Raw genomic sequence first — 144179 nt, 5'->3', positions numbered from 1 at the left:
GAGAGCTGCAGATTGTGCCGGAGCCGAGGAGAGTCAGAGAGCTGCAGATTGTGCCGGAGCCGGGGAGACGTCAGAGAGCTGCAGATTGTGCCGGAGCCGGGGAGACGTCAGAGAGCTGCAGATTGTGCCGGAGCCGGGGAGACGTCAGAGAGCTGCAGATTGTGCCGGAGCCGGGGAGACGTCAGAGAGCTGCAGATTGTGCCGGAGCCGGGGAGACGTCAGAGAGCTGCAGATTGTGCCGGAGCCGGGGAGACGTCAGAGAGCTGCAGATTGTGCCGGAGCCGGGGAGACGTCAGAGAGCTGCAGATTGAGCCGGACCCGGGGAGACGTCAGAGAGCTGCAGATTGTGCCGGAGCCGGGGAGACGTCAGAGAGCTGCAGATTGTGCCGGAGCCGGGGAGACGTCAGAGAGCTGTGGATTGTGCCGGAGCCGGGGAGACGTCAGAGAGCTGCAGATTGTGCCGGAGCCGAGGAGACGTCAGAGAGCTGCAGATTGTGCCGGAGCCGGGGAGACGTCAGAGAGCTGCAGATTGTGCCGGAGCCGGGGAGACGTCAGAGAGCTGCAGATTGTGCCGGAGCCGGGGAGACGTCAGAGAGCTGCAGATTGTGCCGGAGCTGAAGAGGCGTCAGAGAGCTGCAGATTGTGCCGGAGCTGAAGAGGCGTCAGAGAGCTGCAGATTGTGCGGGAGCCGGGGAGACGTCAGAGAGCTGCAGATTGTGCCGGAGCCGGGGAGACGTCAGAGAGCTGCAGATTGTGCCGGAGCTGAAGAGGCGTCAGAGAGCTGCAGATTGTGCGGGAGCCGGGGAGACGTCAGAGAGCTGCAGATTGTGCCGGAGCCGGGGAGACGTCAGAGAGTGTCAAATCCGACCACCATATAGTATCCACTCTACAGTACCTAATACCACCATAGTGTATCCAAATGTCACCAACACCCCCATACAGAATCCTCTAAATAATGACACTATATAGAATCGTACGGTTCACAAATAATACCGCCATACAGAGCCCAAATACCAGTGCCAAGTAGTATCCACTCTACATGATCCAGGTAATCTACCATAAAACTACCATAGAGGAGCCTCAATAGTGGAGGCTGGGATGCCCTCCTATTATCCTCGGCTCGCTGGGCGCACCAGTAGATGTAGCATTATGTTCCTTCACTGATACAAGACAATAGGGAAACAAATCCAATAGCCGCTGCGATGGGACCTCTGGAGATACCGATGCGTCTGTGTTGCTTTTAGTCTTTAGACTTGGCTATATGCGGGCAGATATCTCACCGGCATGGACATCGTGAGATGTGATTGGAAGGAGGACGGTCATGTGATAGAAGGGCGACGAGGGCCTGGCGGGAACGTGGCAGCAGTAGAGTAGGCTGACGACTGCCATTGACAATGAGGATGTTGTGTTGCGAGCGGCTCTCCGGTGACTCATGGCGTTGTGTTGTTGGGCGTTGGCTGGAAGCCGTTTCAATGTATCTAACCACAGATATTTCCATTTGTTACAGGCGGAGGATGACGATGCGTCACGCTGGAGGAGGAGACGAGCAACGAGGGATCTTACAAAGGCCTCACAAGACAACATCCTCCCTGCCGGATAGATGCCGACCATTGGGACTGTAGGTCGCCGAGTGCTGAGGTCCGGCTAGGAATGTGGAGTGTGGTGTAAAGCTTGTTACACCCTTCTCCAGCCCATTGGCCGTGGTTTAGGACCCTATGGTGAGGACCGCTCAGGCCAAATTGGGACAAGCGGTCAACATTTTTCTGCAGGGGCAGTTCACATAATATACTGTAATGCACCCACGCAGGTAAGTGTCCCCTAAGAAGTCACTTCTGGAGAAGATTTCTACCTCCGCTTCCCCAGCGTCTGCCATTTTGGGGCCAATTAAGTATCATAAATGGCAAATTCCAGAGTCAGCAAGTAAACCTTAATCAGTCTATAGTGAAGTGAGGGGCGATTCTTCATGGTTTTCAAGATCTCTGGCTGTTATGTGACAGATTTTTTTCCAAAGGAAATAATAAAAGTTCTTATTCAATGACAGCAAGCAGAGATATTGATAACATGAAGAATACATACAGGAAGTGGATTGTAAAATGGCACAACCTTAGATTTACAGATGTTTGCTGAAACCAGATATATTCCATTAAATTATGAAAGGCTCCGCCCAACATATTGGTGACCGGGTAGATCTGGTGCCGTGGGGTCCGTGGGCCGCAGTCAGGGCAGGGTGCTGCTTTCTCACTGAGGTCTATGATGGACTATGGGCAACATGAGGAGTGATGCTGTCACAATGCTTCCAAACTTACACACATAATAGCACTATACAGGGAGTATATAGTAGAGCCACTATGTGCCCAAGTAATTCCACCATAAAGTGCCCACATAATAGTGCCAGTCAGCATATAGTAAAGCCACCCGGTATTCTTGTATCTTGACAAGCTCAGGGTTTGACAGCAGGAACGCCCCTCTCACACCCCCAGCTCCCGATTGGCTCAAGCCTTTAAGGTCCTAGCAGCGTGGGGATGTAGTTAATGCTGGGATGGAGGGTTACGGCTGGCTTCAGTATTAACTCAAAAACTGAAAGCCTTCACCCTAACCCTCCATGCCAGCCACACCGTCACCCACACTTTGCCGGCACCACCGCTCCCTCACTGTCTGCCGCCACTGGGCAGTGCAGGAACGCCGCCGGGGAAACCTGCTCTTCCGCCACCGCTCACTCACTCTCCACAACACAATGCAGGAAGGCCACTGGGGAAGGCGCTCTGCCGCCGCCGGTCCCTCACTGTCCAGGTCCGCCGCAGGAAAGCCACTGCAGCAACGGGTAAGGCAATGTTAGTGAGTGTCAGGACCTGAGAGTGGGGAGTGGCCGGCCTGTCAAGCAGCCTGTATCTTGTCACGACCCACACTTCCGGTGGTGACAAGATACAAGAATACCACAACAAAATTGTGCGAGTCCTGTGCGACGCATCAAATCTGCGCATTATATTAACGTGTTGTTTTCAATGGGGTAATTTACACGGGTTTTTCCCTCTCGCATTTTCATTATGCCCGAGAATTTCATGCCATCGGTCACGTAAAAGCCTTAATAAGCTTTCATTTGGTCCTCCCTCCCCCACAGACCATTGCACTGGGTTTCGTGGGGCTGCAGTGTTGTTTAACCTAAACTTCCTAAGTTGCTATAAGTGCAGTAAATATGGCCAGTTACACAGGCTGAGCCTCCTGGTTCATGAATAAAATGCTAAACCACAGTGAGGACTGACACTAACACAATCCAACGCCTAGCTGTGAGGAAGGTGCAGAGAAATGCCAATTTAATAGTCTTTCTGGTTCTGTAGAGAGCTGGCTGCGAGCTCCAATGGCCAATATAACGACGGCCTTTAGTGGCTGTCAGCAGATAGTCCTTCTTGGACCCTTTAAGACCCGTCATGGGATGCATCATGGAAGCACAAGCGGCTGATCATGTTTACTAGTTTGGATATTTCTGGCAACAATGTGTTTGGGGGGGGAGGGGTGGGATCCTCATGTGACCCAAGTAGCGCCTGACTGATGATGATGACTGAATGCCCCCAATGAGCTAATGCTGTTGTGCATCCATGAAGCAGGCGGCTCTGCCTGTGTCCATCCTCTCTGCAGCTCTGCATCAAGCAGGCGGCTCTGGCTGTGTCCATCCTCTCTGCAGCTCTGCATGAAGCAGGCAGCTCTGCCTGTGTCCATCCTCTCTGCAGCTCTGCATGAAGCAGGAGGCTCTGCCTGTGTCCATTCTCTCTGCAGCTCTGCATGAAGCAGGCGGCTCTGCCTGTGTCCATCCTCTCTGCAGCTCTGCATGAAGCAGGCGGCTCTGCCTGTGTCCATCCTCTCTGCATGAAGCAGGCAGCTCTGCCTGTGTCCATCCTCTCTGCATGAAGCAGGCAGCTCTGCCTGTGTCCATCCTCGCTGCAGCTCTGCATCAAGCAGGAGGCTCTGCCTGTGTCCATCCTCTCTGCAGCTCTGCATGCAGCAGGCGGCTCTGCCTGAGCATCCACATCTGGAGCCTCCTGATTGCTAACATGCTCTTCCTCCTGCAGGACTACCATCACCCCCACCGTCCGCTGCTGACGTTGACACTCTGGATCACGCTGCGGCTTACGGGATTCCTGGCAGAGTGATTTGGAAATGTGTCTGTAAAATCACATTGCCAGGGATTTCCAATCAGTCGCAGATCCGTCGCCTCCTGCCGGCCATGTGTGCATGTGAAGTCCCTCCAGACAGCTGGGCCGAGGAACGGATGCCGGACGCCGACGACTCCATGGCGCTCAGGGTCCAAAGGGGCAGGACTTAGCTGGCTCTGTGAACAGGTCTGTTGGGTTTATGTTCACAGTGGCTAAGTTCCACCTCGCTGGAGCCACAGGGCAGATACGGACGATTATCGCTATACAACGCTACAAGTGGGTCGCGTCCGCCGCGTCCGCGCCTTCTTTGCCGCTCCAGCATGGTTTCCGCTGTTAGGCTCCATTATAGAAGCTGAACAACAAATACACTGGAAGATCCGGAACACGCCAGACCCGAACAGCGCCGGACTGACCCCGCTGATTATAATGGCGTCGATTCTGCTTCACGCCGTCCACAGCTTTCCTGGATGAAATAGTGGCGCGCGGCGTTACTTCATGTGGGGTCACGTAACTGTGCGCCATTCTTGTGGATTGACTGGTATTTACACGCGAGGGCAGGAGCGTCTCCCCGACCTGCTGGCATTATTTCCTTTGCACACATATGAAGCAGCAGTGAATACGCCGGCAGGAAGCAACAAATGCGCTTTAATTCACGGACAGTTGTTCCATCCGATATTCAGAGCCGAAGCGGTGGAAATAAAACTAATTATTGGAAATGTTTTTATTCACGTGAGATTTTTTTAATTGGTTGAACAATCGGAGCGAAAAAACAAACGGCCGTGTGAATGAGCCCCTCTGTGCGGCCAAGGCAAAGCGCTCTCCTCTTCTGATAGTTTGTTACAATGTATCAGTGCAGGAAACCTGCAGCAGTCTGGAGTCCTGGATTGGCCAGACTGGGTACAACTGTAAGGCTGGGGTCACATGGGACCGAAATCCCGCAGAAATCTCGCAGAATGACCGCACGGAAAAACTGCGAGATTTCCATGGGATAAGCGCAGGATTTTGGATTGGCTTCGCCGCCTGCATTCAGCTGTGCCCATCTCTCCCCATAGAGAGGCCGCTGCAGAAATGGAGAAAGAATTGACATACCGCGTCTTTGATTTCCGCGCCGCATGTCAGTTTCAGGCGGACATTCTGCGATAATTCTGCCCCGTGTGAACGCAGCCTAACAAACCCTCAGCTGTGTAAGTATAAGCAGTAATGATCCCCACATGTACCAGTCATGCCTCCTACTCTACTCACATCTAGAGCTGCAGTCACAATCCTGCAGCACATTTAACAACAGAAAATCCACAAAGCTCACTAACGCTGCCCATCTGCAGACATGCGACAGAGGTTCTGCAGCAGTTTTTCCGCAGCTCAGAAGTGCATGAAGGTCCATGAATGTGTCGGACGTGGGAGGCCACGCCCCCTGCTAACTGCCAAACATTGCTAGAGGTGAAGAAGCACAAAAAAGCTGCAGTTTTTGTCATAAAAAGCTGTTTGCACCAAAACTGGATACCAGAATTCCGGTAATAAATGTCCCCATTGTGTCTTCTACTCCAGTCGCATCCAGAGCTGCATGCAGAATCCTTCAGTAGTTTGTTGAGAGCTGCAAGCCTAGCAGTAGAACATAATGCACTGCATTCTGGGAGAAGTAGTTTTTTTTTCCCTACATCTCCCAGAATCCAACGCAGCAAAACCTGCTCAGCATGTCATTATTGTAGCTGCCACATATTGTACGACATCACGCCGCGGCGGCGCAGCGAAGGTCGTCAGATTAGACCTGGAATCCACATCAATTCCACATTCATTCATTTGAACCGGAATCCGTGCCACAGCCCAGGAAGAAGAGAAGGGCGACTTAACTTCTGGATGGGGAATCTGCAGCAGATGACCCCCACGACTAGAGCGGCTGTGCGTGCGGAATCTGCAGCAGATGACCCCCACGACTAGAGCGGCTGTGCATGCGGAATCTGCAGCAGATGACCCCCACGACTAGAGCGGCTGTGTGCATGGAATCTGCAGCAGATGACCCCCACGACTAGAGCGGCTGTGCGTGCGGAATCTGTAGCAGATGACCCCCACGACTAAAGCGGCTGTGCGCACGGAATCTGCAGCAGATGACCCCCACGACTAGAGCGGCTGTGCACACGGAATCTGTCGCAGATGACCCCCACGACTAGAGCGGCTGTGCGCACGGAATCTGTAGCAGATGACCCCCACGACTAGAGCGGCTGTGCGCGCGGAATCTGTAGCAGATGACCCCCACGACTAGAGCGGCTGTGCGCGCGGAATCTGCAGCAGATGACCCCCACGACTAGAGCGGCTGTGCGCACGGAATCTGTAGCAGATGACCCCCACGACTAGAGCGGTTGTGCGCACTGAATCTGTAGCAAATGACCCCCACGACTAGAGCGGCTGTGCGCGCGGAACCTGCAGCAGATGACCCCCACGACTAGAGCGGCTGTGCGTGCGGAACCTGCAGCAGATGAGCCCCACGACTAGAGCGGCTGTGCGTGCGGAATCTGCAGCAGATGACCCCCACGACTAGCGCGGCTGTGCGCACTGAATCTGTAGCAGATGACCCCCACGACTAGAGCGGCTGTGCGCACTGAATCTATAGCAGATGACCCCCACGACTAGAGCGGCTGTGCGCATGGAATCTGCAGCAGATGACCCCCACGACTAGAGCGGCTGTGCGCACGGAATCTGTAGCAGATGACCCCCACGACTAGAGCGGTTGTGCGCACTGAATCTGTAGCAAATGACCCCCACGACTAGAGCGGCTGTGCGCATGGAATCTGCAGCAGATGACCCCCACGACTAGAGCGGCTGTGCGCACGGAATCTGTAGCAGATGACCCCCACGACTAGAGCGGTTGTGCGCACTGAATCTGTAGCAAATGACCCCCACGACTAGAGCGGCTGTGCGCACTGAATCTGTAGCAGATGACCCCCACGACTAGAGCGGCTGTGCGCACGGAATCTGCAGCAGATGACCCCCACGACTAGAGCGGCTGTGCACATGGAATCTGCAGCAGATGACCCCCACGACTAGAGCGGCTGTGCGCACTGAATCTGTAGCAGATGACCCCCACGACTAGAGCGGTTGTGCGCACTGAATCTGTAGCAAATGACCCCCACGACTAGAGCGGCTGTGCGCATGGAATCTGCAGCAGATGACCCCCACGACTAGAGCGGCTGTGCGCACGGAATCTGTAGCAGATGACCCCCACGACTAGAGCGGTTGTGCGCACTGAATCTGTAGCAAATGACCCCCACGACTAGAGCGGCTGTGCGCACTGAATCTGTAGCAGATGACCCCCACGACTAGAGCGGCTGTGCGCACGGAATCTGCAGCAGATGACCCCCACGACTAGAGCGGCTGTGCACATGGAATCTGCAGCAGATGACCCCCACGACTAGAGCGGCTGTGCGCACTGAATCTGTAGCAGATGACCCCCACGACTAGAGCGGCTGTGCACGCGGAATCTGCAGCAGATGACCCCCAAGACTAGAGCGGCTGTGCATGCGGAATCTGCAGCAGATGACCCCCACGACTAGAGCGGCTGTGCGCATGGAATCTGCAGCAGATGACCCCCACGACCAGAGCGGCTGTGCGCATGGAATCTGCAGCAGATGACCCCCACGACTAGAGCGGCTGTGCACATGGAATCTGCAGCAGATGACCCCCACGACTAGAGCAGCTGTGCGCATGGAATCTGCAGCAGATGACCCCCACGACTAGAGCGGCTGTGCATGCGGAATCTGCAGCAGATGACCCCCACGACTAGAGCGGCTGTACACGCGGAATCTGCAGCAGATGACCCCCAAGACTAGAGCGGCTGTGCATGCGGAATCTGCAGCAGATGACCCCCACGACCAGAGCGGCTGTGCGCACGGAATCTGCAGCAGATGACCCCCACGACTAGAGCGGCTGTGCGCGCGGAATCTGCAGCAGATGACCCCCACAACTAGAGCGGCTGTGCGAACTGAATCTGCAGCATATGACCCCCACGACTAGAGCGGCTGTGCGCATGGAATCTGCAGCAGATGACCCCCACGACTAGATCTGCTGTGCGCTGGAATCTGCAGCAGATGACCCCCACGACTAGAGCGGCTGTGCGCATGGAATCTGCAGCAGATGACCCCCACGACTAGAGCGGCTGTGCGCATGGAATCTGCAGCAGATGACCCCCACGACTAGATCTGCTGTGCGCTGGAATCTGCAGCAGATGACCCCCACGACTAGAGCGGCTGTGCGCATGGAATCTGCAGCAGATGACCCCCACGACTAGATCTGCTGTGCGCTGGAATCTGCAGCAGATGACCCCACGACTAGAGCGGCTGTGCGCACTGAATCTGTAGCAGATGACCCCCACGACTAGAGCGGCTGTGCGCACGGAATCTGTAGCAGATGACCCCCACGACTAGAGTGGCTGTGCGCACGGAATCTGCAGCAGATGACCCCCACGACTAGAGCGGCTGTGCGCACTGAATCCGCAGCAGATGAGCCCCACGACTAGAGCGGCTGTGCGCGCGGAATCTGCAGCAGATGACCCCCACGACTAGAGCGGCTGTGCGCACGGAATCTGCAGCAGATGACCCCCACGACTAGAGCGGCTGTGCGCGCGGAATCTGCAGCAGATGACCCCCACGACTAGAGCGGCTGTGCGCGCGGAATCTGCAGCAGATGACCCCCATGACTAGAGCGGCTGTGCATGCGGAATCTCCAGCAGATGACCCCCATGACTAGATCTGCTGTGCGCTGGAATCTGCAGCAGATGAGCCCCACGACTAGAGCGGCTGTGCGCACGGAATCTGTAGCAGATGACCCCCACGACTAGAGCGGCTGTGCGCATGGAATCTGCAGCAGATGACCCCCACGACTAGAGCGGCTGTGCGCGCGGAATCTGCAGCAGATGACCCCCACGACTAGAGCGGCTGTGCGCATGGAATCTGCAGCAGATGACCCCCACGACTAGAGCGGCTGTGCGCGCGGAATCTGCAGCAGATGACCCCCATGACTAGAGCGGCTGTGCATGCGGAATCTCCAGCAGATGACCCCCATGACTAGATCTGCTGTGCGCTGGAATCTGCAGCAGATGAGCCCCACGACTAGAGCGGCTGTGCGCACGGAATCTGCAGCAGATGACCCCCACGACTAGAGCGGCTGTGCGCATGGAATCTGCAGCAGATGACCCCCACGACTAGAGCGGCTGTGCGCGCGGAATCTGCAGCAGATGACCCCCATGACTAGAGCGGCTGTGCATGCGGAATCTCCAGCAGATGACCCCCATGACTAGATCTGCTGTGCGCTGGAATCTGCAGCAGATGAGCCCCACGACTAGAGCGGCTGTGCGCACGGAATCTGTAGCAGATGACCCCCACGACTAGAGCGGCTGTGCGCATGGAATCTGCAGCAGATGACCCCCACGACTAGAGCGGCTGTGCGCGCGGAATCTGCAGCAGATGACCCCCACGACTAGAGCGGCTGTGCGCATGGAATCTGCAGCAGATGACCCCCACGACTAGAGCGGCTGTGCGCATGGAATCTGCAGCAGATGACCCCCACGACTAGAGCGGCTGTGCGCATGGAATCAGCAGCAGATGACCCCCACGACTAGAGCGGCTGTGCGCATGGAATCAGCAGCAGATGACCCCCACGACTAGAGCGGCTGTGCGCATGGAATCTGCAGCAGATGACCCCCACGACTAGAGCGGCTGTGCGCGCGGAATCTGCAGCAGATGACCCCCAAGACTAGAGCGGCTGTGCATGCGGAATCTGCAGCAGATGACCCCCACGACTAGAGCGGCTGTGCGCATGGAATCAGCAGCAGATGACCCCCACGACTAGAGCGGCTGTGCGCATGGAATCAGCAGCAGATGACCCCCACGACTAGAGCGGCTGTGCGCGGAATCTGCAGCAGATGACCCCCACGACTAGAGCGGCTGTACGCATGGAATCTGTAGCAGATGAGCCCCACGACTAGAGTGGCTGTGCGCACGGAATCTGTAGCAGATGACCCCCACGACTAGAGCGGCTGTGCGCATGGAATCTGCAGCAGATGAGCCCCACGACTAGAGCGGCTGTGCGCGCGGAATCTGCAGCAGATGACCCCCAAGACTAGAGCGGCTGTGCATGCGGAATCTGCAGCAGATGACCCCCACGACTAGAGCGGCTGTGCGCATGGAATCAGCAGCAGATGACCCCCACGACTAGAGCGGCTGTGCGCATGGAATCAGCAGCAGATGACCCCCACGACTAGAGCGGCTGTGCGCGGAATCTGCAGCAGATGACCCCCACGACTAGAGCGGCTGTACGCATGGAATCTGTAGCAGATGAGCCCCACGACTAGAGTGGCTGTGCGCACGGAATCTGTAGCAGATGACCCCCACGACTAGAGCGGCTGTGCGCATGGAATCTGCAGCAAATGACCCCCACGACTAGAGCGGCTGTGCGCGCGGAACCTGCAGCAGATGACCCCCACGACTAGAGCGGCTGTGCGTGCGGAACCTGCAGCAGATGACCCCCACGACTAGAGCGGCTGTGCGTGCGGAATCTGCAGCAGATGACCCCCACGACTAGCGCGGCTGTGCGCACTGAATCTGTAGCAGATGACCCCCACGACTAGAGCGGCTGTGCGCACTGAATCTATAGCAGATGACCCCCACGACTAGAGCGGCTGTGCGCATGGAATCTGCAGCAGATGACCCCCACGACTAGAGCGGCTGTGCGCACGGAATCTGTAGCAGATGACCCCCACGACTAGAGCGGTTGTGCGCACTGAATCTGTAGCAAATGACCCCCACGACTAGAGCGGCTGTGCGCATGGAATCTGCAGCAGATGACCCCCACGACTAGAGCGGCTGTGCGCACGGAATCTGTAGCAGATGACCCCCACGACTAGAGCGGTTGTGCGCACTGAATCTGTAGCAAATGACCCCCACGACTAGAGCGGCTGTGCGCACTGAATCTGTAGCAGATGACCCCCACGACTAGAGCGGCTGTGCGCACGGAATCTGCAGCAGATGACCCCCACGACTAGAGCGGCTGTGCACATGGAATCTGCAGCAGATGACCCCCACGACTAGAGCGGCTGTGCGCACTGAATCTGTAGCAGATGACCCCCACGACTAGAGCGGTTGTGCGCACTGAATCTGTAGCAAATGACCCCCACGACTAGAGCGGCTGTGCGCATGGAATCTGCAGCAGATGACCCCCACGACTAGAGCGGCTGTGCGCACGGAATCTGTAGCAGATGACCCCCACGACTAGAGCGGTTGTGCGCACTGAATCTGTAGCAAATGACCCCCACGACTAGAGCGGCTGTGCGCACTGAATCTGTAGCAGATGACCCCCACGACTAGAGCGGCTGTGCGCACGGAATCTGCAGCAGATGACCCCCACGACTAGAGCGGCTGTGCACATGGAATCTGCAGCAGATGACCCCCACGACTAGAGCGGCTGTGCGCACTGAATCTGTAGCAGATGACCCCCACGACTAGAGCGGCTGTGCACGCGGAATCTGCAGCAGATGACCCCCAAGACTAGAGCGGCTGTGCATGCGGAATCTGCAGCAGATGACCCCCACGACTAGAGCGGCTGTGCGCATGGAATCTGCAGCAGATGACCCCCACGACCAGAGCGGCTGTGCGCATGGAATCTGCAGCAGATGACCCCCACGACTAGAGCGGCTGTGCACATGGAATCTGCAGCAGATGACCCCCACGACTAGAGCAGCTGTGCGCATGGAATCTGCAGCAGATGACCCCCACGACTAGAGCGGCTGTGCATGCGGAATCTGCAGCAGATGACCCCCACGACTAGAGCGGCTGTACACGCGGAATCTGCAGCAGATGACCCCCAAGACTAGAGCGGCTGTGCATGCGGAATCTGCAGCAGATGACCCCCACGACCAGAGCGGCTGTGCGCACGGAATCTGCAGCAGATGACCCCCACGACTAGAGCGGCTGTGCGCGCGGAATCTGCAGCAGATGACCCCCACAACTAGAGCGGCTGTGCGAACTGAATCTGCAGCATATGACCCCCACGACTAGAGCGGCTGTGCGCATGGAATCTGCAGCAGATGACCCCCACGACTAGATCTGCTGTGCGCTGGAATCTGCAGCAGATGACCCCCACGACTAGAGCGGCTGTGCGCATGGAATCTGCAGCAGATGACCCCCACGACTAGAGCGGCTGTGCGCATGGAATCTGCAGCAGATGACCCCCACGACTAGATCTGCTGTGCGCTGGAATCTGCAGCAGATGACCCCCACGACTAGAGCGGCTGTGCGCATGGAATCTGCAGCAGATGACCCCCACGACTAGATCTGCTGTGCGCTGGAATCTGCAGCAGATGACCCCACGACTAGAGCGGCTGTGCGCACTGAATCTGTAGCAGATGACCCCCACGACTAGAGCGGCTGTGCGCACGGAATCTGTAGCAGATGACCCCCACGACTAGAGTGGCTGTGCGCACGGAATCTGCAGCAGATGACCCCCACGACTAGAGCGGCTGTGCGCACTGAATCCGCAGCAGATGAGCCCCACGACTAGAGCGGCTGTGCGCGCGGAATCTGCAGCAGATGACCCCCACGACTAGAGCGGCTGTGCGCACGGAATCTGCAGCAGATGACCCCCACGACTAGAGCGGCTGTGCGCGCGGAATCTGCAGCAGATGACCCCCACGACTAGAGCGGCTGTGCGCGCGGAATCTGCAGCAGATGACCCCCATGACTAGAGCGGCTGTGCATGCGGAATCTCCAGCAGATGACCCCCATGACTAGATCTGCTGTGCGCTGGAATCTGCAGCAGATGAGCCCCACGACTAGAGCGGCTGTGCGCACGGAATCTGTAGCAGATGACCCCCACGACTAGAGCGGCTGTGCGCATGGAATCTGCAGCAGATGACCCCCACGACTAGAGCGGCTGTGCGCGCGGAATCTGCAGCAGATGACCCCCACGACTAGAGCGGCTGTGCGCATGGAATCTGCAGCAGATGACCCCCACGACTAGAGCGGCTGTGCGCGCGGAATCTGCAGCAGATGACCCCCATGACTAGAGCGGCTGTGCATGCGGAATCTCCAGCAGATGACCCCCATGACTAGATCTGCTGTGCGCTGGAATCTGCAGCAGATGAGCCCCACGACTAGAGCGGCTGTGCGCACGGAATCTGCAGCAGATGACCCCCACGACTAGAGCGGCTGTGCGCATGGAATCTGCAGCAGATGACCCCCACGACTAGAGCGGCTGTGCGCGCGGAATCTGCAGCAGATGACCCCCATGACTAGAGCGGCTGTGCATGCGGAATCTCCAGCAGATGACCCCCATGACTAGATCTGCTGTGCGCTGGAATCTGCAGCAGATGAGCCCCACGACTAGAGCGGCTGTGCGCACGGAATCTGTAGCAGATGACCCCCACGACTAGAGCGGCTGTGCGCATGGAATCTGCAGCAGATGACCCCCACGACTAGAGCGGCTGTGCGCGCGGAATCTGCAGCAGATGACCCCCACGACTAGAGCGGCTGTGCGCATGGAATCTGCAGCAGATGACCCCCACGACTAGAGCGGCTGTGCGCATGGAATCTGCAGCAGATGACCCCCACGACTAGAGCGGCTGTGCGCATGGAATCAGCAGCAGATGACCCCCACGACTAGAGCGGCTGTGCGCATGGAATCAGCAGCAGATGACCCCCACGACTAGAGCGGCTGTGCGCATGGAATCTGCAGCAGATGACCCCCACGACTAGAGCGGCTGTGCGCGCGGAATCTGCAGCAGATGACCCCCAAGACTAGAGCGGCTGTGCATGCGGAATCTGCAGCAGATGACCCCCACGACTAGAGCGGCTGTGCGCATGGAATCAGCAGCAGATGACCCCCACGACTAGAGCGGCTGTGCGCATGGAATCAGCAGCAGATGACCCCCACGACTAGAGCGGCTGTGCGCGGAATCTGCAGCAGATGACCCCCACGACTAGAGCGGCTGTACGCATGGAATCTGTAGCAGATGAGCCCCACGACTAGAGTGGCTGTGCGCACGGAATCTGTAGCAGATGACCCCCACGACTAGAGCGGCTGTGCGCATGGAATCTGCAGCAGATGAGCCCCACGACTAGAGCGGCTGTGCGCGCGGAATCTGCAGCAGATGACCCCCAAGACTAGAGCGGCTGTGCATGCGGAATCTGCAGCAGATGACCCCCACGACTAGAGCGGCTGTGCGCATGGAATCAGCAGCAGATGACCCCCACGACTAGAGCGGCTGTGCGCATGGAATCAGCAGCAGATGACCCCCACGACTAGAGCGGCTGTGCGCGGAATCTGCAGCAGATGACCCCCACGACTAGAGCGGCTGTACGCATGGAATCTGTAGCAGATGACCCCCACGACTAGAGCGGCTGTGCGCATGGAATCTGCAGCAGATGAGCCCCACGACTAGAGCGGCTGTGCGCGCGGAATCTGCAGCAGATGACCCCCACGACTAGAGCGGCTGTGCGCACGGAATCTGCAGCAGGAGTCGGATTAGATTTCTGCTGCGGCTGACGAGGCTTCTGGCCGTGTGAACAGACGGTAACCGCTGACAGACGAGGTCACTGCTCCCCCGAACCAGACAGAAATGTGAAGCCTCGTTTCAGGGCTGTTTGGGGAAAGCATCTTCGTGACTGCAGCCATTATTAATGTGCGCCCAACGCTGCACACAATGACATTAAGCGCTCCTTCACATGAGCGAATGCGTCTTCACGCTGGCTGCTTCGCGGGCGATAATTGGGTGAATGAAAAAAAAATGTGATCAAGTCGCGAGCTTAATTAGCGTTTTCTCATCCATTCGCACAGGCGGGTGCGACAAAGTACGCTTCTGTCCCGAAAATCCCTCAGTCGGCATAAATCCTCGGAATGACTCCTAATGCCTAAACAGAGGCACCTGGAAGCTCTTCCCTGCGTTGGACGCGGCTAAACTCGCTGCCCCGCCCTTTTTTGCAGCTCCCATAGGAGCCGCTAGCGTATGTTGGCCGACAGTTACGGCAAGACTTATCTTTTCCGGCAGCTTATAAATTTGGCCGCTGATTGCGGTTGCGCAGGTCCGGTTTTTTGCTGGTGCACGTTTTTATGCGGCTATAAATCGGTGATCTGCGCAAATACGCTGGAAGCCATGAAGACGCCGGTGTGAATAAGGCCTCCGGGCTCCTTCACACTGGTGATACAATTGCGTGGTTTTTTTGCGCGATGCGAGAGTGAGTGAAACTGCAGAATTATCAAACCAATGATTTTCAATGGTTTCCTTCACATTTGCCATTTTTCGCTCCAGCGCCGCCCCCGATTTGTGTTGTGCTCTTTTATTTCCCATCATTCCCTGTGGAGCCTCCTTTTATCGTGCGATGCGTTTCTAACATTGGAAACCCCTATTGTCTATCATGAGAAAAGCAATGCTGGCGCGCAGAGATCGCGGCAAAGTGGCGATCGCCAGTGTGAAGGAGCGCTTATAGCGGTAGTGAGGCCGGCGCGCGGCAGGCAGGAGTCGGGCACGCAGCTTCTCATGACTGCATAGAATGAAGACGAGCGACCAGAAGGAGCAGGTTGTTACATTTGTATCCGGCGTCCAGGCTCAACAATTCCCGGTCACTTCTAGGAAAAGTCCAGTAATCTGACATCCAGAGATGCTGATAATCCGGCACAGGACGGCGACTGCTTCCGCATCAGCTTACTGGCAGTCGCAGCGCTTAGTACTGGTTGCCGGGTGAGGGCTCTTCCATGCGCTGCAGCGAGGGGCTGCGGAGGGGGAGGTCAAACTCGGCCCCAATGATTGTGATGCCGAAATGCGGCAGATTGTGCAGACCGTTCCAGGGTGTAGACTGCGCAACGTTCCGTCTCCGTGTGACCGCACCCCGAGCGCTCATCACACTGGATCCCACTGGAAATGTTAAAAACGCATCACGCGTTTGTGCTTTGCGACTTTTATGCGATGCGTTAACATTAGAAAGCCCCATTGACACTGACGCCAGTGTGTGGGACCCCCGGGGGAAGTGTGTGGGACCCCCGGGGTACGTGTGTGTGGGACCCCCGGGGTACGTGTGTGTGGGACCCCCGGGGTACGTGTGTGGGGGACCCCGGGGTCCGTGTGTGGGACCCCCGGGGTCCGTGTGTGTGGGATCCCGGGGTCCGTGTGCGTGGGACCCCCGGGGTACGTGCGTGGGACCCCCGGGGTCCGTGTGTGGGACCCCCGGGGTACGTGTGTGGGGGACCCCGGGGTCCGTGTGTGTGGGATCCCGGGGGTCTGTGCGTGGGACCCCCGGGGTACGTGCGTGGGACCCCCGGGGTACGTGTGTGTGGGACCCTCGGGTTACGTGTGTGTGGGACCCCCGGGGTACGTGTGTGGGACCCCCGGGGTACGTGTGTGTGGGACCCCGGAGGTCTGTGTGTGGGACCCCCGGGGTACGTGTGTGGGACCCCCGGGGTACGTGTGTGTGGGACCCCGGGGGTCCGTGTGTGGGACCCCCGGGGTACGTGTGTGGGACCCCGGGGGTCCGTGTGTGGGACCCTCAGGCTGGATTCACACGTGCAATTTTCTTTTGTGCATTGAAATAGAACACATTATTTACAAAGGGTCGTTTTTCCGCTGGCAGCGATACCGCAGCACCTCGCATGTTGCCAACAACTCCCCCCTCCTTTGCTCCGGGACAGTTATACCGCATTACCTGCGAGTTTCATGCAAGTTTGATGCAATTTTTAAAAATCTTCTATAAAAAAAACAGGCGCAAATGGCATTTTTACCAGTGCAATATTGAAGCGATCGCTCGCTCCCCCGTGTGAAAATCAGCGACAAACTCAGCTCGATATCGCGGTCATAAACCTGATTTTGCCGGTGAGTGCGATGCGATTTTTTAAAACTTGCTCAGAGGAAATAATGAGTGAATCTTCCATAGCCCCCCTGACAGCAGCGATACAAACGTGACGCCGTGGTCGGCCTCCGCACAGGGTCTCTAACACATTTGGACTCCGGCATCATTCTATCTCGCATTAAATGTGCGCAGATCCTTTTAAGAGAACGGCTTTTCTTTTCGGATGGGTTTTGTGCGTCTCAGGCTGTGCCCCCCATTTATCTCAATGGGGCTGATGGACTAGCCAAGTACCAGCACTCGGTTACCTCCGGTAGCCCTACTGAAGGTGGAGTAAGATGGCCGTGCCCTGCTCACTGCAGGGGGTGCAGCGAGCCCGCAGGGGGCAGAGGGGGACCCGGGATAGGCAGGGGTCTCCACCTATGGATTATAAGAGTTGCTAGCGGTACTACCCTTTTAATTCTGCAGCTATAAATGCGGCACAGAGGCAGATTTGTCATTCAGGAGTTCAGGAAAGTTGGGTGTCGCCCTCTGCGGAGCTCTTATGGCGGCTGCACTGACTGATAGAATGCAGTTCTTAACACCTTAGAAGAAGAGTACGGCGCAGTGGGAGCGGTTAAGACCGTTTTCAGCACCATACAGTGAAGGGTTAATGAGAAGCAGCGCTGGGCGGGATAGAATTCCCAGACAGACGGGGGTTCCCAGAGCTACAACTGGAGGGAGGGGGCGCCCCACCAGCAGTGTCTCCCCTGGCATCATAGGCCGCTGCTGGCTTTTTGAAGTGGGTTTGCCCCTGGCAAGTGAGTCTGCAGTTCCCTCGCATGGCGCCAGAGAATGCCCTTTCATCTCCTGGAGCCCCCAGAGTTTATCCAAAACACGACGGAGGGGATGGATGCGATCCAGCTGGAGCCGTGGGAGGTCTACGCCCAAACACCCCACCGGGCAACTGCAGAACACCTGAACTACCCAGCGCCGCTGACACCAAAGCCCAGAACCTATATCAGTACTGGAGCGTTATAAGAGGAGTGGCCGGTATCACATATATATGATGTCTGGAGGTTATATCAGTACTGGAGCGTTATAAGAGGAGCGGCTGATATCACATATATGATGTCTCTGGAGGTTATATCAGTACTGGAGGGTTATAAGAGGAGCTGCTGATATCAGTCACATACATGATGTCTCCAGAGAGTATATCAGTGCTGGAGCGTTATAAGAGGAGTGTCTGATATAACATATATGATGTCTGGAGGTTATATCCGTACTGGAGGGTTATAAGAGGAGCTGCTGATATCAGTCACATATATGATATCTGGAGATTATATCAGTACTGGAGCGTTATAAGAGGAGTGGCCGGTATCACATATATGATGTCTCTGGAGGTTATATCAGTACTGAAGCGATATAGGAGGCGCAGCTGATATCAGTCACATACATGATGTCTCCAGAGAGTATATCAGTGCTGGAGCGTTATAAGAGGAGTGTCTGATATAACATATATGATGTCTGGAGGTTATATCCGTACTGGAGGGTTATAAGAGGAGCTGCTGATATCAGTCACATATATGATATCTGGAGATTATATCAGTACTGGAGCGTTATAAGAGGAGTGGCCGGTATCACATATATGATGTCTCTGGAGGTTATATCAGTACTGAAGCGATATAGGAGGCGCAGCTGATATCAGTCACATACATGATGTCTCCAGAGAGTATATCAGTGCTGGAGCGTTATAAGAGAACCTGCTGATATCACACATATGATGTCTCTGGAGGTTATATGAGTACTGGAGCGTTATAAGAGGAGTGTCTGATATCACATATATGATGTATTTGGAGAGTATCTCAGTACTAAAGAGTTATAAGAGAAGCTGCTGATATCACATATATGATGTCTCCAGAGAGTATATCAGCGCTGGAGCGTTATAAGAGGAGAGGCTTGATATCACATATACAATGTCTGGAGATTATATCAGAACTGGAGCATTATAAGTGGAGCGGCCTATATCACACATACGTCATCTCTGGAGGTTATATCAGTACTGGAGTGTTATAAGAGGAGTGGCTGATATGTCACATATATGATGTCTCCACAGAGCTGTAATTATTGGGGGTGAGAGGCTTTTCCACTTCTTGTCACTCATCTTATTGCTTCTCCCAAACCTGATATGGCTGACAACAGGGAGTAATAGCTTGTTAGGTTGCAATCACCTTTCTTATACTCAGTCTCTCCTCCCCGAGATCAAGCTTGAAGTGAATAGTTGTATGAGGGATCTTTCTCCATCAGAATCCATTTTTCTCCCCCCACCAATAGGGGGTGCTATGCGTCATTGAGGATGCGCGGCCCCCCATCTTTGCTCCCAGTGCGTTTCCAGCCTGGTAGAGGCTCCTTGCTCCAGTGTGGATATTCCAGTTGTGTCTAGTGAGTATTTCCATCCACGGATACTCCAGAGCTCCCATGACGTATCAGCGGTTGCCATATTTCTTCGCTGCTCACTAAGTCTTACACAGTTATTAGCAAACAGGTGAGGACTTCGTACAGCGGAGCCGCTGCAAACCTGTAATACACAGACGGGGATGTCGCATGTGCGCTGCAAAGCTTCAGACCGCGGCAGATGGCGACGCAGTCTCAGTTATCCCGGATCAAGATGAACACCAGCGCTCCGTGCCAGCGGCAGGAATAGCGGAGACCGCTGCGGGGGCGGGGAGCTTTGGAGTTACATCTGTTCTCTATTTACTTAAATAAACCGCACGGCCTAATTAACACAAGAACGGCCAAGAAGCCGCTCGAATGTTTTTACAACGGCCAGTAAAGGGGCGCTGCAGCTGCGCGCTTCAGGAGGATCGCCGAGGTTTATATTTTTACTGGTATCCCAGGCGACTAGTGAAACATTATGACACGCAGATACTGATCGACGCGGATTTGTCGGTCCCCCTCAGAGGCGCAGACCCTTATCTTGGTCACCGACACGAGTAAGAGACGCCGGGTGACAACCACTAATGGCCGCCTTCACAGCGCCCCTATGTGAAGGGCTGCCATTCGAAACTTCTGGGCCCCGTCCCCGCTTTCACAACTGTCAGTCCACGCTCTACTTTAGGTGCCATATTCTCCCTCTACCTCTGCACGGTGGGCCGCAGTAGGGACAGAAGAGGGAATAATCTGACATTTATGTGCGTGTTTGCAGAGACTCATGGGGGATTAGTCTCACTGGATAGGTAAGTGCGGGCCACCCACTTAGACTGCTCTGATGGCAGCCCTGCACTGGTGCAACACACAGCGTCCCAGCGGCATAGAGCAGTACACGTCCCCCGCTGTAGTTAAACTAAGGTGACCAGACATCCCGATTTAGACGAGACAGTCCCGCTTTGGGACCCTGTGTTCCGCTTTTGGAACGCCTGGTCACCATGAAGGTGATTACCAGCTGGGGTGCCGCGGGTCCCCAGCTGGTAATCACTTAGTGGCGCCACGATGGGATGTAGATACTGACTGCAGTATGTGCATCCGGGATCTTCCTCCCCTGACATCTTCTCCTAGGATCCGCAGGAGGAGAAGTCCGGGTGCACACAATTCCACCTGCAGCATCACTGAGGAAAGTAGCAGCGGTGCTTTGAAGACCAGGAAGAGGCAATTAAATTGGTCTCAAGTGAACTACTGTGGGGGTCACTATTACTACTGGAGCCAGTTGAGGGGGACACTAATATTGAGGTCACTGTGGGGGTGTCTATTACTACTGGGGCTGATATAGAGGGACACTATTACTACAGAGGCCGATATAGGGGATATATTACTACCGAGGCCACTGTGGGGGACACTATTACTACTGGGGCTGATAGAGGGGACACATTACTGGGGCAGATATAGGCGTCACTATTACTACAGGGGCCAATATGGGGGGGGGGGCAGTATTAATAGGCCATTGTGGGGGAGTCACTATTACTACTGGGGCCAATGTGGGGGGGTCATTATTACTACTGGGGCCAATGTGGGGGGTCACTATTACTACTGGGGCCAATGTGGGGGGGGGGGGGTCACTATTACTACTGGGGCCAATGTGGGGGGGGGGGTCACTATTACTACTGGGGCCAATATAGGGGGACACTATCACTACTGGAACTGATATAGGGGGGATACTATTATTACTGAGGCCACTGTGGGGATCACTATTACTACTGTTAGAACCAACGACAGACGAAGAAGTCTCCGGGCTGATCGCCCGAACACTTGTGCTAGCGGCCCTCTCACCTCCTCCAGTCCCTCTCCCCAGCTGTCATTCCTTACCTCACCAACATCTGCAACCTGTCTCTGACCTCCGGCATCTTCCCCTCCTCAAACACCCCATCATATCCCCATTGCTAAAGAAACTGACCCTTGACCCGACCGATGCTGCCAACTACCGACCCGCCTCCAACCTCCCCTTCATCTCCAAATTACTAGAACCCCTAGAAAGAAAAGTGCGCAAAATTTTTTAGCCTGATGAAGGATCGATAGAAGACCCGAAAGCTGCTGTAACATCATGTATGTTTGTAGCCGTTAAAGGTCTCATATCTACAGGATTACTTGGTTTCTCTCACTGGGCACAATCACACTTCGCTCTACTGGTGACACAACACTAAACCTTTTCTTTTTTTAATGAAATTGGAAACATTGTATAAACCTGGGCGGAGGGGCGACTCGCCAACCCAATGACACACCGCTTGGCCTCACAAATGCAACATTTTAAAGGCTGGGAATCGGAAGAGACATAAGATGCTCGTTTCCATTGACTAAGAGGATACTTTGAGGCCCTAGAGATGCCACGTTTAGATGTAACGCCCGGCGCCCCCACACTTTCACTTATGCATAACATTGGTGGAGAGTTAAAGAGCCGGTGGGGATGAAAGGATGCAGATTAGATCCAACGATATGGGGCGGCCCATGGCCATCGGAATGAAATAAACCAAGAGGGTTTGAGTAGCGGAGGAACAGCAGTATTAGAGGGGTCTCCCCAATACCGGCAGGCGAAGTCCTACAAGCACTTGATCAACTGCAGATTAGCTATACTCTACAAGTACTCGCAGCCGCGGCCCGCCTGTCAGACGGAGCTCGTCTCCAGGGAAATGAAAATGACTAATTTGGCATTGGCTGAGGTAATAGGTGCGTCTCTGTCGGCAGCAGGGAAAACATCGTTCTTATGTGCCACTCAAAGTCACGAAACCCAGAAGCGGTGAAGAGTAAATGGGAGGAGGATATTGGACCCGTACAAGATTCGCAACGGGCTGAGATATTACAGATGACCCCTGAATTGTCCCTTGGTGTGTCACATAGACTACCACAATCATGTTTACTACATAGAGTATATCGCACTCCCGCGTATTTGCATAAAATAGGGGTAAGCGATGACCCGCTATCTACGTGTTGTAAAACCCAAACTGTGGGACCGCTACACATGATGTTATATAGATATTGGACAAGGTCAGTGCGGCCGTTACCACTAGTATGTGTCTTTGGATGTGGCCATGCCCCAGTGGAAGAACGAGAGCGGATACCAATAGCAAAGTTCGTATATATTTCGAGGAAAAGTGCGGTATTGGTTGGATGATCAACTAGTCATGACCGATCCTCAGGATATATTGTCAGCATCTCCCTGCACAACCTTTGACTTTAATGTTGCACATGCACTAGACCCCTCTGGCAGCGAGCCCCTTGCCAGCAGCGCCATTTTAGTTTGTAATGACCCCTTTAAAGAGGTTGTGCCAACACGGGATCCCCTGCTCATATGCTCTATTAGGGTGGGGTGTGGGCCTTCCCTTCTATGCCTTAGAACACAGAGCGGTCAGTGAGAGCAGCGCCTGTCCTGGCGGACCTGCTGTGATCCTGAAGTACTACATATCCTCTGCGGCTGCCCTCCACCAACTCAGCGTGTGCCAGCGATACCAAGAGCAAGGCTCCAAGTCCTGCATTCTCAAAAAGGGGTTCTGCACCTCAGCAAAACCCCTCTTAATATGTTATTAGGGTCTAACCCCACTGCTGTATTTCCCTCGGTTTTACATACAGAATAAGGAAGTGCATCCCAGTCCCGCCGGCCCCACTTCAGGATCGCATACGTGAAATGCAGGCCAAATACAGCAGCCCCTTAGTGAGCCGCTCGCACACACAGCGGTCTGAAAAGTCAAACGTTGCGACCATGCACCCCACGGGAACCGGATGAGTATAATAGCTGCATCCTCGGCTCCCAGTCCCCACCATAACTTAGTCTATGGCAGTGAGAAGATAAGTGGGGCATGGAGAAGGACTAATTCCAATAGGGCATTATTTTATGGGCACAGTACCAGTAGGGTTTTGGGGGGCACCAAGTGGCGCATCAGGGATAGTCGCAGGTGTTCTGGGTCAGATAGAGCGTGCCCTCTCTGAAGTGCTGGGCTGAAGAGCTGACTTGCACTGGAGGAGGAAGGGAATCCTGCATGGAGCAGAGCGGCACAAACCAAGGAAGACGGACAAAATGGCGAGCAGCTGCATCCAGAGAGACGACGTATCAGCATCAGTCCCACCAGGAGAGCACAGGGGGCACTCTTAGCAGTCCTCCGCTTATGTCTGTAGTCCCTGCAGTTCTGGCATTGTCTTCATGCACAAGGAGGCTCAGGATGAACAGACCTGCAGCCCCCTTCCTCCATTGTGGGAAATTGTAAGAGAGCAGAGAGGACAGAGTGATGATAAATGATACAATGTGGCATCCAGCGGACCCGGTGATTATCATCAGGCGCACCGCCGCTGCGCCCGCCACCCGGATCGGGGGCATTTCTCAGAAGAGATTGAAGAGCATCTCCACCTAAAGCATTTGGATGTAATCAGGTAAATTCATGGTCTCAAAATTGTCACCTTGTAAGACAGACGAGCGCCGGCTGACTGGCAGCTCAAGTAATGACCATCCGGGAAGATTGCTGAGAATCATTTACCTTCATTTGGAGCAGAATTAAAGGTAAATGGCTGCAGAATGCGGGGTTATTACAGGTTTGTAGTTTATAATGGACCACCCAATGGGATGATCTGCAGAGGAGCAGCGGGCCGCGGTCTGAAGACGCTGCAGACTGTGGGGATTAGAAGCATAAAGCCGACATTCTAATCTGTAGCGGGGACGGGAGAAGCTGTAATGTCAGCCTTTCATGTAAATGGTCTCTTATTATGTCAGGGACATGGCTTCCTGTAACACTTTATATATAGCATTTATCTCACTGGTACAACAGCGCTCCCTGGTGGCCAGCTGCATCATTGCAGGAGTCATCATATCGCTAGGAGATGGACAAGGTGCTGAAGACACTGGGGACATACCGTAGTAGAGCCATATACAGCCATACCACCACCAGGGGTGCCAACATGACAAAGTGCACATAGAGCCGCGTACAGTGCCAAGTAGGATACACAATGCCCACCGAAGTGCCAGGTGGTGCCAATGCAAAAGTAGAACATAAAGGAGCAGATTTACTAATCCTGTCTTGGAGGTAGACAGTGCAAATTAAGGCTAGAAACCCTTTAACCTCTTAGTGACGCGGCTTATTTTGGTCCTACGGACATGATGATTTGGGGGGGGGGGGGGGGGGGTCATCTCTACTTTTCAAAAGCCGTAACTTTTCTTCATTTTTCTGTGGACCCCACTGGGCGAGGGCTTGTTTTTTGTGTGTGGCAAGCGGTTTATATTTACGCCAAAAATGAACCAATAAAATGTATTTTTGGAAGGCAGGGAGATGAGTCGGCCATGGTTTTCTTTTATTCCCCCCGTACAGCGTTAATCCTGCAGCATAAATTACATGAGAGGTTTTTGCTGTGGGCTGGTAAAATTACGACGCAACCAAAGTTTGTTTTTTTTTTTTAGGTTTTTCCACTTTTGACATTTTTGTAAACAGTGCTACATTCAAAGTACCAGCACCTTTTTCATTTTTCCAGGGACAGAGGTCTGTGGGTGATTACCTCTAGCTTTTATTGGAACCATTTTGGGGTATAATTGGCTTTTTTGATAACTTTGATTGCATTGTTTTGGGAGGGGAGAGGAATTAAAAAAAAAAAAAAAAGCATTTCAGCTCAGGTTTTTTTTTTTTAAATCGCGTTCGTCATGCAGAACAAAAAGTGTGTTCAGCTTATTATGGATGCGGCGATAAAAATTTTTTAAAAAACAGCACGTTTTGTAACAATTACATTTTCCATGTCCCTTTAGAGGACTTGAACCCCGGCTCCTCTGAGCACTCAAAATACATTACTGTTAATAATAGCGATCATAGGCCATGGCAACCCATTAGCCAACTAGGATCACATAGCGCAGGGCCGATGACGTCACAGGGGAGTGCCTGCATTATAAAAGGGGTTAACAGCGGGGATCAGTGTTCTCACCACAGCCATTATATAGCAAGTAGCATGCTGAATACACCTGCTTGGATGAATTTATTCCACCCCTTGATATGTGGTGCAATGCTGCCACCTAGTGGTTATAACCACTTGTTGCTAGGAAGTGTTTCCCTTTTATCCCCAATGAGTATTAAGTTACATTTTATGGGCGATGGAGCTTTGGGGGCTGTTTTTTTGCCTGTGAAGACGCCTGATCCTTCTCTCTCCGACCGTCTTTGTTCAGCTCCATAGATGCCTGTACGGATCCTTAATGACCTTTTGTCTCCCTCACTCCGACATTATTCATAAACTTGGTTTTTTACTAATTTAATAAAATTAAAAAAACTAACATTATGTAAAATTTAATTAAAAACCTTTGACGGTAAGGATCCTATTACACAGGAACGATCATCGCAGAGCGGACCGGACCACCCACCCCCATTCCGTGAGCCGGCAGTCATTCATAGATGTCTGGCCGGGCTGATTGTCGTCTGTTTTTTCTGCATGCATAAACTGAACGACTCCTGAAAAGCGAACATCGTCTCCTGCCAAGGAGAGCCCCCCGAAGACACTTGAGAGGGGAGACTTATGAAGCCATGCACGCGCCTCTGGGTAATGTATGCGAACTAGGACAATGGACCAATACCTCTGCAGCGCCACCTATTGGATGCACCTGCAGTGGTATTGTTCCATCTTCCTTATTTGCAGAAGGAGTCATGCCTCTGTGACGTCACATGACCCTCCTTCTCGGCCATTTCAGGAACTCTGTTTTTTGCAGTCTGGAAAAAAAAAGAGGTTTCCAGACCTGAAAGACAGAGCAGAAGCTCTAATGAGATTATATTGGCAAGTTATCTATTTTCCACCTCCTACAAAAAAAAACGTCAAGCGGCTTTAAGTGGTTATTGACTGTTCATCAATAACGGCGATTCGCTTTGCCTAAAACCGCGCAGCTGTTAACAGGGAATAGTCAGCAACCATTTGAAGAACTAGTGAGGTGCGAGGAGCGGGAGCGTGTTACTGCATGTCAGGTACGTGCTAACAGTGGTACAGACCAGGTTTGCCCCTTAGGGTTCATTCACACACAGCGGTTTTGAAGCAGTAAATGCATTAAAAGACACATTCTTTTGCGACATTCTTGTTTTGTTTGGCCATAATGCATGTGCTTTTTCCAATGCGGTTTAAACTGCATCCAAACTGCCCCGTGTGAATGCACCGTATGCTGCACACTCATTTTCTGGCTGCGATGCCTCGTTACATAATCAGCCCCTGATGAGCAGTTCTTGAGCACCGAGGCGGGGGGCGCTCTAGTACCTGCTTCCTTTAACAGACCTTGCAGTTGTTGTGCAGCCAGTAATTTAGCTCTAATATGATGAATGTTCATTACTAACATGTCAGTGTGAACCACCAAAAGACACAAACCACAACAATACCCAGCGCTTATATAACCCGCTACTTACCCTTTACCAAATCAGCCAGAAGTCTGCAGCTCCAAGCGGTGACCCTGTGTAGCTGCACTGCCCATTGTTCCCACATCTCGGGGTACGGCCACGTACAGATGGGGGTGACAGCTTCACCATGCAATTCACTCACTGCATTGCAATGAATGGAAATCCACGGTGAAAATCCACGGCACTTCAGGAACAAACAGAGCGAGCGGCGGATGTGACCCGACGAGGAAACAGGATCTATACAACCTCATGCACTGACACTGCAGAATATGGAAACACCCAGCCAATCTGCAATATGTGAACGGACCCGTGTCAAAGTCCACCTCCTGCCTCACCAGATACTTGTAGCATTAGGGGGCTTTTACACATAGCTGAATATTCTGCGGTGGACAGGGAATCTGCAACACGATTTACAAAGGCCAAGTTACATCCCCAAAACACGGCAAACTCTGCGGCTAAGACATTAAGATGTGGCATATGTGAAATCACCCCTAATCTGTCCGTTTCACAAGCATCCTACCACACACACTATCTATAAACCTATAACTACTATAATACTGCCCCCCTATGTACAAGAATATAACTACTATAATACTGCCTCCTATGTACAAGAATATAACTACTATAATACTGCCCCCCTATGTACAAGAATATAACTACTATAATACTGCTCCCTATGTACAAGAATATAAGTACTATAATACTGCCCCTATGTACAAGAATATAACTACTATAATACTGCCCCCTATGTACAAGAATATAACTACTATAATACTGCCCCCTATGTACAAGAATATAACTACTATAATACTGCTCCCCATGTACAAGAATATAACTACTATAATACTGCTCCCTATGTACAAGAATATAACTACTATAATACTGTCCCCTATGTACAAGAATATAACTACTATAATACTGCTCCCCATGTACAAGAATATAACTACTATAATACTGCTCCCCATGTACAAGAATATAACTACTATAATACTGCCCCCCCCCCTGTACAAGAAAATAACTACTATAATACTGCCTCCTATGTACAATAATATAACCACTATAATACTGCCCCCTATGTACAATAATATAACCACTATAATACTGCCCCCTATGTACAAGAATATAACCACTATAATACTGCCCCCTATGTACAAGAATATAACTACTATAATACTGCCCCCTATGTACAAGAATATAACTACTATAATTCTGCCCCCCATGTACAAGAATATAACTACTATAATACTGCCCCCTATGTACAAGAATATAACTACTATAATACTGCCCCCTATGTACAAGAATATAACTACTATAATACTGCCCCCTATGTACAAGAATATAACTACTATAATACTGCCCCCTATGTACAAGAATATAACTACTATAATACTGCTCCCTATGTACAAGAATATAACTACTATAATACTGCCCCTATGTACAAGAAAATAACCACTATAATACTGCCTCCTATGTACAATAATATAACCACTATAATACTGCCCCCTATGTACAAGAATATAACTACTATAATACTGCCCCCTATGTACAAGAATATAACTACTATAATACTGCCCCCCATGTACAAGAATATAACTACTATAATTCTGCCCCCCATGTACAAGAATATAACTACTATAATACTGCCCCCTATGTACAAGAATATAACTACTATAATACTGCCTCCTATGTACAAGAATATAACTATAATACTGCTCCCTATGTACAAGAATATAACTACTATAATACTGCCCCCTATGTACAAGAATATAACTACTATAATACTGCCCCTATGTACAAGAAAATAACTACTATAATACTGCCTCCTATGTACAATAATATAACCACTATAATACTGCCCCCTATGTACAATAATATAACCACTATAATACTGCCCCCTATGTACAAGAATATAACTACTATAATACTGCCCACTATGTACAAGAATATAACTACTATAATACTGCCCCCTATGTACAAGAATATAACTACTATAATACTGCCCCCCTATGGACAAGAATATAACTACTATAATACTGCCCCCTATGTACAAGAATATAACTATAATACTGCTCCCTATGTACAAGAATATAACTACTATAATACTGCCCCCTATGTACAAGAAAATAACTACTATAATACTGCCTCCTATGTACAATAATATAACCACTATAATACTGCCCCCTATGTACAAGAATATAACTACTATAATACTGCCCCCTATGTACAAGAATATAAGTACCATAATACTGCCCACTGTGTACAAGAATATAACTACCATAATACTGCCCTCTATGTACAAGAATATAACTACCATAATACTGCCCCCTGTGTACAAGACTATAACTACTATAATACTGCCCCCCTATGTACAAGAATATAACTACTATAATACTGCCCCCTATGTACAAGAATATAACTACTATAATACTGCTCCTATGTACAAGAATATAACTACTATAATACTGCCTCCTATGTACAAGAATATAACTACTATATTACTGCCCCCTATGTACAAGAATATAACTACTATAATACTACCCCCTATGTACAAGAATATAACTACTATAATACTGCCCCCTATGTACAAGAATATAACTACTATAATACTGCCCCCCTAACTACTATAATACTGCCCCCTATGTACAAGAATATAACTACTATAATACTGCCTCCTATGTACAAGAATATAACTACTATAATACTGCCTCCTATGTACAAGAATATAACTACTATAATACTGCCCCCTATGTACAAGAATATAACTACTATAATACTGCCTCCTATGTACAAGAATATAACTACTATAATACTGCCTCCTATGTACAAGAATATAACTACTATAATACTGCCCCCTATGTACAAGAATATAACTACTATAATACTGCCCCCTATGTACAAGAATATAACTACTATAATACTGCCCCCCTAACTACTATAATACTGCCCCCTATGTACAATAATATAACTACTCTAATACTGCCTCCTATGTACAATAATATAACTACTATAATACTGCCTCCTATGTACAATAATATAACTACTATAATACTGCCCCCTATGTACAAGAATATAACTACTATAATACTGCCTCCTATGTACAAAAATATAACTACTATAATACTGCCTCCTATGTACAAGAATATAACTACTATAATACTGCCCCCTATGTACAAGAATATAACTACTATAATACTGCCCCCTATGTACAAGAATATAACTACTATAATACTGCCCCCCTAACTACTATAATACTGCCCCCTATGTACAATAATATAACTACTCTAATACTGCCTCCTATGTACAAGAATATAACTACTATAATACTGCCTCCTATGTACAAGAATATAACTACTATAATACTGCTCCCTATGTACAAGAATATAACTACTATAATACTGCCTCCTATGTACAAGAATATAACTACTATAATACTGCCCCCTATGTACAAGAACTACTATAGTACTGCCCCCTATGTACAAGAACTACTATAGTACTGCCCCCTATGTACAAGAACTACTATAATACTGCCTCCTATCTAGAAGAATATAACTACTATAATACTGCCTCCTATGTGCAAGAATATAACTACTATAATACTGCCTCCTATGTACAAGAAAATAACTACTATAATACTGCCTCCTATGTACAAGAATATAACTACTATAATACTGCCTCCTATGTACAAGAATATAACTACTATAATACTGCCTCCTATGTACAAGAATATAACTACTATAATACTGCCTCCTATGTACAATAATATAACTACTATAATACTGCCTCCTATGTACAATAATATAACTACTATAATACTGCCCCCTATGTACAAGAATATAACTACCATAATACTGCCCCCTATGTACAAGAATATAACTACTATAATACTGCCCCCTATGTACAAGAATATAACTACTATAATACTGCCTCCTATGTGCAAGAATATAACTACTATAATACTGCCTCCTATGTACAAGAATATAACTACTATAATACTGCCTCCTATGTACAAGAATATAACTACTATAATACTGCCTCCTATGTACAAGAATATAACTACTATAATACTGCTCCTATGTACAAGAATATAACTACTATAATACTGCCTCCTATGTACAAGAATATAACTACTATAATACTGCCTCCTATGTACAATAATATAACTACTATATTACTGCCCCCTATGTACAAGAATATAACTACTATAATACTGCCCCCTATGTACAAGAATATAACTACTATAATACTGCCTCCTATGTACAATAATATAACTACTATAATACTGCCTCCTATGTACAAGAATATAACTACTATAATACTGCCCCCTATGTACAAGAATATAACTACTATAATACTGCCCCCTATGTACAAGAATATAACTACTATAATACTGCCCCCTATGTACAAGAATATAACTACTATAATACTGCCCCCCTAACTACTATAATACTGCCCCCTATGTACAATAATATAACTACTATAATACTGCCTCCTATGTACAAGAATATAACTACTATAATACTGCCCCCTATGTACAAGAATATAACTACTATAATACTGCCTCCTATGTACAAGAATATAACTACTATAGTCCTGCCCCCTATGTACAAGAACTACTATAGTACTGCCCCCTATGTACAAGAACTACTATAGTACTGCCCCCTATGTACAAGAACTACTATAGTACTGCCCCCTATGTACAAGAACTACTATAATACTGCCTCCTATCTAGAAGAATATAACTACTATAATACTGCCCCCTATGTACAAGAATATAACTACTATAGTACTGCCCCCCTATGTACAAGAACTACTATAATACTGCCTCCTATCTAGAAGTATATAACTACTATAATACTGCCCCCTATGTACAAGAATATAACTACTATAATACTGCCCCCTATGTACAAGAATATAACTACTATAATACTGCCCACTGTGTACAAGAATATAACTACTATAATACTGCCCCCTATGTACAAGTATATAACTACTATAATACTGCCCCCTATGTACAAGTATATAACTACTATAATACTGCCCCCTATGTAGAAGAATATAACTACTATAATACTGCCCCCTATGTACAAGAACATAACTACTATAATACTATGCCCTATGTACAAGAATATAACTACTATAATACTGCCCCCCTATGTACAAGAATATAACTACTATAATACTGCCCCCTATGTACAAGAATATAACTACTATAGTACTGCCCCCTATGTACAAGAATATAACTACTATAGTACTGCCCCCTATGTACAAGAATATAACTACTATAGTACTGCCCCCTATGTAAAAGAATATAACTACTATAGTACTGCCCCCTATGTACAAGAACTACTATAGTACTGCCCCCTATGAACAAGAACTACTATAGTACTGTCCCCTATGTACAAGAACTACTATAATACTGCCTCCTATCTAGAAGAATATAATTACTATAATACTGCCCCCTATGTACAATAATATAGCTACTATAATACTGCCCCCCTAACTACTATAATACTGCCCCCTATGTACAATAATATAACTACTATAATACTGCCCCCTATGTACAAGAATATAACTACTATAGTACTGCCCCCTATGTACAAGAACTACTATAATACTGCCTCCTATCTAGAAGTATATAACTACTATAATACTGCCCCCTATGTACAAGAATATAACTACTATAATACTGCCCCCTATGTACAAGAATATAACTACTATGATACTATGCCCTATGTACAAGAATATAACTACTATAATACTGCCCCCTATGTACAAGAATATAACTACTATAATACTGCCTCCTATGTACAAGAATATAACTACTATAATACTGCCTCCTATGTACAAGAATATAACTACTATAATACTGCCTCCTATGTACAAGAATATAACTACTATAATACTATGCCCTATGTACAAGAATATAACTACTATAATACTGCCCCCCTATGTACAAGAATATAACTACTATAATACTGCCCTCTATGTACAAGAATATAACTAGTATAATACTGCCACCTATGTACAAGAATATAACTAGTATAATACTGCCACCTATGTACAAGAATATAACTACTATAATACTATGCCCTATGTACAAGAATATAACTACTATAATACTGCCCCCCTATGTACAAGAATATAACTACTATAATACTGCCCTCTATGTACAAGAATATAACTAGTATAATACTGCCACCTATGTACAAGAATATAACTAGTATAATACTGCCACCTATGTACAAGAATATAACTACTATAATACTGCCCCCTATGTACAAGAATATAACTACTATAATACTGCCCCCTATGTACAAGAATATAACTACTATAATACTGCCCCCTATGTAAAAGAAAATAACTACTATAATACTGCCCCCTATGTACAGGAATATAACTACTATAATACTGCCTCCTATGTACAAGAATATAACTACTATAATACTGCCTCCTATGTACAAGAATATAACTACTATAATACTGCCCCCTATGTACAAGAATATAACTACTATAATACTGCCTCCTATGTAGAAGAATATAACTACTATAATACTGCCCCCCCATGTACAAGAATATAACTACTATAATACTGCTCCCTATGTACAAGAATATAACTAGTTTAATACTGCCACCTATGTACAAGAATATAACTACTATAATACTGCCCCCTATGTACAAGAATATAACTACTCTAATACTGCCCCCTATGTACAAGAATATAACTACTATAATACTGCCCCCTATGGACAAGAATATAACTACTATAATACTGCCTCCTATGTACAAGAATATAACTACTATAATACTGCCTCCTATGTACAAGAATATAACTACTATAATACTGCCTCCTATGTACAAGAATATAACTACTATAATACTGCCCCCTATGTACAAGAATATAACTAGTTTAATACTGCCACCTATGTACAAGAATATAACTACTATATTACTGCCCCCTATGTACAAGAATATAACTACTCTAATACTGCCCCCTATGTACAAGAATATAACTACTATAATACTGCCCCCTATGTACAAGAATATAACTACTATAATACTGTGTCCTATGTACAAGAATATAACTACTATAATACTGCCCCCTATGTACAAGAAAATAACTACTATAATACTGCCCCCTATGTACAGGAATATAACTACTATAATACTGCCTCCTATGTACAAGAATATAACTACTATAATACTGCCTCCTATGTACAAGAATATAACTACTATAATACTGCCCCCTATGTACAAGAATATAACTACTATAATACTGCCTCCTATGTACAAGAATATAACTACTATAATACTGCCCCCCCATGTACAAGAATATAACTACTATAATACTGCTCCCTATGTACAAGAATATAACTACTATAATACTGCCCCCTATGTACAAGAATATAACTACTCTAATACTGCCCCTATGTACAGGAATATAACTACTATAATACTGCCCCCTATGTACAAGAATATAACTACTATAATACTGCCTCCTATGTACAAGAATATAACTACTATAATACTGCCCCCTATGTACAAGAATATAACTACTATAATACTGCCCACTGTGTACAAGAATATAACTACTATAATACTGCCCCCTATGTATAGGAATATAACTACTATAATACTGCCCTCTATGTACAAGAATATAACTACTATAATACTGCCCCCTATGTACAAGAATATAACTACTATAATACTGCTCCCTATGTACAAGAATATAACTACTATAATACTGCCCCCTATGTACAAGAATATAACTACTATAATACTGACCCCTATGTACAAGAATATAACTACTATAATACTGCTCCCTATGTACAAGAATATAACTACTATAATACTGACCCCTATGTACAAGAATATAACTACTATAATACTGCCCACTGTGTACAAGAATATAACTACTATAATACTGCCCCCTATGTACAAGAATATAACTACTATAATACTGACCCCTATGTACAAGAATATAACTACTATAATACTGCCCACTATGTACAAGAATATAACTACTATAATACTGCCCCCCTATGGACAAGAATATAACTACTATAATACTGCCCCCTATGTACAAGTATATAACTACTATAATACTGCCCCCTATGTATAGGAATATAACTACTATAATACTGCCCCCTATGTACAAGAATATAACTACTATAATACTGCCCCCTATGTACAAGAATATAACTACTATAATACTGACCCCTATGTACAAGAATATAACTACTATAATACTGACCCCTATGTACAAGAATATAACTACTATAATACTGACCCCTATGTACAAGAATATAACTACTATAATACTGCCCACTGTGTACAAGAATATAACTACTATAATACTGCCCCCTATGTACAAGAATATAACTACTATAATACTGACCCCTATGTACAAGAATATAACTACTATAATACTGCCCACTATGTACAAGAATATAACTACTATAATACTGCCCCCCTATGGACAAGAATATAACTACTATAATACTGCCCCCTATGTACAAGTATATAACTACTATAATACTGCCCCCTATGTATAGGAATATAACTACTATAATACTGCCCCCTATGTACAAGAATATAACTACTATAATACTGCCCCCTATGTACAAGACTATAACTACTATAATACTGACCCCTATGTACAAGAATATAACTACTATAATACTGCTCCCTATGTACAAGAATATAACTACTATAATACTGCCCCCTATGTACAAGAATATAACTACTATAATACTGCTCCTATGTACAAGAATATAACTACTATAATACTGCCCCCTATGTACAAGAATATAACTACTATAATACTGCCCCTTATGTACAAGAATATAACTACTATAATACTGCTCCCTATGTACAAGAATATAACTACTATAATACTGCCCCCTATGTACAAGAATATAACTACTATAATACTGACCCCTATGTACAAGAATATAACTACTATAATACTGCTCCCTATGTACAAGAATGTAACTACTATAATACTGCTCCCTATGTACAAGAATATAACTACTATAATACTGCCCCCTATGTACAAGAATATAACTACTATAATACTGCCGCTTATGTACAAGAATATAACTACTATAATACTGCCCCCTATGTACAAGAATATAACTACTATAATACTGCCTCCTATGTGCAAGAATATAACTACTATAATACTGCTCCTATGTACAAGAATATAACTACTATAATACTGCTCCTATGTACAAGAATATAACTACTATAATACTGCTCCTATGTACAAGAATATAACTACTATAATACTGCCCCCTATGTACAAGAATATAACTACTATAATACTGCCTCCTATGTACAAGAATATAACTACTATAATACTGCCCCCTATGTACAAGAATATAACTACTATAATACTGCCCCCTATGTACAAGAATATAACTACTATAATACTGCCTCCTATGTACAAGAATATAACTACTATAATACTGCCCCCTATGTACAAGAATATAACTACTATAATACTGCCCCCTATGTACAAGAATATAACTACTATAATACTGCCTCCTATGTACAAGAATATAACTACTATAATACTGCCCCTTATGTACAAGAATATAACTACTATAATACTGCTCCCTATGTACAAGAATATAACTACTATAATACTGCTCCCTATGTACAAGAATGTAACTACTATAATACTGCTCCCTATGTACAAGAATATAACTACTATAATACTGCTCCTATGTACAAGAATATAACTACTATAATACTGCCCCCTATGTACAAGAATATAACTACTATAATACTGCTCCTATGTACAATAATATAACTACTATAATACTGCCCCCTATGTACAAGAATATAACTACTATAATACTGCCCCTTATGTACAAGAATATAACTACTATAATACTGCCCCCTATGTACAAGAATATAACTACTATAATACTGCCTCCTATGTGCAAGAATATAACTACTATAATACTGCTCCTATGTACAAGAATATTACTACTATAATACTGCTCCTATGTACAAGAATATAACTACTATAATACTGCTCCTATGTACAAGAATATAACTACTATAATACTGCCTCCTATGTGCAAGAATATAACTACTATAATACTGCCCCCTATGTACAAGAATATAACTACTATAATACTGCCCCCTATGTACAAGAATATAACTACTATAATACTGCCCCCTATGTACAAGAATATAACTACTATAATACTGCCCCCTATGTACAAGAATATAACTACTATAATACTGCCCCCTATGTACAAGAATATAACTACTATAATACTGCCTCCTATGTACAAGAATATAACTACTATAATACTGCTCCTATGTACAAGAATATAACTACTATAATACTGCCCCCTATGTACAAGAATATAACTACTATAATACTGCCCCCTATGTACAAGAATATAACTACTATAATACTGCCCCCTATGTACAAGAATATAACTACTATAATACTGTCCCCTATGTACAAGAATATAACTACTATAATACTGTCCCCTATGTACAAGAATATAACTACTATAATACTGCCTCCTATGTACAAGAATAAAAATACTATAATACTGCCCCCTATGTACAAGAATATAACTAATATAATACTGCCTCCTATGTACAAGAATATAACTACTATAATACTGCCTCCTATGTACAAGAATATAACTACTATAATACTGCCCCCTATGTACAAGAATATAACTACTATAATACTGCCCCCTATGTACAAGAATATAACTACTATAATACTGCCTCCTATGTACAAGAATATAACTAGTATAATACTGCCTCCTATGTACAAGAATATAACTACTATAATACTGCCCCCTATGTACAAGAGTATAACTACTATAATACTGCCTCCTATGTACAAGAATATAACTACTATAATACTGCCCTCTATGTACAAGAATATAACTACTATAATACTGCCTCCTATGTACAAGAATATAACTACTATAATACTGCCTCCTATGTACAAGAATATAACTACTATAATACTGCCCCCCTAACTACTATAATACTGCCCCCTATGTACAAGAATATAACTACTATAATACTGCCCCCTATGTACAAGAATATAACTACTATAATACTGCCTCCTATGTACAAGAATATAACTACTATAATACTGCCCCTTATGTACAAGAATATAACTACTATAATACTGCTCCCTATGTACAAGAATATAACTACTATAATACTGCTCCCTATGTACAAGAATATAACTACTATAATACTGCCCCCTATGTACAAGAATATAACTACTATAATACTGCCCCCTATGTACAAGAATATAACTACTATAATACTGCTCCTATGTACAAGAATATAACTACTATAATACTGCCCCTTATGTACAAGAATATAACTACTATAATACTGCCCCCTATGTACAAGAATATAACTACTATAATACTGCCTCCTATGTGCAAGAATATAACTACTATAATACTGCTCCTATGTACAAGAATATAACTACTATAATACTGCTCCTATGTACAAGAAAATAACTACTATAATACTGCTCCTATGTACAAGAATATAACTACTATAATACTGCCTCCTATGTGCAAGAATATAACTACTATAATACTGCCCCCTATGTACAAGAATATAACTACTATAATACTGCCTCCTATGTACAAGAATATAACTACTATAATACTGCCCCCTATGTACAAGAATATAACTACTATAATACTGCCCCCTATGTACAAGAATATAACTACTATAATACTGCCCCCTATGTACAAGAATATAACTACTATAATACTGCCCCCTATGTACAAGAATATAACTACTATAATACTGCCTCCTATGTACAAGAATATAACTACTATAATACTGCTCCTATGTACAAGAATATAACTACTATAATACTGCCCCCTATGTACAAGAATATAACTACTATAATACTGCCCCCTATGTACAAGAATATAACTACTATAATACTGCCCCCTATGTACAAGAATATAACTACTATAATACTGTCCCCTATGTACAAGAATATAACTACTATAATACTGCCTCCTATGTACAAGAATAAAAATACTATAATACTGCCCCCTATGTACAAGAATATAACTAATATAATACTGCCTCCTATGTACAAGAATATAACTACTATAATACTGCCTCCTATGTACAAGAATATAACTACTATAATACTGCCCCCCTAACTACTATAATACTGCCCCCTATGTACAAGAATATAACTAGTATAATACTGCCTCCTATGTACAAGAATATAACTACTATAATACTGCCCTCTATGTACAAGAGTATAACTACTATAATACTGCCTCCTATGTACAAGAATATAACTACTATAATACTGCCCTCTATGTACAAGAATATAACTACTATAATACTGCCTCCTATGTACAAGAATATAACTACTATAATACTGCCTCCTATGTACAAGAATATAACTACTATAATACTGCCCCCCTAACTACTATAATACTGCCCCGTATGTACAAGAATATAACTACTATAATACTGCCCCCTATGTACAAGAATATAACTACTATAATACTGCCTCCTATGTACAAGAATATAACTACTATAATACTGCCCCTTATGTACAAGAATATAACTACTATAATACTGCTCCCTATGTACAAGAATATAACTACTATAATACTGCTCCCTATGTACAAGAATGTAACTACTATAATACTGCTCCCTATGTACAAGAATATAACTACTATAATACTGCCCCCTATGTACAAGAATATAACTACTATAATACTGCCCCCTATGTACAAGAATATAACTACTATAATACTGCCCCTTATGTACAAGCATATAACTACTATAATACTGCCCCCTATGTACAAGAATATAACTACTATAATACTGCCTCCTATGTGCAAGAATATAACTACTATAATACTGCTCCTATGTACAAGAATATAACTACTATAATACTGCTCCTATGTACAAGAATATAACTACTATAATACTGCTCCTATGTACAAGAATATAACTACTATAATACTGCCTCCTATATGCAAGAATATAACTACTATAATACTGCCCCCTATGTACAAGAATATAACTACTATAATACTGCCTCCTATGTACAAGAATATAACTACTATAATACTGCCCCCTATGTACAAGAATATAACTACTATAATACTGCCCCCTATGTACAAGAATATAACTACTATAATACTGCCCCCTATGTACAAGAATATAACTACTATAATACTGCCTCCTATGTACAAGAATATAACTACTATAATACTGCTCCTATGTACAAGAATATAACTACTATAATACTGCCCCCTATGTACAAGAATATAACTACTATAATACTGCCCCCTATGTACAAGAATATAACTACTATAATACTGCCCCCTATGTACAAGAATATAACTACTATAATACTGCCTCCTATGTACAAGAATATAACTACTATAATACTGCCCCCTATGTACAAGAATATAACTACTATAATACTGTCCCCTATGTACAAGAATATAACTACTATAATACTGCCTCCTATGTACAAGAATAAAAATACTATAATACTGCCCCCTATGTACAAGAATATAACTAATATAATACTGCCTCCTATGTACAAGAATATAACTAATATAATACTGCCTCCTATGTACAAGAATATAACTACTATAATACTGCCCTCTATGTACAAGAATATAACTACTATAATACTGCCCCTATATACAAGAATATAACTACTATTATACTGCCCCCTATGTACAAGAATATAACTACTATAATACTGCCTCCTATGTACAAGAATATAACTAATATAATACTGCCTCCTATGTACAAGAATATAACTACTATAATACTGCCCCCTATGTACAAGAGTATAACTACTATAATACTGCCTCCTATGTACAAGAATATAACTACTATAATACTTCCCTCTATGTACAAGAATATAACTACTATAATACTGCCCCTATATACAAGAATATAACTACTATAATACTGCCTCCTATGTACAAGAATATAACTACTATAATACTGCCCCCTATGTACAAGAATATTACTACTATAATACTGCCCCCTATGTACAAGAATATAACTACTATAATACTGCCTCCTATGTACAAGAATATAACTACTATAATACTGCCTCCTATGTACAAGAATATAACCACTATAATACTGCCCCCTATGTACAAGAATATAACTACTATAATACTGCCTCCTATGTACAAGAATATAACTACTATAATACTGCCCCCTATGTACAAGAATATAACTACTATAATACTGTCCCCTATGTACAAGAATATAACTACTATAATACTGCCTCCTATGTACAATAATATAACTACTATAATACTTCCCTCTATGTACAAGAATATAACTACTATAATACTGCCCCTATATACAAGAATATAACTACTATAATACTGCCTCCTATGTACAAGAATATAACTACTATAATACTGCCCCCTATGTACAAGAATATTACTACTATAATACTGCCCCCTATGTACAAGAATATAACTACTATAATACTGCCTCCTATGTACAAGAATATAACTACTATAATACTGCCCCCTATGTACAAGAATATAACTACTATAATACTGCCTCCTATGTACAATAATATAACTACTATAATACTGCTCCTATGTACAAGAATATAACTACTATAATACTGCCCCCTATGTACAATAATATAACTACTATAATACTGCTCCTATGTACAAGAATATAACTACTATAATACTGCCTCCTATGTACAAGAATATAACTACTATAATACTGCCCCCTATGTACAAGAATATAACTACTATAATACTGTCCCCTATGTACAAGAATATAACTACTATAATACTGCCTCCTATGTGCAAGAATAAAAATACTATAATACTGCCCCCTATGTACAAGAATATAACTAATATAATACTGCCTCCTATGTACAAGAATATAACTACTATAATACTGCCTCCTATGTACAAGAATATAACTACTATAATACTGCCCCCTATGTACAAGAATATAACTACTATAATACTGCCCCCTATGTACAAGAATATAACTACTATAATACTGCCTCCTATGTACAAGAATATAACTACTATAATACTGCCTCCTATGTACAAGAATATAACTACTATAATACTGCCTCCTATGTACAAGAATATAACTACTATAATACTGCCCTCTATGTACAAGAATATAACTACTATAATACTGCCCCTATATACAAGAATATAACTACTATTATACTGCCCCCTATGTACAAGAATATAACTACTATAATACTGCCTCCTATGTACAAGAATATAACTACTATAATACTGCCCCTATATACAAGAATATAACTACTATTATACTGCCCCCTATGTACAAGAATATAACTACTATAATACTGCCTCCTATGTACAAGAATATAACTAATATAATACTGCCTCCTATGTACAAGAATATAACTACTATAATACTGCCCCCTATGTACAAGAGTATAACTACTATAATACTGCCTCCTATGTACAAGAATATAACTACTATAATACTGCCCTCTATGTAGAAGAATATAACTACTATAATACTGCCCCTATATACAAGAATATAACTACTATAATACTGCCTCCTATGTACAAGAATATAACTACTATAATACTGCCCCCTATGTACAAGAATATTACTACTATAATACTGCCCCCTATGTACAAGAATATAACTACTATAATACTGCCTCCTATGTACAAGAATATAACTACTATAATACTGCCTCCTATGTACAAGAATATAACCACTATAATACTGCCCCCTATGTACAAGAATATAACTACTATAATACTGCCTCCTATGTACAAGAATATAACTACTATAATACTGCCCCCTATGTACAAGAATATAACTACTATAATACTGTCCCCTATGTACAAGAATATAACTACTATAATACTGCCCCCTATGTACAAGAATATAACTACTATAATACTGCCTCCTATGTACAATAATATAACTACTATAATACTGCTCCTATGTACAAGAATATAACTACTATAATACTGCCCCCTATGTACAATAATATAACTACTATAATACTGCCTCCTATGTACAAGAATATAACTACTATAATACTGCCCCCTATGTACAAGAATATAACTACTATAATACTTCTATGTACAAGAATATATCTACTATAATACTGCTCCTATGTACAAGAATATAACTACTATAATACTGCCCCCTATGTACAAGAATATAACTACTATAATACTGCCTCCTATGTACAAGAATATAACTACTATAATACTGCCCCCTATGTACAAGAATATAACTACTATAATACTGCTCCTATGTACAAGAATATAACTACTATAATACTGCCCCCTATGTACAAGAATATAACTACTATAATACTGCCTCCTATGTACAAGAATATAACTACTATAATACTGCCCCCTCTGTACAAGAATATAACTACTATAATACTGCCTCCTACGTACAAGAATATAACTACTATAATACTGCCCCCTATGTACAAGAATATAACTACTATAATACTGCTCCCTATGTACAAGACTATAACTACTATAATACTGCCCCCTATGTACAAGAATATAACCACTATAATACTGCCCCCTATGTACAAGAATATAACTACTATAATACTTCCTCCTATGTACAAGAATATAACTACTATAATACTGCCTCCTATGTACAAGAATATAACTACTATAATACTGCCCCCTATGTACAAGAATATAACTACTATAATACTGCCCCCTATGTACAAGAATATAACTACTATAATACTGCCCCCTATGTACAAGAATATAACTACTATAATACTGCTCCATATGTACAAGAATATAACTACTATAATACTATCCCCTATGTACAAGAATATAACTACTATAATACTGCTCTATGTACAAGAATATAACTACTATAATACTGCTCCTATGTACAAGAATATAACTACTATAATACTGCTCCTATGTACAAGAATATAACTACTATAATACTGCTCCCTATGTACAAGACTATAACTACTATAATACTGCCCCCTATGTACAAGAATATGACTTCTTTATTAGCGATCACTTATTAAGTTTTCCTTTATTAAACTTTCTGAAATTGTTGTAACACAAACTTTAAAAAAAAAAAAACCCCACTTCCGGAAGGATTAATATTTTAGTTTCGCAGATAATGGATCACATTTACATTTCACAGACCTTCGTTCCTCCTTTTGAGTCTGTAACATCCATATAACGTACATTTCTCTTTGTATAAAGGTTGTCTGGAGTTATTAACAGAGGCCTGCATTTCTCCTGTGACAAACAGCGCCTCATCTGTCCTCAGGCTGCACCTGGTAATCACATGAACACAGATGAACCGCAGCACCAGACAGTCCGTGGACAGGAGGGCATGTGTTTCTCAGAAAACAAACACATAACCAAGACTCTCTTTTCTAATCCTGGAGATCTGTAAAGGGGTTGTGCGACCTCTAGCTGTTTTGCTGCAGGAAGCAGATGGCTCCGTACATTGAGCAGTGGCCAGAGTTGATACTGCAGGCTGAGTTCTATTGAAGTGAATGGAATTCAGCCTGGATTACAAGCCCGGGCCACTGCTCAATGTACGGAGCCATCTGCTTCCTGGAGGAGAACAACTAGAAGTGGGACAAGTCCTTTAAGGATGGGTGGCGTTCTTACGCCGCGACGTTTCACTTCACAGAATGATAGTTCCTTAACGTCCTACCCCGCTAAAGGTAAAGCTTAATTCAATGTATCAAACACGTGGACTGCAGGAAGTAGCCAGGAAACCTGCAGGACAGCGGATCTTCACAACTCAAGTTGCAGCAGGTGGTTTCTCAGGAGGTTTTAGCGGTACCTAAATCGTCTTTTGGGTTTGAGTAGCAATTTCCTACTTTTTTTTTTTTGAAATTTTTGCAAAGCGGCTCCAAAACGGAACTTTCGTAGTAAGAATAAAAACACGGAGCAGGCATCTAGACCAGCGCCGGGCGCAGCGGGAGGACAAGAGGCTGGTTTAATAGTGGTTAGGCTGGCATGCTTTTGCAGTTGGTGTAATGAAACATTGTTTAATGGTAATCCCTGGGTTCAGACACAGAGAGGACATGTAAAACCATTGCCCCCATGTCCATATTTTAGAGGTGAGCAGTGAGACGTGGTGACAGGTCATTGTATGTAGTAAAACCTGCAGACATGCTCGTTAACAGTAATTGCAGTCAGAGTGGAAGCAGCAGACGTCTCCGAGCTGCAGCTTGGGTCGTCCCTGTATAGATCCTACAAGCAGCCACCAGATCCTTATTAACAGCGGCCTTCGGTCTGCATCAGTTTCAGATCTCCAAGTCTTACAAGGACGAGACTGAACCTGGAAGTTCCAATAGTGATGAGCACCCAGCAAGCAAGTCCCAAGCGCTGGACCATCCAACCACCCCCCACCCTTCGTGGACACCAGTGGGTAGAATGGTGACAGAGGGTCCCTATGGTCCACACTCCCGTAGAGGAAAGTCAATCAGCTCTGGATGAGGACTGGTAGAGTAGAACAACAAGTCCCAGAATGGAGGGAGGTTGGGTGGACACTCCGGCCAGCCATGACTAATCAGTAGTCAGCAGTGTACTCTGTCCCATGTAATCCACGGCAAAGCAATGTGAACTCCTTCACCATGTCCCGTATTCGGCGCTTGTTCACTCGCTCCCTGCAGGACACGGTACAGGTTAGCGATGCATCATACATACAATAGCCGAAATGTATTAGAGCGTGTCTCCGACTGATGATCGTACCGGAGGAAGGGCATCCGACCCCAGCAAATAGCAGGGACAGCAGCCCCATCACTACAGTACTGACACTGCGCCAATCTTCCACATGTACCACTCACTTGGCGATCTGCGGTATTAACCCCTTAGTGATAACGATTTCTGAGGGATTTTAGGTCCACTTTACAAAAGCCATAACGGCTTTACTTTCCGCAGACATGGCCGTATGAGGGCTTGTTTTTTGTGTGGGAAGCTGTATTTATTTTGGTACATATAATATACATTTTGCTGGAGGGCAGTGAGAGAAAACATCCATTCTGCCAACACGGAGAGCAGCGCAGCGTCAGTACTGCTGTGAAGGGGCCGCAGCCATCGCACGGTCGGCGTTTTGCTTTTCTGCATATCCACCGATCATTTTGCTCCTGCCTGGTGGTGCAATCACCTAATAAGCCAACCTACCTCAGGATGTGCTGCGTGAAGTTATCCTTCTGCTCCTGCGTTACACGGGGGGAGGGGAAGGCATCTTGCTGCATCAATTCCTTTAACCAGACCACCAGGTAGGAGAAGCAGTTCTTATTGAGTGAGAAAAGGATATCCGCAAAGGAGTCCATCAGATTGCGGGAGGCCTGGCCACCGATTCCCTGCAGACGGATACAAGGCATGTCCACAAAACTCTCTACCATGCATTAAAGGGGGTTTCAAATCTGTTTTGCCATTTAGGACCACGAGGGTTTATTGTTTGCAGTAGGAGTTGTACATTTAACTCCTTCCTACCCAGCTCCATTACATTGCAGTGGGAAAGCTATTCCAACGAAGCAGCGTGATAATACGCAGCGGTCGGGACCGTGCATCACTTGTGATTGGCAGCTATGTGAAAGGGAACCTTTCATGAGGTTTTACCAATGTAAGCCACAAGCAGCGCTACAATTCTGATAAGTCCTCTGTTTTCCCCACTTATGTTAGTTTGTCAGCTGCGCCATATGTAAATGAGGTGGGCGGTCTGGTGGGCGTGCCGGACCATCTCTGCTAGCAGCCTATTTGGCCTAATGTCCACCCCTCTCACCTCCTCTGATGTGGACGCTGCAGTAATCACCATCTATGTAGCACTGCTAAATCTCATGCAAGCGCCGTGGTCGTTGACGGACCTCGCATGCGCAGATTGGCAACGCAATTTTGTCCACCAACAGGGCAGACCATCTGCACATGCGCCAGTTGATGACCAGCGAGACAAATGTGTGAGACTTGGCAGCGTCATCCACATCAGAGGAGGCGAGAGAGGTGGACTTGGGGCTGAACAGGCTGCTAGCAGAGACGGTCCGGCATGCCCATCGACCACTCTGCCTCATTTACATACGGCACGAAGGATGCCTTTATTAATTAGCTAACTAAAATAAGCGTGGAAAACAGAGGACTGACAGTATTGTAGCGCGGGTTTTCGCTCGCATTAGTAAAATCTGATGACAGATTCACTTCATACAGCTGGCACCGCACCAACGGCCGAGATGGTTACTTAACCTCTTAGATGTAATGGTCAGTGCTAATATCCAAGTGGTTATAGAGGGAGGGAGCTCAGCTCATCTGTGGCTTTAGACCATCTCTCATAGGCCAGATACACATCATATACAAGCTTTGTAATATGCTTTATGGTACCAAGAATAGGTCATCTCAGGAACGAGAAGAATCTCACCTCTAATGTGGCTTGAAGCAGCAGCTTTCCGTCCTCGTGCACCACTTGCCCGACCGGAGCTAGCTCTCCGCACCTCGGTAGGAACTCCATCTATTGTCAAACAAGAACCAACAATGCCAACTACGTGAGTGGGCTCAAAATCCAAGCAGTACAGAGTCCGGGCGCCGCTTCAGTGACCATCATCTATGTATATAAAGCTGAAAGCCCTCACTGACTGACTCACTGACTCACTCACTGACTGACTGACTCACTGACTCGCCAAAAGTTCTCCAACTTCCCGATGTCGTAGAAACATGAAATTTGGCGCGAGCATAGATTATCTCCAAAATAGGAAAAGAAATGGGTCCCAACTCGATTATTCAATTCTAGCGCAAAAGAATTGGCGTCGAAATTTAACGTACATAATCTAAATCCCTCACTTCCCAATGTCATAGAAACGGGAAATTTGGCACGGGCATTGATTATGTCATAAATAGGAAAGGCTAATGGGTCCCAATTCCATTATTCAATTCTAGCGCAAAAGAATTGGCGTCGAAATTTTACGTGCGGAATGTAATTTTCTCACTTTCCGGTGTCATAGAAACATGAAATTTGGCAGGAGCATTGATTATGTCATAAATAGGAAAAGCTAATGGGTCCCAACTCGATTATTCAATTCTAGCGCAAAAGAATTAGCGTCCAAATTCTACGTACGGAATGCATTTTACTCACTTTCCGGTGTCATAGAAACAGGAAATTTGGCACGAGCATTGATTATGTCATAAATAGGAAAAGCTAATGGGTCCCAACTCCATTATTCAATTTTATGCGCAAAAGAATTAGCGTCCAAATTTTACGTGCGGAATGTAATTTTTTCACTTTCCAGTGTCAGAGAAACGTGAAATTTGGCACCAGCATTGATTATGTCATAAATAGGAAAAGTTCATAGGTCCCAACTCGATTATTCAATTCTAGCACAAAAGAATTGGCGGCAAAATTTTACGTATGTAATCTAATTCTCTCACTTCCTGATGTCATTTTATATAAAGGAAACGTCGCATGGTTACCTCCACATGGTGTTTCCTGGGTAACGCAGAGAACTATGCAAAATGGTGAACATATTTTTTTTCCTCAGTATCTCTAAAGTAACCACGACTTCAGAAGATTTTCCGTGTGAACACCAGATAAACACCAGCACCAAATTAACTCGGGCGAAGCCGGGTATATCAGCTAGTAACTGATAAAAATGATCCTTGAAAGAAATCCTGCTCTTAATACTGCACTAGATTATGAAGACATGGTGTAGTCTCTCAGAATATCGCCAATTCTTGACGTCTTATGAGGCGTCTTTTATTTAAGGTTTAATTTCTAATTGCCGTAATATGTCTTTATAGAGGATGGAGCTCCTCTTTTCTGATACAGAGCTACAAATCCCCTTCCTTCCACACAGCCATCGAGTTACAGGACACCATTATGGCTGCAGAACTCACTGCAGTTCCCATTTGAGTAAATATTAGACCAGTATTCAGTAAACTCTTAAAGCTCCCCCTAGTGGTGGTTGCAGGTAGCTAGAATTTTGTCATTTCAAAATACTCTGGTTTCAGAACAAAATTATGTCCTGGGCTTAGAGGGGGTATACTACTTGCCAATCCACTGGTTCCAGTCCTGGTTTTCAGCTGGTTTTTATCTAGCTAATGTATACTGTTCTCTGACTTACATTGTTGATCACTCGAGCAGCTCTGGCCAATTAGAGAGAAGGCATAGGATATTTGTAGTTTAACACGATCAATACCCCATGAGGATTAGATAGTCTGAAGATTGCGTCGGCCATGTTGGATGAATGAAAACAGGACCTGGAACCGGTGGACCAGACAGACCGCAGAGGAGAACAAATGAAGGTCATGTACCACCGACACCCTCTGGTCTTAGGACAGAATTCCTAAAAACCAGAAGGCTGATTTAAAGAAGTTGTCAGAGTCTACTATACTGATGGTTTATCCTTAGAAGAGCCACTTAATATCAAATCAGCAGAAAACATGCAATGATGATTTTTCTGGCATTGTACTTCTCTGTATCTACTCACAAAGAACAGGCAGCTGGACTTGACAGTCGTTGGCTCGGGGAACTTCAGAGAGAGGACTCCTGGAAGACATGAACACTCAGGTAATTAGTGCTGCACTGTAATGAAACCATGTGCTTCACCTGCAGAAGCCAATTGGCAGAAAAAACGTACAAAATTGGGATGTTCTGCAGTAAAACACAAGCGGTTTTCTTGCATTTGTTCTGTTCAATAAACATGCAAACCCCCTGGATATGAGGGTGGGAACACAACCCAAACTGGCCGGTGTCACAGTGCCATTACATGAGAGTTAGGCCTCTGCCTGACAACGGTTGGGCTGATCCAGCAATTAGCGCTATTACATGAGAATTACCAGTGTTCATGTAATAGCACCCTGTGGGTACATACACACGGGCGGGATTCACGGGCGCGTTCCATCTGATTACGATATGGTCGGACCTCACGCATGAAGAGAACCAATTGGTTTCTATCTGGTTATTGACATGGTGGCCGATGGCCCGAGGTAGAAGAATCCCTGCATATCCGATTTTTGGGCGATTCTTGTTTAAGAATCATACATTAATTCCTATGCAAACAAAAACAAAAATGCCCTCGCATGCAGATTCAATAAGAAGGTCATACCATTTGTACCGCTTCAACTATTGGAAGACATCGGATGCGGTTTTTATGCAAAAATAAATTGTAGTTTCAGAAAAAAAACAAAGAAAAAAATTGCAGATGAATACAGTGCGATGTAGGTCTGCTTTTCTTGGATCTATACCGCACTCGCTTATGTGGTTACGTTCACACGGACCAAGAAAAGGTTGCACCCTAAATTCTTGGGTGCAACTTACATCTGACAGCACACAGACGGATCTTCAAACCCCACGAGGAGTCCGGGCGGCTGCAATCAACATTCCTCTGCCTGCATGTAGAGGCACAGTCGACAATAGCGCTTATTTACTGGAGCAAAGTGCTCTGTGTACAAGAACCCTTATGTCCCTCTTACACCGACAGTCGGGTAAACGACGGCACGAGCGCTGACGGCACCGCTAAGGTTGTTAGTACTCACATAGAGCGTTTACACTGACAGACGTCATCGCTGGATCACGGCCTTCTCGCTCAGCGCGTCGCCTTCTATGTGAAGAGCGCAGCGGGGAGCGTTTACACTGAAGCCCACGATCCAGCGATATAAACCTGTGAGCGATTTTTGGGCATTTACACTGCACAATTATTACTCAAATTCCTCCGTTTGAAGACATTTTGAGCGATAATCATGTAAACGGCCCAGAAGTGACTCAAACTACTGAAGAGCAAACATTTGAAAACTCTGCGTAACTGATTAGTGGCTTCAACAGGAATCCCATAATATAGCGTTACAATCGGGCTCACACGGGCGTGCTGCCAGAATACAGCAGGGGCTGCGAATGAAATGTGTGGAACTTCAGATGGAGGAACGCAATTCTTAAACTGGATCCAACACAATCGGATGCAGACGTGTCATCTTACCACATTGAAAAACCGCCTTAACATCCAGCTCAGCAGACATGAAGAGACACGGCTTGCGCTTCAGGGCCTGTGAAATGTAAGATGGAGAGATGAGGACTTGGTTTAGGCAGTCAGGGGTACACCTTCAGCCACTTACCTGCCATGAGACACGGAAACCCAAGCCGGACAAGTGGAGACTTTCTTCTGAATCGGTGATGCAGGCGCATGTAGAAAACGTGAAAAGTGTGAACGGATTTCTAGATATGCCATAAACTTTCAGATGCCACCTACACACAGACGCCTCGGAGAGGTCTATACCGCCACAGTCCACCACATTGTGGACTGAAACATCAAACACCCTTTAACTCTATAATAAACTTTGTGTTTTGATTTCTCAGCATTTTCAAGATCTCTGCTTGCTGTTCGTTAACAGAATTATTTTAGCTTATTACGCCATTTCCCCCAAAATAAGACCTACCCTGGAAATAAGCACTACCCTGATTTTTCCGGGAGGCTTGAAATATAAGTCCTACCCCAAAAATAAGCCATAGCTCAATTACATTAAAAAAAGAAATACATTACTAGCAGGCTCAGTCCAGGTGCCTCCCGCTGCTCTCCAGAGCTCCGACACGCTTCTTGTAGACCTTCCTGGTTGTGGGATTCATAAATCCCGCCTCCAGGAAGAAATGGCTCTCGAGTGCTACTCAGATAATCAATACAGCACTCGATAAACCAATGCGATAGCTGTGATTGGTTCATCGAGCACTGCACTGGTTGGCTGAGCAGCGGTTGAAGAACCAATCACAGCCATCGCTTCCTGGGAGCAGGATTTATGAATCCCGTAACCAGGAAGTGATCTGTGAGCAGCCTAGGACTGTAAGAAGCACGTCGGAGTTCCGGGGAGCAGCGGGAGAACCTGGATTGAGCCTGCTAGGTGAGTATATTATATAAGACAATCCCAAAAATAAGACCTAGTGCCTATTTTGGGGCTAAAGTTACTATAAGACAGGGTCTTATTTTGGGGGGAACATGGTATCAGATGCAGAAAACTGTCCTGGCCAAGTTCTTCACATACAGCTAAGGGTTTGTTATAATTGTATCCAGTATAGAGAATCCTCTCAGCTACACACTGGACTTCAGGATGATACAATGTATCAGTGTGGGTAAAATGTAATGAACTATCAGGAAAGGAAAGATCTGTGCTGCTGATGGGTTTATGGTACAAAGGATTGTTCAGAATGGATACAATTAGGTTTGTGAGAAGTAACAGATCTACATGACTTTTAAAGTCTACTCACACTTTCAGATGACTTTTCAGAATTAGGTTGCCTGACCACGGGCGATGCGAAATCCCGCGGCGGGAGTAGGAGCCGGCAGAGGGATCTCCGCAGTGAGCCTATCTATCGCTACAATTCTCCGCTCGTGGACAGGGGGGCTGTGCTTTCTATAGCAACTCTATGTGAAGCGTTCACTGCGTTTCCCGTGGCCGGATTATTGCTGCAGGGAACATTCGCTTGTGGACAGGAGCCCTAATGTGTGTACTTGAAGAACAACATTTCTGGCCATTGGATGACTTGTATCCTGCATTTATCCTGTTTTCCCCTCTGCAGGCTCTATCTCCCATTCTCAGTCTTTCCTGATCTAGTGGGATGCAGACTGCTATGACGGCTCCATACACTGTACACATAGGGAGCAGGATCACCCTCATAAGTAACAGCAGCATGTAGGACATTCTACAGCAGCCAGTCAGCAGCTTCCTCCTCTGCCCTCTCCAAAGACTTCTAGTGGCCAGAGGAATTTTTTTCAGCACAAAACCAACACTATAGGTAAATCAAGTAACTGGTGCTTTTGCTAGTTATTACATTGGCGGTCACGTAAAACCAGATCGTGAAACATTTTACATTTTCTAAACGGCCTTTACGTTCTGTTTGTATATTTTTTTTATTCTGTTGGCTGTACATAACTAGGGGGGGGGGGGTCCTGGGCTGCATGTAGCAGCATTAAGAGAATATAGTGATATGGCAGCCTTGGGGGCTATTCACATAAAGGTTAGGAGGGGACCCACTGACCTGTACGGGAGACTGTTTCAGACATACTCTGTGAACTGCAGCGGTCATTTTGCAGGCAGGGGGCGAAGAGTCACAGCTAATCACCTACTGTGAATGGTGGATCCTGTGCCATCTACATATAGGTGTCACCTCAGTGTAATCCTGCCTGTGATCTCAGTGAGACAACCACTGCAAAGCTTTCTCTACAGATAAGGAAGTGACAGACAAGCGTTAAGCCCCATTTACATGGGATGCGCTGTCAGGAAACCGATGCCCGACAAGCGTATTCCAGCGTGTTCGTGCTCGCTGTACTGTTGCGAGTATTGCTGGCGTTGTTTAGAGCGTGACCGGCATGGAGGCCAGGCGGCCGGGGAACGCTCTCCACCCACCCGCCTCTATTCACTGTAAGAAGTCATTCAGAACTGAACGACTGCGGTTTACGCTGAACTGCTATTTGTTCAGGTTTCTGCATGCATTTACACAGGACAAGTATCATTCCAATTCCCGCGGGAGCGCAGGGATGTGAACAATCATCCCGTGTAAACAGGTAATTGGGGTTTGTGGTCAGTCTGAAAAACAAAGGACTTTAAATTTTTTTTAAATGCAAATAGAAAGTTAAAAAGAAATCACCAAAAAGTTATAAAACATGTGTTTTTATATAATAAAGGGTCACAGTGACATCAGGAAGTGACCGATTCCCTTTATAGAAACATTTTTCGTTTTGTATGAAGATCCTTAAAGCGAGAAGAGATCTTGTAAAGGCGAGTAACAAACACAAAAGCGCACAGTTTACACCCGTTTTTGGCTTTCATAATGAAAATACAATTCACACATTCTGGTCAGGCCATACTTAGGACTTGTCACCAGTTGTGAGAAAGGTGGCCATGGATATCCGAGGTGGGCCTGGTCACCACACTGAAGACCGATTTAAAAAGGAAGGCCTGAAAACGGCACAAATGTCGGCTGCCCATAACGGATTTAATCTTTTACTTATAAGCAGTCTTAAATGCGCCGAATCTATTTAGAAGTTATAATACAGGATGTAACTCCGAAGCGCTCCAAGATCATGTGTTACTGTGAGGGCCGGGTGCCTGCGCTGCAGCAGCTGAGCCAGGTCTACATGCCAGGTGGAACGGCTGCATCATTCTACCAGCAATAATGCCCTTTTACCCACACAATTCTGTGGCCAGCCGCCGCTGCATGTGGGATGAATCCGACTGCTGCAGCATGGGAAACCAACCTCACGTAGGCCAATTCTGCAGAAATCTTTGATGTGGTTTTCAGCGCACGGCCCTTTAAGTAATACGGAACAACATTCATTTTAATACATTTCTACCTACAAAGTGACAATTGGTGACTTAGATGTAAAAGGGCGTCTGTACAGACAGCAGATCTCCACCGATTGCCGGGTGGTATCCGCATCACACAATGACAGGTACAGGAGTCACCCAGCAAGCAGCGTGTCTGCCCGCGGCGATGATCCGCTGTGTGTATAGGTACGCTTAAATGAGCTTATTAAAGCATCGTTAGGCATCATTCATTGCAGAAGACATTACTCTAATCAGTAATCAATGCATAAGGATTGACGTCTGAGGGGTGTGGCCAGGTGACATCACCGCGGTCATGCTCTGACATCATCATGGGGGTGGGGATTCAACAGAGACCCTTAAAATCCAAACATAGAGAATGCAAACACACACTGGATGCATCTCTCTACATTTATAATCCATACTGAGGGACTAGCAAAATAACGAAAGTTTCAATGAAACAACCCATATATGAGAACAATCCGGTCCCCCCCATGTGATTGTCCTTCTGCTTCCATGAACAGGCCATGGCAATATGTATCCATCATCTCTGCTGAGGCAGAAGAAACACATCTAGGACTTGTGGACTCTCCGCTGTAATCAAGACTCATTATCTTAGAGACGTTCATTAGTAAAGACCAAAAAGCCTAAACTTTCCCTCCCTTAAGCGGTTATGAAATCTGCCAGGCTGCCTGCGCCCGGCCAAGCGGGGAGACACCAAGGCAGCTGGCAGACAGATTTTCTAGAGATCGGAATTGCTATTTTGTGTAAAGGTGTAGTCAGGCGGTGCAGTTAAAACCACAATAAAAAAACACGTATTCAGGAGCCGCTTGTGTTTTTACTGCAGTTTTTCAGGTTGCATTTTTTATGACAATAGCATTAAAAACTACAGCAAACAGCCGAGTTTAACACTTTAACTGCACAGTCTGAACAGAACCCAAGTATGCAGTCAGAACGAGGAAATAACTAATTCAGAACTCTTAAAAAGCCGAGTCACACACAGCTTTACAAGAGGACTAATACATCTCCAGCGCCTCCTATTGGAAGGTAGCAACCATATAAAGTCAATGTCTGACCTCCTAATAGGCCCTGCAATATGACTGGGGGTGTAAGCCAAAGCAGAGTCTTGTCAAAGGAAGAGATACCAATGTACTGTTCAAAGATCGCGTATTGACTCAGAGCAACTACTGTACCCTCCAATAGGAGGCGCTGTAGAGGCATTTCTTCAACTCTCCTTTACATACTTTTTCCCCAGGAATCATTGCATATAACATAAGACTCCCTAATGCCTTTGTGTTGCTTACCACAAGGAGAAACATTACCACCCCGTACTAAAGAGGACTGATAGCATTGTTCCCCATCTGCACACACTGTCTTTAGCTCTGCAGCTTGCAGGTCGCACATTTCCCAATCCGTTCGGTCTAGTGTCTAGCAGCTGCAATGACATACAGAGTGACTTTTCCAGGTAGAGTAGCATGAAGGGTGGGACGGCAGTCTTGTAATATCCTGAATCTCAATGGTCCAGGAGCCATGACCTACTTATGGGCACTAACAGTCCCAGCGCTTTACACACGTGGGATTTGGTCTCGTTTGCTTTCAGTGAGGGCGTCTCAAAGAAAGAACTGGAGCAAAACTTGATGGAGAAAGGCTACAGAACATAAAAGAAATCATAGAGGGGAGGACGGGAGAGAACAGAAAGCCAAATTGAATCAAATAAGGAGGAAGAGAGAGAGAAAGAAAGAAAAGTGAATGAAATAAACCCAAAACACACCTGTGCCAGGAGTTGCATAAATGAATCAACAATATCAGGATGGTCCCTGGGTCCTAAAAATATAATAAAGATGTAACTTAAGAGAAAATTATACAAACAGCAACTTAATCTCATATAAGTCATGTGATACAGAAAGAAGTTTACAGGGGGATGTGAGGGGGGGAGGGGTGAATGGGGTGGATGGGAGGGGGAGGGGTAAAAAGACATGAACAACTCGTCAAAGAAACAAAATTATGAGACTTGGAAAACCCAAAAAATAGAACGAACAAATCAAAAAGAAAGATGCTTCAGACCCTGACCATCCCGCACACTCAAGACATCAGTGATGGAAGGCGGAAGGAGGACGCGGACGAGCCAGGGGTCATGGAGCGCTGCCGCGGTATGGGCGGAGGTAGGGGGCCGGTAAGTAGCCACCGGACAGACGGCTGCCGTCCTTTACCAGACCTATCAACCAGCTTAAACTCAGCGTTCCGTACCTCGTGGCCAACAACTCGTCTAAAGGGTCAGTCTGTAAATAAAAGGTCCCAATACAAGCCCCCGTCATTGCATCTCATCTTCTATTCCTCCCATCTTCATGTAACATTCAGAGGCCGACTCTCCCTCCTGTCACCTGGCATTGCTACAATGTATTCAATAGAGGGAAACAGCGGGGTACAAGCTGGGCAGGTCTGCTATAAAAGTATCAATGTAGACTGAATGAACCCTTTATTAGAGCCCCCGATCCTCTCACGATTGGCGCCCCCTGTATGTAATTCCCCCCGTGACCCCGGAGTGCGGTATAAGATCACGTGACAAGTTTTCCGTGGATCAGTTTCAGTGTGAATCCACATTAGATGGAAGATCCAGCGATCGGAGCGACTTCCAGCGAGGCCGGGTCATCGGTGCTGGACTAGCCTGTATATTGGCAGCCGTGTTACTGTTTAATGACAGCAAACAGTCAATATTGAAAGTTACCTGGCTTTCCACAGGATAGAGGAGAACATTATGATCGGTGGGGGTCCGACTGATGGGACCCCCCTAGGCTTACCGCTGCTCCAGTCACTTCAATGGGACCGAGTTCAAGCACTCGGCCGTCTCTAGCAGTGGCACTGAAATGAATGGAGTGGTGGTTCCCCATTCATGCAGGGACCTTTGGGACCCCTAATTTCAGTATTTGTAGGATCCCGGCAGTTGGACCCCCACTAATCCCAAGCTGTGGAGGGGGGTAAGATTAGATGTTGGCACAACCCTTTTGAGCCTGTACTGACAGATGGGAGTGTGTGACGGCTGCTTAGATATATATATTGACTCTTCTACATGCCAAGTGCGCAGCGGCACTGTTTTCTAGTACGGTTCTCTACTTGGGGTACAAAATATATTTTGAGTATAATCTACTATTGATTTACTGTAAACGATCACGTAATAGTGAGGTAATGGACACAACCCGTCCTGCGTATACAGAACTGAATAGACTGCAGCCCCACATTCAGGCCTGCAAGGACTTCGCCCCTAGTAAGCTGCAGCGGGCGGATGCTGCTGTAATCCCCAGGTATAGCAAGTAACGGTGGACACATATTACAGAATCATCCAGGATAGGTCAGCGGCATTCTACATTATCTCCACACTCCTACGAACCATCAGGAAGAACCAAATGTCAGACCGGCCCACTTCACTATACTTAATACATCGGCTATGTGATACAGTGACTGCGTGGAAATAAAGCCCTCCCACCTCCTTTATCTCCTGTAGCAGCACTACTGCCACCTCTTGGCCATTACTATTATCTCCTGTAGCAGTAGTAGTGCCACCTCCTGGCCATTACTATTATCTCCTGTAGCAGTAGTAGTGCCACCTCCTGGCCATTACTATTATCTCCTGTAGCAGTAGTAGTGCCACCTCCTGGCCATTACTATTATCTCCTGTAGCAGTACTAGTGCCACCTCCTGGTCATTACCATTATCTCCTATAGCAGCAGTAGTGCCACCTCCTAGCCATTACTATTATCTCCTGTAGCAGTAGTAGTGCCACCTCCTAGCCATTACTATTATCTCCTGTAGCAGTAGTAGTGCCCCCTCCTGACCATTGCGCTGCGGAATATGTTGGCGCTATACAAATAAAGTTTATTATTATTACCATTCTCTCCTGTAGCAGCACTACTGCCACCTCCTGACCATTACCATTATCTCCTGTAGTAGTAGTGCCCCCTCCTGGCCATTACCATTATCTCCTGTAGCAGCAGTAGTGCCACCTCCTGGTAATTACCATTATCTCCTGTAGCAGCAGTAGTGCCACCTCCTGGTCATTACCATTATCTCCTGTAGCAGTAGTGCCCCTTCCTGGCCATTATCATTATCTCCTGTAGCAGTAGTAGTGCCACCTCCTGGACATTACCATTATCTCCTGTAGCAGTAGTGCCCCCTCCTGGCCATTACCATTATCTCCTGTAGCAGCAGTAGTGCCCCCTCCTGGCCATTACCATTATCTCCTGTAGCAGTAGTGCCATCTGCTGGCCATTAGTGGTCCTGCTGCACTAATCCTCCCAGCACAAGATACAGAAAATACAATAATAATGTACATCCTTATAAAATGAATTTATAGATCTAACCTTTAATACAAAGTAATAAAATGCCTCATCAGTCTGGGGGTCATCTGATACTACCGGCCATTACTGCACTATAACATCATCAGTCTGGGGGTCATCTGATACTACCGGCCATTACTGCACTATAACATCATCAGTCTGGGGGTCACCTGATACTACCGGCCATTACTGCACTATAACATCATCAGTCTGGGGGTCATCTGATACTACCGGCCATTACTGCACTATAACATCATCAGTCTGGGGGTCATCTGATACTACCGGCCATTACTGCACTATAACATCATCAGTCTGGGGGTCATCTGATACTACCGGCCATTACTGCACTATAACATCATCAGTCTGGGGGTCATCTGATACTACGGGCCATTACTGCACTATAACATCATCAGTCTGGGGGTCATCTGATACTACGGGCCATTACTGCACTATAACATCATCAGTCTGGGAATCATCTGATACTACCGGCCATTACTGCACTATAACATCATCAGTCTGGGGGTCATCTGATACTACCGGCCATTACTGCACTATAACATCATCAGTCTGGGGGTCATCTGATACTACCGGCCATTACTGCACTATATCATCATCAGTCTGGGGGTCATCTGATACTACCGGCCATTACTGCACTATAACATCATCAGTCTGGGGGGTCATCTGATACTACCGGCCATTACTGCACTATAACATCATCAGTCTGGGGGTCATCTGATACTACCGGCCATTACTGCACTATAACATCATCAGTCTGGGGGTCATCTGATACTACCGGCCATTACTGCACTATAACATCCTCAGTCTGGGGGTCATCTGATACTACCGGCCATTACTGCACTATAACATCATCAGTCTGGGGGTCATCTGATACTACCGGCCATTACTGCACTATAACATCATCAGTCTGGGGGTCATCTGATACTACCGGCCATTACTGCACTATAACATCATCAGTCTGGGGGTCACCTGATACTACCGGCCATTACTGCACTATAACATCATCAGTCTGGGGGTCATCTGATACTACCGGCCATTACTGCACTATAACATCATCAGTCTGGGGGTCATCTGATACTACCGGCCATTACTGCACTATAACATCATCAGTCTGGGGGTCATCTGATACTACCGGCCATTACTGCACTATATCATCATCAGTCTGGGGGTCATCTGATACTACCGGCCATTACTGCACTATAACATCATCAGTCTGGGGGGTCATCTGATACTACCGGCCATTACTGCACTATAACATCATCAGTCTGGGGGTCATCTGATACTACCGGCCATTACTGCACTATAACATCATCAGTCTGGGGGTCATCTGATACTACCGGCCATTACTGCACTATAACATCCTCAGTCTGGGGGTCATCTGATACTACCGGCCATTACTGCACTATAACATCATCAGTCTGGGGGTCATCTGATACTACCGGCCATTACTGCACTATAACATCCTCAGTCTGGGGGTCATCTGATACTACCGGCCATTACTGCACCATAACATCATCAGTCTGGGGGTCATCTGATACTACGGGCCATTACTGCACTATAACATCATCAGTCTGGGGGTCATCTGATACTACCGGCCATTACTGCACTATAACATCCTCAGTCTGGGGGTCATCTGATACTACCGCCCATTACTACACTATAACATCATCAGTCTGGGGGTCATCTGATACTACCGGCCATTACTGCACTATAACATCATCAGTCTGGGGGTCATCTGATACTACCGGCCATTACTACACTATAACATCATCAGTCTGGGGGTCATCTGATACTACCGGCCATTACTGCACTATAACATCATCAGTCTGGGGGTCATCTGATACTACCGGCCATTACTGCACCATAACATCATCAGTCTGGGGGTCATCTGATACTACGGGCCATTACTGCACTATAACATCCTCAGTCTGGGGGTCATCTGATACTACCGGCCATTACTGCACTATAACATCATCAGTCTGGGGGTCATCTGATACTACCGGCCATTACTGCACTATAACATCATCAGTCTGGGGGTCATCTGATACTACCGGCCATTACTGCACTATAACATCATCAGTCTGGGGGTCATCTGATACTACCGGCCATTACTGCACTATAACATCATCAGTCTGGGGGTCATCTGATACTACCGGCCATTACTGCACTATAACATCATCAGTCTGGGGGTCATCTGATACTACCGGCCATTACTGCACTATAACATCCTCAGTCTGGGGGTCATCTGATACTACCGGCCATTACTGCACTATAACATCCTCAGTCTGGGGGTCATCTGATACTACCGGCCATTACTGCACTATAACATCCTCAGTCTGGGGGTCATCTGATACTACCGGCCATTACTGCACTATAACATCATCAGTCTGGGGGTCATCTGATACTACCGGCCATTACTGCACTATAACATCCTCAGTCTGGGGGTCATCTGATACTACCGGCCATTACTGCACTATAACATCCTCAGTCTGGGGGTCATCTGATACTACGGGCCATTACTGCACTATAACATCCTCAGTCTGGGGGTCATCTGATACTACCGGCCATTACTGCACTATAACATCATCAGTCTGGGGATCATCTGATACTACCGGCCATTACTGCACTATAACATCAGTCTGGGGGTCATCTGATACTACCGGCCATTACTGCACTATAACATCATCAGTCTGGGGGTCATCTGATACTACCGGCCATTACTGCACTATAACATCCTCAGTCTGGGGGTCATCTGATACTACCGGCCATTACAGCACTATAACATCATCAGTCTGGGGGTCATCTGATACTACCGGCCATTACTGCACTATAACATCCTCAGTCTGGGGGGTCATCTGATACTACCGGCCATTACTGCACTATAACATCATCAGTCTGGGGGTCATCTGATACTACCGCCCATTACTGTATTATAACATCATCAGTCTGGGGGTCATCTGATACTACGGGCCATTACTGCACTATAACATCATCAGTCTGGGGGATCATCTGATACTACCGGCCATTACTGCACTATAACATCATCAGTCTGGGGGTCATCTGATACTACCGGCCATTACTGCACTATAACATCATCAGTCTGGGGGATCATCTGATACTACCGGCCATTACTGCACTATAACATCATCAGTCTGGGGGTCATCTGATACTACCGGCCATTACTGCACTATAACATCATCAGTCTGGGGGTCATCTGATACTACCGGCCATTACTGCACTATAACATCCTCAGTCTGGGGGTCATCTGATACTACGGGCCATTACTGCACTATAACATCATCAGTCTGGGGGTCATCTGATACTACCGGCCATTACTGCACTATAACATCATCAGTCTGGGGGTCATCTGATACTACGGGCCATTACTGCACTATAACATCCTCAGTCTGGGGGTCATCTGATACTACGGGCCATTACTGTACTATAACATCCTCAGTCTGGGGGTCATCTGATACTACCGGCCATTACTGCACTATAACATCATCAGTCTGGGGGTCATCTGATACTACCGGCCATTACTGCACTATATCATCATCAGTCTGGGGGTCATCTGATACTACCGGCCATTACTGCACTATAACATCATCAGTCTGGGGTCATCTGATACTACCGGCCATTACTGCACTATAACATCATCAGTCTGGGGGTCATCTGATACTACCGGCCATTACTGCACTATAACATCATCAGTCTGGGGGTCATCTGATACTACCGGCCATTACTGCACTATAACATCCTCAGTCTGGGGGTCACCTGATACTACCGGCCATTACTGCACTATAACATCATCAGACTGGGGGTCATCTGATACTACCGGCCATTACTGCACTATAACATCATCAGTCTGGGGGGTCATCTGATACTACGGGCCATTACTGCACTATAACATCATCAGTCTGGGGATCATCTGATACTACCGGCCATTACTGCACTATAACATCATCAGTCTGGGGGTCATCTGATACTACGGGCCATTACTGCACTATAACATCATCAGTCTGGGGGTCATCTGATACTACCGGCCATTACTGCACTATAACATCATCAGTCTGGGGGTCATCTGATACTACGGGCCATTACTGCACTATAACATCATCAGTCTGGGGGGTCATCTGATACTACCGGCCATTACTGCACTATAACATCATCAGTCTGGGGGTCATCTGATACTACGGGCCATTACTGCACTATAACATCATCAGTCTGGGGGTCATCTGATACTACCGGCCATTACTGCACTATAACATCATCAGTCTGGGGGTCATCTGATACTACGGGCCATTACTGCACTATAACATCATCAGTCTCGGGGGTCATCTGATACTACCGGCCATTACTGCACTATAACATCATCAGTCTGGGGGTCATCTGACACTACCGGCCATTACTGCACTATAACATCATCAGTCTGGGGGTCATCTGATACTACCGGCCATTACTGCACTATAACATCCTCAGTCTGGGGGTCATCTGATACTACCGGCCATTACTGCACTATAACATCCTCAGTCTGGGGGTCATCTGATACTACCGGCCATTACTGCACTATAACATCATCAGTCTGGGGGTCATCTGATACTACCGGCCATTACTGCACTATAACATCCTCAGTCTGGGGGTCATCTGATACTACCGGCCATTACTGCACTATAACATCCTCAGTCTGGGGGTCATCTGATACTACCGGCCATTACTGCACTATAACATCATCAGTCTGGGGGTCATCTGATACTACCGGCCATTACTGCACTATAACATCATCAGTCTGGGGGTCATCTGATACTACCGGCCATTACTGCACTATAACATCATCAGTCTGGGGGTCATCTGATACTACGGGCCATTACTGCACTATAACATCATCAGTCTGGGGATCATCTGATACTACCGGCCATTACTGCACTATAACATCATCAGTCTGGGGGTCATCTGATACTACCGGCCATTACTGCACTATAACATCATCAGTCTGGGGGTCATCTGATACTACCGGCCATTACTGCACTATAACATCATCAGTCTGGGGGATCATCTGATACTACCGGCCATTACTGCACTATAACATCATCAGTCTGGGGGTCATCTGATACTACGGGCCATTACTGCACTATAACATCCTCAGTCTGGGGGTCATCTGATACTACGGGCCATTACTGCACTATAACATCATCAGTCTGGGGGTCATCTGATACTACGGGCCATTACTGCACTATAACATCATCAGTCTGGGGGTCATCTGATACTACCGGCCATTACTGCACTATAACATCATCAGTCTGGGGGTCATCTGATACTACCGGCCATTACTGCACTATAACATCATCAGTCTGGGGGTCATCTGATACTACCGGCCATTACTGCACTATAACATCATCAGTCTGGGGGTCATCTGATACTACCGGCCATTACTGCACTATAACATCATCAGTCTGGGGGTCATCTGATACTACCGGCCATTACTGCACTATAACATCCTCAGTCTGGGGGTCATCTGATACTACCGGCCATTACTGCACTATAACATCATCAGTCTGGGGGTCATCTGATACTACCGGCCATTACTGCACTATAACATCCTCAGTCTGGGGGTCATCTGATACTACCGGCCATTACTGCACTATAACATCATCAGTCTGGGGGTCATCTGATACTACCGGCCATTACTGCACTATAACATCATCAGTCTGGGGGTCATCTGATACTACGGGCCATTACTGCACTATAACATCATCAGTCTGGGGGTCATCTGATACTACCGGCCATTACTGCACTATAACATCATCAGTCTGGGGGTCACCTGATACTACCGGCCATTACTGCACTATAACATCATCAGTCTGGGGGTCATCTGATACTACCGGCCATTACTGCACTATATCATCATCAGTCTGGGGGTCATCTGATACTACCGGCCATTACTGCACTATAACATCATCAGTCTGGGGATCATCTGATACTACGGGCCATTACTGCACTATAACATCCTCAGTCTGGGGGTCATCTGATACTACCGGCCATTACTGCACTATAACATCATCAGTCTGGGGGTCATCTGATACTACCGGCCATTACTGCACTATAACATCATCAGTCTGGGGGTCATCTGATACTACGGGCCATTACTGCACTATAACATCATCAGTCTGGGGGTCATCTGATACTACCGGCCATTACTGCACTATAACATCATCAGTCTGGGGGTCACCTGATACTACCGGCCATTACTGCACTATAACATCATCAGTCTGGGGGTCATCTGATACTACCGGCCATTACTGCACTATAACATCATCAGTCTGGGGGTCATCTGATACTACCGGCCATTACTGCACTATAACATCATCAGTCTGGGGGTCATCTAATACTACCGGCCATTACTGCACTATAACATCATCAGTCTGGGGGTCATCTGATACTACCGGCCATTACTGCACTATAACATCATCAGTCTGGGGGTCATCTGATACTACCGGCCATTACTGCACTATAACATCATCAGTCTGGGGATCATCTGATACTACGGGCCATTACTGCACTATAACATCCTCAGTCTGGGGGTCATCTGATACTACCGGCCATTACTGCACTATAACATCATCAGTCTGGGGGTCATCTGATACTACCGGCCATTACTGCACTATAACATCATCAGTCTGGGGGTCACCTGATACTACCGGCCATTACTGCACTATAACATCATCAGTCTGGGGGTCATCTGATACTACCGGCCATTACTGCACTATAACATCATCAGTCTGGGGGTCATCTGATACTACCGGCCATTACTGCACTATAACATCATCAGTCTGGGGGTCATCTGATACTACCGGCCATTACTGCACTATAACATCATCAGTCTGGGGGTCATCTGATACTACCGGCCATTACTGCACTATAACATCATCAGTCTGGGGGTCATCTGATACTACCGGCCATTACTGCACTATAACATCATCAGTCTGGGGGTCATCTAATACTACCGGCCATTACTGCACTATAACATCATCAGTCTGGGGGTCATCTGATACTACCGGCCATTACTGCACTATAACATCATCAGTCTGGGGGTCACCTGATACTACCGGCCATTACTGCACTATAACATCATCAGTCTGGGGGTCATCTGATACTACCGGCCATTACTGCACTATAACATCATCAGTCTGGGGGTCATCTGATACTACCGGCCATTACTGCACTATAACATCATCAGTCTGGGGGTCATCTGATACTACCGGCCATTACTGCACTATAACATCATCAGTCTGGGGGGTCATCTGATACTACGGGCCATTACTGCACTATAACATCATCAGTCTGGGGGTCATCCGATACTACCGGCCATTACTGCACTATAACATCATCAGTCTGGGGGTCATCTGATACTACCGGCCATTACTGCACTATAACATCATCAGTCTGGGGGTCATCTGATACTACCGGCCATTACTGCACTATAACATCATCAGTCTGGGGGTCATCTGATACTACCGGCCATTACTGCACTATAACATCATCAGTCTGGGGGTCATCTGATACTACCGGCCATTACAGCACTATAACATCATCAGTCTGGGGGTCATCTGATACTACCGGCCATTACTGCACTATAACATCATCAGTCTGGGGATCATCTGATACTACCGGCCATTACTGCACTATAACATCATCAGTCTGGGGGTCATCTGATACTACCGGCCATTACTGCACTATAACATCATCAGTCTGGGGGTCATCTGATACTACCGGCCATTACTGCACTATAACATCATCAGTCTGGGGGTCATCTGATACTACGGGCCATTACTGCACTATAACATCATCAGTCTGGGGGTCATCTGATACTACGGGCCATTACTGCACTATAACATCATCAGTCTGGGGGTCATCTGATACTACCGGCCATTACTGCACTATAACATCATCAGTCTGGGGATCATCTGATACTACCGGCCATTACTGCACTATAACATCATCAGTCTGGGGGTCATCTGATACTACCGGCCATTACTGCACTATAACATCCTCAGTCTGGGGGGTCATCTGATACTACCGGCCATTACTGCACTATAACATCATCAGTCTGGGGGTCATCTGATACTACGGGCCATTACTGCACTATAACATCATCAGTCTGGGGGTCATCTGATAATACCGGCCATTACTGCACTATAACATCCTCAGTCTGGGGGTCATCTGATACTACCGGCCATTACTGCACTATAACATCATCAGTCTGGGGGTCATCTGATACTACGGGCCATTACTGCACTATAACATCCTCAGTCTGGGGGTCATCTGATACTACCGGCCATTACTGCACTATAACCTCATCAGTCTGGGGGTCATCTGATACTACCGGCCATTACTGCACTATAACATCATCAGTCTGGGGGTCATCTGATACTACCGGCCATTACTGCACTATAACATCATCAGTCTGGGGGTCATCTGATACTACCGGCCATTACTGCACTATAACATCATCAGTCTGGGGATCATCTGATACTACCGGCCATTACTGCACTATAACATCATCAGTCTGGGGGGTCATCTGATACTACCGGCCATTACTGCACTATAACATCATCAGTCTGGGGGTCATCTGATACTACCGGCCATTACTGCACTATAACATCATCAGTCTGGGGGTCACCTGATACTACCGGCCATTACTGCACTATAACATCATCAGTCTGGGGGTCATCTGATACTACGGGCCATTACTGCACTATAACATCATCAGTCTGGGGGTCATCTGATACTACCGGCCATTACTGCACTATAACACCATCAGTCTGGGGGTCATCTGATACTACCGGCCATTACTGCACTATAACATCATCAGTCTGGGGGTCATCTGATACTACCGGCCATTACTGCACTATAACATCATCAGTCTGGGGGTCATCTGATACTACCGGCCATTACTGCACTATAACATCATCAGTCTGGGGGTCATCTGATACTACCGGCCATTACTGCACTATAACATCATCAGTCTGGGGGTCATCTGATACCACCGGCCATTACTGCACTATAACATCATCAGTCTGTGGGTCATCTGATACTACCGGCCATTACTGCACTATAACATCATCAGTCTGGGGGTCATCTGATACTACCGGCCATTACTGCACTATAACATCATCAGTCTGGGGGTCATCTGATACTACCGGCCATTACTGCACTATAACATCATCAGTCTGGGGGGTCATCTGATACTACCGGCCATTACTGCACTATAACATCATCAGTCTGGGGGTCATCTGATACTACCGGCCATTACTGCACTATAACATCATCAGTCTGGGGGTCATCTGATACTACCGGCCATTACTGCACTATAACATCATCAGTCTGGGGGTCATCTGATACTACGGGCCATTACTGCACTATAACATCATCAGTCTGGGGGTCATCTGATACTACCGGCCATTACTGCACTATAACATCATCAGTCTGGGGGTCATCTGATACTACGGCCATTACTGCACTATAACATCATCAGTCTGGGGGTCACCTGATACTACCGGCCATTACTGCACTATAACATCATCAGTCTGGGGGTCACCTGATACTACCGGCCATTACTGCACTATAACATCATCAGTCTGGGGGTCATCTGATACTACCGGCCATTACTGCACTATAACATCATCAGTCTGGGGATCATCTGATACTACCGGCCATTACTGCACTATAACATCAGTCTGGGGATCATCTGATACTACGGGCCATTACTGCACTATAACATCAGTCTGGGGGTCATCTGATACTACCGGCCATTACTGCACTATAACATCCTCAGTCTGGGGGTCACCTGATACTACCGGCCATTACTGCACTATAACATCATCAGTCTGGGGGTCATCTGATACTACCGGCCATTACTGCACTATAACATCCTCAGTCTGGGGGTCATCTGATACTACCGGCCATTACTGCACTATAACATCATCAGTCTGGGGGTCATCTGATACTACCGGCCATTACTGCACTATAACATCATCAGTCTGGGGGTCATCTGATACTACCGGCCATTACTGCACTATAACGTCATCAGTCTGGGGGTCATCTGATACTACGGGCCATTACTGCACTATAACATCATCAGTCTGGGGGTCATCTGATACTACGGGCCATTACTGCACTATAACATCCTCAGTCTGGGGGTCATCTGATACTACCGGCCATTACTGTACTATAACATCATCAGTCTGGGGGTCATCTGATACTACCGGCCATTACTGCACTATAACATCATCAGTCTGGGGGTCATCTGATACTACGGCCATTACTGCACTATAACATCATCAGTCTGGGGGTCATCTGATACTACGGGCCATTACTGCACTATAACATCATCAGTCTGGGGGGTCATCTGATACTACCGGCCATTACTGTACTATAACATCATCAGTCTGGGGGTCATCTGATACTACCGGCCATTACTGCACTATAACATCATCAGTCTGGGGGTCATCTGATACTACCGGCCATTACTGCACTATAACATCATCAGTCTGGGGGTCATCTGATACTACCGGCCATTACTGCACTATAACATCATCAGTCTGGGGGTCATCTGATACTACCGGCCATTACTGCACTATAACATCATCAGTCTGGGGGTCATCTGATACTACCGCCCATTACTGTATTATAACATCATCAGTCTGGGGGTCATCTGATACTACGGGCCATTACTGCACTATAACATCATCAGTCTGGGGGTCATCTGATACTACCGGCCATTACTGCACTATAACATCATCAGTCTGGGGGTCATCTGATACTACGGCCATTACTGCACTATAACATCATCAGTCTGGGGGTCATCTGATACTACGGGCCATTACTGCACTATAACATCATCAGTCTGGGGGGTCATCTGATACTACCGGCCATTACTGCACTATAACATCATCAGTCTGGGGGTCATCTGATACTACCGGCCATTACTGCACTATAACATCATCAGTCTGGGGGTCATCTGATACTACCGGCCATTACTGCACTATAACATCATCAGTCTGGGGGTCATCTGATACTACCGGCCATTACTGCACTATAACATCATCAGTCTGGGGGTCATCTGATACTACCGCCCATTACTGTATTATAACATCATCAGTCTGGGGGTCATCTGATACTACCGGCCATTACTGCACTATAACATCATCAGTCTGGGGGTCATCTGATACTACCGGCCATTACTGTACTATAACATCATCAGTCTGGGGGTCATCTGATACTACCGGCCATTACTGCACTATAACATCATCAGTCTGGGGGTCATCTGATACTACAGCCATTACTGCACTATAACATCATCAGTCTGGGGGGTCATCTGATACTACCGGCCATTACTGCACTATAACATCCTCAGTCTGGGGGTCATCTGATACTACCGGCCATTACTGCACTATAACATCATCAGTCTGGGGGTCATCTCATACTACCGGCCATTACTGCACTATAACATCATCAGTCTGGGGGTCATCTGATACTACCGGCCATTACTGCACTATAACATCATCAGTCTGGGGGTCATCTGATACTACCGGCCATTACTGCACTATAACATCCTCAGTCTGGGGGTCATCTGATACTACCGGCCATTACTGCACTATAACATCATCAGTCTGGGGGTCATCTGATACTACCGGCCATTACTGCACTATAACACCATCAGTCTGGGGGTCATCTGATACTACCGGCCATTACTGCACTATAACATCCTCAGTCTGGGGGTCATCTGATACTACCGGCCATTACTGCACTATAACATCCTCAGTCTGGGGGTCATCTGATACTACCGGCCATTACTGCACTATAACATCCTCAGTCTGGGGGTCATCTGATACTACCGGCCATTACTGCACTATAACATCCTCAGTCTGGGGGTCATCTGATACTACCGGCCATTACTGCACTATAACATCATCAGTCTGGGGGTCATCTGATACTACCGGCCATTACTGCACTATAACATCATCAGTCTGGGGGTCATCTGATACTACCGGCCATTACTGCACTATAACATCCTCAGTCTGGGGGTCATCTGATACTACGGGCCATTACTGCACTATAACATCCTCAGTCTGGGGGTCATCTGATACTACCGGCCATTACTGCACTATAACATCATCAGTCTGGGGGTCATCTGATACTACCGGCCATTACTGCACTATAACATCATCAGTCTGGGGGTCATCTGATACTACCGGCCATTACTGCACCATAACATCATCAGTCTGGGGGTCATCTGATACTATGGGCCATTACTGCACTATAACATCATCAGTCTGGGGATCATCTGATACTACCGGCCATTACTGCACTATAACATCATCAGTCTGGGGGTCATCTGATACTACCGGCCATTACTGCACTATAACATCATCAGTCTGGGGGGTCATCTGATACTACCGGCCATTACTGCACTATAACATCATCAGTCTGGGGATCATCTGATACTACCGGCCATTACTGCACTATAACATCAGTCTGGGGGTCATCTGATACTACCGGCCATTACTGCACTATAACATCCTCAGTCTGGGGGTCATCTGATACTACCGGCCATTACTGCACTATAACATCCTCAGTCTGGGGGTCATCTGATACTACCGGCCATTACTGCACTATAACATCATCAGTCTGGGGGTCATCTGATACTACCGGCCATTACTGCACTATAACATCATCAGTCTGGGGGTCATCTGATACTACGGGCCATTACTGCACTATAACATCATCAGTCTGGGGGTCATCTGATACTACGGGCCATTACTGCACTATAACATCATCAGTCTGGGGGTCATCTGATACTACCGGCCATTACTGCACTATAACATCATCAGTCTGGGGGTCATCTGATACTACGGCCATTACTGCACTATAACATCATCAGTCTGGGGGTCATCTGATACTACGGGCCATTACTGCACTATAACCTCATCAGTCTGGGGGGTCATCTGATACTACCGGCCATTACTGCACTATAACATCATCAGTCTGGGGGGTCATCTGATACTACCGGCCATTACTGCACTATAACATCATCAGTCTGGGGGTCATCTGATACTACCGCCCATTACTGTATTATAACATCATCAGTCTGGGGGTCATCTGATACTACCGGCCATTACTGCACTATAACATCATCAGTCTGGGGGTCATCTCATACTACCGGCCATTACTGCACTATAACATCATCAGTCTGGGGATCATCTGATACTACCGGCCATTACTGCACTATAACATCCTCAGTCTGGGGGTCATCTGATACTACCGGCCATTACTGCACTATAACATCATCAGTCTGGGGGTCATCTGATACTACCGGCCATTACTGCACTATAACATCCTCAGTCTGGGGGTCATCTGATACTACCGGCCATTACTGCACTATAACATCATCAGTCTGGGGGTCATCTGATACTACCGGCCATTACTGCACTATAACATCATCAGTCTGGGGGTCATCTGATACTACCGGCCATTACTGCACTATAACATCATCAGTCTGGGGGTCATCTGATACTACCGGCCATTACTGCACTATAACATCATCAGTCTGGGGGTCATCTGATACTACCGGCCATTACTGCACTATAACATCCTCAGTCTGGGGGTCATCTGATACTACCGGCCATTACTGCACTATAACATCATCAGTCTGGGGGTCATCTGATACTACCGGCCATTACTGCACTATAACATCATCAGTCTGGGGGTCATCTGATACTACCGGCCATTACTGCACTATAACACCATCAGTCTGGGGGTCATCTGATACTACCGGCCATTACTGCACTATAACATCATCAGTCTGGGGGGTCATCTGATACTACGGGCCATTACTGCACTATAACATCACCAGTCTGGGGGTCATCTGATACTACCGGCCATTACTGCACTATAACATCATCAGTCTGGGGGGTCATCTGATACTACGGGCCATTACTGCACTATAACATCCTCAGTCTGGGGGTCATCTGATACTACCGGCCATTACTGCACTATAACATCCTCAGTCTGGGGGTCATCTGATACTACCGGCCATTACTGCACTATAACATCATCAGTCTGGGGGTCATCTGATACTACCGGCCATTACTGCACTATAACATCATCAGTCTGGGGGTCATCTGATACTACCGGCCATTACTGCACTATAACATCCTCAGTCTGGGGATCATCTGATACTACCGGCCATTACTGCACCATATAGCAGCACTATTAAGCAGCTCCAGGTACTTCTTTCTTATCCCCCCTGAAATGTCCCACATAACATCATTCTGTATAGATGGGATCTGTTTGAACGAGGGCTGGTTGCACCAACAGTTTAGGCCGTGATTAGGATTCAAATCGTGGATCAATTTGATCCTTTGATTTTGGCAGATCAAACTTGTTGATAAAAGTTCAACTGGCGAAATCCAAAATGGCCGACTAGGTTGATCGCCTGATACGCTTTTTCTGAGTGTTGAACCTACACCCACGTTTGCTGTTGTAGTGACCATGTTTTCACTATCCCTGGGAATGTTGGGAAGATCACCTGACTAGTCACCAATCACCATGGACATTACTTCTAGGTTGAACCTTTGATTGCAGATCTTACATCAAAAACTGTTGATGCAACGCATTTTGCTGAAACCTAGTAAACTGCTGATGGCAGCTTACCTGAACTGGAATCAACATCTTGGTTGGTGCACCGAGCCCGAAGAAGATTAAAAGGCAACCCTCTGGCTGTAGGACACCCTTCTGTCCAACCGGAGGAGTTGGAGGTATGTTACCTGCAGTTGTTCTTGGCTATCCCATCGGTCCGCTGCCTCCTAATCCTGTTATTGGCTGTCCAAGGTGACTGATGCACTGTTCCAACTAGTTAATGCTCTCTAACTGGACTGCGCTAATCACATGAGCAGAGTTGGCCAATCAGAGAAAAATGCACTGTGGGGGATTAGGTAGTCTGCCATCTGAGATAGCTGATAATGGGACAAATGAGAAGAACTACAGGTAATACACCTTCACCTTCTCCGGTCCCAGGACAGAACTTTGTCCCTAAGCCGGGAGGTTGCTTTAATCCATTCTTGTTAATTTCATTTTTTTAACCAGTATTCCCATGTGATGAAATCCACAGATAAGGATCTCAGGGCGCTCTTACAGAGGATTGATAAAGCATGGCAAGCGTCGCTCATTCATGGCCGATGATCTGCAGTATGGGGACGGATGAGCGTTAATGTGATTGTTCCTCCCCATAGAGCAGACATCGGTCAGCTGCACATCTTCCTGTTCACATTGGGAAACATACAGCCGACTGAGCGAGCTTTTTGTGCTTGCTAACGAACAATCAGATGACGAAGGAGCGTTTACTCACTTGCCGACTGATGGTTGACCCTTTTACACCACCGTTAAGTCTTAAAACAACCCAAAGCCCCCCCCCCCCCCCCTATGGAAATCATCTGTCCATGTTGTTTAGTGCCTTGTGCATGGCCAGATGATCTGACACGGACGCTCCTAGAAAGGTTTGTTTGCCCTATTATGGGGCAGTGAAGGTGCAGCCGATCACCAGATGAGTGTCTGATCACATCCTTTATGTGGCACAAAAGATAATCGCTGGCAGCTTATCTCCCCATGTGAACGGGGCATGCATGGTCAACAGTGATACTCCATGGAGGATGAACGACCATATAAACAATTGCTCCCCCACCCAGAGTCTGAGTCGGCCTGGGTAAATGAGCAGCAGTTGGTGTGCCTCATAAGTGGCACATTTATTAACGTAAAAGAACCCTTCGGTTGGCAGTGCCTGTATATGTTCAGGTCATTGCTTGGTAACAGGTGGTATGGGCAGTGGGTGATCCCAGAAAGCCTTGCTCCTGATAACACTGGCATTGTCACTCAGGTTAGAGGGGCAGTCAGAGTTATGAAGGGCCATCTCACGGGTCTCCTGTGGTGTAAAATAAGAGAGCAGCTGAAACTCACCTCTGTCCACTCCATGCTCGTCCCCCACTGGGGTCACCGGTCTCCTGGCCGATATCATCTTTACAGGCTGCAGTCACCTAAGCCGTCTACAAACAAGCTGCTGTAGCCAATGATAATCACTAAGCGCTGTCATTGGCTGCAGCAGCTCACAGGCAGCCTGTAAACAAACACAGTGGAGTCCAGGAGCCGGGGGACGAGCGGGAAGCATCAGCTGCTTTTCTATTCTACACCATGGTGGACCCGTTGAGATGGCCTTTCAAAGATCCGACAACCCCTTAAAGCAGAAAGGCACAGTGGCAAGTACTGATCACACGCCATCTAATGGCATGAGAGGGCAATCTGTCCCTCGCTCTGTAGAATGAGGTCTGACATATGTGAAATCGTTAGCACCTTACAATTTGTATTATGTTAAATGTAACTAGTGAGGCCTATGTACTACGAGGAGCTCATGTCAACAGGCCGGGCTGCTCACAGTATATAGGAGTGGATTCCATCCTTGTAGTACATCACCATCTGCCATGTTGTCCTACATTTCTTCTGTGACATGTCTGGCTGGAACAGCTTTCCCCAGCAGAATAAGCTGTTTGCCAGCGGTGCCAGAAGTGGGATGCACGGTGATCAGCCAATCGCTCCAGAGGCCGCTTTCTGAAAGGGTCTGACCCCGACGAGACAACCTCTTTAAATGCTCCCAGACTGGTCATCATCCCCCCCCCACACACACACACACACACAGGATTTGGAGAGTCATACTGAAAACAAGCTCAGTCCAAGGTGGTCAAGATAGCAAACAGATTGAAGAAGTCATGAGCTGCAGACATAAAAATAAGGTGTTCTGAATTCTATGTCCTAGAGTGATTGCAATCCTACAAGAGCATCAGCCACATGAATTTCCCTTTAAGTGACTCCATGTTTGCACACTGATTAGCTGACATTGGTAAGATAAGGGTGTCTTATGACATTATATGAGGAGAGGGGGTTTGGTCTACCTTTTTCCTGTGAAGTGGAAAGCCCCATGGGATTGGTTATCACATTCTACTGTACAACATAAGACAAGAGCTCCCCATTAGAAGCACTCGGCGAGCTCCGGCATGTCATATAAGAGACCGTAGTAACAGCGTGGAGAGTGTCCATCCCAGGGCGACTAACCTTGCTGAAACAGCGACAGCGTCAGCGAGGTGACCAGCAGGAACAGCGCTCTGATGGGAGGGAAGTGTGCCGGCTCGTTGGCGAAGATGTGAACCATCTGGAAGAGAAGGAAACCCGTACATGCTGTAGTCAGATGAGATACATCCTTCACTAGGGCCACTGCTGCACCAATAATGGATGTATAGATACTGATCAGCCAGAACACTAAAACCTTATAGATGCCTCTTCTGATCTATTCCATAAGCCTGGAGGAAGAACCCCAAGAGGTTGGAAAGCTCGCTGTAACAGCATGTATTTTTGTTTTGGACCCCCCCTTAGGGAATGTTCACATGTGGTGGAAATGGTGTGGATTTGGATGCTGATCAGCAGTTGATTCCACCCCGCTGCGGATCCACATCAAAAGTGCGGATTTTGACACAGAAATTATGCAGCTCTTGGCATGGATTGTTCCGCTGTGTGTTGGTGTATCCGTAAAGTCAATGAGAAATATAGAATACCTCAGTGCATTAACTTTACCAGAGAGCAACTGCTCTACGTTCAGCAGCCTCCTGTCTGGAATGAGTTACTGACACCCTAGTTCTTAGGACTGTGAGGCCAAGTGTCTTGAGACTCCCACTGAGCAGACTTATGGAACGCATTTACATGTAGCAGATTTTTCAAGGAACTACAGCAGGATTCTCCCCTTCAATTGGAAGGGTGAAATCTGCTATGGTTCTGAATCAAAATCCGCTGCGTGTGAACGCATCCTTAGGGTATGTTCACGTGTTGTGGCATTTCAGCTGTGGATTTCACCCCTTCAAGGTCAAATCCGCAAGATAAATGGACATGACTTAATGTGAACCTGTGACCAGCTATAAGCACCATAAGCTCATATGGCAGGTTTCCTGGAATCTAAGGAAAGGTTTTTTTTTATACTTACTTGGTTCCCTGAACCAGCACTGTTACCCCCGAAAGTCAGCACAGAACATGCAGCCAGAGTGCTGGCTGTCCGCTGCATGGGCGCACTCCTATGGACTGCTACAGGAGTGTGTGCGCACAGCGTGCAGCCAGTGGTCCAGCCACACGCTCTGTGCAGACGTTCAGAGGTGACAGCGCTGAATCGGTGTTCTGGGCAAGTATAAGAAATCCCTCGCCAGACTCCAGAGAACCTACCGTATGAGCACCATAACTTAGTGTATGATACCTCGCCAGACTCCAGAGAACCTACCGTATGAGCACCATAACTTAGTGTATGATACCTCGCCAGACTCCAGGGAACCTACCGTATGAGCACCATAACTTAGTGTATGATACCTCGCCAGACTCCAGGGAACCTACCGTATGAGCACCATAACTTGGTGTATGATACCTCGCCAGACTCCAGAGGACCTACCGTATGAGCACCATAACTTAGTGTATGATACCTCGCCAGACTCCAGAGAACCTACCGTATGAGCACCATAACTTAGTGTATGATACCTCGCCAGACTCCAGGGAACCTACCGTATGAGCACCATAACTTAGTGTATGATACCTCGCCAGACTCCAGGGAACCTACCGTATGAGCACCATAACTTAGTGTATGATACCTCGCCAGACTCCAGGGAACCTACCGTATGAGCACCATAAACTTAGTGTATGATACCTCGCCAGACTCCAGAGAACCTACCGTATGAGCACCATAACTTAGTGTATGATACCTCGCCAGACTCCAGAGAACCTACCGTATGAGCACCATAACTTAGTGTATGACACCTCGCCAGACTCCAGAGAACCTACCGTATGAGCACCATAACTTAGTGTATGATACCTCGCCAGACTCCAGAGAACCTACCGTATGAGCACCATAACTTAGTGTATGATACCTCGCCAGACTCCAGAGAACCTACCGTATGAGCACCATAACTTGGTGTATGATACCTCGCCAGACTCCAGAGAACCTACCGTATGAGCACCATAACTTAGTGTATGATACCTCGCCAGACTCCAGAGGACCTACCGTATGAGCACCATAACTTAGTTTATGATACTCATAACTGCTGACAAGTTCCCTTTAAAATTTGCACTGCAGATCAATTTACACTATTGGTTTTTTTAAGCAGTGTGTGGGTGGGATTTCTTAAGATCTCATCCAAAATGCCTGTACTGTAACATGCTGTGCATTTTTCAGAGTCCATTCCACTGTGGAAAATCTGCAGCATTTTCACAATGTCTGAACATGCTATTAGGTCCTATTCAGTTAAAATGCTGTTTTTTCAAGCCTTTCACCTGGGATAACCCACTTACCTGCCGTGTCAGGTCTATGGCAGAAGCCTGGGGAATTGTACTATACATCTGACCCAGCATCTCGCATAACTGAGGCACTATAGGGGCAAAATCATCCAGCAACGTCTTCACCGACTTCTCAAATATGGTGCACACTGCCTGCAAGAGGGAGGAGAGGGATAATAGAACTAGGCATGTAGATGCAGGGAATGCACCACTGAGATATATGCAGTTTTGGTAAGTGAAATCTGCAGCATTTTCATGGCCTGTAACTGCATGTATGAATTGTGAATTTTCTTTTATTTATTTTTGCGCACATATTCATCGCGTTTTCCATGCAAGCAAAAAAAAGAAGAAGTGCCAGAAGGTCCCATACATTTATCCTGCCTTCATGCGTCAATATGGAGTGAATACTTATGCCTCATGGGTATTTACACGATCCCATTGACTGTAATGGACAATTTTGGTTCGTAAGACAGACCAAAATAGGGCATGCTATGATATTCTTTTCACGCACGGACAAAAAGCAGGTGGAAAACGCACGTCTGAATACCCCGATTCAAATCAATGGGGTTTATGCTGTCCGTTTTAGGTGCGTAATACAGAACGCACATGCGCCCGTGTGAATGAGTCTTACGTCAGTCAGGTTTACTGCATGGCAATTCAATGTAAACAGCGACATGGAGATTTCACTGTTCTGCCTGCATAATAATTGGTTGCAACTATTTATTACAATCTTAAAACTGGTCTGCGGACCCTTCAAAAAACGTGTTCCAGGGTAGAAAATAGAATTAAAGGGGTTGTCCCGCGGCAGCAAGTGGGTCTATACACTTCTGTATGGCCATATTAATGCACTTTGTAATATACATTGTGCATTAATTATGAGCCATACAGAAGTTATAAAAAGTTTTTTACTTACCTGCTCCGTTGCTGGCGTCCTCGTCTCCATGGTGCCGACTAATTTTCGGCCTCCGATGGCCAAATTAGCCGCGCTTGCGCAGTCCGGGTCTTCTGCTGTCTTCAATGGAGCCGCTCGTGCAGAATGCAGGCTCCGTGTAGCTCCGCCCCGTCACGTGCCGATTCCAGCCAATCAGGAGGCTGGAATCGGCAATGGACCGCACAGAAGAGCTGCGGTCCACGGAGGAAGAGGATTCCGGCGGCCATCTTCACAGGTAAGTATAGAAGTCACCGGAGCGCGGGGATTAAGGTAAGCGCTCCGGTAAGCTTTCTGTACGTCCCTGCATCGGGGTTGTCTCGCGCCGAACGGGGGGGGGGGGGGGGGGGGGGGTTGAAAAAAAAAAAAAACCCGTTTCGGCGCGGGACAACCCCTTTAAGACTTGACTTGGAAAAAATGTGACTGGAGTCCAGCACTGCGAAGATGGTCCCTGCTGAAATAATAAGAAATGACGCCCGTTTATGGCTCATGTGACGGCTGCAGCCTATTTGTGGCCTCCTTGGTCACGTGCATTCATGCAACTATGACCGCTGAGACGTATGTGAGCAATGAGTGGGAGACACTGTGAAAGTAGGCAGTGACCTTTTTTATTTTTTTTAATCCCATTCCCTACCCTAGGGCAATTTTTTTTAAAGATTGGAAAAGTTCCTTAATGCCCAATTAAACAAACATGAGAGAAGATAAAGTCAGGGCTCCACTGAGACTGTGGGCACAGGAGATGTCATGTTACCGAAGACCACAGTGTGCTGCATCATAAGCAATGCCATTCAATCCCCCTAGATCAATGGCGGACAGCAAACCAACAATCGTGTGACGTCTAAAACATAAAATACCAGGTTAACGGTCAAATAATGCAGCAGCCGCACAAAATTAGACCAAACCAATAGTAAAAAAAAATTGGGCATAAACATCAAAGTACTAGAAATATTTTGCCCTCTTCGTTGTGAACCCAATAAGAACATAAAATGAAACGATAAACCAAGTGGATCGTACAACAGCTACACACCAGATCCCTAGGATCACACGTGGGGCTCAGCATAAGGACTACAAGTCTAAAAGGATTGTCTGAAGACCCCCGGACGAAGGCTTGTAAAGCCGAAATGTGCAACAGGGCCGACGCCAGCCAAGAGTTTCTATCCTCCACATGGGTTAGAGGGGTTGTCCAGTTGTAAACTAGTGATGGGCTGCCCACCAGATAGATCAATACTAGATCAGTAAGGGGTTTCCCACCTGGGATCCCTGCCGATCAGTCGGTCGCTGGACAAATGTGCTTGCGCACTGATCTGATTTCTGCAGGAAGCAGACCGATCTGTTCCCACTGCAGTGCTGAGGCTTGATATTACAGGCAAAGTTCCCATTAAAATGAATGGGGACTTTGTATGAAATACCAAGTTGGACCGCTGCAGAAATCAGCTCAGCACATGAACGAAGCAGCCAAGTGACCAACTGACCAGCAGGGGTCTCAGGCGGTGGACCCCCACTAATCTACTATTGGTGGTCCATCCTAACAGGCCATCAATAGTTTACAACAGAAAAACCCCTTTAAGTGCTCCTGCTGATATCAGCTTCCTTCATTTGTAAATGTTGGCTTAGTGCATTACACATATGTACAAGTGACTAATGACTCTTCAGGATTGTAGTCTCTCTTGTGAGGATAGATGTGTGTGGAGCTGATGTACACACCAAGGGAGGACATATGGACATTGTTTTTGCCTTCGCACGATGCAGGTATATATCTGGGGATGCAGTCGGTTTCATGGGGCTCATCTCGTTTTAAAGGTTTTCATTGGGTTTATAATGAAGATTGGGATAGATTTCTAATGCTTTGGTGTTTATGTATATTTTTGGATTATTGGTTTGAAGTAATGAAAGTGAATGTGGCTGCAGTCTGACCGGCAAGATACAATATGAGAAGCCAAACTTGCTGTATTTCAACAACATTCACTTTCTTTAGTTGTGATGTAGTCAGCGCCATACTGTCAGCTTTGGCTGCATAACATGTAGCATCGAGTGGCCAAATTTGCCATGCAGCCCTCGCCTATGAGTCAGAGGGATATATTCTTTGCTCCTCACACTTACCTCCACAACCTGAGCGTCATTCAGCCAGGTGCTGAGAACCTTCCTTATCAACTGGAAAACCTGCTGCAGAACCAGGACCACCTGCCGAGACACGGGGAGACACCATGAGCAAGGTAAAGGATTGTAATAGGACTGCAAGTTAGGGTCTGTAATATGGCCACCCAGATGGGAGGGGACGGCTAGTGCAGTCACATGATTATATTACAGCACACAAGGTCATCTATTAATAAGGATCTTTATAGTCCACTTTAGGTCCAGGTGTTATTTTGTTGCAATATTTAAAAAGGGGTTGTTTGGTTACTGGACAAGATCCCTTTAATAAAGCCCCCCTGTAGTAAAATAAACTGAACTATACTTACCTCTCCACCACAATTCAACACTACACCCCGCTGAGGTCCCGGCGCTTGTTCTGACAGCTGACATCACGGGAATGCAGGCGACTGCAGTGCCATGATGCCAATGTTCTCGGACTCCTGGCATCATGGTGCTTAGGATGTGAGCAGTAATGCCAGGAGGAGTTGATATGCTGCAGCGGTCACCTGCACTGACGTCAACAGTCACAACTAGCACTAGGACCACAGGCCAGAGGCGGCAGAGAGGTACGTACAGCTTAGTTTATTATTTTACTACAGGGGGTAGCCCTGGACAACCCCAACTCCTTTAATCTAGACAAGCATTATAAGACCAAAGCGGATATTGAAAATGCCCTGGAATGAGCATGGCTGTATTTCTGCGTATAAGACTCACTGGGTTGGGTCCTTGCACCACAGGTAACTTCTTCACTTCTGTTGCCTCATGATCATCATCATGGCAGCTGATGTCCAAAGTGGCGAACAAGTTGGAGAGAAGCCCGAGAATGTGGATAATGGCCAACTTATTGGAGGGATTTGGCTGCATAGAAGGAACAGGAACCAAGTTACATGGTGATTTTATATAAACGAGCCGTTCCAGTAACGATGTAAAACTGTGTAAACTGATGTCAAACTCACCAACAACTCAGATTCAACAGATTTGTAGCAGAAATCTCTGTGACTGAAAGTTCTGTTCATCTGACTGGTTGTTTCTGCAAGTTGCAGTAAGACGAACAGAACAGTCACAGAAATGTCTGTAACCCATCTACTGCCTATGACTACATCACCATCAGTCTGTACTTCAGGCTCAGGCACTGAAGCAAGCAGGACGACATGTAGACTGGATACACTGCAGCAAACCCTCAGCTGCGAGAAATATTTGGACAAGAGAGGGAAAAGAACTGAAATGCAAAGGATGTTAGAAAGTTCAATTATTTACAAGTTTTCAGATATTTGCTTGCTGTCAGTAAACAGGAACATTAAAGGGGGTTTCCCACTAATCATATTTATCCTCTGTCCAAAGAATAGGGGATCAGCATACCGGGGCCCATGAGCAGGCTTCACTTCTATGGAATGGATGGAGATTGATGCACTCTGTCATCTCCTGCTGCCCGGCACATGCTCAGTAGCTCCGTTCTCATGGGGCATTGGGGTGCGCCATGCTCCGGATCGCTGGGAGTCCTAGAAATCAGACATTTATATGTGCATAGGGGGAAAGGTCTTTAGCTGGATAACCCTTTAAGTGCTCCTAAAAAGAGGACGCTCGATACACTTAATGAGCTTTGCATCTGTATGAATAGGACAATTTACTATTTCCATTCACTGCTAGCAAGCAGAGATCTTGCAAACAATAAGAAACAGAAAACTTCCAGAACGTTGCAAAATGTTTTAACCCCTTAAGGATGCCGTCTTTTTCATTTTTTTACTCCCCACTTTCAAACCATCATAACTCTTTATTTATCCGCCAACGTAGAGCTCCGAGGGCTTCTTGGTCTTATTTTTTGGATGATAAGTTGTATTTTTAAATCGTGCAATTTAATGTCTATAAAATGTACTGAAAACCGTTTATGAATTTCTAAGTGAAGTGAAATAGAAAAAAGCCTGAATTTCCACCATCTTTGGGGTAGGTGGGGGCAGGGGGTGTCCTTGTATTTATGGTATACGCACTACAGCAAAAACAACCTGATAAATGTATTATGCTCGTTACTATAATTATGACGAGATCAGATTTATAGGGTTTTTTTGCTGCACTACTTTGAAGAAAAAAAAAAAAAGTAAAAAATTTTCTACCGCCATCAATTTTTTAGTTTCCCAACACCCCAGCTGTGCGAGCGCCCGTTTTTTGCAGGACGTCCTTTAGTTTTTGGGGGTACCATTTTGTTAGTACATGATTTTTGATACCTTTATTACTTTTTTTTTCCTTGGAGACGGGGAGGCCAAAAAGCACAATTATGGCGTCGTGCATTTCTCCTGGACAACATTCACCGTGCGGGATAAATACGACACTTTAATAGATCTGACTTTTAGGGATACTAAAGGTGGTTTTTTTGTTGTTTTGATTTGTTATTATAAATATAGTAAAAGGTTTTTTAAAACTTTATTTTTTTTCTAATAATTAATAAAACTTTTTTTAAACTCTATTTGACTTTTTCTGCACCCGATACAAATGGTGCGCACACGGGACGTAAACGTATATTAGCCTCTTACCACACAATGAACAGGCTTTATTTAGGGGAAATAAATGAGAGCACCCCTTTGGCCATGCCAGCGGCACTCACCATCTCATCTGCCAGCTTCTCTAACTGCTGGATATACGGAGTGATGAGCGAGTGCAAGTTGCTGAGAATCTCCTCCACCTGCAGCGCTGATAGCAAGAAGCCGAGAGCCTGCATGAGCCACATACACTGACTGGTCTGCAAGACAACAACCCACAGCGGTTAGGAGCGGCCCCGGCGGCACACGGCTCATCGGTCACATGGAGAGAACAGCAGCATTACCTTGTGGATCTGTTTGAGCAGCACATCCTGAAAAGACAAGAAATCACCAATTACACACAAATCCATTATAAATCCCTGTAAAAGAGGAGTCTGCACTACACGGAATACATTAGAACCCCAAGACCATCACCACGCGTGCAGCAGACGAATGTGTGAGCCCAAATACAGTTATTAACCCCTTTGTGACAGGGTCTGTTTAGGACCCAAGAATGTGGTGATTTTTTTGGAAGCCTGCACTATTCATATGGCGGACGTTTACATCCATTCATGGGAACTCCTTCCCAGCCAGGAAGCAAGATTACATCTTGGGATGGGAAGGGGTTAAAGGGAAACTCCAGCAACACGCTCCTCATGATAATACCCTGTGTATATGTTAGGGTTGCAGCTGAGCGGATGAATCCACAGGGTCTAAACTTCCAGCAGTTTGGGGAGGTTTGCTACTTACAAACAATCTTTTGCCAACAGGTTATTCCTTTGTTATTTTGCTATTGCATATAATGTCTTCGGAATCCCCCCGTGCCCGCAGCCATGGACAGTCTAGAGCCGGTGTGGGTATCCTCCGTCAACAGCCGGATCTTCTTTCTCCTGCACCACAGATGCGCTCGGTACATCTCTTTTTTTTCTTAACTTCTGTTTTCCCGCGGATCCGTGGCACATCCACAGTGTCAGCTGCGGGTGTGCCGCGGATTGGATGGTTTTCATTGACTTTAATAGAAGCCGTCCGAGCGCGGTCCGCAGAAAAATGGAGCATGCTGCGATTTCTTCCCACCTGTGCAATCCGCACACCGGGAAAATTGCATTATTACTACATCCACATGCCTTCTACTATCCCGCGGATGCGAATGCATTCCTATGGACTGCTTGATTTGTGGATCTCCCACGTGGGCTTGTAGACGTCCATACACCTGCTGTAGAAACCTTGTGGTGATGAAGGGAGCCGATTTTCAGTATCAGAACTTTGTGCCATAAAGCTGTTGTGTGGATATACCCTTAGGGGGCACAATGCGGGGCTGCCAGAGTGTCTATCCGATATGGCGTACCTCGTGCAGACATAAGGGAGGCACCATCACACACCTGTGTTCATGCTCACGTCATACCGGACACTACATGTGGCAGATGGGGGCAATCGGTGCAGGATTGTTTTTGTAAGTCATTAATATAAGGGCTTCTGACCCTGTGACATCGCCCACAATCCAGTGCCAAGGAGTAACTAAATACAGTGCAGATGAATTGTAGATGTAAAGTGTGGTCTGTGTCGTTCTCGCCTACTTAATTAGCACCAACAAGGAAGCTGCACTCCTGTATATTTAAGGTGTGACATTTTTACTGTGAGTTTTGCCTTCTTGTCCGAAACCTGTGATATTCAGTTTTAAAGCATACTGTACCTACCTTTACAGTTTTTGCATATCAGCAGCAGATGCAAATACATAACGTTTTGTATAATTTGTTAAAGGGGTTTTCCAGGGAAAATACTATTGATGACCTGTCTTCAGGATAGGTCATCAATAGTGTATCGACTGGGGTCCGCCGCTCAGGACCCTGACCAATCACCTGAGCGGGCGCATGCTGTCAGCGGTGCAAAGACACAGAGGTCGGAGCAGAAGCGGTGGAAGTCTCCGTGCCGACCTCCTTGTAGTGGCCAGCGCTTGTAACTGCAGGCACGGCTTGTGTTGGTTTCAATGAGAGCCGTAACTTCAGTTACAAGCGCCGGACACTACATAGAGGTCGGTGCGGAGACTTCTGTGGCTTCTGCTCTGACCTCTGTGTATTTGCACCGCTGACAGCATGCGCCCACTCAGCTGATTGGTCGGGGTCCCAAGTGATGGACCCTAGCCGATCAACAATTGATGACCTATCCTGAAGATAGACCAGCAATAGCATTCTCCCTGGAAAACCCCTTGAAATGAAAAGTGGCATCATCTTTGCCTTCTACCAGCCTATAGTGCCTATATGACTGCCTGCACACTCACTGTAAATCCATCTAATGCAACCCAGTAAGTCCACCCCAAAATCAATATAGTGTAATACAGTAAATAGGATCACAGCAGCAGGAGCCTGTTCAGCAAAGAGCAAATACATGTTCAAAAAAAACTGCAAGACCCCAAAAGCATAGAATGACAGAAATTCATTTAGATGAGTGATTGCAAGACTTGTGTTATAAGGGCAGGTATACTTTAGGTAAACACATCCTGTAAAGTGAAGTTCTGCCATTGTTTAATATACTTGGGATACTTTGTATTCCTCTCCGAATGTTCTTGCTTCTCAATGTTGAATGAACAATCTTACATGCAGAAATCGATCATGTCCAACTGGCACAGGTACAGCGCATGTTACAAGAGAGGACCCCAAGCCTGAGGTCACATGGGACGGAAATCTCACAGAATGACCGCACAGAAAAACCATGAGATTTCCACGGGATAAGCGCAGCTTCAAAACCCGCGGCCTTTTGCCGTGGGTTTTGGAGCGGATTCGCTGTCAGCATTCTGCTGCGGCTATCTCTCCCCATAGAGAGGTCGCTGCGGAAACGAGGAAAGAATTGACATACCGCAGCTTTGAATTCCCAGCCACAAGTCAGTTTTCGCGTGGCTTGGGACGAATTGCGGTGCGGAAATTCCACCCCGTGTGAACCCAGCCTAAAGGCAAGGCTACATGTAGAAGTTTCGTTGCAATTTTGTGATGGTTTTCTGAAATATTAAGTTTATCAAATCACTGCATTTAGCTGCAAATTAAAAGCGGCAAAATGAGACAAGTGAACCAGAACCTGTGGCCTCGCTCTTGTGTTCTGTCAGCAGCCATGTATCTATGTTTCCATCCACTAACAGCAAGCAGAGCTCTTCCAGTGAGGAGGAACTGAACAACAAAGTATCTGTGAAGCTGCAGAACTTTTCGCTATAAAATGATTAATGTTTAATTACATAAAACCTGGACAATCACTACAAATCAGGTGATAGAGGTTACCTGAGACACGGCAACGATATTAGCAGCGTAGGGAAGGAGATCGTATTTGCATTCCCGACAGATTTTTTTCAAGGTGGAAACACTTGAGACTGAGAGCTCAGGATTTCCCAAGGCGTGCAGGACTAACGGTAGCACCTTACTGATCATCACCGGATGGTCGGCCAGCCATTCAGCCAGGGCCCCTGAGAACGAGAGTAACAAACCCATTCATCATAACGTTATACATGATGCAAACATACCTGTAATAAATGGAATGCTGCAACCGTTACAGAAGACCATGACTAACTTCATCAGGTGCCGATGTTATATGGAAGTAGCACATGGGCTAATCAGTACATGGCACCTCTATATACCGTATGACTGCGCTGCTCCTCATATCTCCACTCCAACAGAATGTCACAGAAGAAAGGAGGGGATTAATTGTATGAGCCATCATAGTCTAAAAGAGGTCCCTACAAATATGGCTGCCAGATAGCAGCCCCGAGGACATGCATCTTAACCCCTTAGTGACAGCTATATGGCTAAATACATCCTAACTGCATGGCTGTAGTTAGGATGTATACAGCTATCCACAGCTATATAAATAAAAAGAAGTATTACTATATTAACCCATTAAGGATCCGGCGCGGTAAATATACGGCACCTGATCTTGGGCTTAATGCACCGCCGATAATAAAATTACGGCGGCGCTTTAAGCCTCCTGCCTCTGTGTACTGAAAGTGGAAGGAAGTCTTCCACTCCGGGAGCCGGGGAGTCATGAGACCACCGGGGTTCCCTGCTACAGCAGAGTTGGAGGGTCATACTAGACCCTGGGCAGCTCTGCCAGTGATAATGTCACTGCAGGGGTTGCTTTCCCCTGTAACTGGGGCTCCTATGGATGCTACAGTGGGAAAGTGTCAAATAAAAAACATTTTTTTTTTTTAAATGAATGTCCCCCAAGGTCTTATATGACATCATGGGGGACATAGATAGTAAAAAACATAATTACATACATCAGTAAGACAAAATTACAGAATAAAACAACAATACATACAAAAGAAAGAAAATAACCCAAAGCAGACGCCAACCAAAACCATCGCCGTATGCACCCTGCAATCCAAAACCATACATACAATATATTAAAACCTCCAAAACAAATAGACGAACCCAATCCCATACTTTATTTTAGCGTAAATATACTAAATAAAAACAAAAAACTATGTTAAAAAAAAACCTTTTTTTTTTTAGCATTTTACCCCCAATAAAACAGGAAAAAAAAGTCAGTGAAAAAGATATTTAAAAAATAAATAATTAATTGATTGATTAATTAATTAATTAATTAATTAAATAAATAAATAAAAATCGCCCTATATGTCACGGAAAAAAACAATGCAGCAATAATTTTGGTAGCTAAAGGAAACAAAATAGGGCAGTAAAACCGCCACGTGGGTAAAATCCCTAAAAAGGGACTGGTCATTAAGGGGTTAAAAACACTGTATACATTACCTCTGTGAAGTCAGCACCCCATCTTTCAAAAAAGTTAATTTTTTTATAAGTTCTGGATGCACCCCAAAGAGTTCTAGAGTTCCCAATTAATTTTAAAAATAGTTCTAGCAAATTAGGCAAAAAAATCAACAAATGTATCTCTGCGGTGCTAACTTCCAAAAATGATATTACTAAATCAGCGAGAACTTTGTAAATATTGGTTCTAGAGCTTCGAGCATTCAGAGTTTTCTTCAGAACTCTTGAGGTGCTACCCAGAACTCTTAGAAAATCACGGGATTTAAAAAAAAATTATTTACACAAATCCGCAGCGGCGGCTTCTGCCGGCTTAGACGCAGCGGATTTGCCATCCCGTGTGGACGAGATTTCTGAGATTTCTCAGCTGTCATTCAGCTGAGAGCTGCCCCTGATTGGTCCCTGCGCTGAGCCAATCAGAGGCAGAACTCACTCACCCATTCATGAATGGGTGTGAGTGAGAGCTGCCTCTGATTGGTCAGGCTGTGACCAATCAGAGGCAGCTCATTCAGCAGCCGGGGATTTTAAAGCCCCGGCTGCTGAATACTACTCTGAGCAGTTCAGGAGAACTGCCGGACGGCCGCGGCTGAACTCCGTCTGCCGGGACCAGGTGAGTATATTTTTTTTTTTTGTTTTTACACATTTCTGGATGAATTTCAGGGAAGGGCTTATATTTTTAAGCCCTTCCCGAAAATTCATCGTGAGATCGCCCGCAGCCCATTGCTTTCAATGGAGCCGGCTGTATTGCCGGTTCCATTGAATTCAATGCGCTGGACAGCGCTGAACTGCTCCGGCCCGTTTCTATTGAAACGCGGCTAGGAGCAGTTTTTGCGGGCGATTTTTCGGCCCCAGTCACGCGATTTGCGGATGCGCATCCATCTTGCGATCCGCAAATCGCGGGAAAAAACGCCCGTGTGACCAAGGCTTGATTTTCAAATGCCAGATCCAAAAATTTCAACGTTATGGGTAAATAATTTTTTTTTTTTTTTGAAATCCCGTGATTTTCTAAGAGTTCTGGGTAGCACCTCAAGAGTTCTGAAGAAAACTGTTAATGCTCGAAGCTCTAGAACCAATATTTACAAATTCTCGCTGATTTTCAAATGCCGGATCCAAAAATTTCAGTTACGTGTAAATAATTTTTTGGGAAATCCCGCGATTTTATAAGAGTTCTGGGTAGCACCTCAAGAGTCCTGAAGAAAACTCTTAATGCTCGAAGCTCTAGAACCAATATTTACAAAGTTCTCACTGATTTAGTAATATCATTTTTGGAAGTTAGCACCGCAGAGATACATTTGTTGATTTTTTTGCCTAATTTGCTAGAACTATTTTTAAAATTAATTGGGAACTCTAGAACTCTTTGGGGTGCATCCAGAACTTATAAAAAAAATAACTTTTTTGAAAGATGGGGTGCTGACTTCACAGAGGTGTATACATTTGGTCTTGCTGTTGTTGCACTGACCCACAGAATGAAGACAAGATGTCATTTTTACTACATCATGAACGCTGTAAACATAAACCTCCCACAGTGCGACAATTGTGGGGTTTGGCCCATTTCCCTTCACTTAGTCTTGTGAATGACCCGTGGCCATCAAAGAGGGAGTGCTGCTTTTAGAAGGGTCTGCGGGCGTTCTATGGGCGATCACTTCACCTGCTCAACAGGATCAAAACTAAAGCTTGTTTTCTTCAGGTAACTTTCATATACAAAATCGGCTGCAATTAAAGGGGATGTCTGAAATATTCAAGGCCTTGTGCTAAATCATAGGTAATTTAGAGAAAAAAAGACGTCCGATGTACCCCGCCCCCAATACTGGTCCTCCTTACCAATGGTGAACATCACAGTGTCTGCAAGCTGCACGTTATTGATGTTGATCCTAGGGATAAGGCCAATCAGTCCAGGGACGACATCCGAGTAGTTGACATCAACGGTTTCGGCAATGGATTGAAAACCAAAGAGCAAAGCTTCTGTGTGCTGCGGGGAACAAGAAATGTAACTTTTAGCATCACAATCCTGGGCAAACCCCAACCGCCAGTACAGAATACTCCAAACCAGTAACAGGCACGAGTATCTAATTTATTGCATATTTATAAAGGATGTCAGCCAGCAAATACTGGTCAGGCGCATGACTGGTGCATATACAGCGAGCACGCTCCAATACAAAGAGCCGGCACCTGTTCCTAATAGATTTTGTGCATTTGGCACACACAGCAGCCTGAACTCGGAACCATTTCTGATGTTCAAAAACTGGATCACAGCTGTTCCAAAACTCTGCAATACACTGAATGGCCACATTATTAGAACCCCCATCTAATAGTGCTGTGGACCTCCTTGGCCTTCAGAACCATAGCAATTCATAGGCTGGGTTGATCAGGGACATGTGGTGGATATAGAATATCTTGGCTTTAGTAAAGCATTTGACAAAGTATCTCATCCCATACTTATTGGGAAAATGACCAAATCTGGGATTGACAAGGCAACTGTTAGGTGGATTCACAACTGGCTGAGTGATCGTACTCAAAGAGTGGTCATAAATGGCTGCACATCCAAGTGGAACCACAAGGCTCTGTCCTAGGCCCAGTGTTGGCCAACATTGTTATAAATGGTCTGGAGGAGGGAATTGTGGGAAACTGATCAAATCTGACGACGACACAAAGCTGGGAGGGATAGCTAACACTAGGGAAGAGAGAGAGAGGATTCAAAAAGATCTAGAAAAGCTTGCACAGTGGGCGGCGGCTAACAGAATGGTATTTAACCCCTTCATGACACGGCCTATTTTGGGCTTAACGACGCAACAATTTTTGGCGGATTTTCTTCTCCGTATATCAAAAGTCATACATTTTTTATTTTTCCGTCGCTGCAGCCGTATAAGGGCTTGTTTTTTGCGTGGTGAACTGTAGTTTTTATCGGTGCCACTTTTGGGTACATAGACTATATTGTAAAACTTTTTTTTTTTTTTTATGATAGCAGGGAGAGAAAACGCATCAATTCTGCCATAGATTTTTTTTTTTTTTTTTTTTTTTACAGCGTTAATCATGCAGCATAAATGAGACATTCCATTTTTTCTGCGGACCGGTATGGTTACAACGATACCAAAATTCTTACATTTTTTTTAGGTTTTCCCACTTTTCTGCAATAAAAACCCTTTTTTTGGAAATCTTTTTTCTATTCTAAATTGCTGCATTCAAAGTCCTGTAACGTTTTTATTTTTTGATGTACGGCACTCTATGAGGGCTTATTTTTTGCGAGACGAGCTGTAGATTTTATTGGTACCATTTTGGGGTACATATGGCTTTTTTGATCACTTTTATTGCGTTTTTAGTGAGGCAAAATGCTAAAAAATAGCATTTTGCCTCAATTTTTTAGCGTTTTTTTAGCGTTTTTTTGCGTGCACAGTCTAAAGCATGTGCAATTTATTGTACGCGTCGTTACGGACGCAACAATACCAAATATGTGGGGTTTAATTTTTTTTTTTACCTTTTTTTTATCTGAGAAAAAGCATAAAAAAATGGGGGTTTTTTACATTTTTTTTACATTTTTCTTTTCTTTTTTTTTTACATAATTTGAGTCCCTCTGAGGGACTTACATCACTGTACCAATGATCGCTGTCATAAGGCATGGCAGAGCTACTGCTCTGCCATGCCTTATCGCTTATACAGCGAGCATAGGCATTGGCAATACAGGACGCCAGTGTCTGGCGTTCTGTTGCCATGGTGACAGGCCGGGCTCTCGCAATGACATCGCGAGTTCTGGCCGGAGACACAGAGGGAGCGCGCTCCCTCTGTGAACTCTTTCCCTGCCGCGATCTACTTAGATCGCGGCAAGGAAGGGGTTAACAGCGGGGGGCGCATCTCGGATGGCCCCCCCGCTGTTGCAGCGGGACGCCGGCTGTGACTGACAGCTGGCTCCCGCTGCGGGATAGCGCTGGATCATATGTGATCCCGCGCTATCTCCAGGACGTAAGTTTACGTCCTGTTGCGGGAAGTACCAGGCTGCCAGGACGTAACAAGGAGAAATGCAAAGTCCTACATCTGGGCAAGAAAAATGAAGAAAGCACATACAGAATGGGAGGAATTGGGCTAAACAGCAGCACATGTGGACAAGACTTGGGTATACTAAGAGATCATAGACTGAACATGAGTCAACAATGTGATGCAGCAGTCAAAAAGGCAAACAGTTCTGGGATGTATTAAGAGAAGCATAGAGTCTAGATCACGTGAGGTCATTGTCCCCCTCTACTCTTCCTTAGTCAGACCTCATCTGGAATACTGGGTCCAGTTCTGGGCACCCCACTTTATACAAGACAGACAAACTGGGGCAAGTTCAGAGAAGAGTTACCAAGATGGTGAGCGGTCTGCAAATCATGTCCTATGAGGAACGGTTAAAGGATCTGGGAATATTTAGCAGAAGAGAAGGCTGAGAGGAGACTTAATAGGTGTCTACAAATATCTGCAGGGCTGTCACAGTGCAGAGGGATCAGCCCTATTCTCATCTGCACAAGGAAAGACTAGAAGCAATGGGATGAAACTGAAAGGGAGGAGACACAGATTAGATATTAGACAGTGAGGGGGATCAATGAGTGGAACAGGTTACCACGGGAGGTGGGGAGTTCTCCTTCAATGATGTTTGTGTGCGCTTTTGCCCGCTGGAGTCTCGCCTTCTTGTTTCTCTTACATACAATAGATCTAGAACTGGTGGTCCGCTGTTATATCCCATCCGTGCTCAAGAGCAGCAAGTTGTGCGTTCAAACACATTAATTGGATCCCCAGCGTTTTGTTCAGCTGACTAACTATGACAGAAGAAAAGCTGCACAACAATGGAAATGTAACCCCTATAATGGACAAATATGCATAAGCTTTATTAAAGTGCCCCCCCCCCAGGCAGCAGAAACAAAGATGGCGGCACGGCTTCTCGGACTACCTGATAGTCCACTGTGCATAGTATGCATTGGTAGTCTCAGACACTGCATGCTGCTCTGACTGCCCGGCACGGCTCATGTCAGCAGCACTGGAATGTCTAATGAGGCGTCCGAATACACAGCGTGCATCAGGTAGTCAAAAATCGGGTCTGGCCATCCTTGTTTCTCCAGTCCCAGAGGGTCGCTTCAAGGACACAAAAAGTGAAAAACGTTTAAAAACATCATGGCAAGAAAAACCATTTATCACTCAGGTAATAATATATGTAAGTGTACATATACCAGCCAAAGAAACAATAAGCTCAGCCCCGATGGCAGAACGCCAAATAGCAGCACACCCCACCCTGGTATAAATATGGAGGGAACCTATATACTGCATACTGCCCAAGGGTCAGATAACCATCCCTCAGAAAAGATTCCAAAAATGAAGGTAGTAAACAGAGAGTAACAATGCCAAACCAGGAGGGGACAGGGCCTAAATACTCATATCAAAGGGGTATTAACAAACTCCATCCATAGAAGTAAGGATAGATGTGCCAAAGTACAACCATCACAAAGTAGCTGCTATGAGGAACCCCCCCTCTATGGTAGCTTCACCAGGAAGACTGTGCAGCCTGTTGCTCAGAACGATTCCTGACATCCTCCTCCGACCCCTTTCAGTGATGAGTTGTTTCCACAGGATCCCCTTTCGCTGGACGTTTTCCTCGGTCGCGCCATTCTCGGTATACTCTGCACACCGTTACAAGAGTAAACCCCCCGTGGTTGGTAGCAAGACCCCGGCTAGTCTAGCACCGATGACCGGCCTCGTTGGAAGTCGCTCCGATCGCTGGGTTTTCCCATCTAATGTGGATTCACACTGAAACTGATCCACGGAAAACTCTTGTGCTGCAGCGGCTGAATGAAGGCCAGAGCCGACAGCTGCAGGGTACTTTATATCACCTTATATACAAACCTCCAAGCCACTAATTATATACAAAGAACGGAGTCCGCCAAGTCCAGGCGCCTGTCCCTCATTATCAACAAGGTCAGGAGAAGAAGGCATCTTATCACTAAGCAGCCGTCTGCTGCGGCAAAAATAATGCTATTAAAACAGTCAGAGGAAATTACACAATTCAAGGAAGGTTTACTGCATAACCAACACAGCTGACATCCAGACCTCTGGGAACGCTGAGGGACAATTACTGTAGGAAGTGCAATAGCAAACAACAAGCAGCTTCCTAAAGTGATATGGTGACTCCACCAGCAGAATAGTGAGCGCAGCTCTGGGGTATAATACAGGATGTAATGCATATAATTTTTATTTTGAACTTTTTAAAAATGCACATATAGGGGCACAACACATAAAACAACAAAAACAAAAAAAGTAAGTAAGGGGCGTGGTAAATACCATCCAACCACACCGTCACTAAAGATGGGCATCCAATTGTGCTGTGTGTGTGGGTGTTTGTGTGATCTGGTCACCGGCGACCACGAAGTTTTTTTTGTCCTGCTTAAAGCCGGTAATGTATGAGGCAGGGGTATATTGGTACTTGGGGTTTGTAAGATTATCCCCAGTTGTTTTGGTCTTTTTTATTTATAAAGCCCACACACCGTAGATGGATGCAATTTTTAGTGATTTGAACGTTCGTTTCTTCACAATTCTTTTTTGCCCCCCCCCCCTTTTTTTCAAAGGAGGGTAGAGGTACCTGACCAATTCCTAAATGGATAGTCGGAATTGGCCTTGGCCGTAGGGATCATCTCCCGAGGTTGCTAGATATGTATGATGCCAACCTCCAGAGAGAGTCTCCCGGTTAGTATAGGACGGCCTCGCCTCTATAGATAAGGGTCGTAGTGTAAATACTTGACCCAAGCGTATTCGAATTTCCCTTTTAAGTATGCTGATTCTCGTATTTAATTGCTCGACACGTTTCACCACTTCAATTCTCGTGGATCATCAGGAGCATTATAAATCGGGATTGAGTAGAGACAGTATAGATGATATCATGAGGTCACCAATAGACCAATTGATAAAGAAACGAATATCTTAATTTTTGGAGGGCCTGTTCATGCAGCAGGTTTCTCAAAGGATCGGGTCTAGCCTGGGTAGAAAGTTCGATACTCAAATTTCTCTTATTGACAAAAGCAATAATTTGAGATTTGCCAGAGATAGCGTATCCTAATGACCCAAATCAGCCTTGAATGCGAATGTCTGGCGTGGGGTGTTCAGGACTGATACGGGAATGTTCAAGCTGCTACTACTCACAGAAACATACCATAGGGATGCAGTATTATGCTGTGAGTAAAGTAGTATTGGAGCAATCCGTCTCTGTCCAGAGATTGGATAGCCGGTTCGTCCTATGCAATATGCATACTGGGACGCTAAGCCGGTATCGCAAGGGTTTTTGTGCCTGTGCTTATTCAGGACACATATCCCCAGGTGAGGAAAAGGAGAGAAGCACTAGCCCCCTGCTTCTCTATAGAGAACACCCCGTTCACCAATCTGCTGCTTCTTTAGCTATCACATAAACAGACTAGTGATTTACTAGCCTGTTACGTGTAGGAGCTTATCTAACAGAACCCGCCCGAGTTTCTTTTCCCAGAGTGTCAGAATTGACAGAAGAAAAGGATGGATACAAGATGAAAATAACAAAAGTTGGTGTCCATAGCCCAGATGGTGGTGGTATTTACCACGCCCCTTACTTACTTTTTTTGTTTTTGTTGTTTTATGTGTTGTGCCCCTATATGTGCATTTTTAAAAAGTTCAAAATAAAAATTATATTTTTTAATTCAAGTCACCACTGTGAAAGGGCTACTCAAGTTAAATTTGGAGACTTTTTGCTCTGCCTACTCTGTGAAATAAGGATGTAATGCAGGAGCAGTACAGGATAAGTAATGTATGTACACAGTGACTCCACCAGCAGAATAGTGAGTGCAGCTCCGGGGTATAATACAGGATGTAACTCAGGAGCAGTACAGGATAAGTAATGTATGTACACAGTGACTCCACCAGCAGAATAGTGAGTGCAGCTCTGCAGTATAATACAGGATGTAACTCAGGAGCAGTACAGGATAAGTAATGTATGTACACAGTGACTCCACCAGCAGAATAGAGAGTGCAGCCCTGGAGTATAATACAGGATGTAACTCAGGATCAGTACAGGATAAGTAAAGTATGTACACAGTGACTCCACCAGCAGAATAGTGAGTGCAGCTCTGCAGTATAATACAGGATGTAACTCAGGATCACTACAGGATAAGTAATGTATGCACACAGTGACTCCACCAGCAGAATAGTGAGTACTTTTGTAGATTAGCTCTATATATAGACTACAATATTGAAAGGTGGGCATATGCATAAGAGGAGTATAAAGGTGCATTTAGACACAAAGATGAGTGCTCAAAAGATGGCTTTTGAGCTATCATTTTGCATAATCTACTAATTGGTACTAATGCCTATTAGTACCAATTAGTAGCGTGTGAGCCTCCGGAGACTGAATTTATTCAGAGGACCACTGTTCTCTGAATAAATTCCCTTTGTTCTGCTGCGCTGATTAGACCTGAGACATTGTAATCAGCTGTTATCAGCGCTCCCAACACAGTGTGCTGTCTGTTTTATCAGCTGTTTTGCTGAAGGATGGATTTCAAGCCGAACTGAAATCCATAATTTGGGAGAAAACTGAAAGATGGGCACATTTACATGCAACGATTATTGCTCAAAAGACTGCTTTTGTGGGAATTTTCAGCGATAATCGTTGTATTTAAATGGCCTTAAGAAACATGACATTTAATTAGATGCATAGCTGCCACAAAGCTAGGATACCATCATTTCATGTCATCTCACCGTCAGTTGCCAGACTTACTTGCCATGATGTGGGGTGGTCTGAAGAGGTCAGCAGGCGGCCGAGTTTCTCGTACAAGTTACTTAGCAGCTCTGCTCCCAGCATCTCGTACACATACATAAGTGTGTCAGATATGTCAACCCTGCAAGACAAAAAGGAAGATCATGCGATTTCAAAATGTGCTGGTATAAATCATGGATGTGGATACACAGGACTCCGCGCTTTATGGTATCTGTAAACTGAAAATGTGCTGCAGAGTGATGTCCGGCAACTCAAAGCTAGGATTCCACCATCAACCTTTTGGGGCTACAAGTGAATCAGAAGAGACACACAAACCAGGATAAGGCATCTGTACCTGTATATTCGGAATTGCTCTTTCTCATCTGATGACCAAGACGCATATTCAGCATCGGCAGGAAACTGAGCTTTCTGTAGCAAAACGTCAACTAGTTGGAAATAGACGGGACGATAAACCTGCAAATACACGGTCTGCTTCTCTGTCTCAAATGAGAGGATGTCATCCTAGGAAGAAAGGAAGCGTTGCACATCATAAATCTGTATACCCATCCGCCCACTATTTGGAATCTAATCTCACAATACGATTATTGTCTGCAGCTAGGAATAAATAAAGTCTAAGTTGAAACACAATATTGCAGCCTTCAATCTGTTTTCACACGGCTGAGAAATCCGCACGAGATTTGTTCATTGCAAGAGGCACAAATATGAACCCAATGACTTTGAATGGGGTCACATGAGCCATTTTTCCCACATCGCATTGCCCAATGTTCTCAATGCGTCCGGCAGCAGCATCACATCACGTGCTAGATGCACGCAGTGCGAGGTTACCCCGCTGAAAACAATGGGAGAAACTCCACAATCCTCTGCCGCGGCGGTCAGCTGTGCCGGAGGATCGCTACCTCCCTGAATTGATGCAAGGCGGTTTTAATATAAAACCGCCTCGCATCCACAGGGGAATCGCCCATGTGAAGGTAATCTAAGGCCTACACTGCAGGGGGTGCGGTCTGATAACTTTGTTTCTGTGCCCCTGCAGTGAACTTTTTTGAGCTTACATTAGGAGTCTGATAAATATTTAAAGGGGTTTCCCTCTGAAGATATTAATCCCATTCACGGGATAGGGGGATGATGGCCTGATCACTTAGGGTACAATTCTGTGATGAGCTGATGAGACCTGAAAAAGGGCGCAAAGCCCAATGCCACACCCTTCATTCCTGACAGATTTGGCACAAACGTGCCAGATAGGAGTAAGGAGTATAGTGTCAGACTCCACCCCTGCATGCAGCTCCTCCCATGGCTCCTCCCCCTTCACCCTCAGGTCTTATCAACCCGTCCTGGTTCTAGGAATAGTTTCTCAGAGGCCGTATGAATGATAGACACATTTTCTATTTCCTGTACAACCCCTTTAAGGGCTAGTCTATGGGCCATTTGCTCCGGCCCGCCCGCCCCTATTCTGTTCATAAGTTAATGACTGCCTGTTCACACGGGCCAACACGCCGCTCAGATTTCTGCATGCAGGAACTGAATGACAAATAAGCAAATGAATTCTCATTCGTGGCCCAATCGGGGCATTCACTCACACGGAATACATGTGGGAATCTGAATCACTTATTGGCCCGTGTAAAAGGGGCCTAAGAAAATGTGTTACAGTGTGTCCTAGTAGTGAAGCCAGCAAAATGCATCTACCTGCAGCGTGTACCAAAACGTCAGCGTGAGAGAACTGGTGGTTTCATTGACCGGATAATGGCCGGGAATCCCAGTGCAGAACATGATCATATTCACCAGGGCCAGGAAGCTTTGCCAGTGATCGACTTGATCCAGGAGTGCTCTGCAAGAAATGACACAACGATTGGCACAGTAGCTGATGGGTGAAACATTGCCCACTCCCCGGATTACTGATCGCAGCTGCAGAAGTCAACTACAATATTCTGCCACTTTTTTTTTTTTTTTTTAATTGATGTCAATGAGGAAAGGATCACGACTAGAGATGAGCGAATATACTCGTTTCGAGTAATTACTCGATCGAGCACCGCCTATTTTCGAGTACTTCCGTACTCGGGTGAAAAGATTCGGGGGGGCGCCGGGGAACAGGGGGGAGCCTTCTCTCTCTCCCCCCTGCAACCCCCCACTCACCCACGGTCCCCCCGAATCTTTTCGCCTGAGTACGGAAGTACTCGAAAATCGCGGCGCTCAGGCGAAAAGGGGGCGTGGCCGAGTAGGTTCGCTCATCTCCAATCACGACTCAAAAGTGCAGAGGGCATGACCGGTGTCCGTCAATGGGAATTCAAGATCACAATTATTATATAAGACCTGGCTTACTAGATATTCTGCATAAACCGACACTCACAGAAAAGTATATCAACCCCAATTAGCGCAGGAGCCCAAAATAAGAAGTTATCACATCATCTGCTGGCGGTCTTCCTTTTTATCAGAGGAACACATTGGTTCGCTGTCATTTCGCCCCTGGTCTTATCAGATGCTGTATTATACCAGCGCACCAAATAAAGGAGTCTCATTTGTTAGTACAGCTGCATTATGTGATCATAGTGCAGGAATATGCGCTTTAACTGCAGCAGGACGGGCCGTAGTCAGTGCCGTTGGTTGTATGTAAAGGGGGATTCTGGGCATTTATGCTGCGTTTATACAGAACGATCGTCGTTCAGAAAATAGTTCAAACGAGTGAAACTGAACGATCCTCAGGATACATCATCAATAGTCTATTGGCAGGGGGGTCCGTCACTTTATCATGCCAACATGTTGATGCTGCTGCTGCCTCCGCCGCCATGTACTACTTACTGTTCACTGCGGCACTGGGAGCAAGCAGCACTGTAATGACATCACAGCGCCACCTGTTGGATGTGTGTTGTCATACCTTAGTAACGCCCACACACAGCAAGGAGTGCAGCCAAGCAAGGAATTACCATGGAAAGGTAAAGCATGCTTAGGAGCTTACAGACAAAGTAAATATGAGCAACACAAGAGGTACGGAGTTTGTTCTGTATAATCCGGGAAGAGAAATTCTAGCTCTAATTCTACCTATCCATCTCACAGACTCGATGCTCTGCATATATACATAAAGCTGTACCAGTGGATCACCAGCCGTACTTCTACATAAACAGGTACCAAGTGCAATGGGGTGCGTGGGGGTCTACAGTGGTAAGAAGGGGCTCCGCTTTCCAATGGGGAAGGTAGATGTACAGTAAATGGAGAAGAGTTAGATCAGGGAATATTCTAGGCCTTCCTAACAAGATGTGCTTTTAGGACTTGCTTAAGGCCGCCTGCAGATGAGCGGGTCGGATCCGGCAGCGAGAATTCTCGCCGCGGGACCCGACCCGAGAGCCTGCAGTGACGAGCGCGTACTCTCCCGCGCCTGGTGGCCCCAGCTCTTTCATGCGTCGGCGGCCGGGTGAGTGCGTGCCCCGCACAAAAATAGGACATGCTGCGGTTTGTTTGCCGCACGAGATTTCGCGCGGCCAAACCGCGGCCGTCTGCATAGGAGTGCATATTGTAATGCACTCCTATGCAAACCTTCAGTGGCGGAAATCCCGCCGCGGGATTTCCGCCCGTGTGCAGGCGGCCTAAAGCTGTCGGCATTCGGAATTTACCTGATGATCTGGGGTAGTGCAATCTAGAGGACTGGTGCGCCTTGGGAAAAGTCTAAGTTCCCTGGCAAAGCAGAGAGCACGGGTAGTGTGGTAGACAGATGAGAGGTGATATAGGGTGGCGCAGCATGGAGGAGGGCTTTATGGATGACAGCGAGGAGTTTAATTTGTATTCTATATTTGATAACCAGTGCAGTGACTGGCGCACGGCGGGGGCATCAGTGCAGTGACTGGCGCGCGGCGGGGGCATCAGTGCAGTGACTGGCGCACGGCGGGGGCATCAGTGCAGTGAGTGGCGCACGGCGGGGGCATCAGTGCAGTGACTGGCGCACGGCGGGGGCATCAGTGCAGTGACTGGCGCACGGCGGGGGCATCAGTGCAGTGACTGGCGCACGGCGGGGGCATCAGTGCAGTGACTGGATAAAAAGATGAGCCTGGCAGCTGCATTCAGAGTAGATAGGACAGGAGAGAGTTTAGGGAGGGGAAGAGTGATCAGCAGCGAGTTGCAGTAATCAAGCCAGAGTTTTTGCTGTCTGCATGGTGAGAAAAGGACGGATGAGGATGATGTTTCTGAGGTGCAAGTGACATGAGGAAGAAGGGACTGAATACAGGAAGTGAGGGAAAGATATGTCAAATATGACCCCAAGACAACTGACCTGGTGCCAAAGAGATATGGGGTACCGCAGACTGGGATAGAAATATCAGGTTTGGGTCCTTAATGGATGGCGGGAACAGAATATCTCTTTAACTACCCCATAAAAGACAGAGTGTTCTGCTCTGCCTAGGCTAGGGTCTTCAATGGGGGCGCCGGTGCTACATGATCCTACTGGAGACGGCAGGCGGGTTGTGTCCGACTCTCTAGTTGCTGCAATTTACCTAAATATAAGGATTTAGAAAAACAATCATCCTGCAAACTCCAGCATAAGGCTGCCTGTCCACAGGCGTAGCGGCATCCAGCGGCGGATCTCCGCCATCCGAAAGCAGGGGGGAGCTGACGGTTCTCTGCACTGAGCCTATCTGACAGATAGGCTCACACGGAGAATCGCAGCATGCTGCAATTTGCCGCCCGCGAGCGAAGAATTACTATTATTCTCCGCTTTCGGACAGGTGGGCTGCGCGTTCCATAGCAACACTATGGAAAGCATTCACTGCGGCCGGATTATTGTTGTGGGGAACGCAATGAAAATTTGCCCGTGGACAGGCAGCCTAACATCAGCTTTCTTGTACAGCCGGAGGCTTCAGTGTAAGGCAGGCATCCAACGTTGTGAAGGGCTTTGTATTAGCATCTCTCGTTCCCAGTCTCACTGAATGGGGATGGAAACCAGGATGGCACCACAGGGGTTAATACGGGACACACTTAACTATCTAGCGCGAGACCGACATGGACAGAAACTATATGAGACGGAGACCAAAGGAGCAGACGTCTCATTATCTTCTGGCATTCAGATTCCGTTATGGTATTTACTTTCATACAGAAAACTGCAAGGACAGAAACCGGAATGGAAACGGCGCTGGGAACGCCGAACGCTACGTACCGCGAATGGTTTTCTCCTAAAGCCACCACAATCCGGCAGATCCCATGGGAAGTCTCGATATCTCCATTCTGAACGGCCTGATGGAGCTGGTCCTGCAAGCCGAGGGCCTGAGGGATCAGTTTAAGGAGAGTGTTCACATACCTGGAAGAAGAAGAAGACAGACATAAGTACGACTAGAACTGCATCTACGGAGCCGGCAGAACTACAAGCCCTCCCTGCCCCAGCCGTAGATGTGATGACTGACACGGTACAGCTCCGGTCACCCTTCCTACACAGACATAAGTACAGTCACCGCCGATCCTCTGGTCCTCCGGCCCGCTGTGAGCACAGACCTCTGAATTGGGGTTGGAGCCTGAAGTGTACGATGCCCTTATATTAGGCTACAGGCACACAGGTGAGAATCTCGTGTGAGTTTTCTGTGTTGCGAGACACAAAGCTCGTGTGAATATGAACCTCATTCTTTGGAATAGTTATTCCCATGAGCGATGCTGCGAGGTTCAACACCGCTGCATGTCCACGGTTTTCAATGGGACCATTAAAGACATTGCATGCCGTGAAGCGTGCATGCGAGTGCCAAGTGATGTTTCCCGTTGAAATCAATGGGAAACACTTCCGACTACTTCTGTCTTGTGTGAAACAAGTGTCTGAGAATCAGGATTCCACAAAAGTCATGCAAAGAGTTTTTGACCGAAAATCCCCCGTCTCTCACGTGTAAAACGTACGTTGTCAAGCGTGACGTCAGGCAGAGTTTCGTGACCCAGTATCACACTCGCCCATGGGAATGTAGCCTTACACTTCTGCCTCCAACTCCAATGTACAGACAGCGGGTCAGAGGATCAGCGGCGCCCTGCCACTGATCTATTGATGATCTGTTCATTATAGCCATGTATGGCACAGCCACAATTTTCTCCAGACCCATCCAGTGAGACAGTGCCCCACGGCAGGACGATCGGAGAAGCGGCGGTGCCCACTGCTCTGTTTATTTCTATGGGAGTTACACAAACAGTGAGATTTCTACCCGCTTACTGACAATAGCAAAATCCGATGTCAGACTGTAATAGAGGCCGAGCTGCTGGTTTCCTTTTGCTATGTGTAGATGACGTTATAGGTTGGATATATGATCTGCAGTGAAAATACACAACGGATCGCCACGTCTGAATGTGGCCTTAAGTCATAATCCTATAATCCATCAATCAGCTGGAGAAGCTACAAAAATCGTCTCTCTCTGGACGACCCCTTATGTCCATGGATTACAAGCTCAGTACATACATGTCAATGTGCCGGCTGTAATGCTTCATTACCCCTGTGGTGGCGCCACTGGGCAGTTGAGTATCGACGCCAAGGTACCACCACGGACGATAACTGATTGCAGCAGGACATTTTAGGATTAGCTTTTTTCAGCAACCCTTTTAGTCAAGTCTTAATTTTTATTGGCGCCTCTAGGCTAGATCTAAACAGTACAAATTTAGTAGAATATTGATAAATCTTCCCCCTTTGGGCTACAAGGTTATGGGAGAAGGTGTAGAGCAAAGTCAGGAGCCCCGAATCTTCACATCCTCAGTGTGGAGGGAGTCTTCCAGGCTGTGCAATGCTCCCGGCATTATCCTAGCCCATGTTCATCAGTGGGTGTGCGGCCCCCGCTCATCGCAGCCCTGCTAATACGTAGAATAGAAGCAGAATTTGCATTAAAAACAAAGCAGTGCTTATTCTACAACCAGGACTAAGGTCACATGACTGCTTATCTGGAGGTGTGGGCGCAGAACGGGCCAGCGCCGGGGTCTCCACAGCCATTGTCCTTGCAGTAACCTTGCCCTACACATTTCAGTATGCTCAGACAGTCCCAGTTTCCCAGAAGCCTCTGCAACACTATTTGGGAAAAGATCAGCTGCAATGCATCTTTTTCTAGTGATCCCTGCAATGATACAGCGAGTCGGTCTTGTAGCCTCTGCCCAGCGGTGAAAGGGTTAATCAGGCTGCATTCCCCAGGCATGGAGGAGAAAACAGCCGCTCAACTCTGCAATTAAGTTCCTTTTATTATCGCTGGTGTGAACCTAGGAGTGAGCTAGAAGGAAGGGAAAAGGAGAGGATAAATGGTTGCTAAGCAACTGGAAGGTCGAACAGCCAATCAGCAGCCTGTATTTGTGGTCACGGCGGGTACCAATTCCCAGGGATACAAGATGCAGTCTGCTAAGATCACGAGAAAAGAACTGCACCTTTCCCCCCCATATTGCACACCTTCAAAGAGCTGGCAGCAATAAGGGAGAAGCAGGAGGGGTGTGGAGTGCGCCCGCATGCTACACCAGGGACGCTGGAGGGTGCAAAACTGTAATGACAGGGTGGGTTATGTGCTACGGATCCTCCATCAAATCTGCGGCAGTAAAGTCTCCCAACCATGTGAACGCCGTCTGCGGCAAAGTCTACGTCAAATCCACGTACGGGAAAGAAAAAAACAGGATATGTTGGCACAGCGAGGGGCAAACCTGCGGATTTTTGCAGTGGTTTTAGAGGTAGACCCTACATGGAAAATCAGATATCTCTGTGTGAAGATATTCTTAAGGGTCGCATCATCTCAGAAGTGCGCATTAATGTCGCAGGGAGTCCGCGCCGCTGTCTTTGCTGCACCGTTTTTTTTCCCGTAAGTGGAATCCAAGCCTGCGCAGAAGACAAAGAGGAGACGTGTCGTTTCCTGACGCAGATTCTGCTGCCCATCTGCGTCAGGAAGTACGCACATGGATGTGCCCACTGAAAAGGGCTAAACCCGCATGCGGATCTGTGGGCATGCAGGTACATCATCGCAGCAGACGACTGCCCTCAGACACTGATTCCATCACCGTGAGCACGGCCCAGAATGAAAATAAACCACAGAACAAAAACCGCTCCCCAGCTAAGTGGGCAGATGAAAAGCCGTCGTCTACGTGGGACAACAGGAGATTGTATAATGAAAGAAACTGTCTAATACTCTGTGTTTGCTGTCAGTGAATGGAAACATTCCAACAGTTTTCACAGCTGAGGCTTTGCTACAATTGTATCCAGTCTGGACACTCCTCTGATGTATCGGTCTGGACTCCAGACTGATCCATGTTCCATTCATTCATGTAGTTAGATAATATTAGATGAGGCTTTCACGTCTGAGTCGGGGGTCCGTTTTCCTGCTGAATGGATCCGTCTTATGACAAAACCGAACAGACTCCATAAAGGGATCCGTTTGGTTTCTGCTCAGCTGCCCAGCATTTTAAAAGTGCTGGCCCCGCTCAGATGTGAACCCGGCCTTAGCGTGTCCAGGAAGATGCTGCAGGGTATGACTGAAGTCTGACGGACCCCGTTATGGTCAATTGGGTCTGCCGGGGAGCCCGCATTCTGTTTTTCAGCTCCCCAATGGAAAAGAGAAAAAAGTGAAAACAGTAGCGTACACAGAACCTATTTCAATTCACTGACAGCAATCTCACACTTGAACAGATTTACTAATAGTGTCTTAAAGCCTTTTTACACGGCACAATTATCGTGCAAACCGCTCTTTAGATCGAGTGTTTTGTACAATAATTGTGCAGTGTAAACGCATGCAATGAAACACCAATCATATCGCTGATCAGATATTTCAGGCAGACCATAACAGCATCGCCGCTCCGCCGCGGCTTCTACCAACGACTACTTGGCTACTGCAAATGAAACAGGGGGGCTGGAAGAGATCTCCAGCCGACTTCGCACCTCCATTATAGAAGCACTGGGACGGCTGCCAGGCATCACTTCCACATCACCTGACCAGCGGTGGGGCTCAGTAGTGGCTACCAGGTAATGGCGAGCGCTGTGTCCTCGGGGCTAGCAGCACGCAGTATTCCGTGGTGAGAGAAGCGCTGTGGAGGATGAAATCAGCGGATACGCAGCTAAATCCGAGTCAAAATCCACACAAATTACGAGGTTTTCAATGCAGAAATGCTGCAGGATTTCCACCACATATGAATGAACCCTTAAGCTAAGAAGTAGAGATGTAAATGTACAACTTATTGTGACTCTCCCCATAAAACTGTGACGCAATCTGCTTGGCTCCTCCCCCTCATTAACACACTACCTCCAGTTTAGACCATTTAAACCCTGTTGAAAAAATGATTGTCAGACAAAATACATTAATTTAAAGGGGTTGTCCAACAGACTGCTCCGTTCTTACTGCAGTGGGCATACTTGGAATTGCAGGCCAAGCTTCCACAGAAACGAATGGGAACTTGGCCTGCAGTACCAATGCTGGCCACTACAGTTAGAATGAAGCTGTCTGCTTCTTGCAGAAATCAGCTCAGTGCATAAGTGCAATGATCCGGTATACAGCTGATTGGTGAGGGTCCTGAGCGACAGAACCTTACCGTTCTACTATTGATGGCCTGTCCTGAGGATAGGCCATCAATAGTTTACAACTGAACAACCCCTTTAAGAGAGAGAGAAAAAACTTCCGCCCATAGCTCTTAAAGGTGTTTTCCCATTAATGACATTTATCCCTGATCCACATGATAGAGGATACATGACTAATCACTGGGGGTCCGATTGCTGGCACCCTTGTGGAAATCCCAGCAGTAGGACCCCAAGCAATCAGACATGTATCTCTTATCCATAAATTAGTCTTTAATGGGCAAACCCTTAAAAGGGTTTTCAAGACTAGACAATCCCTTTTCCAAATACAGACCTCTGTAATGTTCGCAGGGGAACCTAGAGGAAGCTACAAACATCGGCACATCTTCCCCACAGAACTAAAGTATTACACGGCATCCATGATGAAAAGTAGATTGGTTGTACCATCAGCGACAAACCCTTTCAGAACACGCCGCCTCAGGGGACTATCTGATCACCTCAGGTTCCGCTCCTGGCACACTCGGAAAACAGCAGATCTTGCCAGGGGTACCTGTGCCAGCCTGGCATATGAAGGATGGCCATTCAGATGAATGGCTGTCATGCAACACAAATCTGCCAGCACGAGATAATAAAGGCGGGTTCCGGAGCCGAGGACCTGTCCCAAGGATGTTCATATGGCCAATAAGGGCAAATGAACAGGGGCTGCGAACCCCTTTATTAAGCAGTGTATTTAAATTCCTCACCATTTTAAAGACCTCTGCTTAATGTCAGTGAAGAAAGCCATTTTTTCCAATCCAGAGACTAAAAACCTACCTTGGCCTAGTCCTTTTCACACTGCTAGACAGTTCTACTACCACAAACCGCTGCCCTACCTGATCCGAGACACAAATTAGTATAGGTAGGAGCAATCTGTACACAAGGATAGAGTTGTGTGACAGTTCTAACTAAACGGACTCCCCAGACTGATACACTGTAACGAAGCCATGAACTGTGTGAGCAGGACAAGTTAGGACAGGTTTTCAATCTCTGAATGGAAAAATAAAAAACAAGGAGGTGAAACAAAAAAGTCTGTTACAAAGTTGCAGAACTCTTCATTATGTGACCAATCAAGCTTCACTTCCACACGTCCGGACCGCCCATTAACCCTACGGCGGCTAGAACTTTTGAATGTAGCAAACATCTGGCAATAAACGCATCAGATATTTAGACATAATAAATACAGAGTTGGTACATAAGAATCCTCTAGAAAGACCAGAGCGACGTAGAACCTGACCTTTGTGCATCAGGCTGAGAGATGGTATTCACTAAAGCCTCCACTGCAGAGTCAAACAGTTCGGGGTCCCGTAGAGCAGAGAATGCCGCCATGGTGAGCTCCTCGCACTCCGTCAGGGGGATGCCCAGCTGAGCCCAACTGGAAAAACACTTCAACACCTTCTGCTTAACAAATCCTGGGGAGTCACTTTGCTGCAAGAGCTGCCGCAGCAAGGGGAAGACGCAGGCGCACTCCTGCGACAGGCAGCTGCGCACTTGTCCTTTGCGGTAAGGCGGGAGGCGGCTTGTCTGGAATTCCTCAGGCAAAACAGTTAACAATTCCAAAAGTGCTAAACAACGAGCTCTGCCGTCCGTCTGTCCGTCCTCCGTCTGAAACACCCGCACCATGTCTGGTACAGCGTGCGGCCAAGAGTCAGGCATCATGTTCAGCGCCAATGACGCGAGCGCCACACAGAGCCGGGTGAGGACAATCTTGGAGCTGCTGGCAAAGGCAGAGATCTGTGAGAAGAGTTGTGACTTGAGGGTCTCATACTGGTCTGAGGGAATATCCCCCCAATAGCGAGATATCTTGATGTGCAGCGCGCTGGCACCAAAGTATTGGATTTCTGGTACTTTGCCACCATTCAGGAGCTGCCAACTAAACTGCCAGGCCTGCGGGGACAGCTGCGCCTGCATCAACCACTTCTGAGCGAGGTTCTTGTTGTCGATGTTGGGATCGTAGTACAACTGGTGAAGAGCCTGCACACCGGGAGACACAAACAGCGACACATCAAACACCGCAAAGAACATTCATTACTTAGAACAAAAGTTATTTGGTGCTTAAAAGCATTCGCCGAAATAAGGCGGAGCGAACGGATGCGAGTAATATGTCAAGGGCACTTCAATATCATCACTAACAACATGACAGGAAACAAACAAAAGGGCTCAACGACAGGAACTTTTTAAAAATTTTAAAAGGCCCTTTTACACGGACCGATGATTGAGCATTAGGCCTTCTTCACACGGCCGACACCGATATTGCCACGAGAAGATTGCACTTCTCCTTGCAGGTCCCCAGCACACTTGCTTGAACGGCTGTGATTGGTTCATTGAGTGCTGTAGGGATTGGTTCTCTAGCTCCGCGGCTCAGCCAATCAGAGCCAGCAGTTTTAAACCCCTGACCAGGAAGCACTGGGGGAAGACTACAAGCGTGTCGGGACCTGCAAGGAGAAGTGCGACACAGCGCCTCTTAGGTGATGTATTGTATTTTTTTTTTAAAGGAAGGCTTTATAGGAAAACATGGACTACAAAACATCGCATATCGAGGCCGTGTAGATTTTGTATTCTCGTAATGTAGCAGCCTACAAAACATCTCTAATGTGAAGGAACCCATTGGAAAGCAGGGGCTTCACAGACATGCGATTTGTAGCGCTGTCGCATCGTGGAAAAAAAAAATTGCACGATTTTGTTGTCGTGTGAAACCGCCTTAATGTACGTTTCCCCGAGCTTACCAGGACTAAATCCGCGTGCGAATGTGTGCCAAAAACAGAAAGCTGCAGATTTTGACTGTGTGACCATAATCTTACTGCAGGTTTCACCCGTAAGGGTGAAATTGGCACTGAAAAACCACAACCTAGACTGAATGCCGGGTACTCTAAAATCCACACCGGAGGAAGTTTCCGCGCAGATTTAGTCTGCTGTCGAAGAGATTCTGAAAGTCGAATCCATTTCGCTGCTACTATAAACGCTCCAGATTTTATGTGCGGAAATTCCACATGGAAAAAGCACAGCAAATCGCCGGCGTGAGCTGCCACCTCCGCGAGCTGCCACCTCCGCGAGCTGCCACCTCCGCATCACCTGACCAGCGGCCGCGCTCAGCAGCTCAGTGACGGTGTGCGCTGCACTCTCAGGGGTGGCAGTGTTCGGGGGTGAGAGGAGCTGTCCGGGAGCCCGCAGCAGAGGACACTGCTTAACCTGTCCGGGTCTTCTATTTTCTTTACTGCGGATGTGTGCGGAAGCGCCGGCCGCATCTGCGCAGTGGAGCTTTTTTCAAACTCTGATTTCTTGCGGAATCCGTGGCAATTCAATTGCGAACGGGCTGCGCATCGGACGGTTTTTATTGATTTCAATGGAAGCCGTCCGTGCGGGAAACGCACTGAAATGGAGAATGCTGCGATTTGTTTTCTGGACCAAAAGGTCCGCAAATCAAGTCCACATGCTTTAATTCATGTGCGGATCCCCAGGCTTCACTGTTGGCGGCTTGATATGCGGATCTTCCGCGCAGGTTCCCAACGCAGATTCTGCAAATCAGATCTGCCCATGGACATTAAGAGATGTGCAGCCAAAAGCCACGATCCACCAACAAACAAGTCCCTAGGTGTTTGTTGGCCCTTTTACATGGGCCGATGGGAAACGAATGTCCTTGAGGCAAACATTCGTGCCCAATCGCCGGCCGATGAAAAAGGGACGCGAAAACACTTGTAAACACAAAGTGCTGATAAATGTCATCTATATGGAGATGAGCGATCGTCTGCCGCATGTGAACAGCACCGATCGACATACTAATTCTCAGCCCGTGTAAAAGGGCCTTTAATGGGGAAATACAGTAAGAGAGCCCATCAATCCCCCCCACTATGAAGTACGTGGTAACCTGCATCACCCGGCTCTGTATTCTATGTATGATGATGGGTGGTGAAGGCACTAACTTCTCATCATCAATATTACATGCAGTCTCCCCATATCCCCCCTGTATCCGCAGTATTAGCGGGCGCAGGGTATTGGTCCTCTAGTGTCTTAGAGCCAAGCTCTCTGCGCTGTTTATGTCATTCATGCCCAGTGCCAGGAGGATCCTGTCACCAGGAGGAGGGAGAGAGGGTCACACAGCTGCTGATGTCCCCGGAGCGCTGGGTAACGTCATGTCATGTTGCATCAGGGAAGTCGCTCGGTGTCACAGCGAGACCCACATGCTCCGCACGCTCCTGCAAGAAACCTGCAGCTGCCAAGACACAAGAGGACGGCAGTGAGGTCCCCCGAGGGTCGGATCGCTAAAATTTACATCAGGAAGCCCAGCGAGACCCCCGGGGATGCGCCATAACCTGGAGCCAGGCCGCTTACACCCGTGTGAGGCTGGACTGCAGCATCGCTGCATTCTGAGATGTAGATTTTATCATAATCAGCGTTCCTACAGTGATCCTTTCTGGCGACATATTTAATGACCCCCCCAATCCGATACAGACGGCCTTTACTGAATAACCATGAAATGACAGTATTCCATTATCACATCTGATTACACAAGCAGCGCTCACCCCCTGCTGCGGCATGTGCAGAATTATATCCCCACCATCGCCAGGCTCACAACAAAAGCCAAATGTACTTCTGATATGACACAATACCCATCCCCCTCCCATACAGCGGCACAGACGGGCACAGCTGTACCCAGCATCGCTCTGCAGAGAGGAAGCAGTGAGGCGCAGTTATGTAGAATAGCAGCTCTGCACCCTGGGGGGCTTCACGTGCCGATCTATGATGCAAGATGGTAGAGCAGAACACGGGCGGACACACATGGGAGGCATATGCCCTGGCACCGGGGGACACGCACATTGGGTGTACGTGCCCTGGCACCGGGGGACACGCATGGGAGGCGTCTGCCCTGGCACCGGGGGACACGCATGGGAGGCGTCTGCTCTGGCACCGGGGGACACGCATGGGAGGCGTCTGCCCTGGCACTAGGGAAGACATGCATGGTAGGCGTCTGCCCTGGCACTGGGGAAGACGCATGGGGTGCACCTGCCCTGGCACTGGGGAAGACGCATGGGGTGCACCTGCCCTGGCACTGGGGAAGACGCATGGGGTGCACCTGCCCTGGCACTGGGGAAGACGCATGGGGTGCACCTGCCCTGGCACTGGGGAAGACGCATGGGGTGCACCTGCCCTGGCACTGGGGAAGACGCATGGGGTGCACCTGCCCTGGCACTGGGGAAGACGCATGGGGTGCACCTGCCCTGGCACTGAGGAAGACGCATGGGGTGCACCTGCCCTGGCACTGAGGGAGACGCATGGGATGTACCTGCACTGGCTCTGGGTGACACACATGGGATGTACCTGCCCTGGCACTTGGTGATATAAATGGGGTGTACCCCTACCCCCCCGGCACTCGGTGATATACATGGGGTGTACCTGCCCTGGCACTGGGTGATATACATGTGGGTGTACTTGCCCTAGCACTGGGTGATATACATGGGATGTACCTGCCCTAGCACTGGGTGATATACATGGGATGTACCTGCCCTAGCACTGGGTGATATACATGTGGGTGTACCTGCCCTAGCACTGGGTGATATACATGTGGGTGTACTTGCCCTGGCACTGGGTGATATACATGTGGGTGTACCTGCCCTGGCACTGGGTGATATACATGTGGGTGTACCTGCCCTGGCACTGGGTGATATACATGGGGTGTACCTGCCCTGGCACTGGGTGATATACATGTGGATGTACCTGCCCTGGCACTGGGTGATATACATGTGGATGTACCTGCCCTGGCACTGGGTGATATACATGTGGATGTACCTGCCCTGGCACTGGGTGATATACATGGGGCGTACCTGCCCTGGCACTGGGTGATATACATGGGATGTACCTGCCCTGGCACTGGGTGATATACATGTGGGTGTACTTGCCCTGGCACTGGGTGATATACATGTGGGTGTACTTGCCCTGGCACTGGGTGATATACATGTGGATGTACTTGCCCTGGCACTGGGTGATATACATGTGGATGTACCTGCCCTGGCACTGGGTGATATACATGTGGATGTACCTGCCATGGCACTGGGTGATATACATGGGGTGTACCTGCCCTGGCACTGGGTGATATACATGGGGTGTACCTGCCCTGGCACTGGGTGATATACATGGGGTGTACCTGCCCTGGCACTGGGTGATATACATGTGGGTGTAACTGTCATGGAAGGTATCTGCCATAACAGATGGTCACTTACTTTCTCCACATTGTCCATGGTGAAGTCCAGGCTCTGCTGCTCCTGCCTGCGCTCCATCTCTGGACCGGGGGAGGGGGAGGAGGTGATTCTGGATCCGTTTGTGCTTCCAGATGGGAATGACAGTGAATCAGCACATCCCAGAGCTGCGCTCCATCCGAGCTCCGCTCATCTCATTGCGGCTCACACACAGCCCAGAGGGGAGGGGGCGCTGCTAGCCGCCTCCCAGATGAAGGTGCCCCCACCACTCCGCATGCAGTGCCAACCAGCAGGTATCCCGGCTGCTCAAGGACTGCCGACCCTGCGGAAAGTGCAAGCAGATCAGTGTGCAATTCCTGGACAAGCCCGTCTCTCCCCAGTCTGCAGTCTCCTATATTATAAACCCGTCTCTCCCCAGTCTGCAGTCTCCTATATTATAAGCCCGTCTCTCCCCAGTCTGCAGTCTCCTACATTATAAGCCTGTCTCTCCCCAGTCTGCAGTCTCCTATATTATAAGCCTGTCTCTCCCCAGTCTGCAGTCTCCTATATTATAAGCCCGTCTCTCCCCAGTCTGCAGTCTCCTATATTATAAGCCCGTCTCTCCCCAGTCTGCAGTCTCCTACATTATAAGCCCGTCTCTCCCCAGTCTGCAGTCTCCTACATTATAAACCCGTCTCTCCCCAGTCTGCAGTCTCCTACATTATAAGCCCGTCTCTCCCCAGTCTGCAGTCTCCTATATTATAACCCCGTCTCTCCCCAGTCTGCAGTCTCCTACATTATAAGCCCGTCTCTCCCCAGTCTGCAGTCTCCTATATTATAAGCCTGTCTCTCCCCAGTCTGCAGTCTCCTATATAAGTAGCCCGTCTCTCCCCAGTCTGCAGTCTCCTACATTATAAGCCCGTCTCTCCCCAGTCTGCAGTCTCCCATATTATAAGCCCGTCTCTCCCCAGTCTGCAGTCTCCTACATTAGTAGCCCGTCTCTCCCCAGTCTGCAGTCTCCTATATTATAAACCCGTCTCTCCCCAGTCTGCAGTCTCCTATATAAGAAGCCCGTCTCTCCCCAGTCTGCAGTCTCCCATATTATAAGCCCGTCTCTCCCCAGTCTGCAGTCTCCTACATTATAAGCCCGTCTCTCCCCAGTCTGCAGTCTCCTATATTATAAACCCGTCTCTCCCCAGTCTGCAGTCTCCTATATTATAAGCCCGTCTCTCCCCAGTCTGCAGTCTCCTATATTATAACCCCGTCTCTCCCCAGTCTGCAGTCTCCTACATTATAAGCCCGTCTCTCCCCAGTCTGCAGTCTCCTATATTATAAGCCCGTCTCTCCCCAGTCTGCAGTCTCCTATATTATAAACCCGTCTCTCCCCAGTCTGCAGTCTCCTACATTATAAGCCCGTCTCTCCCCAGTCTGCAGTCTCCTATATTATAAGCCTGTCTCTCCCCAGTCTGCAGTCTCCTATATTATAAGCCCGTCTCTCCCCAGTCTGCAGTCTCCTATATTATAAGCCCGTCTCTCCCCAGTCTGCAGTCTCCTATATTATAAGCCCATTTCTCCCCAGTCTGCAGTCTCCTATATTATAAGCCCGTCTCTCCCCAGTCTGCAGTCTCCTATATTATAAGCCTGTCTCTCCCCAGTCTGCAGTCTCCTATATTATAAGCCCATTTCTCCCCAGTCTGCAGTCTCCTATATTATAAGCCCGTCTCTCCCCAGTCTGCAGTCTCCTATATTATAAACCCGTCTCTCCCCAGTCTGCAGTCTCCTATATTATAAGCCCGTCTCTCCCCAGTCTGCAGTCTCCTATATTATAAACCCGTCTCTCCCCAGTCTGCAGTCTCCTATATTATAAGCCCGTCTCTCCCCAGTCTGCAGTCTCCTATATTATAAGCCCGTCTCTCCCCAGTCTGCAGTCTCCTATATTATAAGCCCGTCTCTCCCCAGTCTGCAGTCTCCTATATTATAAGCCCGTCTCTCCCCAGTCTGCAGTCTCCTATATTATAAGCCTGTCTCTCCCCAGTCTGCAGTCTCCTATATAAGTAGCCCGTCTCTCCCCAGTCTGCAGTCTCCTATATTATAAACCCGTCTCTCCCCAGTCTGCAGTCTCCTATATAAGAAGCCTGTCTCTCCCCAGTCTGCAGTCTCCTACATTATAAGCCCGTCTCTCCCCAGTCTGCAGTCTCCCATATTATAAGCCCGTCTATCCCCAGTCTGCAGTCTCCTATATTATAAGCCCGTTTCTCCCCAGTCTGCAGTCTCCTATATAAGTAGCCCGTCTCTCCCCAGTCTGCAGTCTCCTACATTATAAGCCCGTCTCTCCCCAGTCTGCAGTCTCCCATATTATAAGCCCGTCTCTCCCCAGTCTGCAGTCTCCTATATTATAAGCCCATTTCTCCCGTCTGCAGTCTCCTACATTAGTAGCCCGTCTCTCACCAGTCTGCAGTCTCCTACATTAGTAGCCCGTCTCTCCCCAGTCTGCAGTCTCCTATATTATAAGCCTGTCTCTCCCCAGTCTGCAGTCTCCTACATTATAAGCCCGTCTCTCCCCAGTCTGCAGTCTCCTATATTATAAGCCCATCTCTCCCCAGTCTGCAGTCTCCTATATTATAAGCCCGTCTCTCCCCAGTCTGCAGTCTCCTATATTATAAGCCCGTCTCTCCCCAGTCTGCAGTCTCTTATATTATAAGCCCGTCTCTCCCCAGTCTGCAGTCTCTTATATTATAAGCCCGTCTCTCCCCAGTCTGCAGTCTCCTATATTATAAGCCCGTCTCTCCCCAGTCTGCAGTCTCTTATATTATAAGCCCGTCTCTCCCCAGTCTGCAGTCTCTTATATTATAAGCCCGTCTCTCCCCAGTCTGCAGTCTCCTATATTATAAGCCTGTCTCTCCCCAGTCTGCAGTCTCCTGTATTATAAGCCCGTCTCTCCCCAGTCTGCAGTCTCCTACATTATAAGCCCGTCTCTCCCCAGTCTGCAGTCTCCTATATTATAAGCCCATTTCTCCCCAGTCTGCAGTCTCCTATATTATAAGCCTGTCTCTCCCCAGTCTGCAGTCTCTTATATTATAAGCCCGTCTCTCCCCAGTCTGCAGTCTCCTATATTATAAGCCCATTTCTCCCCAGTCTGCAGTCTCCTATATTATAAGCCCGTCTCTCCCCAGTCTGCAGTCTCCTACATTAGTAGCCCGTCTCTCCCCAGTCTGCAGTCTCCTATATTATAAACCCGTCTCTCCCCAGTCTGCAGTCTCCTATATAAGAAGCCTGTCTCTCCCCAGTCTGCAGTCTCCTACATTATAAGCCCGTCTCTCCCCAGTCTGCAGTCTCCTATATTATAAGCCCGTCTCTCCCCAGTCTGCAGTCTCCTATATTATAAACCTGTCTCTCCCCAGTCTGCAGTCTCCTATATTATAAGCCCGTCTCTCCCCAGTCTGCAGTCTCCTATATTATAAACCTGTCTCTCCCCAGTCTGCAGTCTCCTATATTATAAGCCCGTCTCTCCCCAGTCTGCAGTCTCCTATATTATAAGCCCGTCTCTCCCCAGTCTGCAGTCTCCTATATTATAAGCCCGTCTCTCCCCAGTCTGCAGTCTCCTATATTATAAGCCCGTCTCTCCCCAGTCTGCAGTCTCCTATATTATAAGCCCGTCTCTCCCCAGTCTGCAGTCTCCTATATTATAAGCCCGTCACTCCCCAGTCTGCAGTCTCCTACATTAGTAGCCCGTCTCTCCCCAGTCTGCAGTCTCCTATATTATAAACCCGTCTCTCCCCAGTCTGCAGTCTCCTATATAAGAAGCCCGTCTCTCCCCAGTCTGCAGTCTCCCATATTATAAGCCCGTCTCTCCCCAGTCTGCAGTCTCCTATATTATAAGCCCGTCTCTCCCCAGTCTGCAGTCTCCTACATTATAAGCCCGTCTCTCCCCAGTCTGCAGTCTCCTATATTATAAGCCCGTCTCTCCCCAGTCTGCAGTCTCCTATATTATAAGCCCGTCTCTCCCCAGTCTGCAGTCTCCTATATTATAAGCCCGTCTCTCCCCAGTCTGCAGTCTCCTATATTATAAGCCCGTCTCTCCCCAGTCTGCAGTCTCCTATATTATAAGCCCGTCTCTCCCCAGTCTGCAGTCTCCTATATTATAAGCCCGTCTCTCCCCAGTCTGCAGTCTCCTATATTATAAGCCCGTCTCTCCCCAGTCTGCAGTCTCCTATATTATAAGCCCGTCTCTCCCCAGTCTGCAGTCTCCTATATTATAAGCCTGTCTCTCCCCAGTCTGCAGTCTCCTATATAAGTAGCCCGTCTCTCCCCAGTCTGCAGTCTCCTATATTATAAACCCGTCTCTCCCCAGTCTGCAGTCTCCTATATAAGAAGCCTGTCTCTCCCCAGTCTGCAGTCTCCTACATTATAAGCCCGTCTCTCCCCAGTCTGCAGTCTCCCATATTATAAGCCCGTCTCTCCCCAGTCTGCAGTCTCCTATATTATAAGCCCGTTTCTCCCCAGTCTGCAGTCTCCTATATAAGTAGCCCGTCTCTCCCCAGTCTGCAGTCTCCTACATTATAAGCCCGTCTCTCCCCAGTCTGCAGTCTCCCATATTATAAGCCCGTCTCTCCCCAGTCTGCAGTCTCCTATATTATAAGCCCATTTCTCCCGTCTGCAGTCTCCTACATTAGTAGCCCGTCTCTCACCAGTCTGCAGTCTCCTACATTAGTAGCCCGTCTCTCCCCAGTCTGCAGTCTCCTATATTATAAGCCTGTCTCTCCCCAGTCTGCAGTCTCCTACATTATAAGCCCGTCTCTCCCCAGTCTGCAGTCTCCTATATTATAAGCCCATCTCTCCCCAGTCTGCAGTCTCCTATATTATAAGCCCGTCTCTCCCCAGTCTGCAGTCTCCTACATTAGTAGCCCGTCTCTCCCCAGTCTGCAGTCTCCTATATTATAAACCCGTCTCTCCCCAGTCTGCAGTCTCCTATATTATAAGCCCGTCTCTCCCCAGTCTGCAGTCTCTTATATTATAAGCCCGTCTCTCCCCAGTCTGCAGTCTCTTATATTATAAGCCCGTCTCTCCCCAGTCTGCAGTCTCCTATATTATAAGCCCGTCTCTCCCCAGTCTGCAGTCTCTTATATTATAAGCCCGTCTCTCCCCAGTCTGCAGTCTCTTATATTATAAGCCCGTCTCTCCCCAGTCTGCAGTCTCCTATATTATAAGCCTGTCTCTCCCCAGTCTGCAGTCTCCTGTATTATAAGCCCGTCTCTCCCCAGTCTGCAGTCTCCTATATTATTAGCCCATTTCTCCCCAGTCTGCAGTCTCCTACATTAGTAGCCCGTCTCTCCCCAGTCTGCAGTCTCCTATATTATAAACCCGTCTCTCCCCAGTCTGCAGTCTCCTATATTATAAGCCCGTATCTCCCCAGTCTGCAGTCTCCTACATTATAAGCCCGTCTCTCCCCAGTCTGCAGTCTCCTATATTATAAGCCCATTTCTCCCCAGTCTGCAGTCTCCTATATTATAAGCCTGTCTCTCCCCAGTCTGCAGTCTCTTATATTATAAGCCCGTCTCTCCCCAGTCTGCAGTCTCCTATATTATAAGCCCATTTCTCCCCAGTCTGCAGTCTCCTGTATTATAAGCCCGTCTCTCCCCAGTCTGCAGTCTCCTACATTAGTAGCCCGTCTCTCCCCAGTCTGCAGTCTCCTATATTATAAACCCGTCTCTCCCCAGTCTGCAGTCTCCTATATAAGAAGCCTGTCTCTCCCCAGTCTGCAGTCTCCTACATTATAAGCCCGTCTCTCCCCAGTCTGCAGTCTCCTATATTATAAGCCCGTCTCTCCCCAGTCTGCAGTCTCCTATATTATAAGCCCGTCTCTCCCCAGTCTGCAGTCTCCTACATTAGTAGCCCGTCTCTCCCCAGTCTGCAGTCTCCTATATTATAAACCTGTCTCTCCCCAGTCTGCAGTCTCCTATATTATAAGCCCGTCTCTCCCCAGTCTGCAGTCTCCTATATTATAAACCTGTCTCTCCCCAGTCTGCAGTCTCCTATATTATAAGCCCGTCTCTCCCCAGTCTGCAGTCTCCTATATTATAAGCCCGTCTCTCCCCAGTCTGCAGTCTCCTATATTATAAGCCCGTCTCTCCCCAGTCTGCAGTCTCCTATATTATAAGCCCGTCTCTCCCCAGTCTGCAGTCTCCTATATTATAAGCCCGTCTCTCCCCAGTCTGCAGTCTCCTATATTATAAGCCCGTCTCTCCCCAGTCTGCAGTCTCCTATATTATAAGCCCGTCTCTCCCCAGTCTGCAGTCTCCTATATTATAAGCCCGTCTCTCCCCAGTCTGCAGTCTCCTATATTATAAGCCCGTCACTCCCCAGTCTGCAGTCTCCTACATTAGTAGCCCGTCTCTCCCCAGTCTGCAGTCTCCTATATTATAAACCCGTCTCTCCCCAGTCTGCAGTCTCCTATATAAGAAGCCCGTCTCTCCCCAGTCTGCAGTCTCCCATATTATAAGCCCGTCTCTCCCCAGTCTGCAGTCTCCTATATTATAAGCCCGTCTCTCCCCAGTCTGCAGTCTCCTACATTATAAGCCCGTCTCTCCCCAGTCTGCAGTCTCCTATATTATAAGCCCGTCTCTCCCCAGTCTGCAGTCTCCTATATTATAAGCCCGTCTCTCCCCAGTCTGCAGTCTCCTATATTATAAGCCCGTCTCTCCCCAGTCTGCAGTCTCCTATATTATAAGCCCGTCTCTCCCCAGTCTGCAGTCTCCTATATTATAAGCCCGTCTCTCCCCAGTCTGCAGTCTCCTATATTATAAGCCCGTCTCTCCCCAGTCTGCAGTCTCCTACATTAGTAGCCCGTCTCTCCCCAGTCTGCAGTCTCCTATATTATAAACCCGTCTCTCCCCAGTCTGCAGTCTCCTATATAAGAAGCCCGTCTCTCCCCAGTCTGCAGTCTCCTACATTATAAGCCCGTCTCTCCCCAGTCTGCAGTCTCCTACATTAGTAGCCCGTCTCTCCCCAGTCTGCAGTCTCCTATATTATAAACCCGTCTCTCCCCAGTCTGCAGTCTCCTATATTATAAGCCCGTCTCTCCCCAGTCTGCAGTCTCCTATATTATAAGCCCGTCTCTCCCCAGTCTGCAGTCTCCTATATTATAAGCCCGTCTCTCCCCAGTCTGCAGTCTCCTATATTATAAGCCCGTCTCTCCCCAGTCTGCAGTCTCCTATATTATAAGCCCGTCTCTCCCCAGTCTGCAGTCTCCTATATTATAAGCCCGTCTCTCCCCAGTCTGCAGTCTCCTATATTATAAGCCCGTCTCTCCCCAGTCTGCAGTCTCCTATATTATAAGCCCGTCTCTCCCCAGTCTGCAGTCTCCTATATTATAAGCCCGTCTCTCCCCAGTCTGCAGTCTCCTATATTATAAGCCCGTCTCTCCCCAGTCTGCAGTCTCCTACATTATAAGCCTGTCTCTCCCCAGTCTGCAGTCTCCTACATTAGTAGCCCGTCTCTCCCCAGTCTGCAGTCTCCTATATTATAAACCCGTCTCTCCCCAGTCTGCAGTCTCCTATATAAGAAGCCTGTCTCTCCCCAGTCTGCAGTCTCCTACATTATAAGCCCGTCTCTCCCCAGTCTGCAGTCTCCTATATAAGTAGCCTGTCTCTCCCCAGTCTGCAGTCTCCTATATTATAAGCCCGTCTCTCCCCAGTCTGCAGTCTCCTATATTATAAGCCCGTCTCTCCCCAGTCTGCAGTCTCCTACATTAGTAGCCCGTCTCTCCCCAGTCTGCAGTCTCCTATATTATAAACCCGTCTCTCCCCAGTCTGCAGTCTCCTATATTATAAGCCCGTTTCTCCCCAGTCTGCAGTCTCCTATATTATAAGCCTGTCTCTCCTGAGTGTGCCCTCTCCTACATTATAAGCCTGTCTCTCCTGAGTGTGCCCTCTCCTACATTATAAGCCTGTCTCTCCTGAGTGTGCCCTCTCCTACATTATAAGCCTGTCTCTCCTGAGTGTGCCCTCTCCTATATTATAAGCCCGTCTCTCCCCAGTCTGCAGTCTCCTATATTATAAGCCTGTCTCTCCCGAGTCTGCACTCTTCTGTACAGCATCAGTCACTCCTGGGTGTGCTCTGTCCTGTACAATGAGCCTGTCTCAGAATGTTCACTCCTCTGCATAATAAGCCTGTCTCTAGTGAATGTGCACTCTCTTTTATAAACCTGTCTCTCCCATGCACACTATCCAGTCGAATGAACCTGTCTCTTCCAAGTGTGCACTCTACTATATCACATCAGTTGCTCCCGAGTGTGCCCTCTCCCACCAGCCTGTCTCTCCCGAGTGTGCCCTCTCCCACCAGCCTGTCTCCCCCGGGTGTGCCCCCTCCCACGAGCCTCTCTCCCCCGAGTGTGCCCTCTCCCACGAGCCTCTCTCCCACGAGCCTCTCTCCCACGAGCCTCTCTCCCCAGAGTGTGCCCTCTCCCACGAGCCTCTCTCCCCAGAGTGTGCCCTCTCCAACGAGTGTGCCCTCTCCCACGAGCCTCTCTCCCCCGAGTGTGCCCTCTCCCACGAGCCTCTCTCCCCCGAGTGTGCCCTCTCCCTCTCCCCCGATGTGCCCCCTCCCTCGAGCCTCTGTCTCTCCCGAGTGTGCCCCCTCCCTCGAGGCTCTGTCTCTCCCGAGTGTGCCCCCTCCCTCGAGCCTCTGTCTCTCCCGAGTGTGCCCCCTCCCTCGAGCCTCTGTCTCTCCCGAGTGTGCCCCCTCCCTCGAGCCTCTGTCTCTCCCGAGTGTGCCCCCTCCCTCGAGCCTCTGTCTCTCCCGAGTGTGCCCCCTCCCTCGAGCCTCTGTCTCTCCCGAGTGTGCCCCCTCCCTCGAGCCTCTGTCTCTCCCGAGTGTGCCCCCTCCCTCGAGCCTCTGTCTCTCCCGAGTGTGCCCCCTCCCTCGAGCCTCTGTCTCTCCCGAGTGTGCCCCCTCCCTCGAGCCTCTGTCTCTCCCGAGTGTGCCCCCTCCCTCGAGCCTCTGTCTCTCCCGAGTGTGCCCCCTCCCTCGAGCCTCTGTCTCTCCCGAGTGTGCCCCCTCCCTCGAGCCTCTGTCTCTCCCGAGTGTGCCCCCTCCCTCGAGCCTCTGTCTCTCCCGAGTGTGCCCCCTCCCTCGAGCCTCTGTCTCTCCCGAGTGTGCCCCCTCCCTCGAGCCTCTGTCTCTCCCGAGTGTGCCCCCTCCCTCGAGCCTCTGTCTCTCCCGAGTGTGCCCCCTCCCTCGAGCCTCTGTCTCTCCCGAGTGTGCCCCCTCCCTCGAGCCTCTGTCTCTCCCGAGTGTGCCCCCTCCCTCGAGCCTCTGTCTCTCCCGAGTGTGCCCCCTCCCTCGAGCCTCTGTCTCTCCCGAGTGTGCCCCCTCCCTCGAGCCTCTGTCTCTCCCGAGTGTGCCCCCTCCCTCGAGCCTCTGTCTCTCCCGAGTGTGCCCCCTCCCTCGAGCCTCTGTCTCTCCCGAGTGTGCCCCCTCCCTCGAGCCTCTGTCTCTCCCGAGTGTGCCCCCTCCCTCGAGCCTCTGTCTCTCCCGAGTGTGCCCCCTCCCTCGAGCCTCTGTCTCTCCCGAGTGTGCCCCCTCCCTCGAGCCTCTGTCTCTCCCGAGTGTGCCCCCTCCCTCGAGCCTCTGTCTCTCCCGAGTGTGCCCCCTCCCTCGAGCCTCTGTCTCTCCCGAGTGTGCCCCCTCCCTCGAGCCTCTGTCTCTCCCGAGTGTGCCCCCTCCCTCGAGCCTCTGTCTCTCCCGAGTGTGCCCCCTCCCTCGAGCCTCTGTCTCTCCCGAGTGTGCCCCCTCCCTCGAGCCTCTGTCTCTCCCGAGTGTGCCCCCTCCCTCGAGCCTCTGTCTCTCCCGAGTGTGCCCCCTCCCTCGAGCCTCTGTCTCTCCCGAGTGTGCCCCCTCCCTCGAGCCTCTGTCTCTCCCGAGTGTGCCCCCTCCCTCGAGCCTCTGTCTCTCCCGAGTGTGCCCCCTCCCTCGAGCCTCTGTCTCTCCCGAGTGTGCCCCCTCCCTCGAGCCTCTGTCTCTCCCGAGTGTGCCCCCTCCCTCGAGCCTCTGTCTCTCCCGAGTGTGCCCCCTCCCACCAGCCTGTCTCTCCCGAGTGTGCCCCCTCCCACCAGCCTCTGTCTCTCCCGAGTGTGCCCCCTCCCTCGAGCCTCTGTCTCTCCCGAGTGTGCCCCCTCCCACCAGCCTGTCTCTCCCGAGTGTGCCCCCTCCCACCAGCCTGTCTCTCTCGACTGTGCCCTCTCCCACGAGCCTGTCTCTCTCGACTGTGCCCTCTCCCACGAGCCTGTCTCTCTCGAGTGTGCCCCCTCCCTCGAGCCTCTGTCTCTCTCGAGTGTGCCCTCTCCCACGAGCCTGTCTCTCTCGACTGTGCCCCCTCCCTCGAGCCTCTGTCTCTCCCGAGTGTGCCCTCTCCCACCAGCCTGTCTCTCTCGAGTGTGCCCTCTCCCACGAGCCTGTCTCTCTCGACTGTGCCCTCTCCCACGAGCCTGTCTCTCTCGACTGTGCCCTCTCCCACGAGCCTGTCTCTCTCGACTGTGCCCCCTCCCACGAGCCTGTCTCTCCCGAGTGTGCCCCCTCCCTCGAGCCTGTCTCTCCCGAGTGTGCCCCCTCCCTCGAGCCTCTGTCTCTCCCGAGTGAGCCCCCTCCCTCGAGCCTCTGTCTCTCCCGAGTGTGCCCCCTCCCTCGAGCCTCTGTCTCTCCCGAGTGTGCCCCCTCCCTCGAGCCTCTGTCTCTCCCGAGTGTGCCCCCTCCCTCGAGCCTCTGTCTCTCCCGAGTGTGCCCCCTCCCTCGAGCCTCTGTCTCTCCCGAGTGTGCCCCCTCCCTCGAGCCTCTGTCTCTCCCGAGTGTGCCCCCTCCCTCGAGCCTCTGTCTCTCCCGAGTGTGCCCCCTCCCTCGAGCCTCTGTCTCTCCCGAGTGTGCCCCCTCCCTCGAGCCTCTGTCTCTCCCGAGTGTGCCCCCTCCCTCGAGCCTCTGTCTCTCCCGAGTGTGCCCCCTCCCTCGAGCCTCTGTCTCTCCCGAGTGAGCCCCCTCCCTCGAGCCTCTGTCTCTCCCGAGTGAGCCCCCTCCCTCGAGCCTCTGTCTCTCCCGAGTGTGCCCCCTCCCTCGAGCCTCTGTCTCTCCCGAGTGTGCCCCCTCCCTCGAGCCTCTGTCTCTCCCGAGTGTGCCCCCTCCCACCAGCCTGTCTCTCCCGAGTGTGCCCTCTCCCACGAGCCTGTCTCTCTCGAGTGTGCCCTCTCCCACGAGCCTGTCTCTCTCGACTGTGCCCTCTCCCACGAGCCTGTCTCTCTCGAGTGTGCCCCCTCCCTCGAGCCTCTGTCTCTCTGGAGTGTGCCCTCTCCCACGAGCCTGTCTCTCTCGACTGTGCCCCCTCCCTCGAGCCTCTGTCTCTCCCGAGTGTGCCCCCTCCCTCGAGCCTCTGTCTCTCCCGAGTGTGCCCCCTCCCTCGAGCCTCTGTCTCTCCCGAGTGTGCCCCCTCCCTCGAGCCTCTGTCTCTCCCGAGTGTGCCCCCTCCCTCGAGCCTCTGTCTCTCCCGAGTGTGCCCCCTCCCTCGAGCCTCTGTCTCTCCCGAGTGTGCCCCCTCCCTCGAGCCTCTGTCTCTCCCGAGTGTGCCCCCTCCCTCGAGCCTCTGTCTCTCCCGAGTGTGCCCCCTCCCTCGAGCCTCTGTCTCTCCCGAGTGTGCCCCCTCCCTCGAGCCTCTGTCTCTCCCGAGTGTGCCCCCTCCCACCAGCCTGTCTCTCCCGAGTGTGCCCTCTGCCACGGGCCTGTCCCTCCCGAGTGTGCCCTCTGCCACGGGCCTGTCCCTCCCGAGTGTGCCCTCTGCCACGGGCCTGTCCCTCCCGAGTGTGCCCTCTGCCACGGGCCTGTCCCTCCCGAGTGTGCCCTCTGCCACGGGCCTGTCCCTCCCGAGTGTGCCCTCTGCCACGGGCCTGTCCCTCCCGAGTGTGCCCTCTGCCACGGGCCTGTCCCTCCCGAGTGTGCCATCTGCCACGGGCCTGTCCCTCCCGAGTGTGCCCTCTGCCATGCGCCTGTCCCTCCCGAGTGTGCCCTCTCCTCTACAATGAGCCTGTGTCTTCTGAGTGTGATGTCTCCTATACCTCATCAGTTTATGCCGAGTGTGCCCTGTCCTGTGTAATGAGCCTGTCACTAGCGAGTGTGCCCTCTCCTGTGTAATGAGCCTGTCACTAGCGAGTGTGCCCTCTCCTGTGTAATGAGCCTGTCACTAGCGACTGTGCCCTTTCATGTGTAAGGAGCCTGTCTCTCGCGGGTGTGCCCTCTGCCATGCGCCTGTCCCTCCCGAGTGTGCCCTCTGCCATGCGCCTGTCCCTCCCGAGTGTGCCCTCTCCTCTACAATGAGCCTGTGTCTTCTGAGTGTGATGTCTCCTATACCTCATCAGTTTATGCCGAGTGTGCCCTCTCCTGTGTAATGAGCCTGTCACTAGCGAGTGTGCCCTTTTCTGTGTAAGGAGCCTGTCTCTCGCGAGTGTGCCCTCTCCTGTGTAAGGAGCCTGTCTCTCGCGAGTGTGCCCTCTCCTGTGTAAGGAGCCTGTCTCTCGCGAGTGTGCCCTCTCCTGTGTAAGGAGCCTGTCTCTCGCGAGTGTGCCCTCTCCTGTGTAAGGAGCCTGTCTCCCCTGAGTGTGCCCTCTCCTATATTATAAGCCTGTCTCCCCTGAGTGTGCCCTCTCCTATATTATAAGCCTGTCTCTCCTGAGTGTGCCCTCTCCTATATTATAAGCCTGTCTCCCCTGAGTGTGCCCTCTGCCATGAGCCTGTCCCTCCTGAGTGTGCCCTCTCCTACATTATAAGCCTGTCTCCCCTGAGTGTGCCCTCTCCTACATTATAAGCCTATCTCCCCTGAGTGTGCCCTCTCCTACATTATAAGCCTATCTCCCCTGAGTGTGCCCTCTCCTACATTATAAGCCTGTCTCCCCTGAGTGTGCCCTCTCCTACATTATAAGCCTCTCTCCCCTGAGTGTGCCCTCTCCTATATTATGAGCCTCTCTCCCCTGAGTGTGCCCTCTCCTATATTATGAGCCTGTCTCCCCTGAGTGTGCCCTCTCCTATATTATAAGCCTGTCTCCCCTGAGTGTGCCCTCTCCTACATTATAACCCTGTCTCCCCTGAGTGTGCCCTCTGCTACATTATAAGCCTGTCTCTCCCGAGTGTACCCTCTCCTACATTATAACCCTGTCTCCCCTGAGTGTGCCCTCTCCTACATTATAAGCCTGTTTCTCCCAAGTGTGACCTCTCCTACATTATAAGCCTGTCTCTCCCAAGTGTGCCCTCTCCAACATTATAAGCCTGTCTGTCCCGAGTGTGCCCTCTCCTACATTATAAGCCTGTCTGTCCCGAGTGTGCCCTCTCCTACATTATTAGCCTGTCTCTCCCGAGTGTGCCCTCTCCTATATTATAAGCCTGTCTCCCCTGAGTGTACCCTCTCCTACATTATAAGCCTGTCTCCCCTGAGTGTGCCCTCTCCTATATTATAAGCCTGTCTCCCCTGAGTGTGCCCTCGCCTACATTATAAGCCTGTTTCTCCTGAGTGTGCCCTCTGCTACATTATAACCCTGTCTCCCCTGAGTGTGCCCTCTCCTATATTATAAGCCTGTCTCCCGAGTGTGCCCTCTCCTACATAATAAGCCTGTCTCTTCCGAGTGTGCCCTCTCCTACATTATAAACCTGTCTCTTCCGAGTGTGCCCTCTCCTACATTATAAACCTGTCTCTTCCGAGTGTGCCCTCTCCTACATTATAAGCCTGTCTCTTCCGAGTGTGCCCTCTCCAACATTATAAGCCTGTCTCTTCCGAGTGTGCCCTCTGCTACATTATAACCCTGTCTCCCCTGAGTGTGCCCTCTCCTACATTATAAGCCTGTCTCCCCTGAGTGTGCCCTCTCCTACATTATAAGCCTGTCTCCCCTGAGTGTGACCTCTCCTATATTATAACCCTGTCTCGACTGAGTGTGCCCTCTCCTATATTATAACCCTGTCTCCCCCGAGTGTGCCCTCTCCTATATTATAAGCCTGTCTCCCCTGAGTGTGCCCTCTCCTATATTATAACCCTGTCTCGACTGAGTGTGCCCTCTCCTATATTATAAGCCTGTCTCGACTGAGTGTGCCCTCTCCTATATTATAAGCCTGTCTCCCCTGAGTGTGCCCTCTCCTATATTATGAGCCTGTCTCCCCTGAGTGTGCCCTCTCCTACATTATAAGCCTGTCTCGACTGAGTGTGCCCTCTCCTATATTATGAGCCTGTCTCCCCTGAGTGTGCCCTCTCCTACATTATAAGCCTGTCTCCCGAGTGTGCCCTCTCCTACATTATAAGCCTGTCTCCCCTGAGTGTGCCCTCTGCTGTATTATAAGCCTGTCTCCCCTGAGTGTGCCCTCTCCTATATTATAAGCCTGTCTCTCCTGAGTGTGCCCTCTCCTGTATTATAAGCCTGTCTCCCCTGAGTGTGCCCTCTCCTGTATTATAAGCCTGTCTCCCCTGAGTGTGCCCTCTCCTGTATTATAAGCCTGTCTCCCCTGAGTGTGCCCTCTCCTGTATTATAAGCCTGTCTCCCCCGTGTGTGCCCTCTCCTATATTATAAGCCTGTCTCCCCTGAGTGTGCCCTCTCCTATATTATAAGCCTGTCTCCCCTGAGTGTGCCCTCTCCTATATTATAAGCCTGTCTCCCCCGAGTGTGCCCTCTCCTATATTATAAGCCTGTCTCCCCCGAGTGTGCCCTCTCCTATATTATAAGCCTGTCTCTCCTGAGTGTGCCCTCTCCTATATTATAAGCCTGTCTCTCCTGAGTGTGCCCTCTCCTATATTATAAGCCTGTCTCCCCTGAGTGTGCCCTCTCCTATATTATAAGCCTGTCTCCCCCGAGTGTGCCCTCTCCTATATTATAAGCCTGTTTCCCCAGTCTGCAGTCTCCTATATTATAAGCCTGTCTCTCCTGAGTGTGCCCTCTCCTATATTATAAGCCTGTCTCCCCCGAGTGTGCCCTCTCCTATATTATAAGCCTGTCTCCCCCGAGTGTGCCCTCTCCTATATTATAAGCCTGTCTCTCCTGAGTGTGCCCTCTCCTATATTATAAGCCTGTCTCTCCTGAGTGTGCCCTCTCCTATATTATAAGCCTGTCTCCCCTGAGTGTGCCCTCTCCTGTATTATAAGCCTGTCTCTCCCCTGAGTGTGCCATCTCCTACATTATAAGCCTGTCTCCCCTGAGTGTGCCCTCTCCTATATTATAAGCCTGTCTCCCCTGAGTGTGCCCTCTCCTATATTATAAGCCTGTCTCCCCCGAGTGTGCCCTCTCCTATATTATAAGCCTGTCTCCCCCGAGTGTGCCCTCTCCTATATTATAAGCCTGTCTCTCCTGAGTGTGCCCTCTCCTACATTATAAGCCTGTCTCCCCTGAGTGTGCCCTCTCCTACGTAAGCCTGTCTCTCCTGAGTGTGCCCTCTCCTATATTATAAGCCCGTCTCTCCCCTGAGTGTGCCCTCTCCTATATTATAAGCCTGTCTCTCCTGAGTGTGCCCTCTCCTATATTATAAACCTGTCTCCCCTGAGTGTGCCCTCTCCTATATTATAAGCCTGTCTCCCCTGAGTGTGCCCTCTCCTACATTATAAGCCTGTCTCCCCTGAGTGTGCCCTCTCCTACGTAAGCCTGTCTCTCCTGAGTGTGCCCTCTCCTATATTATAAGCCCGTCTCTCCCCTGAGTGTGCCCTCTCCTATATTATAAGCCTGTCTCCCCTGAGTGTGCCATCTCCTACATTATAAGCCTGTCTCCCCTGAGTGTGCCCTCTCCTATATTATAAGCCTGTCTCCCCTGAGTGTGCCCTCTCCTATATTATAAGCCTGTCTCCCCCGAGTGTGCCCTCTCCTATATTATAAGCCTGTCTCCCCCGAGTGTGCCCTCTCCTATATTATAAGCCTGTCTCCCCCGAGTGTGCCCTCTCCTATATTATAAGCCTGTCTCTCCTGAGTGTGCCCTCTCCTATATTATAAGCCTGTCTCCCCTGAGTGTGCCCTCTCCTACATTATAAGCCTGTCTCCCCTGAGTGTGCCCTCTCCTACATTATAAGCCTATCTCCCCCGAGTGTGCCCTCTCCTAAATTATAAGCCTATCTCCCCCGAGTGTGCCCTCTCCTATATTATAAGCCTGTCTCTCCTGAGTGTGCCCTCTCCTAAATTATAAGCCTGTCTCCCCTGAGTGTGCCCTCTCCTACATTATAAGCCTATCTCCCCCGAGTGTGCCCTCTCCTAAATTATAAGCCTATCTCCCCCGAGTGTGACCTCTCCTACATTATAAGCCTGTCTCTCCTGAGTGTGCCCTCTCCTAAATTATAAGCCTATCTCCCCCGAGTGTGCCCTCTCCTAAATTATAAGCCTATCTCCCCCGAGTGTGCCCTCTCCTATATTATAAGCCTGTCTCCCCCGAGTGTGCCCTCTCCTGTGTAAGGAGCCTGTCTCCCCTGAGTGTGCCCTCTCCTATATTATAAGCCTGTCTCCCCTGAGTGTGCCCTCTCCTATATTATAAGCCTGTCTCCCCTGAGTGTGCCCTCTCCTATATTATAAGCCTGTCTCTTCTGAGTGTGCCCTCTCCTACATTATAAGCCTGTCTCCCCTGAGTGTGCCCTCTCCTATATTATAAGCCTGTCTCCCCCGAGTGTGCCCTCTCCTATATTATAAGCCTGTCTCCCCCGAGTGTGCCCTCTCCTATATTATAAGCCTGTCTCTCCTGAGTGTGCCCTCTCCTATATTATAAGCCTGTCTCCCCTGAGTGTGCCCTCTCCTACATTATAAGCCTGTCTCCCCCGAGTGTGCCCTCTCCTACATTATAAGCCTATCTCCCCCGAGTGTGCCCTCTCCTAAATTATAAGCCTATCTCCCCCGAGTGTGCCCTCTCCTATATTATAAGCCTGTCTCTCCTGAGTGTGCCCTCTCCTAAATTATAAGCCTGTCTCCCCTGAGTGTGCCCTCTCCTACATTATAAGCCTATCTCCCCCGAGTGTGCCCTCTCCTAAATTATAAGCCTATCTCCCCCGAGTGTGACCTCTCCTACATTATAAGCCTGTCTCTCCTGAGTGTGCCCTCTCCTAAATTATAAGCCTATCTCCCCCGAGTGTGCCCTCTCCTAAATTATAAGCCTATCTCCCCCGAGTGTGCCCTCTCCTATATTATAAGCCTGTCTCCCCCGAGTGTGCCCTCTCCTGTGTAAGGAGCCTGTCTCCCCTGAGTGTGCCCTCTCCTATATTATAAGCCTGTCTCCCCTGAGTGTGCCCTCTCCTATATTATAAGCCTGTCTCCCCTGAGTGTGCCCTCTCCTATATTATAAGCCTGTCTCTTCTGAGTGTGCCCTCTCCTACATTATAAGCCTGCCTCTCCTGAGTGTGCCCTCTCCTATATTATAAGCCTGTCTCCCCTGAGTGTGCCCTCTGCTATATTATAAGCCTGTCTCTTCTGAGTGTGCCCTCTCCTACATTATAAGCCTGTCTCCCCTGAGTGTGCCCTCTCCTACATTATAAGCCTGCCTCTCCTGAGTGTGCCCTCTCCTATATTATAAGCCTGTCTCCCCTGAGTGTGCCCTCTCCTACATTATAAGCCTGTCTCTCCTGAGTGTGCCCTCTCCTACATTATAAGCCTGTCTCCCCTGAGTGTGCCCTCTCCTACATTATAAGCCTGCCTCTCCTGAGTGTGCCCTCTCCTATATTATAAGCCTGTCTCCCCTGAGTGTGCCCTCTCCTACATTATAAGCCTGTCTCTCCTGAGTGTGCCCTCTCCTGTATTATAAGCCTGTCTCCCCTGAGTGTGCCCTCTCCTATATTATAAGCCTGTCTCCCCTGAGTGTACCCTCTCCTATATTATAAGCCTGTCTCCCCTGAGTGTGCCCTCTCCTATATGAGCCTGTCTCTCCTGAGTGTGCCCTCTCCTACATTATAAGCCTGTCTCCCCTGAGTGTGCCCTCTCCTATAATATAAGCCTGTCTCCCCTGAGTGTGCCCTCTCCTGTATTATAAGCCCGTCTCTCCCCTGAGTGTGCCCTCTCCTACATTGTAAGCCTGTCTCTCCCGTCTGTCTCTCCCGCACAGGGTCTGTCTCTCCCGCACAGTATCTGTCTCTCCCCCAGAGGGTCTGTCTCTCCCGCACAGGGTCTGTCTCTCCCGCACAGGGTCTGTCTCTCCCGTCTGTCTCTCCCGTCGCTCTCACCCTGCGGTCTCCCCCAGCGCCGCTCTCTCAGTGACACATGAAGCCCGGGGTCCTGGCAGGGCTGTCCGCACACATGCCTGACTTGTGGCTCCTGGCCGCCACACAACACTAATGACCTGCTGACCTCTCCGCTCGCGGGGCCACCGGGTGAAGCAACAGCCGCCTCCCAGCTTACTCATAACACAGGCATAACACCCGGATGGACCCCGCCGCAAGGCTTCATGGGAGATGTAGTTCTGTCTGCATGTGCTGAGTGCAGGACAGGTGCCTTCGTGCTATTATACCCTGTTATCAGCCCTTTCCGGGCAGGCATGGCTGCATAGATATCTCTTATATGGATGATGACAATCGTTGTGCAGCGCTGTACAATATGTATACAAAAGTAAATCCTGGTGGTGCCAGGGGGCGCAGTATGCCAGCCACATCTTTCTCTGTAGGGGGCGCACTGTGGCACATCATCAGTTCACTTGCTTACAAGAACTTTTTAAAGGGGTTTTCTGGGGCATGAAAAAAAAGTGACCCGGCTTCAGCAGTGATTCTTTTACGGCCGCTGAAACCTGTGAGTGGCTGAGTGGTCACACGAACGGCATGTGGGGCGGGCATTGGGGCTGCAGTGCGGATCGCAAATGATGGACCCCGCCGATCGACTACTGATGACCTATCCTCAGGAAATCTCTCCAATAGTTAAGAAGACCCCTTTAATGAAAGCTATTCACTACTTGTACCAAAAACAATGCAACCAATAGAACTCAATGCAGAGCAGCAGCCCCCATACGACCAGATCGAGGGAAAAAAATAGGTTTTGGCTTTCGGAATGCGGTGATAAAAAAAAGCGAAAAGAAAAAAATGATTCTGAGTTTTACCGCCCAAGACATTTATCCCCTACCGATAGAATCCCACCAGTGGGACCCCCAACAACCATGGTAAGGGGGCTGCGGGGCGCACACTCGGCCTCCAGCCCATTCACTTGTATGGGAGAGGTGGAAATTGATGCACTTTACTGTCCCATAGAAACTCACAGAGTGGTGGTCGGGCATGCGTAGCGCCATTTCAGGGGCTCCTAGAATAAGGCTATGTTCACACTGGGGGGTTTGGGTGTCAATTTGGGGCAGATTTGCTGTGTTTACACTGAACAATTGTTGTTGAAGTTCGAAGCGTTTTGTCTTTTTGAACGTCACGTTCCGTATAATCGCGCCTCACGTAGTTCACAGATCACAGCGATTCACTGTGTTAAAAGGTATGATTTCCAGTGTAAAAATTCATTCTCCTTACCTTTGTTCAGGGCGTGGAATCCAAATACGGCAACCAAGATTGTCTGTCAGGCAAGATAATAAAGTTATAGACATCATAAGATAGTAGGACATTCAATATTATACTACACTGCTTCCCTGAAAATAAGACCTATCCGAAAATAAGCCCTACTCGGATTTTTCAGGATCTTTGGGGAGGCTTGAAATATAAGACCTACCCTGAAAATAAGCCCTAGTTGCATTACATTTAAAGAAAAAAAAGGAATACTTACCTAGCAGGCTCGGTCCGGGTCCTCCTGCTGCTGTCCAGCGCTCTGCTGTGCCTCCTAAGTCCTCGTTCACCCACAAATCATCACTTCCTGGTTACGGGATTCATAAGTCCCATCTTCAGGAAGCAATGGCTCTGATTGGCTGAGCAGTGTTCAAGAATCAGTCAATGCAGTGCTCTATGAACCAATGTGATGGCTGTGATTGGTTTATCAGATGCTGCATCAATTGGCTGAGCAGCGGTAGAGGAACCAATCACAGCCATCGCATTGTGGAGGCGAGATTTATGAATCGTCCAAACCATTCTGTGGCTCAGCGCACATGAGCTCCCGGAGAGCAGCCAAGGACCTGGAGCAAGCCTAGTAGGTTAGTGTAATAAGATATTCCCGAAAATAAGACCTAGTGTCTCTTTTGGGGCAAAAGTTAATATAAGACCGGGTCTTATTTTCAGGGGAAACACGGTATTCTGTTACAGTATATTGACCACTAATATGCCCCCCCCCCCCCCTCAATACTGTGAATGCCACCATGGGAATTTCCCGCAGATACAAGGCGTTTTCATGTCAAAACGCCTCGCATCACCTGGGGATGTAGGGATCCTCGCCGCGGCTGACAGGATCGCAGTTTCTCCCATTGTTTTCAGTGGGAGACCTCGCATTGCTTGCATGTGGCACGATGCTGCCGCCGGCCCTATTGAAAACAATGGGTGATGCGATAGCACGCAGGGAGATAGGACAGGCCGAGATGTGTGCCATGCAGGAAAATATCGCTCATTGTATGACCCGATTCAAAACATGGGGTTCATATCTGTGCGCCTCGCAACGTACAACTCTTGCATGATTCTCTCACTCATGTGAAGGCAGCCTTAACCCTTTCCAATCCACTGTCTGACCTCTGAAGACATTATGATTTAAGGCTGTACAGCTCCGATGTTGGAAGACGTCTGTCGGGGTTCTCTTACTGTATATTGCCAGCCTCTCAGCTGTCGGAGCCTATCCAACGTGTCACCTCATGCAGTACTGGCTTTAGCCAGCAGATAGCGCCATTGTATAACAGCAGAAAAAGAGTAAGCCCCCTAGGAAAACCAGGATACAAATTGGATTGGAAAGGGTTAAGGATCACTCACATATCGTCACAGCGTATTCCCTGCGTAACACAGTGAATGGATGCAATGAAGGTCAATGGGACTGTGAGGGGACACTGCATATATAAAATGCCTTCAAAGGGCTGCATATTATACGGAAGTAACATAGTATGCTAGTCTACAAAAAAGACAAATATCCATCATTCAGCCTGCCTTCCCCCCCCCCACCCCCACCCCCCCTTGTTGATCCAGAGGAAGGCAAAAAAAAAACCAATGAGGCAAAAGCCAATATATCCCATTTTGGGGGATAAGATTCCTTCCCGACTCCATAATGGCAGTCAGAATAATCCCTGGAGCAATACTGTTCAGAAAAGGTTCCTTCCTGACTCCCAAGACCGGCAGTTGGAAGATCCCCGGATCCACAACCCGCTGGTCCCCTAATGTCTATATCCTGTAATATCAGAGCGCTCTAGAAAGACATCCAGTCCCTCTCAAACTCCTCTATGGATCCTGCTATCACCGCGTCCTCAGGCAGAGAGTTCCACAGTCTCACTGCTCTTACAGTAAAGAACCTGCTTTCCTCTAGACGTCGAGGATGCCCTCTTGTTACCGTCGCGGTCCTGGGTATAAACAGATCATGGGAGAGATCCTTGTATCGTCCCCTCATGGATTTATACATAGTTCTTTGGTCGCCTCTTAGGCCTCCTTCCCACGAACGGATTTCCGCCGCGTAATTTGCGGCAAAAATCCGCTGCGTTGCCCCCTGCTATTAGGTTCTATTGAACCTAATAGCACAATGCTCACGGTGCGGAATTCCGCACCGTGAAATCTCCCGTCCTCGCCTGCGGCATGCTCTATTTGCCGCGGGTGTACGCGCGGCCCGCTTCCATTGCAGTCAATGAAAGCCATCCGTTCACGCTATCTTCCGCTGTGCTACAGCGGAAGATAGTGTGAAAACGCTTCCCCGCCTACCGCGTCATATGATGCGGCCGGCGTGTCACATGACACGGCGGTGAAGCGTCATGCGGGAGCGAGGACGCCGGATCCGCTGGTATGGGGTCTCTGGGGGGCGCCGTGACAGGCTTCGCCACGGAATATTCCGCGGCGGAGCCCGTCACGGTCGTGTGCAGTCGGCCTTAAGGGCTCTTACACGCTGGCGATAAGTTTTCTAGCGATGCGAGAGTGAGTGAAAATGCATGATTATGAAATCAATGATTTTCAATGGTTTCATCCTCGTTTACGATGTGTTCACTCAAGCCTCGCTGCCATAAAAAAATCTGCGATATTCCCCATTGTTATCGATGGAAGATCGCAAAACAGCCTTGTAATCCTCCATAGCAAGGAGAGGGGGCGGAGCTACAAATCTCCTACATATCTCCCCATATTTGGAGATACAGGAGGCGGGGCTAAATAGCTTTCCCAGGGCTTCTCTGAGCACAGGGGCGAGGGGCAGAGCAAAAGGAATTCTCATAGTGATTCTTCTTTGGCCAAGAGAGGAGGCGGGGCTAGCGGGGTCCACCTTCTACCCCCACCCCCTCTCTTTGCTAGAGAAGAATCGCTATGAGGATCCCTTTAGTCCCACCCCCACCGCTCCAAATATGGGGAGATATATGTAGGAGATCCCCTGGAGCTCCACCCCCTCTATCTCCTTGCTATGGGGGATTCCAAGGCTGTTTCGTAATCTTCTCCCATTGATTGGGCGATATTGCAATTTTTATCGCAGCGAGGCTTCAGTGAACACATTGCAAATGAGGATGAAACCAGTGAAAATCATTGGTTTCATAATCACGTGTTTTCACTCACTCTCGCATCGCTAGAAAACCTATCGCCAGCGGGTAAGAGCCCTGACTGTCTTTTTTTCTAGGGTAAATAATCCCAGTTTTGGTGCCTCTCTGGGTATTCCAGTCCCGTCATTCCATGTATTAGTTTAGTTGCCCTTCTTTGAACCCCCTCCAGCACTGTAACATCTTTCCTGAGCACCGGTGACCAGAACTGTACACAGTACTCCATGTGGGGCCTGACAAGTGCCTTATATAGTGGGAGGATAATGTTCTCTCCCCTCGCCCCTATACCTCTTTTAATGCACCCCAAGACTTTATTTGCCTTTGCAGCAGCTGACTGGCATTGGTTACTCCAGTTTAGTCTATAATCCACTAGTACCCCCAGGTCTTTTCCCTAGCAGTACCCCATTTAGTGTATATTGGTGACATCCGTTGCTCCTGCCCATGTGCAGAACATTACATTTAACCACATTGACCTCCATCCCCCCCCCCCCCCCGATCCCCCGGCTTATCTCGCTCCGTTTGTAGCCGCACATTGTCCTCCGTTGTAATAATTATCTTGTATCGTCTGCAAATATTGATATTTTGCTGTGCAGCCCCTCTATCAGGTCGTTGATAAATATATTGAACAGAATGGGGCCCAATACTGAACCCTGTGGCCCCCAGTAGCGACGGTGGCCCAATCAGAGTACGGACCATTTATTACCCCCCTCTGCTTTCTATCTCTGAGCCAGTTCTTTACCCAGATACACCCGTTTTCACCCAATCTGAGCTTCTCATTTTATATATCAGCCTATTATGCGGCACGGTGTCAAATGCTTTAGAGAAATCCAGATATATGGGCATAATATCCCGGGCATGTGCAGTGCCAACCGCAGCCCTAAGCGATCTTTGACCGCAGAGCCAATGGGCTGCGATGACTACAATGCTGCGAGCCTCATATAATCCTAGAATGGTAAAGTTGGAAGGGACCCCCGGGGTCATCGGGTCCGACCCCCTGCTCAGTGCAGGATTTACTAAATCATCCCAGACAGATGTCTGTCCGGCCTTTGTTTGAACACTTCCATTGAAGAACTCCCCACCTCCCGACTCGCAGCATTGTACTCATACGCCCGTGTGAATGAGCCCTAAAGGTTCCTGTTAGAACTAATGCGCACAGCCGGATTTCTGCTGCATTTTATTGCGGCGTTGTCCCACAGCTCTCAGGTTCTATTAAACCTAATAGCTCAATGTTCACTCTGCGGAAATCCACTGCGGGTTCCCGTAGAGTGAAAGAAAACGCGGCATGCTCTAATTGCCGTGGGAATACGCGCGGCCGGCTTCCATTGTAGTCAATGGAAGCCGGCCGCCACACTATACTTCTGCTGCAGCACAGTGGAAGATAGCGTGAATACGCATCCCTGCCCGCTGTGTCACACACTACTGCGCGCCGGCCCGCTAGGTGGGCCGCGTACAGTGGATCCGGAGTGGTGAGTACGGGGGTTTTGGAAGGCGCCGTGTGGACTCCGCTGCGATGTTCCGCTGGTGTGGTCTGCCACGGCCGTGGGCACGAGGCCTGTAATCTGTTGCTGACAGTTAAATCTGAGGCACATTTGGAATCAGCGGCCAAAACTCTGGAAAAAACACAAATATTTTGTCCAGAAAAAATAGAAAACATTTTTTTTGTAACAGTGAATAATTGTTGTTTTTGTGTCCATAAAACGAATGATGGCCGATAGGTGAATGAATGATCATTCGCTGCTCAATCGTTGGCCGTGTATACACCGAACCATATCGTTCAGCTTCACACGATTCAACAACTACCTGAGGGATAACCGTTTCATGTAAAACGACCCAAAGCTGCCCTCATATGGGGCAATTATCAGCTGAACAGACAATCCGAGTGCTGATCATCCCGGGGTACGCGGCCGCCGCTGAGCGGGCGATCGTCTCCAGGAGTCACTTGGCGTTAGCAGGGCTAGAACCAAGCGACTGTGGAAACAGGAAATCAGCGCTCGAGCGACCGCGGCGGCTCACACGGGCGGATGTGCGTTATACATGCAGCATTCCATCAGTGTGTCAGCCGGCGGTGAGCCGCGGTACCGTACGATTGTGCACTGCGCACGGCAGCGGATCTCACACACAATGGTGCACTGCGCACAGCAGCGGATCTCACGCACGATGGTGCACTGCGCACGGCAGCGGATCTCACGCACGATGGATGGTGCACTGCGCACGGCAGCGGATCTCACACACGATGGTGCACTGCGCACGGCAGCGGATCTCACGCACGATGGATGGTGCACTGCGCACAGCAGCGGATCTCACGCACGATGGATGGTGCACTGCGTACGGCAGCGGATCTCACGCACGATGGATGGTGCACTGCGTACGGCAGCGGATCTCACACACGATGGTGCACTGCGCACGGCAGCGGATCTCACACACGATGGTGCACTGCACACGGCAGCGGATCTCACACACGATAGATGGTGCACTGCGCACGGCAGCGGATCTCACACACGATGGATGGTGCACTGCGCACAGCAGCGGATCTCACGCACGATGAATGGTGCACTGCGCACAGCAGCGGATCTCACGCACGATGGATGGTGCACTGCGCACAGCAGCGGATCTCACGCACGATGGATGGTGCACTGCGCACGGCAGCGGATCTCACACACGATGGTGCACTGCGCACGGCAGCGGATCTCACACACGATGGATGGTGCACTGCGCACGGCAGCGGATCTCACGCACGATGGATGGTGCACTGCGCACAGCAGCGGATCTCACACACGATGGTGCACTGCGCACGGCAGCGGATCTCACACACGATGGATGGTGCACTGCGCACAGCAGCGGATCTCACGCACGATGGATGGTGCACTGCGCACGGCAGCGGATCTCACACACGATGGATGGTGCACTGCACACGGCAGCGGATCTCACACACGATGGTGCACTGCGCACGGCAGCGGATCTCACACACGATGGATGGTGCACTGCACACGGCAGCGGATCTCACGCACGATGGTGCACTGCGCACGGCAGCGGATCTCACACACGATGGATGGTGCACTGTGCACAGCAGCGGATCTCACACACGATGGTGCACTGCGCACGGCAGCGGATCTCACACACGATGGATGGTGCACTGCGCACGGCAGCGGATCTCACACACGATGATGCACTGCGCACGGCAGCGGATCTCACACACGATGGTGCACTGCGCACGGCAGCGGATCTCACGCACGATGGATGTGCACTGCGCACGGCAGCGGATCTCACGCACGATGGATGGTGCACTGCGCACGGCAGCGGATCTCACACACGATGGTGCACTGCGCACGGCAGCGGACCTCACACACGATGGTGCACTGCGCACGGCAGCGGATCTCACACACGATGGTGCACTGCGCACGGCAGGGGATCTCACACACGATGGTGCACTGCGCACGGCAGCGGATCTCACACACGATGGTGCACTGCGCACGGCAGCGGATCTCACACACGATGATGCACTGCGCACGGCAGCGGATCTCACGCATGATGGTGCACTGCGCACGGCAGCGGATCTCACACACGATGATGCACTGCGCACGGCAGAGGATCTCACGCTTGATGGTGCACTGTGCACGGCAGCGGATCTCACACATGATGGTGCACTGCGCACGGCAGCGGATCTCACACACAATGGATGGTGCACTGCGCACGGCAGCGGATCTCACACACGATGGTGCACTGCGCACGGCAGCGGATCTCACACACGATGATGCACTGCGCACGGCAGCGGATCTCACACACAATGGTGCACTGTGCACGGCAGCGGATCTCACACAGGATGGTGCACTGCGCACGGCAGCGGATCTCACACGATGGATGGTGCACTGCGCACGGCAGCGGATCTCACACACAATGGATGGTGCACTGCGCACGGCAGCGGATCTCACACACGATGGATGGTGCACTGCGCACGGCAGCGGATCTCACACACGATGGTGCACTGCGCACGGCAGCGGATCTCACACACGATGGTGCACTGCGCACGGCAGCGGATCTCACACACGATGGTGCACTGCGCACGGCAGCGGATCTCACACACGATGGATGGTGCACTGCGCACGGCAGCGGATCTCACACACGATGGTGCACTGCGCACGGCAGCGGATCTCACACACGATGGTGCACTGCGCACGGCAGCGGATCTCATACACGATGGTGCACTGCGCACGGCAGCGGATCTCATACACGATGGTGCACTGCGCACGGCAGCGGATCTCACACACGATGGTGCACTGCGCACGGCAGCGGATCTCACGCACGATGGATGGTGCACTGCGCACGGCAGCGGATCTCACGCACGATGGTGCACTGCGCACGGCAGCGGATCTCACACACGATGGATGGTGCACTGTGCACAGCAGCGGATCTCACACACGATGGTGCACTGCGCACGGCAGCGGATCTCACACACGATGGATGGTGCACTGCGCACGGCAGCGGATCTCACACACGATGATGCACTGCGCACGGCAGCGGATCTCACGCACGATGGTGCACTGCGCACGGCAGCGGATCTCACGCACGATGGATGTGCACTGCGCACGGCAGCGGATCTCACGCACGATGGATGGTGCACTGCGCACGGCAGCGGATCTCACACACGATGGTGCACTGCGCACGGCAGCGGACCTCACACACGATGGTGCACTGCGCACGGCAGCGGATCTCACACACGATGGTGCACTGCGCACGACAGCGGATCTCACACACAATGGTGCACTGCGCACGGCAGCGGATCTCACACACGATGATGCACTGCGCACGGCAGCGGATCTCACGCATGATGGTGCACTGCGCACGGCAGCGGATCTCACACACGATGATGCACTGCGCACGGCAGAGGATCTCACGCTTGATGGTGCACTGTGCACGGCAGCGGATCTCACACATGATGGTGCACTGCGCACGGCAGCGGATCTCACACTAAATGGATGGTGCACTGCGCACGGCAGCGGATCTCACACACGATGGTGCACTGCGCACGGCAGCGGATCTCACACACGATGATGCACTGCGCACGGCAGCGGATCTCACACACAATGGATGGTGCACTGCGCACGGCAGCGGATCTCACACACAATGGTGCACTGCGCACGGCAGCGGATCTCACACACGATGGTGCACTGCGCACGGCAGCGGATCTCACACACAATGGTGCACTGTGCACGGCAGCGGATCTCACACAGGATGGTGCACTGCGCACGGCAGCGGATCTCACACGATGGATGGTGCACTGCGCACGGCAGCGGATCTCACACACAATGGATGGTGCACTGCGCACGGCAGCGGATCTCACACACGATGGTGCACTGCGCACGGCAGCGGATCTCACACACGATGGATGGTGCACTGCGCACGGCAGCGGATCTCACACACGATGGTGCACTGCGCACGGCAGCGGATCTCACACACGATGGTGCACTGCGCACGGCAGCGGATCTCACACACGATGGATGGTGCACTGCGCACGGCAGCGGATCTCACACACGATGGTGCACTGCGCACGGCAGCGGATCTCACACACGATGGTGCACTGCGCACGGCAGCGGATCTCACACATGATGGTGCATTGCGCACGGCAGATCTCACACACGATGGTGCACTGCGCACGGCAGCGGATCTCACGCACGATGGTGCACTGCGCACGGCAGCGGATCTCACACACGATGGTGCACTGCGCACGGCAGCGGATCTCACACACGATGGTGCACTGCGCACGGCAGCGGATCTCACGCACGATGGATGGTGCACTGCGCACGGCAGCGGATCTCACACACGCGGTTTCTTTAAATGTCCTGCTCTCTTGTGTGTTAATGCGGCACAGACGTGATGTAATCATGTATGTGCAGCGTCTATTACACGCCTGAGAACAATAGCGCGCTATCACGTGTAATACGCGGAATAGAACACGCGGGGTGCTTTACACGCTATAAAAACCGCTGGCGTGATCGATGATCCATGTGCCCTCAGCGCCTCCATTCACCGCGACACACTGCGCCTCGTACACCGTTACATTACGCTTCGTCAACCGCCCTGATGGTGAATTGAGGCGGCCGGCCGCACCGACCCCCCGCCACCTCATTCACTTGTCCGACTACCGGTGAGCGAGGCGGTGGGCCGGTTTTCAGCCACCTGTGTAGCAGAAGGGCCCACGGGGTTAATGTCAGCGCTCTGACTATTCCATCAAACAAATCCCTATCCTCCCCCGCGCAGATAACGGGCGGCAGGGGCTCCGGGCCGCAGGGGGATCTGGGTGGCAGCGGGCTCCGGGCCGCAGGGGCCGCTCCGAGGAGCTCCGGCCAGCTGGAAGGCGACCAGTACGTACTTATCAACCGAATGCGTCACCAAACGACACCCCGTGGCGCACCTGTGACTGACGGACAGCTCTCTCAGCCAATCAGAACGGCGGACAGTTCTGAGTGCGCCTATAAGCAGCGACGTGATTGGCGGAGCTTCATGGGAGGCGGGATGACTCGCTCTGAGGTAAAAAGAGCGGGAAGGGAGGTGGGTGAGGGCGCCGCGGGGGGGTCAGTAAGGCGGGTGAAGGTGCCGTGGGGTCAGTGAGGCGGGTGGTGGCACCGCGGGGGCCAGGCTGCAGACATTCTATCATCCATGCTCCTGGCCCGGAGCCCGTGTCTGAGCCGTGTAGATGTAATATTTGCCTGTATGAGGTGAGAATCTCCCGGAGCCATAATATATGTACCTTATGTGATCCATGTGTGGCCCCTATAATGGTCGGCCTCAGTGTAGGTCATCTGGTGGGGTCCACATCACCTAAGTGAGGGGTGTTGGGGTGTGCAGCGCTGTCCCTTCTGTCCGGCCCCTATAATGGTCGGCCTCAGTGTAGGTCATCTGGTGGGGTCCACATCACCCATGTGAGGGGTGTTGGGGTGTGCAGCGCTGTCCCTTCTGTCCGGCCCCTATAATGGTCGGCCTCAGTGTAGGTCATCTGGTGGGGTCCACATCCCCTAAGTGAGGGGTGTTGGGGCGTGCAGCGCTGTCCCTTCTGTCCGGCCCCTTTAATGGACGGCCGCAGTATAGGTCATCTGGTGGGGTCCACATCCCCTAAGTGAGGGGTGTTGGGGTGTGCAGCGCTGTCCCTTCTGTCCGGCCCCTATAATGGACGGCCTCAGTATAGGTCATCTGGTGGGGTCCACATCCCCTAAGTGAGGGGTGTTGGGGCGTGCGGCGCTGTCCCTTCTGTCCGGCCCCTATAATGGACGGCCTCAGTGTAGGTCATCTGGTGGGGTCCACATCACCTAAGTGAGGGGTGTTGGGGCGTGCGGCGCTGTCCCTTCTGTCCGGCCCCTATAATGGACGGCCTCAGTGTAGGTCATCTGGTGGGGTCCACATCACCTATGTGAGGGGTGTTGGGGCGTGCGGCGCTGTCCCTTCTGTCCGGCCCCCATAATGGACGGCCTCAGTATAGGTCATCTGGTGGGGTCCACATCACCTAAGTGAGGGGTGTTCTGGTGTGTGGCGCTGTCCCTTCTGTCCGGCCCCTATAATGGACAGCCGCAGTATAGGTCATCTGGTGGGGTCCACATCACCTAAGTGAGGGGTGTTGGGGTGTGCGGCGCTGTCCCTTCTGTCCGGCCCCTATAATGGACGGCCTCAGTGTAGGTCATCTGGTGGGGTCCACATCACCTAAGTGAGGGGTGTTGGGGCGTGCGGCGCTGTCCCTTCTGTCCGGCCCCTATAATGGACGGCCTCAGTGTAGGTCATCTGGTGGGGTCCACATCACCTATGTGAGGGGTGTTGGGGCGTGCGGCGCTGTCCCTTCTGTCCGGCCCCCATAATGGACGGCCTCAGTATAGGTCATCTGGTGGGGTCCACATCACCTAAGTGAGGGGTGTTCTGGTGTGTGGCGCTGTCCCTTCTGTCCGGCCCCTATAATGGACAGCCGCAGTATAGGTCATCTGGTGGGGTCCACATCCCCTAAGTGTGGGGTGTTGGGGCGTGCGGCGCTGTCCCTTCTGTCCGGCCCCTTTAATGGAGGGCCTCAGTATAGGTCATCTGGTGGGGTCCACATCACCCATGTGAGGGGTGTTGGGACGTGCGGCGCTGTCCCTTCTGTCCGGCCCCTATAATGGACGGCCTCAGTGTAGGTCATCTGGTGGGGTCCACATCACCTAAGTGAGGGGTGTTGGGGCGTGCAGCGCTGTCCCTTCTATCCGGACCCTTTAATGGACGGCCTCAGTGTAGGTCATCTGGTGGGGTCCACATCACCCATGTGAGGGGTGTTGGGGCGTGCGGCGCTGTCCCTTCTGTCCGGCCCCTATAATGGACGGCCACAGTGTAGGTCATCTGGTGGGGTCCACATCACCTAAGTGAGGGGTGTTGGGGTGTGCGGCGCTGTCCCTTCTTTCCGGCCCCTATAATGGACGGCCTCAGTGTAGGTCATCTGGTGGGGTCCACATCACCTAAGTGAGGGGTGTTGGGGCGTGCGGCGCTGTCCCTTATGTCCGGCCCCTATAATGGACGGCCTCAGTGTAGGTCATCTGGTGGGGTCCACATCACCTAAGTGAGGGGTGGTGGGGCGTGCGGCGCTGTCCCTTCTGTCCGGCCCCTATAATGGACGGCCTCAGTGTAGGTCATCTGTTGGGGTCCACATCACCTAAGTGAGGGGTGTTGGGGCGTGCAGCGCTGTCCCTTCTGTCCGGCCCCTATAATGGACGGCCGCAGTGTAGGTCATCTGGTGGGGTCCACATCACCTAAGTGAGGGATGTTGTGGCGTGCGGCGCTGTCCCTTCTGTCCGGCCCCTTTAATGGACGGCCTCAGTGTAGGTCATCTGGTGGTGTCCACATCACCTAAGTGAGGGGTGTTGGGGTGTGCAGCGCTGTCCCTTCTGTCCGGCCCCTTTAATGGACGGCCTCAGTGTAGGTCATCTGGTGGGGTCCACATCACCTATGTGAGGGGTGTTGGGGTGTGCAGCGCTGTCCCTTCTGTCCGGCCCCTTTAATGGACGGCCTCAGTGTA

General features: G+C 48.3%; 1 protein-coding gene across 2 annotated transcripts; it reads right to left on the bottom strand.

The window, feature by feature from the left end:
* Nucleotides 1-43832: 43832 nt before the first annotated feature.
* Nucleotides 43833-130912, bottom strand: IPO13 (importin 13). Of its 2 annotated transcripts, none has more exons than XM_066597948.1 (21): nt 130773-130912; nt 112631-112928; nt 107653-108389; nt 102045-102185; nt 98594-98735; nt 97248-97414; nt 96914-97034; nt 89986-90133; nt 86668-86849; nt 83710-83736; nt 83491-83625; nt 81609-81752; nt 80862-80942; nt 77849-77986; nt 75584-75680; nt 55849-55901; nt 50744-50810; nt 49259-49317; nt 47197-47286; nt 45969-46150; nt 43833-45451 (listed from the first exon to the last, which is right to left on the bottom strand). In XM_066597948.1, the coding sequence occupies exons 2-21, from the start codon at nt 112685-112687 to the stop codon at nt 45355-45357; spliced, it is 2865 nt and encodes a 954-aa protein (XP_066454045.1). In that variant the 5' UTR covers nt 112688-112928; nt 130773-130912; the 3' UTR covers nt 43833-45354. The 2 variants fall into 2 exon arrangements, with proteins under 2 accessions (XP_066454045.1, XP_066454046.1); XM_066597949.1 differs by lacking the exon at nt 130773-130912 and adding an exon at nt 130733-130751.
* Nucleotides 130913-144179: the final 13267 nt, after the last annotated feature.

This window comes from Eleutherodactylus coqui, chromosome 3, assembly GCF_035609145.1.
Source record: "Eleutherodactylus coqui strain aEleCoq1 chromosome 3, aEleCoq1.hap1, whole genome shotgun sequence".
Taxonomy (NCBI): Eukaryota; Metazoa; Chordata; class Amphibia; order Anura; family Eleutherodactylidae; genus Eleutherodactylus; species Eleutherodactylus coqui.
This window is presented reverse-complemented; position numbering and strand designations above follow the sequence as displayed.

Bases quoted from the DNA above. Each gene is read 5' to 3' on its own strand.
- IPO13 (XM_066597948.1), bottom strand. From the start codon at position 112,687: ATGGAGCGCAGGCAGGAGCAGCAGAGCCTGGACTTCACCATGGACAAT. The intron at 90,134-96,913 runs GTAAGTCTGGCA...TGTTCCCCGCAG, and splicing joins ACCACCCCACATCATGGCAA to CACACAGAAGCTTTGCTCTT. The intron at 86,850-89,985 runs GTAAGGAGGACC...TCTCGTTCTCAG, and splicing joins CACTGTGATGTTCACCATTG to GGGCCCTGGCTGAATGGCTG.